The 144,179-nt window shown below is 44.6% G+C and overlaps 1 protein-coding gene across 4 annotated transcripts; it reads right to left on the bottom strand.

The window, feature by feature from the left end:
- Positions 1-29,909: 29,909 nt before the first annotated feature.
- On the bottom strand, positions 29,910-119,531 carry LOC119170757 (prestin). Of its 4 annotated transcripts, XM_075886761.1 has the most exons (22): positions 119,408-119,510; positions 117,717-117,863; positions 117,030-117,081; positions 115,372-115,480; positions 113,320-113,542; positions 111,641-111,751; positions 102,916-103,079; positions 98,057-98,221; positions 89,235-89,390; positions 88,213-88,295; positions 84,955-85,108; positions 81,375-81,488; positions 72,609-72,686; positions 69,206-69,301; positions 68,501-68,607; positions 66,471-66,540; positions 64,659-64,768; positions 45,163-45,229; positions 36,375-36,554; positions 31,389-31,443; positions 30,811-30,926; positions 29,910-30,228 (listed from the first exon to the last, which is right to left on the bottom strand). In XM_075886761.1, exons 2-22 carry the CDS (start codon positions 117,757-117,759, stop codon positions 30,187-30,189), a joined length of 2,295 nt encoding a protein of 764 aa, XP_075742876.1. In that variant the 5' UTR covers positions 117,760-117,863; positions 119,408-119,510; the 3' UTR covers positions 29,910-30,186. The 4 variants fall into 4 exon arrangements, with proteins under 4 accessions (XP_075742876.1, XP_075742878.1, XP_075742877.1 ...); XM_075886763.1 differs by lacking the exon at positions 36,375-36,554; XM_075886762.1 differs by lacking the exon at positions 117,030-117,081.
- Between the last annotated feature and the right edge of the window lie 24,648 nt (positions 119,532-144,179).

The raw sequence follows: 144,179 nt of genomic DNA, 5'->3' as shown, positions 1-144,179 counted from the left end.
TACTCACTGAAATACAGTCAGGTGTGCCTCAAGGTTCAGTGTTGGGACCTTTATTATTTCCACTATATATTAATGATCTAAATTCTTCAATAACTTCTAACATACATCTGTTCGCAGATGACCGTGTTATCTGCCACAAAATTACCAATGTTTATGATATCAAAACACTTCAAACTGACCTAAATATTATAGCTTATTGCTGCTTAATAAGACCTAATATTAAGAAATGTAAGATAATACAGGCATCAAGAACTAACTTGAATCATAACACCTACCATCTAAACAACGTTCCCTTAGATTCCATCTTGTCTTATACATATCTTGGCATGCACATCACAAATACCTTAAGTTCGACAACTCATGTAGAGTACGTAATTAACAATGCTAATCGCATGCTCGGCTACTTACGACGTAACTTCTCCAAAGCACTATCTTTCTTGAAAGTAATACTCTATAAATCTCTCATACACCCTAAACTCGAGTATACATCTGCCATATGGGATCCCAGTCATGATAATCTCATCACCGCCCTTGAACTAGTACAAAATAACTCTGCTAGATTCATCCTCTCTAACTACAACCGCACTGCAAGTATGACTTGAATGAAAAATAACTTATCACTTATTCCATTGGCTCACCGAGAAAAAATCGCCCATCTTTCACTGTCTTATAAAATTTTCAATAACCCAACACTTCATAATGACCTGATACTCCGGCCTCTGTGCATCTCAAATCTCAATAAGGTAGGAATCGTATCATGTCACCCTAAGTATTTGTTTCAGTCATTCATTCCCCGCTCATCTCATGTTGGAACCACCGTCCTTCGAATGTCGCAACCATCACTGACTTCAAACTTTTTCACGAAACATTAGCTAACATTGTATAACCAGGAAAATCTGTTACCTGTGCTTATTGATTCTGTTTTTTTTTTATATTTTGGAAATAACTATTTTTCTATATTCTGCAGAAATGTTGATATTAGCTAGGTCTTTTATTGTGTTGTTTTATTTGTATTTATTTTACTGTTTTATTTGCATTTTCATGTATCTACTCGCTCCCGTCTTCAACGCCTTTTGGCCCTGAGAATATTACAAATAAACAAATAAATAAATGAATAAATGAATATATAAATAAATAGGCCGTTATGTCCTGGAACCCAGACAAATTTGATCAAATTGAGATGCGGGGGAAGTAATGCTTTGAAAGCACTCTGAGCATGCGAGTTCTCATTTTCCACAAGGGAGGCACATACTGATAGTGAATAGGTACAAATTATTGCCGAACTTACTGCTGCCATTATTGTACGGATAACTGAAATTATCGCAAAAAAGTCTGTTTCAAAAATTGGCACAAAGTCTGAAAGGCGATGAAGAAGAGGCCCATCTTAGGTAAGATTAAAAAAACCAATTCCACATTTTTTTTTTTCACTTTGTGACGCATAAGTCGCTATGACTGCTTTTATTGACGTATGTGCCAGGTAATCTCGTAATCTCTTAATCTAGCTTTTAAAAAAACTGAGCGGCATTAATTTTGAATTTTTCGGAAAGATATCATCAAACTTTATTTTAACAGCATTGTTTGCGGTACTGGTTAAAGGAACAGGATTAGTTTGAACTGATTCATCTTGCATATAATGTTTATGCACATGTGATGGCGTCAGTCTTCTTTCTTTTTTCACCTATATATTTTCCGGCGTAATGAACTCGCACACAGTTGTTCGTCAACGCTTGTGTTGTGTGGTCACTTTAACTTTATCCCGTTTCTGGACTGTTTCCCCCTCAGCACGCAGGATGGCGTACCTAGTCGCTGTGGCAAAATCCAAACAGGTATCGCGTATTTGTGTATTGCGTAAGAATTCAAATGTTGTGCATTACTATACGCATACAGAATTGGCAGATAACACGTACCCACTAGTGGGACTCGATTATATGAGAAGCACGAATGAGGCAGGTTGATATGTCACTTTATGTCAGCACAACGTTACGAGGCGGAGGTAAATTATGCCGTAGATGACTTCCATGTCATGATTATCATGTTAGGACGTCTCGTTTACTTTCGCCATCTACTCCCGTCACATGTACCAAATTTGGTATATGTCGCACTAGTGAAACGGCCGCGAGCGTGCTATGAGCGCACAATGTAGTCAAGTTTCACATGAAACGCATGCCATAATTATCAGGTTTGGACGCGTCATTTGCATTCGTCGACTAATATTGTCGCGTAATACAGAATTTGATATATGTGGAACTAGAGAAACGGCCGCGAGCACGCTATGAGCGTAGCATGTAGTCCCGTTTTTCAGGACACACATGTCATGATTGTCCTGTTTTGACGTGTCATTTACCTTCGTCATGTATCCACGTCACGTGATACCAAGTTTGGTATATGTGGAGCTAGTGAAACGGCCGCAAGTGCATCATCAGCGTGGTATATACTCATGTTGTTACATGACACGCATTTTATGATTATAATGTTTGCAAAAGTCACATACCTTCATCATCCAATCATGTCCCGTAATACTAAACTTGGTATATGTGAAGCTAGTGAAACGGCGGCGAGCGCACCGTGAAGGACCCAATACACTCCGATGGAGCGTTGAAGCGCGCGCACGCTGAACGCAGGGACGCTACGCTAACAAAACCAGTCGCTGCGCGACCAGCGCAGTGGAGTGACATGTCCATAGAGCCAATGGGGTCGAAAAGTAGACGTGTTGATAGCGCCGTCTGGATAGCGGCGGCAGTTGTACAAGCAGTAGAAAATTACTATTTTACTGACAACTGACGCCCCGCCGCGGCGGTCTAGTGGCTAAGGTACGCGGCTGCTGACCCGCAGGTCCGGGATCGAATCCCGGCTGCGGCGGCTGCATTTCCGATGGAGGCGGAAATGTTGTAGGCCCGTGTACTCAGATTCGGGTGCACGTTAAAGAAGCCCAGGTGGTCAAAATTTCCGGAGCCCTCCACTACGGCGTCTCTCATAATCATATGGCGGTTTTGGGATGTTCAACCCCACATACTAATCATTACTTACAACTGAACAAGTTTTTCTTCTTTTCTGCACTCAAATAGCTTTTTGAACAAATATTAACTAAAATATTTTTTGTATAATTTACAGTTGCATATAGAACGAAATGGGTTTCAAAGCACCAGGGCCTTTTGACAGTGCGACTGGCTGTTCGCAAAGCAGACGATACTGTCATCGTCTGCTTCTGCGTCATGGCTATCCCCCACTCGCTGGAGCAGCTCCCTCTGTCAATTGCTCTCGTTTCCATATAATACAATGCAGTAAACTACTTACTAAACGCTCACGAGTATCTTGTATACTTACTTTAGTAGGTGAGTGATGCCGCATACAGGCCGAGCGAAACAACAACGCTGATCACACAAACTTGCGGCAATAAATTGTTTTATTGCTAGTCAATCGACGTTTGCATGAAACAAAGGTCACGCAGTAACGTTTTATAATGTGCAGCAGTGAACGATATGCGTGCATCAGCGTTCATGCGCAAACAAGGTACGTACTATGCATAGCTGCAACGTAGATGCCCGGAGCACAGAGGCTCTCCAGCGCTGGCTGATATATCCATCGCACTCCACCATGTAGGTAAAGTTATACTGATAACGTTCCAGCACTTCTGTAGCTGAAGATGTCGTAACACCTCGTTGACAGTATTCAGCAAACTTTCTGTAATTAATATCAATTTATTCGCGTGCCTTTCACAAGCATTGCGGCACAACTGCTTGTTTCCTGGTCCGCGCTGCCACCTAAAGTGCGTGCCACGCATGCTTCTAGATGCCTAAAATAAATGAGAAGCGGTTTTTTATGCTTACGATTCTCATGTCTTACAAATAAAATTGTCAAAAAAGAAAAGGCTTAGATGGCGTTTGTTTGCCACCGCCGGCGGTGCACTGTCGCCGTTTCGAAGGTATCAACGCCTAAGGGCTCAGACTAGAAGCTCCCAACATGCCACGGGCCTGACCAGCATCCGTCGGCGCGGCCCGGTGGCAACCGGCGCGAAATGCGACATGCTCCATTTCGCGCCGACGACGTCACCCAGACAGCATCACGTCTGCCTCTCTTTGCGCCTAAGGGACGCCAGGCGCGCTTCAACGCGCATGCGCCAAAGCAAAGCAACGCAGCGCGGTGCGCGCCAGATCCGCGCCTGGCGTGGCATCGCCAGCGTGACGCAAAAAACCGAACGCCGTCGTGCACGCGCGCTGGGTGACGTAAAAGTGTATTGGCGCCTTGACTGTGGCATGTAGTCTCGTTCTCACATAACACGCTTCTCATGATTATCATGTTTGCACCAGTCACATACCTTCGTTATCCATTCAAGTGACGTCATACCAAATTTGCCATATGTGAAGCTGGCGAAACGGCCGCGAGCGCATCGTGAGTGTGACATGCAGTAATGACTTAAATGACACGCATGTCATGATTGCCCTGTTTGGACGTGTCATTTACCTATTTCGTTCATTTGCGTCACGTAATACCAAACTTGGTACATTTCAAGCTGGCGAAATGGCCGCGAGCAAATCATGAGCGTAGCATGTAGATGTTTCACATGACACGCACGTGATGATTATCTTGTTTGCACCAGTCACATACCTTTGTCATTTATTCACGTCCCGTAATACCAAATTTGGTAAATGCAAAGCTAGCGAAACGGCCGCGAGTGCATCAAGAGTGTGGCATGTAGTCATGTTGTTACATGACACGCATGTCATGATTTTCATATTAGGGTCTGTCGCCTGTGTTCGCAATGCAGTCCTCTCATACCATACCAGTTTTGCAACATTGCATGTGAACGAAACCAGCGCAAAAGCAGCAAGACCATGACATGTAGATCATGACATTCGTGACATACATGTCATAATTTCATGTTATGACTCGTAAAATATGTTCTTCATACAATCATGTTAAGCCATACCACTTTCGGTATCGATACCATTATCCAAACAGCCAGGAGCACTAAAAGTCGTAGGTGGATTGGTAGACAGACAGACTATCTGTCTATCTATCTATCTATCTATCTATCTATCTATCTATCTATCTATCTATCTATCTATCTATCAATATAGCCACCTATGGCTTTTAGCTCTCCTGGCTGTTTCGATAATGGCATCGATACCAAACTTGGTATGGCATATTATGACTGTATAAAGAACATATATTGATTAGTCCTAACATGAAAATGATGGTATGTATGTCATGAATGTCATGATTTCAACTTAAAGGTCTTGCTGCTCTTGCAGTGGTTTCGTTCACATGACATGTTGCAAAACTGGTATGGTATCCCTATCGGAAAAAAAACGAATGGTGGGCATGGTGGAAACCACCACCCACCATTATAGTGGATTAATGTAGTGGGTGAATGGTGGGAAACGCCCACCATGGCGCATGGTGGGTATGGTGGGTGCTGCAGTGCCGGCAACACTTGAGCGCGAAATGACGTCAGAATCACCGTGACGAGCTGCCACAAAAAATAAAAAAGAATTCTATAAAAACGGTATAAAAAAACACCTGTCCCGTAAAAAAAAAAACAAGGCACCACGGAGGATCGAACCTCCAACCTGCGGATTCCCATATGAAGACGCTAACCACTGCGCCACACCAACTTTTTTTTTTCTTTATTTCCGGTAAACTTCACATACGGGTTGCTACGCTTAATATATTACAATTCACATCGAGCAATACAAAAAACTGGAAAATAACTAAGCCCGTCAAGCATTACTATAACACATCACGTTCTAGAATTCCTTCATGGTCAGTAGGGCTTCTACCCTTTCTACCCATAAAGGTACACATTCATCTGTTCTTACTACCTCGAGTAATCTTGAGATGCTTTCTTTAAAATATTCTCTTGCTGGTCTTCTGTCTGGGTCACAATGAAATCCAGCCATTCTAGAGCGCCATATACTGTGCAAGGCAGTCATCATAATAAAATCGAAAGGTAATCCATCCTCATTCTCTATATCCAAATACCTGATCCCATGAGGATCTAACGGGAACTCTTTTTTGATTGTCCTTTGTAATACGTCCCAAAAATAAACTCCTTCCCAACAGTGCAGAAAAACATGGTCAATAGTTTCCGGTTTCTTACAGATCAAACAGTGAGATCCCCAAGGCATATAAAACCCACGCTCCTCTAGGAAGGTTCTTACAGGAAGTGTTCCAGTGTGTAATTTGAAAAAGAACGTTTTCGCACTTGGAGCTGCTGGCATTTTTTTAACTCGTTTAAGTACATTCTGGCCCTTGCGTGCTGTATATAGCGCTCTGTACAATGGGATGGGGAGCATCGTGTCACATAAATCTTTGTACAGTTTTTTTCTTTCCAACAGACCACAGGTAGTCAGTTGAAAACCGAACACACAAAAACCGCACGCTGGCCACAACTTCCTTCATGTATCCTTGCACAGCCCCTGTGGTAACGTGAGTGCTCACAACAAACTCGGGCAACAGTCTACTTAGTCTTGTTTGACACACTGTTAGTAGGAAAGGATCTCTTGTCTCGCGAAAAAAGAAAAACCTATTTACTAACTGCTTGATAAACAGATGTCCTAGCCCAAGGCCTCCACACTTCACCCGTCTAAACAAATTCGTGCGACTGCACCTTTCCCAGTTAGAACCCCACACAAATACTGCAAACACCCGATGTAATTTTTGCACATTGACCCGGGAACAGTACAGCACTTGCATCACATACCACAGCTTTGACACAAAAAACCAGTTGCATGCAGTAGCCCTAGCAAACATGGACAGATAGGTTGCATTCCACCTATTCGCTTTCTCTTTAATTTCTTTCGTTTGCTGTGTCCAATATTCATCAGTACTTTTGTATGACTCAAGCGGTACTCCGAGATATTTAACTGGCGTTCTTGTCCATTTAATTGCTGCAAAAAATTCTGGTGTTGAAGGCCAATATCCATGCCAGAAGCCGAGGCATTTACCCCAGTTTATGTGGCTTCCTGTAACTTCGGCGAACGATTTAGAAACTCTGATTGATTCTTCAATACCTACATAGGAAGTGCTACAAATAGCAACATCATCAGCGTATGCGAGTAGCTTGACCTCTGAAGATTGTACTCTAAACCCATTAATGATGTCATTCTGCAATATCGACCTACATAAAGTTTCAATATAGATGCAAAACAAAAGTGGACTAACAGGGCAACCTTGACGCACTGAGCGCTCAATTCTAATGGGGGGGCCCAATGTCTTGTTAATAATTAGTCTCGTACTACCATTCCGGTATGCCATGGCTACTCCGTCAATAATTATCTTACCAACATTAATGTGCTCCAATACTGCAAACAAAAGAGCGTGGGCAACGCAATCAAACGCTTTCTCCAGATCCAGCTGGAGTATGGCCACACGAGCTCGACTGGTGTCAACACATTCGAGCACGGATCGCATTTTATGAACATTTGTAGCTATTGACCGCCCTTTGATTCCACACGTTTGGTGTGGACCAACGATATCTTTTATAACTGACTGAAGTCTAGCTGCCAAAATTTTCATTAATATTTTGTAGTCTACATTTGTCAGTGTGATTGGCCTGTACGCTGTGACGTGCCTGAGCTTTTCAACCTCGTCTGTTTTCGGAATCAGAACGGTACGCGATTCACCAAAGGATGGTGGTAATTTCTTTTCCTGATATGCCTCATTAAATACGCCCGCAAGTATTGAAGACAATTCACTTTTAAAACATTTGTACCACTTGGCACAAAGACCATCTGGTCCTGGAGATTTCCCGGGATTTAACTTATCAATCGCCCGTTCAACTTCAGATGCAGATATAGATAATTCCAAAGCGTTTTTCACTTCCTCATTCACTTGCGGCATGCGTCCTAAATATTCGTCTTTAAATCTTTCTAGGTTTACTTGTCTACACGCAAAAAGGGTTTCAAAATGACTTGAAAATACGGATAAAATGCTGTCCGTATCGGTTACTTCGTGACCGTCCTTCTCTATTTTTTCGATATGATTCCGTCGAGCGTTCGTTTTCTCCACGCCTAACGCTCTTTTGGTCGGCGTCTCTCCAGCCGCTAATGCCTCAGCCCTAGCACGGACGAGAGCACCGCGGTAGCGTTCCTCGTCAAACAGAGCAAGTTTCTGCTTAATATTGCGTATGTCAATTTTATACTCTCCCGGTTGTTTGCACTCCAAGTCTATTAGTCTTTCCAAAGTCTTTCGGAGTTCTTTTTCTTTCTTTTTCCTTTCGTAACTCAATGCGCAAGAACGATCAATAGCTTTTATTTTTATTCGCTGCTTGAACTCTTCCCATTGTTCTGCAAGTTTAACTTCATCATCCATTTTTATTTCATTGATACAGTTCATTACCTGATCTAAGAAATACTCGTCAGTGATCAAAGTGGAATTCATCTTCCACAGCTCCCATGAGAAAGTTCCACCTTTTGTTTTCTCTCCCATATCACATTTAACTAAACAATGATCACTGAAGTGTATTGGGTAGACAGCATATGTCTTACAGTGGGCTATTAATTCAAGCGACACGTAAATGCGATCAAGACGCGCATGGCTATTCCCCTGAAAATGTGTGAAACGCACATCCCGCGTTCCCTCCATACAGCTGCCCACGTCTTCTAACTCGAATTCAGTAACTACGTCCGCTAGCGTCCTACTACTTTTATCGTAAATGGCGCGTCCGTTTGCTCGATCTCGCCCGTTGAGGACGCAGTTAAAATCACCCAGTAATACATATTTCCTTTCCAAAGTGAAGTGCTGTTTTAGGCTTGAAAAAAAACATTGATCGCTCCTCGCAAATGGTTGGTGCATAAATACACACTATACGCCGCTGACATTCATTGAATACTAAATCACAGGAAACCAATCTACCAGACGGGCAAGAAAAGGTATATTGCACTACCAGACCCGGTACCTTCTTAATGAACAAAACACAGCCTGCAGAAGTGCCTATTGCTTGAGTTACAATTGCGTAGTAACGCGTCGTGAACCTCAGCACCATGCCCCGGGCCTCCTCCTCACCGTCTACTTTTGTTTCTTGTACAGCAAGTACATCCAGATCATGATCCACAAGTAGCCTGTAGACTTGGCTCTGTTTCCGCTTGGTGGCGAGACCTCGAACATTTAACGTTGCCACTCTAAGTTTCGGTGCAACAGCCATGTCTACACAGTGAAGAAGTTAGCCCGGGGCATGGTGCTTACCTTCGGCGTCTAGCATAGAGCTAGACATCTTCGGAGCCTCCAGGTGGACCCGTGCCACTGGAGGACAAAGGTGGCCAGTGATTGTCCGATATCGGGTTGGGACGCAGCCTTGTGCTGCTGCGTCTGAACGAAGTTGCCGCCTTCGCAGGTGGCCCCCCTATCGGAAAAAAACGAATGGTGGGCATGGTGGAAACCACCACCCACCATTATAGTGGATTAATGTAGTGGGTGAATGGTGGGAAACACCCACCATGGCGCATGGTGGGTATGGTGGGTGCTGCAGTGCCGGCAACACTTGAGCGCAAAATGACGTCAGAATCACCGTGACGAGCTGCCACAAAAAATAAAAAAGTATTCTATAAAAACTGTATAAAAAAACACCCGTCCCGTAAAAAAAAAAAACAAGGCGCCACGGAGGATCGAACGTGCAACCTGCGGATTCCCATTCGAAGACGCTAACCACTGCGCCACACCAACATGTTTTTTTTTCTTTATTGCCTTGCAAATCATGACTGTTCACATTTTACATATTTACATATGGGTCCATATTCAAGTGCGTCACAAAATACACCCACAGAGTTCATTGAGGTACCGTCAGCTCTTGACTGACTATTAATCAATACTTGGGCATTCGTAACAATCGCTCAATGCACCCAATCCAGTCTGGCACATCCTCTTGGCTTTTCAGCATTTCAAGAAAATGGCACACAGATTTGCAAAAATATTGGCGCACAGCTAGCACTTCTACATCCGCGTTTTCAAAGGCACATCGGGTTTTCCATATACTGTGCAGGCCCAGAAGCATGATAAGATCATAAGGTACACCTGCCTCGTTTTTAACCGAAAGAAAACGGATGCCATGTGGACTTAACGGTAATTCTTTTTTCAAGGTTCTTTGCAGTATATCCCAGAAAAAGACCCCGCTCCAGCAATCTAAAAACACGTGTTCAATTGTTTCCGGTTTATTACACAAGTGGCAATTTGTGCTCCATGGCACGAATATTCCCTTATCCTGCAACCACGTTTTAACTGGTAAGGTACCAGTATGTAATTTAAAGAAAAAGGTTTTGACCCCTGGCGCTACAAGCATTCTTTTAACACGTTTCAGAACATCCTGTCCTGGGCCTGCACAATATAGCTGACGGTACAATGGAACAGGCAGTAAAACATCGACAAGGTCTCTATACAATTTTTTACGTGGTACTTCAGCCAGATACTCTAACGAAAATCTTACTGACAAAAAGCGGAAAGACGAAACAACTTCTTTTAAATATCCTTGTATTGGTCCTTGCATATTTGATGATGATACGAGAAATCCCGGCAGCACTCTAGATAACCTTAGTTGTATAACAGTTCTCAAAAAGGGGTCATCCACATCACGCAGAAAAAGGAAACGATTGACAAGTTGTCTTATGTACAAATGAACTAATCCGAGTCCACCATCTCTAACTTTTCTGAAAAGGTTTCTGCGGCTTGATCTTTCCCATACAGAGCTCCATATGAAAATTGCAAATACTCTGTGTATTTTCTGTACACTTATTCTACTGCAGTGCAAAACCTGCATTACGTACCACAGCTTGCTCACCAGAAACAAGTTGCATGTTGTGGCCCGTGCGAATATCGAAATACCCCAACCTTTCCATTTTTCTACATCATTGCGCAATGCCTGTGTTTCTTTTTTCCAATACGGTTCACTATCATGATAGAACTCCAGCGGCACTCCTAAATACTTCACTGGTGTTTCCTGCCATTTAATGTTTAGAAATACTCTTGGCGTGACGTCCCATTCCCCATGCCAAAAGCCAAGGCACTTATCCCAGTTCACGGCACTACCACTCGCCTGGCAAAAAGTTTTCACGGCATTTACAGCATGCATTATACTCTCATAATTTGTACAGAAAACTGCAATGTCGTCTGCGTATGCGAGGAGGCTAACCTCAGCTTCATGCAGTTTAAAGCCGCTTATTGCAGGGTTATTAATTACACTTAAGCAGAAAGGTTCAATGAAAATAGCAAAAAGCAGGGGCGATAGTGGACACCCCTGTCTTACTGACCGCAGCACAGGTATACGCTCACCCGCAGTTTTATTTAATACCAATCTCGTCGTGCATCCAGTGTAAGCCATGCGCACTCCTTCGCTAATCAAACTCCCTACGTTAATGTGCTCAAGTAATGAAAGGAGCACGTCGTGCGGCACGCGATCAAATGCCTTTTCGAGGTCAATTTGAAGCATGGCAACATTGAGATGCATAACGTCACAACTTTCTAGGATTGATCGTGCTATGTTTATGTTGGTCATTATTTTCCTTCCCTTTATGCCACAAGTTTGGTGGGGCCCAATCAGTTTTGTCATAACTGTCTGGAGTCTTCTGGCCAATATTTTCATCAATATTTTATAGTCAACATTAGTTAGGCTAATTGGTCTATAAGCAGTAACACTTCTTAACTTCGCGGGATCTTCTGTTTTAGGTATTAAGACCGTGTGGGTTGACAAAAACGATGGTGGAAGTTGTTTACACTTAAAAGCCTCGTTAAATACCTCCCTCAAAATAGGTGAAACTACGTGTTTGAATTCCTTGTACACTGCAGCACTAAGGCCATCTGGTCCTGGAGACTTACCATTGTTTAACTTATCAATTGCTTTTTCAACTTCTCGCTCTGTTATAGGCAATTCTAAAATTTTCTTTCTTTCATCATCAAGCCTTGGCATTATTGAAATGAAATCGCTATTAAAGCGTTCTGCGTGTACACTGGTTGGTGTGAATAACTCTTTGTAATATTCGGAAAAAGCACCGGCTATTGCTTCTTTCGTATGGCACCTTGTTCCTTTATATTCTATTTCTCTTATTTCATTCTTACAGGCATGTCTCTTCTCAGCTCCAAGAGCTCGTTTTGTTGGCATTTCTCCCGCTACCAAGTTTTCTGCTCGAGCTCGAATCAATGCTCCACGATAACGTTCTTGGTCTATCAACTCTAGCTTCTGTTTAGTTATGTTTATCTCCTCTGAAAATGTTCCGGCCTGAGTACATTCATCCGCTACTAACTGTTGCAAGTTTTCACGCAAACGCACTTCAAGTTCTTTTTCAGCATGTCTCAGGATACTGGCTCTCTCAAGTGCTTTCAGTTTAATGGTCTGTTTAAATATTTCCCACTTATGTCCCCAGGATTCAAGTGTTCTATTTGCTAAGTCTTCTATGCCCTCTAGAAAAATCCGATTAAACTCTTCATCCTTTAGTAGCTTTACATTAAATTTCCAGAGGTCCCAAGAGAAATTTTTGTTATTCCTTTTATGTTTACCCATTGAGAATGAAACCAAACAATGATCACTAAACGTAACAGGTGTAACTCTGTAATCATGGCACGAAGGAATGATTTCGGAAGACACATATACTCTGTCAAGTCTAGCATGGCTTGAACGCTGAAAGTGGGTAAACATAACCCCTTTTCCACTGCAAAGACATTCACCCACGTCCTCTAGCTGAGCTTTCGCCACCATATCAATTAGAACGGCAGTGCTTGAATCTCTGTATGACCTGGAACTTGATTTATCTATACTCGAACAAACGCAGTTGAAATCCCCAGCCAAAATTAGTTTACGTTCACATTTTAAATACACATCAAGTTTTTCAAAAAACTCCTTTCGATCTTGAATCACAGTGGGTGCGTACACACAGATTACTCTCCATTTTTCTCTTTGTAGGGATAAATCACATATAATAAAACGACCCGCCTCGCAGGTAGTTACAGACTCCACTTTCGCATTTAGGCTTTGACGAATTAACAAGAGGCAACCTGCAGACGCACCTACCGCGTGACAAACGCACACATCAAACACTCTTGTGAAAGGCTGCACCATTCGCTCAGCGTGCTCTTCACTCTCTACTTTAGTTTCCTGTACAGCGACGATGTCCAGATCTTGTTCTATAGTCAGGCGGTAAAGCTGGTTTTGCCGCCGTTTGGCAGAAAGCCCACGTACATTTAGCGTCGCCAATTTAATCGTCGCCATCGTGATGCGAGAAAGCCGAGCGAAAGACGCTTACCTTACCAACACCTAAACAACTGTCCGGCCGACGCTCACGGCGTCGTCCCGTCGCCGCCGCGTGAAAGCGACGACGAACGCAGGCGGCCAGCACCCCGAGACTTTTTGGAGCCAGCCACTCGCCACTGCCCTTGATCTTCCTGGGTCAGACGCTGCTGGGACGCCGCGTCTCCCTCATTCAGGCGGCGCTTTACTGGCGTAGCTTCAACTGTATCCATGTCCGAAGTAGCGTCGGACCCGATGACTGGTTCAGCCTTGTGCTGGGTTTCCATTTGAGTCGAACGCCGTGGCGTTGGAGTGCCCACAACCGTATTTTCATCTGTGCCTGCGTCTTGCTTAGGTGTCTCCGTCTTTTCCTCGCTGGTCGCCACTGCATGAGACGCCTCCTCTCCTGCCTTCGACGCCGCGGCCCTCTCTGCTTCCTCTTCATCCATGAGCAATTCACTGTGGTCGGCATTTGTTGCTCGACTTGCTGCACTGGCATAGGAACGAGTACAGTCCGCCTGCTCATGCCCAAAAGCGCGACAACCAGCGCACCTGGGCACCCTGCAGTCGCGACGAATGTGTCCCGTGTTCCGGCAACGCAGGCACAGCGGTGCTCTTCCTGGCACGACCACCAGTGCCATGCCGCTTCCGAGACGCATCTGGTGGGGTATGCGATCCGTAGTAACGCCTTCTTTGAGTAGTAGCCGAACGAATCTTGTGGTTGACTCAACTCCTTCGAAGTCTTCGTCTCTCCACTTGTCGCTGATAACTTCTTTCACTTCACCGTACTCCCGGAAAGCACGCCGTACAGTCTCTGCGTTGACGTCAAAGGCTACCCAATGCAACTTGAGACGCACCTCTTGCCTTTCTGGGTCGACGACGACGCAGGGCCGGTCTTTCACGGAGAGTAGGCCAGCGTCCAGAACTATCTTCTTGGCTTCATCTGTCTTCATGTTAAGAAGCCAGACGTGCGACATCTGATACGCTCCTATGCCGCTTACCTCTTGAATGATGCCTAGTTCCTTGAGCGGCTTTCGGAAGTCGTTAATCCCGTACGGACGCGCTGCGATGTCGCAGTGCAGAACCAACGTGCGTCTGAGTCCTTCTCCTGTGGGCAGTGGTGGCAGAATTAAACGGTATAGTCCTTGGGAAGCGATGTGCACGAGAAACCGCGGCTAGCGTCGGCCGCTGTAACAGCTCTTGAGGAGCCTGCCATCCTGCGTCCGCACGCGTCGGTGACCAGAAGCAGAATGCGCCACACCAACATGACGGTGGTTGCGTGGTAAATACTTGATTGGCGTACAAACTTAAGGTTCAACTTGAGTTATGTTTGTCGTGTACACAACATAGACAAGATCTACACCTGCTACTAAAATTGCACATTTATTAAACACAAGCAACTGCGCCCTGTAACGATTGCCACTATGTTATTGGCACTAGTGCTATTTTTTTTTACAATTCACAACTTAAAGGAAAAAAAAAACAAAGTGGACTGGGGAGCAGCAACAGTTTACCGGCGGGGTCTGCCAAGTTTAATATCCGCGCTCGTTCTAAAGGGCGACATCTGCTCACGCTTTATGACGCTTCTAGGCTCATTTCATAGATACGTCCGCCTAATTTATTGGAATGAGTATTGGGATGCTTTTCGCGCAATGTAGAGGGCGGTCGCGCCTGCGCAATGCTGTTGCTCTTTCGCTAAAGCAACAACTACATAACGGCTTGGCCAAAACGAATGCAGTGTACCGGAAACATTACGCTATCATAATGGTTCACCAAGCACACGAATCGCCACGTCTGAGTTCTCGTACAAAAGCTAGAGAAGTGCCGGCGAGTGCGACCGGCGGCTGTCGGTGAGAAGACACTAAATTACGTTCTCTGGGAGTGCTTTAATCGCGTCGCATCGATGTTTGTTGCTTCTTGAGCGAACAGCATACACAATGAAAAATGCTTCATTTAGGTTAATTGATGCCATATGGCTGCGCTGTATTGTCATACTTAATCGTCGTAATCGTGTATTCTGAAACCCGGAAGCACGGATAACACAATGACCGAGCCCGTACAATTGTACGGGCTCGGTCAGTAGGCCTAACCTTTGGTGGAAATCATGATGGTAGAACATGTAGTGTACAGATCCCAGCTTGGTACACTATATAATTTGCCCGCCATTATAAGCCCACCCATCATCTGCTTACTGCTTCCCAGCATTATCGCGATGGTGGGCAGAGCTTCTCAGCTTGGTACACCATGTGGCCCACCATAACAAGCAGCACCCATCATCTGCTTAGTGCTTCCCAGCATTATCGCAATGGTGGGAAGAGTTTCTCTGCTTGGTACACCATGTAGCCCACCATAATAAGCACCACCCACCATATGCTTAGGGCTTCCCAGCATTATCGCAATGGTGGGCAGAGTGTCCCATTATTGCCCACTATCTAGCCTCTGCTTTCCACCATCATTTCCACTTTACCCATCATCTGTACACCATACCACCCAGTATGTCCCGGCATAACCACCATATTTTCCACTACGTCCCACCATAGCCATCATAATTTCCACCATGCCCACTATTATTTCCACCATGCCCACTATTATTTCCACTACGCCCACCATGTTTTCCAGTATCCACCATGGCAATTTTTCCAATAGGGGTCCAGTCCGTGAGGCGTCCAGCGAAAAGCAAGAAGAGGGCCCGGGCCCTCTTCTTGCTTTTCGCTGGACGCCTCACGCCGTCCTGCAGACTGCTCGCGGGGTCTTTTGCTTGGCGCCCCACCATTGATACTCTCGCACGACACTGGAAGTTCGGTTAATTCACCCGGCTCAGGCTCCTTCGATGGGGTGCTTGTGAAGCCTTCTTCAGTATGGCCGGCTGGCTCTTGAGTAACCACCTCCCCAGATGCTATGTCTGCTTTGGCTGCTGGTTCATCACCACCAGTCGGTGTAACTGTACCTGTTGAAGCTTCTGGGTTCACCGCGTCGCCCGCGCCTTTCGCCGCGTCTTCAGCCTCGGTCACGTCCATCACCAACTCTGCTGTGTCGTCACCTTCGGCTGATCCGATAGCCGATGCGTACGTGCGCATGCACTCATCTTCGCTGTGGCCGAACCGCCGACAACGCGAGCATCGGGGTACCTTGCACTCTCTTCTAACATGGCCGGTACCTTGGCAGCGCAGACACTGCATTGGCCGACCAGGTGCAACCACAAGTGCCAGTTCACCAGCCACCCTGATTTGATGCGGAAGATCTTCAACCTTCACGCCACTCTTGAGCTTAAGAAGCACAGTCCGTGTGGTTGAACCTTTGTCGCTGACACCTTGAACACGCTAATGCTCCCTTGTGACTTGTACGACCTTCCCAAAAGCCGCCAACGCCGTTCGCACGTCTTCATCGTTGACGCCGTACAGCAGCCAATGAAGACGCAGCCGCACCTGCTGATCCTGGGGGTCTACGATGATGCAGCGTCGGCCCTTGACTTTCAACTCCTTCACGTCCAGCAAGCGTTTCGTAGCGTCCGCATTGTTCATGGTGACTGCCCAGACATGATTTATCTGGTAGGCCCCCAGTGCCAACACCTCCGGCAGCAGTCCTGTAGGTCCGAGCGCGTCTCGGAAATCTTCGACTCGATACGGTCTGCCGCGCACATCACCGTGTAAAAACACGGTGTTTTGCGCGACGCGTCCCTTGGGCAGTGGTGGCAAAATAATCTCATATCCTGCGTCTTGGTCTTCGGTCAACCTGTTACCGCGGCTAGTATGTGCCGCAAACGCCGCTCCTACGGAGCACATGATTCTTGCGTCCGACGCGCGTGAGAGCCGACGAAAGAATGACTGCGCCACACCAACATGACGTTGATTGGGTGTTAAATACTCAGTTTGCATACAAACTTAAGGTTCAACTTAAGTTATGTTTGTCGTGTACACAACATATACAACATCTACACCTGCTACTAAAAATTGCACATTTATTAAACACAAGCAACTGCGGCCTCTAACGATTGCCACTATGTTAATGGCACTAGTGCTATTTTTTTTTACAATTCACAACTTTAAGAAAAAAAACCAAGTGGACTGGGGAGCAGCAACAGTTTACCGGCGGGGTCTGCCAAGTTTAATATCCGTTTCGCGCTCGTTCTAAAGGGCGACATCTGCTCACGCTTTATGATACTTCTAGGCTCACTCCTTAGATGCGCCCGCCTAATTTATTTGATTGAGTATTGGGATGCTTTTCGCGCAATGTAGAGGGCGGTCGCGCCAGCGCAATGCTGTAGCTCTTTCGCTAAAGCAAAAACTACATAACGGCTTGGCCAAAACGAATGCAGTTTGCCGGAAACATTACGCTATCATATTGGTTCACTAAGCACACGAATTGCCACGTCTGAGTTCTCGTACAAAAGCTAGAGAAGTGCCGGCGAGTGCGACCGGAGGCTGTCGGTGAGAAGACACTTAATTACGTTCTCTGGGAGGGCTTTAATTGCGTCGCATCGATGTTTGTTGCTTCTTGAGCGGACACCATACACAATGAAAAATGCTTCGTTTAGGTTAATGGATGCCATATGGCTGCGCTGTATTGTCATACTTAGTCGTCGTAATCGTGTATTCTGAAACCCGGAAGCACGGACAACACAATTGTACGGGCTCGGTCAGTAGGCCTAACCTTTGGTGGAAATCATGGTGGTAGAACATGTAGTGTACAGATCCCAGCTTGGTACACTATATAAATTGCCCGCCGTTATAAGCCCACCCATCATCTGCTTACTGCTTCCCAGCTTTATCGCAATGGTGGGCAGAGCTTCTCAGCTTGGTACACCATGTGGCCCACTATAACAAGCAGCACCCATCATCTGCTTAGTGCTTCCCAGCATTATCGCAATGGTGGGAAGAGTTTCTCAGCTTGGTACACCATGTAGCCCACCATAATAAGCACCACCCACCATATGCTTAGGGCTTCCCAGCATTATCGCAATGGTGGGCAGAGTGTCCCATTATTGCCCACTATCTAGCCTCTGCTTTCCACCATCATTTCCACTTTACCCATCATCTGTACACCATACCACCCAGTATGTCCCGGCATAACCACCATATTTTCCACTACGTCCCACCATGGCCATCATAATTTCCACCATGCCCACTATTATTTCCACCATGCCCACTATTATTTCCACTACGCCCACCAGGTTTTCCAGTATCCACCATGGCAATTTTTCCGATAGGGATGACATGATTGCATGGTGAACACAAGCGACAGACCATAACATGAAAATAATGACATGTGTGTCATGTAACAACATGACTACATGCCAAGCTCATGATGCACTCGCGGCTGTTTCGCTAGCGTCACATATACCAAATTTGGTATTACGGTACGTGAATGAATGACGAAGGTATGTGACTGGTGCAAGCATGATAATCATGAGATGCGTGTCAAGTAACAACATGGCTACATGCCATGCTCAGGATGCGCTCGCGCCCGTTTCGCTAGCTTCACATTTGCCAAATTCGGTTCTACGTGACGCCAATGAATGACGAAAGTATGTGACTGATGCAAACATGATAATAATGATATGCGTGTCATGTGAGAACATGACAACATGCAACAGTCAAGGCGCCAATAGATTTCGACATGACGCGGTGCGCGTGCTCGCCGGCGTTCATTTTGTCGCGTCACGCCGGCGTTGCGACGCCAGGCGCCGGTTCTGCCATATAACAACAGGATCGCGCTGCGTTGCTTTGACGCATGCGTGTTTCAGCGCGTGCGGCGTCTCTCCGTCACAAAAAGAGGGAGACACAGTGTTGTTTGTCTGGGTAACGCATCAGCGCGAAATGCAGCATGTCGAATTTCGCTCCAGTAGCCGTCGGGTCGCGCCGACGGACACTGGTCGCGCCTGGCATCAGACTATAGAGTGCTCGCGTTTTGCTGACGTAGCGTCGCTATGCCCTGCGTGCGTGCGCGTCAACGCTACATTGGAGCACACTGGGCCCTTCATGGTGCGCTCGCGGCCGTTTTACTAGCTCCACATATACCAAATATGGTGTTACGTGACGTCAATGGATGACAAAATAGATGACTGGTGGAAACATGATAATCCTGACACGCGTGTCATTTAGGAACATGACAACATACCACGCTCATAGTGTGTTGATTGATTGATATGTGGGGTTTAACGTCCCAAAACCACTATATGATTATGAGAGACGCCGTAGTGAAGGGCTCCGGAAATTTAGCCCACCTGGGGTTCTTTAACGTGCACCCAAATCTGAGCACACGGGCCTACAACATTTCCGCCTCCATCGGAAATGCAACCGCCGCAGCCGGGATTCGAACCCGCGCCCTGTGGGTCAGCAGCCGAGTACCTTAGCCACTAGACCACCGCGGCGGGGCCATAGTGTGTTCGCGGCCGTTTCGCTACCTCCACATATACCTAATTTCGTATCACGTGATGTGAATAGATGAACGTAAACGACACATCCAAACAGATAATGATGACACGGCATCATGTACAGTACCATTTATCTCCACCTCATAACGTTGTGTTGATTTTAAAGTGACATATCACCATTTCTCGTTCGTGCTTCGCATATCATCGATTCCCCCTATGGATGGGATCTGCCAATTTTCGGTCATTTCTCTGTAAGTTCTTGCTCTCTTTTTACTCTACGTTCTTTCGTAATCTCTTTCTTCTTTTTTCCTCCTTATCTTCGGCTAACTCTATTTTTCGCTTGGTTCCTCTATTTCATTTGTAGTCGTTCTTTGATTGTATCTTTTTTTATTTTTGTGGATTTCTCTCTCAAATACTCTTTACCTCATTTCTGAATGCTGCGCGTTTGTCTCTCCTACTCATTTCTCTCCCCTCTCCCTCACTTGCCTTTTGCACTCCTTATACAGTCAAGGCATTACATAGTCAAGGCGGTGGAGATATCAGCAGTCATGCAGGCACTGCGGAATCAAGGCATCGACAAAGCATATATAAACATGCAGGATGAAATCTACAGCGGATCTACAGCCACCATAGTCATCCATAAAGAAAGCCACAGAAACCAAATATAAAAGGTGTAAGGCAGGAAGACTCGGTATCTGCAATGCTATTCACCGCTTGTTCACAGGGGGTCATCAGGGCCCTAGATTAGGAAAAGTTAAGGATAAGAGTTAATGGAAAAGGTAAGATAAAAGTAAAGGATAAAAAGTGGCACAAACACATTGACCTTATTTCTGCAAGATCGCTTCAGAAATTAGGTTACTCTAGAAGAAAGTTAAAGGGCACCACAAAAGAATACAAGCTGAAAGCCTTCAAATCACTGGCCAGGCCTCTTCTTGAATATCTGTTGTGTGGTCACCACATCTTGCAATTTACGTAGATAAACTTGAGGCCATTCGGAAAAAGCGATTAGATTCGTTTTTAACCGTTATGACCGTGATTTCTCCCCTTCAGAGCGCTACCATGCTTTATTGTAAACCCTTTAGAAGGCGGACGCATGTGTGATCCGTTTACCATGCTACGTAACATTGTGCGCAAATCTGTCAGCATAGCAACACCCATTTTATTCGCCAATCATCCTACCTGTGTGACTCACCGATAAAATTCGTTGAACATTGCGCCATTCAGATGTTTTATTGACTGTTATAATTACTCTTCTTTTCCCTGCACAGTTCACACTCGGATTATTCTGGGCACTTCTTTGAGACGACTACCACATGCACTGTTTGTTGAACAAGTGTCCAATTATGTAATTTGATGTACAATTTGCTGTTGTTCTTTTTGTTTGATCATTTATTGTTTGCTGAACAGGCATCTGATTGCGTAATTCAATGTTTTTATTTATGCTGTTTTTTGTTCATTTATTGTAACCACTCTTGCAATGTCTCATACATGAGACATCGGTATCTGTAAATAAATAATAAATAAGAGCATCATAGTAAACAGCGATTCGTTGATGACATTGCATTGATTAGTAACTCAGGCAGAAAATTACAACTCATTATTACTCAACTGGACACCTAAAACAGAGGAGTACGTTAGAAAATGATTATTCACAAAACTGAAGTAATGTGCAACTGTCCCGGCAGAGAACCGAACTTTGCGATAGGTGAAGAGACACTGGAAGTTGTAAAGGAATATGTCTACTGAAGACAGGATGTGAACGCGGAGTCGAACCATGACAGTGAAATAACTAGAAGGCTAAGGAATGGATGGATCACACTCGGCGAGAATCCTCAAATTGTGAATGGTGTGGTCTGCCACTATTCCACAAGAGGGACGTATAAAACAGCTTCAACGTAACGACATTTGCCTACGGAGCAGAAACCATGGAGACTTCCAAAAAATCACAGCATATCCACAGAGTAAATGATCAAGAGTGGGTCAGAGCGCTGGAGGGTTATACATAAAAATACTGTATATATTTATGCAATAAATTCTACAATTTGTAAGTGGTAGCTATAAGTCGTCTCCGTTTCCCTTTCATTATAACGGCTTTATGGTCGGTGAAATGGTAGATCGGTGATGGGGCATAGTGGGATGTTTGCAAGGACGAAGTAGTGGGCAGTTTGCAATGGTTGAACTATAGGTGGTCAGGTTCAAACAAGGAATGGACACAAAGGACAATCTATGGCTTTTTAACACGCACCTGGATACAAGTACACGACCATCTTGCATTTGATATTGGCTACTTCACAACAGTATTTGCTTCATGGTCGGTGGAGTGGTGGATCGGTGAGGGGGTGTAGTGAGATGTTTGCAAGGACGAAGTAGTGGGCAGCTGGCAAAAGTGGAACTATAGGCTGTCACATACATACATACATACATACATACATACATACATACATACATACATACATACATACATACATACATACATACATACATACATACAAGGGACGGACAGACCCACACCTTTAGGAGCTTCGCCCCTAAAAGCGTTCTACCCAAATTTAGGACAATGCAGTGAGCGATGGAAAGGTGCAACCTAAGAGACAGAAAGAAAGCCGAGTTGGTCATGGAGTAAACGGGAGTTGACAATATCAGGGCAAGTAGCGCGTAGGCAGGATAGCCACTGGTCGTTAAGGTTAACTGGCAGGATACAAGAGAATGCAAACGCGTGAGAGGGAGACAGAAAATTAGGTGGGCAGACTAGGTTAGGACGTTTGAAGATATAACATGGCAGCAGAAAGCACAGGACCGGGCTGATCGGCATAACACGGGATAGGCATTCGCCCTGCATTCGGCGTAGTCCGGCTGGTGATGATGATGACTACACGCTACCATAGAAGGCTATGCTATGTTCTGTCAGCATAGCTAATAACTTTAAAAGTAAAAGTCGGGATAAATAAGAGAAAAAATCTTGTGCAGCTAAATGATGAAGACGCTCCCCTCCGGGCCGTGCATGGGCACGATGGTTCGAATCCCGGCTCCTCAAACAAATTTCTTTTTTCCTGCCATAAACCTGCGCATAAAGCAATCACGAGGGAAATTCGGCTGAGCAAAGCCACGTGTGGGGCCGACTTGGCACCCCTCCCCCTTCAACGGCTAAGGATTGGGGAGGGGGGGCACTGCTTTCCTCGAGCGCATGCCTATGTTTAGCGAACAGCAAACACAGCTGTGAATAATTAAGCCAAACTTTGTAGCCTTGCACGGCACGAGTTTACAAGCGTAGCGCAAAGCTGCCACTTTCTCAAATGCCCTCTCTTAATTCATGCAGAGACGCAGTCCTCACCATAGGTGTGCGCAGGATTCACCACAAGCGGAGGGAAGGGAAGCACATTTGCACCTCCCCCCCCCCCTCCCGAAAATTCGGTAGTCGAGTATATAGAGAGATAACATGGTTCCTAATGGATGAAAAAAATTGACGATAAGGCGTGGTTCGCACAATTACCTACCTTTGGTTTGTGGCTTCTTGTGAGGAGCAAATATAGAGAGTAAACAGTTCCTAGAACGCAACGATATAAGCAGGATTCACTCATTAACGCTAGGATTCAGCCACCATTATAGTCAATAATAACTGTGGTCATAATACTCCTCTTTAAACAATGCCATTACAAGTCCAACCGAGTAACCTTATGGGCAAGAATTTGTACTTAGGGGAGGGGGGCACCTTCCCTGACCCCCTCATGCCTATGCCCATGGTCCTCACTCAGCTTGTCGGGCGAAGCGACGGCTGTATTCCGTCAAGAAGAAGACTGATGCTATCGACTGACCGCTGAGATAAATTAGGATGGGCGTTTGGATAAGACGCATTTCTTACTACGTGTATACACGTCGCGCCCTTTAGTCCGCTAAAATTACACAGCAGCAACACCATTACCCACAGAAATAACTCCAAGTGAGAATGAATGCGTTTCGTGACAGGCAAGGACGAATAGCTTCTTTCCCCTTTTTCACCTTTTTTTATTCTAGCTTCAAGCGCGTTCGTTGTAACAGCAGCAGAAAGTACTTAATGCAACAGAATCGAAAGTTGGGCTAGTTGGGTATGCATAGCATACCTGTCCATTCAAGAACACAAATAAACTGTTTATTCGCGCGCTTGAACGGACAGTTATACCCGTACTTAACGCGCGTCAAAACCCTTTCGCTTCACTTGTTCTTGGCAGATCGGAGCAAATTTTCGCTAGAATCGATTCGAGGCAATAACTTCCACACTGTCAAGTGATCATTACTCGGAGAAGTGGTTCAAGTAAAAAGAAGCATACGCTAAATTCAGAAGGGACTTTCTGGCCAGAGGTTTAGTTGCAGGGTGCGTGATTCAGTATATAAGGTTTGAAATGCTCCATTAGCTCTGAGTTATGTAATAAACACTGAAGTTTCACTGTGCACATTAACCGAGTGGAATGGATCCACGATATCTTTGATGCAGTCCTCAATGTTTTAAAACTATTTCTCTGTGTGCCAAATGCACTCTGACCATTTTTTATTCTTTTTCTTTCTTCCCTTTTTTATATCTATCTATCTATCTATCTAACGAAATTATTGATGGACATGTGGGGTTTAACGTCCCAAAACCATCATATGATTATGAGAGACACCGTAGTGAATGGCTCCCGAAATTTCGACCACCTAGGGTTCTTTAACGTGCACCCAAATCTGAGCACACAGGCCTACACTATTTATCTAACCAACTACGTCTGGGTGCTCTCGTGATCACCCTCACCATGGTGTAGACCAAAATTGGCGTGGGAAGGTAAAAGTGCGTGACGAATATGACTGCTTGGCCATGACCCGAATGACGTGACAATCATGTTGCGTACATCGTCAAACCCATTCTTCCATAGACGTACGGCCCATATACCCGCATACGACGGGGCGCGGTATGCAGGCATGCGCCATAGGTAATTCAGTGGGGGACCCTGAGGGGCGGGAGGCATGACTACGCCCCTCCTACAAAGCCTGGGTTGGCACCCTCCCTGCGGTGCCAAGCTGTCATCCGCTTATGGCAGATTAGAACAAATGAGCGGGATCACTGTCACTTGTGAGCACAAATTGACATCATTTATGCTGTGATAAGGTTCACGTGATGATGTTCACGTGATGATAGTTATAAAACCAAAAGCCAGGACACAGCATAGCAGAGTCGCCGTGATTTTCTCCTTCCAAAACATCACTGGCATGCGGCAACGACATTCCATCACCACAGCCTTCCACATACCCATGTTTCCGAGAAGTACAACGCAGGTGATGGGCGTGCAGAAAGCGTGTTTGTTCAACGTACACCAGGTACGTTACCGGAAATTTCACGCTCACCACCTTTCCAGGCCGCCACTACACAAGCTCACCATGAACAGTACGCACGAGCACACAATCCCCGACAGAAGACTTCCTGGACTTGCTCCTGCAGTTATTTGCGCTGCGCACTTACCAAACGGACTTAGTTTTGACTGTAGATGGCTTCCATGTCTGGTTTGAGCAAAGATAGTCTTGTGCGCAACTTTCTCTTAAAAAACAACTCTGCTGGTGCTTTAGCAGTTAACGTGTGTGGCATAGTTCTGCACACGAAAACGAAGCTATCAACTTTGCGTTGCAAGGATCTAGAACTTTGGCTCAATTTATCCTCTAGCAGCTGCTTCAGCAACGACTGTTAAACAGTCTGCACTGCTCGTTCTGCTGCCCCGTTTGGTTGAGGATGATAAGGTAGAGTCAGATTATGCTTAACGCTGTTCGCATGCAATAAATCTTCGAACTCTTTTGCTTGAAGCCGTCGCCTATTGTCCGTAACTATCTCAAGAGCACAGTGACAACAATGACATGCTAGGGACGTCCACAGGACCCCCCTAACTGGATATCGGATATCCACTGCATTTCCAAAACAACAGCAGAGCCACCCGTGCCTGCAGACATGCGCCTGTAATGTCTAATTGATGTCTCAGTATAAAATTGACATTGTATGCAGCCAAACTGAGGACATTAAAAAAAAAAAACGAACAGAGTACAGTGTTACTCTGCTTAAACTACCTGTTTAATTAAAATAATTATGCTATTGCCAGCTACGTTTGGCAGTAGCATTGAAGTTGCACTACCTAGAGAATCACCTTATTTAACTGGCCATGAAAACCATGAAAAATTTTCAGAAAAACTGTATTTGAACCCATCACCATTGCCAAAATCTTGTTTCATAAATATTTTGCAGAAAGTATAGGCTTTCGTTTTATTAGTGGCACTGCAACATAGATTTAGTGGAAACAAGAACACGATTGGATGTCACTTGACAAAAATATTACCCTCATTATCTACGTTCTCACAAAGTTATCTTTACTGAAAACATGTCTTTGACCCATGAATAATGCTTAAACCTAATGTTAATCGCACAAAATAAAGTACTCTTGAAAGTCTCTGTGTCCACAAAATTATCACATTTTCTCGAGCATCATCCAAGGCTCAACTACTATGTACAATCTGCTGCACGTATCAGTGCCATTCGATGACAAGGACCTCAACTCGTCATTGCAAATGCAGAAACAGGTAAGCCATTATTCAATCTAGACGGTTACTTTTGATTTCGGCAAGTAGGAGCAGGAGGAACTTTATTTCAAAGAGAGAGCCGACAGCAAAATTGTCTAAGTTGGGCAGCGTCCCCATTCCTACTTCAATACATACTCTAGTTGCCCGACTGTGAGAGACTTCACACCACAACGACATAGTCGTGGAAAAACTTACTTTGCAAACAGAGAAATCATCTATCCCAAATGAAGCATGAATTCTCATTGCCATAGTGAGTGTGTCCCCACAGAGAAGCCAAAACGTCAACATTCAACAACCAAGGAACCAGTAACATTACTCGAGCATTTAGAGTGCCACAATTCACAGCCAGATTCACGAGTTTCAAAGTGCCAATAGAAGATAGCTGCACCGAAATTCTTTATCAGCCTGATAAAAAAGATTACAGACACCATGACTAGTTTTCACCTACTCACAAAAATGAGTAATGTGTTCCAGATCTGAGTGTTGACACACCTTAATGAGAAATGAATCTATATGATAAACAAATACAATGAATCCAGCAGGGTGCTGTCAAAAGATACCACTTAAGGGGGTACATGGCTCTGAAAAACCAACCTTCATATAACCAAACAGATGTTGAAGATTAGTAAAAATACTCAAAAAGTCTCCCTGATATCTCCATAAACGTTTTTCAGCACTTTCAGAATTTCTTATTAAAGTTTTACTTTTTTTGCATTTTTTTGCACTTCAATGCCTGTGGAGTTTTCAAAATGCACAGGAAGGCGAGTTGCATATTTACTGCAAAGCTAAATACAAGCTAGATATTATGGCATTCCCACTTTCTTTAGTTGTTTTTTCACAATGTGAAATTCACGCATTGTGTTTTTTATGCTACCTTCACATTCGGAACACTCTTAGGAAGAATGAATAGGCATGCCATGAAAATAGAGATAAACCACAAAAGCACAAATGCCATGATTTTGCAATCTAAGAAACATGACAAAGGTAGTAAAGTATAAATAAGCTAACGGTAACAAAGAAACTGGCTGTGCAGGCTTGGCGGGCAGGCATAAAACCACTTCTGTAGAACTGTCTCTTGAAGTTTCTCTTTTCCTCTACTCATCTGGAATACAACAGAATTGTAGTTTGTGATGTCCTTAGTGATGCGTGGCCTCTTGGCATTCAATGCTTGCTCTGGTGCTCTTTTGACTCATCTTTTGCATATGGCATCCCTCCATGCGCTTTTTGAACAGAATGCTTTTCAGGCTCCAACCCAAGTGACATAAAAAATGCCCAATACACATGACGACTTCCAAAATTGTACTTGCAGACCACCCCTTGACAGCCAGCAACAATCAGTGAAGTGTTTTGCTCTTTCGGAAGAATCGATTAAATTGAACGAGCTCCCGAGAGGATTGTAGTTTGTTTTTGTTTTTTTGTCTCGACGATTGCCGAGTAGCTGAGGGTCAGAAGGGCATTGATAGACTGGTAACAATGCTGCCACAAAACATGTTCTGCCCTTTTATACTTGAATAGTGGTTGAGCTTTCACGCTTCGCTGTACAAGGCAGTGGCATGTTGCAAGCTTCCCGTTTGGGCCTTCAGGTGTTCCCCCCATCGAAGAGGCAATCAAAATGCAATCTCAGCTTTTTGATAATTTTATTTGTAAGACTTGAGAATGGTATGCATAAAATCTGTTTCTCATTTATTGTTAGGCCTTGCAAAGCACTAATAGTGCGAACTCGTAGAACGTTGAAGAGTGACACACTTTACGTGGCAGCGTGAACCAGAAAGTAAACAGCCAGGCCGCACTGCTCGTGAATGGCAAGCGGATATGTTGATATCAAGTACAGAAAGTTTGCCGAATACTGTCAACGAGCTGTTGCAAAATCTTGAGCTACCGAAGTGCAGGGACGTTAGCGGTGCACCTTTACTTATACCAGCAAAAGTGTCGTGCAGTTGGATGTATATATCAGCCAACTCTGGACAGCTTCTGATCTCCGGACATCTGCATAGGGGCTATGCGTAGTAAGTACCTTGTTTGCACATGAACGCTGATGCATGAGTATGGTTCACTGCTTTACATGCTAAAACGTTATTTACGTGGCCTTCATGTTATGTGACCATCGATCGTTTGACTCGCAATAAAATGATTTATTGCTGAAAGTTTGTGTAATCAGCGTTGTCATTTCGCTCGGCCTTATGCGGCATCACAACTTACTAAAGCAATTATGCATGATACTAGTGAGCTTATAGTAAGTAGTTTACTGTAATGTACTACATGAAAACGAGAGAGAGGGCTGCTTCAGCGAGTGAGGAACAGCCATGACGCAGAAGCAGATGACAGCTGTATCGTCTGCTATGAGAAATACCGGCCGCCATATCAAACGCCCTTGTGCTTTCGAAAACTATTTCATTTTATTTGCAGCTATAGATTATACAACCAATATTCTTAGTTGTTTTTGTTCGAGTCATTTGAGAGTAAAAGGTAATAGAAACTTCTTCAGCTTTAAGTAAAATGATAATTTTCCTATCTTTTTACAACTGCTGCCAGAATCCAGATGGCGATATCATGGTGTCCGACTTTCGTCCCCTTCGGCCCTATGGGCATGTCACTTCCTTGATACCTGCACCAGCTCGGAATCCAGGAGGAAAGAATTCATGATGCAGCTCTTGAAATCTATCTAAATTATAAAATGCTGCCACTATGGCCCTCCTTTTCATATCATCAACCTTACTGTTTTCATAAAAAGCCATACCATAATAGTCAGTCTTTTTGGGGTCATGAGTTGCGCCCCCTTCTCCTCTAATCAGTGAACTATTTTTTTTTTCCGATACGAGTGCGTACAGAACTTCAACTATCCTTTGTTTATATGACTTATGCAGTCTCTTTAAGCCAATGGAATAAAGCAGTACGTTTTCTCTTCAGAAAGGGTTAGTCATGTCCGACTGTCTTCATCCGAAACAATAAATTTTTGATAATAAATGTTTCATCGAGGTCATTGCTTACCAGCAACCTTCAGAACAAAATTAATGTTGCCTATGTTTTCATTTGGCTTTTGAATTTATCTCATTTTACTTGACTAACTTAGGCCTCCTTCAGTAAAACTTCATTTGGGCCTAGTCAGTACATATCTGAATTGAAATTACCAGTGCAAACACAGAACATGCCCTACAAAGAAAAGAAGTGACACACCTGGGCGCCGTTTTTTTTTTTTGGGGGGGGGGGGGGGGGCGTGTTGTGTGTTAGGGAAATGAAAGTTTGTGTTATGAGCGTTGTCATTTCACTCAGCCTGTATGCAGCATCGCAGCTTACTAAAGCAAGTGTGCAAGATACTTGTGAGCTCCTAGTAAGTAGTTTACTACAATGTACTACATGAAAGCTGGTACTTCAGTGAAAGCTGAAGCTGGTACTTCAGCATTTGCGATGATAAATTTGATTTAGGCCTCCTTATGTGGGAGCTTTGTCAAGCTGCATAAAAGCAGCTTTTTCTCTCGCTCCTCATGATCTGTGTTGCCCATGAAATAAGCATTTATCTACCTATCCTTAAAATCCTTAAAGCCTTCATCATTTTCTTTTGGCCCGAGTGTACGTCAATGGTATCTATTGGAAAGGACAATGCATTCAAGCACTAAGCTGTAGCAGAAGTCAAGTAATATCCCTAGACAAATGTTAGATGCATGAGCAAGTATCAGCCACATCCATATGTGGACAAGCATTGGCTGATAAACATCTGTTCTAGGAACAATCACACCACTGCTGACTGATGCAAAAACAAGCTTAAAAGCTGCAGGTGATTTTAATTAGCTTTGCACAAAAAAGCTCACATTTTATATATACTTTTTCGCACAGAGTGCTGGCGCCTTCTCTCATGGCTTTTTTATCATCTTGCATGCTGCAATGGTTTCCGCACCTCTCATTACTTGCTTGAGACTGCGGTCTGTTTATGCAAGTGAGCTTTCATTGAGCTGGTACTTCAGTGGATGATTAATCCTTCTGAAAATGATTCTTGCTTGGCAGATTCCCAGGAACTTTGGTTTTCATATTGTTGAGGTTTTTACTCGCCAGAACTTAAAGGTTGTGGAACAGTCCCAGTCAACTGCGAGAAAAGAAACCGAGTCTTATGTCATAATTTAAAATCACAAAGCAGTGCAGCAGCTAAAATGTGACAAAATATGTAAATGTGATAGGCAAGCATCTGTACTACAAATCAAGAACTAGGTGGTTCATGCATTTTCTAGAGATACCACATAAATAATACTCAGCAGAAAGATAACCACTGATACTTTGTCCATTCAAACATGACTACAAAAAAGTCACACTTACATGAAAATGCCATAAGTTCTGTTATTATTGTCATATCTCAAATTATTTATGGGTATCTAATCTTCCCCTTGTGATATTGGCATAAACAAAATAACTTTATTATATATGTATACAATCCACAATGTTAAACTCTACAGCCAAGTTGTTAAACTAAGGTGCTAGTCAAGCGTAACAGCTAGAAAAGTAGTCACAGTTTGGAATGTGCAACTGCCAAAGCTACTGCAAGACACCCATTGCACTTTCAGTTTTTTTAGTGGAATTACGAATCAAGGGAACAGTTGACAGAGATTCCAACTTTTTGGGTATCTATAAATACTTGAGTTCCCTGTAAAAGTCTACAATGAACTCTTCTTGCCTTCAATTTGTTCTGTTGCTGAGCTGCGCGGACAGCATCAAACACTGTTGGGAAGAACCCATCCGAGCCAAAAACATTGATGGCTTCTGCCCGGCACAGCAGATTAAAAACTGAATCTGAAATAAAACGCATAGATCAAAGGAAGTTTGTCACAATGCCATTAAAGCACTCTAAAGTATGAATCACAAATAATGCACTGCAGTGTTAACTACTCTTAATTCAAGTGACTACAAAAAACAACACAAGCAGTTTAATTCTCAAGCTGCACTATTTTAAATGATCGTGAGGTTGCTATAAAAAAGTCAAAATTTGTGTACTGCTAAAATACCCAAAAGTGCAAGTTTTTCTTTGAGAACAAGATTTTCTTGAACACACTATATTACAATAGTTTGAAAGCATCAGGTGTGTGATCATCTGTTACGCAAGTGAACATTTTTTAATGTTTGTCCATCTGGTAGTACTTACATTAATAAGGCGTTACTTAACACTAACACTTATGCACCTCAGAATGATACAAAGATTAAAATGGTAGAGTGTAGCCTACATATAAGAGGATATCTATGTTTACTGGCACTTACTGGAACAAGCAGCAATAAACAGTCTCACATTGATGGACTCGTACTGAGCTTTCAGCTGGAATGAGAAGGGGTAAAACATAATTTATCTAAAATGAATAAAGACATAACAATGTATTAAGCAATATCAAATTCTTTTTTATTGGATCGTTGTGAACTGGAACATTGTTAATTTCACATCCAGTTTTCTTTTGCTACACAAATAATTGCCTATTTACAAGCATCAGCAGCATGATTTACAGCAAACGGCTGAGAATCCTGAGCTGAGAAACAGCTGAGCCGCTACAAAGTCACAAATGCCAGCTACGAATATTGTGCAATAAAAAACTATTTTCAAAGCTTATTTGAGTGTCTGATTCACATCAATAAGTATAATATGTATTTTATGTGTCTAGTTTAGGGTCATCGTTTCTTAGTGTAATGTAGCACCCAGACTGCTTTCTCGGCCAGATTTTTCCTACATGCTGGATAAATCAGATCTACTAACATTGGCACCATCCATTGAATTCACATAAAGGGAAATGATAACACTTCATCAATAAGCAAAATCATTTGCAGTTTCATTTGTCTAAGATGCACATCTTTGTTGCTTCAACCCTACAGTGGAATGCCCATTCACAGCATCACTACAGAACACACTTTTCAAATTATGTACACTCGATTCCGGATATATCAAACTCGAAGGGGATTGCAAAACAGTTCGATATATCGATAATTAAAAATATGAAATATGGCTATTTAAGGCCTAAATTGCAGCATTTCGGGCCTCTGAAATCATTAAAGTCCTAACATAATGATTCTCTCACAGCATAATGAAAAACAAGATGTGTACTACAAGTTACCGCACTTTATATCACATAAAAAATAGTCCGTAAACTTGTTTTTCTTCTTGGGCCCTGTCAAGTTCCAGTCATCCTCAATATTATTGAAGCTTTTCAAATAATTCAATTCAGCCCCTACGGCCACTACAGCGTTGATTGACGCAGAATGCTGATGCAAGCATTGTAGCGCCGTGTCACACACTTTGGGTGAGGCCCCGCCGATCTAACATCAATGTGCGGCAGACTCGCAGGCTTCCACTTTACGCATTGGCCTGCGACGCCTGAAAGGCCTCGAAGTGGCACATCTCAAATTTATTTGCAGGTCGGTTGACACGTGCGGGGTTGCACGTGTGGTGATGTATGAGCCTGACTGATCTACCCATAGAGCACATGGACATTTCATTAAACACAAACAAGCATTTGATTAAAACAAGGGCAATAGGCAGAAGATTACAAAAAAAATAACAGAGGAAGAACACTGATATGTGATAACAAAGAACGGCTAGAAAACAAATTATGCTCTAAAAGAAGACATTACCAACAAAAGACAAATATGCAGAATGTTGATAAAATAACAAGACGAAAATCAAAAAGAGATACAAAAAATTGATAACGAAAGAACCGTGCTCGTGCTTCGGAATTTCTACGTGCAACGCAGCGCACACAACTGCAATTATTGAAAAGCTGGTTATAGTAAACTAACAGTTTTAAAAAAAGTCACAATAGAAAGTTCCATACGGACCAGGCCAGCTCTTGGTACACGTAGGGGAGTTGATGGGTCTTTTGAAAAACACTTAGTCCGTGCTTTAAGACTTGCAGATCGCGCCTAAAACATACCAGTGCACTCATAAGTGCCGTGCAACAAACCAGATGAGCAAGATAGAATAAAACCATCTTTTCTTCACCTTCATGCGAAAATAGATCAGACCTTGTTAGAACACAGCCAAATATTGATCAATGTATGCTAGGAAAAATTCCCTTTCTCAGCATCACGTGTAGCGCAGCGTTCAATATAGTGGATGTCTCGGGTGCACCGGTCCAATACGTTTGAAGGAGAAATTTAAAGGGATTTCTTAACTGTTCAATATAGCCAATAATTCAATAAATCTGAGTTTTATATATCAGGAATCGACTGTATTGAGTAGCAAAAGCAAATTTCAGTATTTTTCCTTACAGAAAACTTGTATTTTTTTTTAACGGCCCCATCTTCAACTGCTATAGTTGGCCAGGTTGCATGATCACAGCATGTCTTTTATGTAAACTTATTAGAGCTACAGATGAATACAAGAAACAAAACACACTATGTTCTACAGATGCATGGACGGATGTACAGATAAACGCACGGATGGAATGACAGACGGACGGACGCATGAATTAATGCATTAACGGACGGAGATATAAACAGACGCACGGATGAATGCACAGACGGGCGCATAGATGGATGGACACACGGACGGACGGAAGCAAGAACAAACGGACAGCCGAGAGCATGGACGGACTGATGGACGCTTCGCCCCGCTCATCATCATTCCCTCCGTGCATATGCAGTGATTTTTTTTTTTTTGTAATAGGTAGCTTGTGACCTTCTTATTACGGCTGGAAACCTCGTTTATACGAGTCATATAGGTAGTTAATATGCTGACTCTAGAGGAAAAGCTCCCTATAGGACCCGTGCATTAAAAACCTATAACCACTCGGGTTCTGCTATGATGGAACAGTACTCAGCTTTCGGGTGACGTTCACTCGCACTCGCCACAGCTTGCTGCTATATTTCCTGGTAATTTTTCTGTTTCGTGGATCTCTCTTACATCGCAGGAAGAGACCGTCGCATGAAGTTGAGTTTTTGGCAAATGGCAACAAAAAACAGGATGACGAGGCACTATATACGACTCACTCAGCACGCAGCACCGCCGCGCCGGCCACGCTTTCAAGTTACAAGGATCGTGGCAACATTTACTAAATAAAACTGATTGATTTGTGGGGTTTAACGTCCCAAAACCACCATTTGATTATGAGAGACGCCGTAGTGGAGGGCTCCGGAAATTTTGACCACCTGGGGTTCTTTAACGTGCACCCAAATCTGAGTACACGGGCCTACAACATTTCCGCCTCCATCGGAAATGCAGCCGCCGCAGCCGGGAATCGAACCCGCGACCTGCGGGTCAGCAGCCGAGTACCTTAGCCACTAGACCACCGCGGCGGGGCTACTAAATAAAACTACAAACACTTTATTCCACCAGCAGTGAATTGCATAAATGGCCATATATTTCATAAAAGTAGCTGGTATAAATCTCATGCAATTTTAGTTCGTTTGTAACAAGTGAGAATGCTTGTTTATTATTTCTACTGCTGAAACTTCAATGTTTTAAACGCCTAAATTTACTGCTTCTTTAAAGTATTTTGATGGCAACATTGACAACATTCCAAGATGTCATCGCTTTGGTGGTTATAGCTTTTCCAGCCCAGCTTTTTCTCTAGAGTCAGTTGTATTAAGTTTATGAGACGAGTGGGTAATGCTTATTTATTTAGAGACGTTTTTAGAATGCACAATCGCAGTTTCCATTTCAAAAACACCAAGCTGGGTAGAAGCAGTTCCGGTAGCAAGGTAAATATAGCTGGCCCCGTGACTACGCAAAACTGTGACAAGGTGGTGTGCACGATAGTATGCACAAGTGAGCGCTGCACAGACAGCCAGCACAGCCAACACACAAAGCCGCAGGCACGAAGGAAGAAATCGCAGGTAGTGCAAGGGGCTTGCCATCAACCAGCCAACACAAATTCGTGGTGTAGGTTTGTTTACACTCCTGCTGCATTGATGTCGGTGTTGCAAGGGGTCGGCATCTCTCTCAGTTGCACGGCACACACTTTAAAATTGATTTTAAATATGTTGTCACAGAACGAGCGCTAAAAATGGGCGCGCCGCCAAATTCTTGCGATAACGGGCGGGAGAAACGCTGCGAGGTCAAAAGAAAAAAAAAACAAACATCCAAGGCTCCCCGGGCGCGCGCTCTCCCCGCGGAAGCGTAGCTTCGCCGACGAACCTCCTCACCCCACAGCGGCGGCCGGGCAAGCACTGGAAAGTTCCAGAAGGAAATAGGCGTGGTCATACCGAGTTGAGTCATCTGTCGGGAACGGCCCCGTACAGTCTCGCGCCTCTCCCCAGCCTTCGCTGCGTATCGCGCCGACGAAATGACGAGAACTTTCTGGAATGTGGCGCGGAAGGTATTTAATCGAGCGGCCGAGAAGAGAGAGCAGGAGAAGACGGAAGTAGCGCCAGAGTGCGTAGGGATTCCGCCGTGTAGTCGGCGAAGGTTTTGTCCGTAGGGATGAAGCAGGAGATGAAAAGGATTTCCACCTGAGGGGTGAAGGCTCGAGTTACAGGCAAGAGCGTGTGTCTACCGCTATCGAGCGAAGACGCGTGGCAAGAGCTGCGGGTGTGAAGCCGACGTGTTTCCGGCGAAGAAGTTTGAAGCTTGGAGAGTGGCCAAGTGAAGACGTGAGGTTTCCTGGAAGAGAAACTTCGGCGAGGTATCCTGGAAGAGATACTTCGGAGGGCTGCGGAACGACAACAACGCTGGACTTTGAGTGAGTGATTCTCGGAAGAGTATCATCCAGACTTTTGTTCCAAGAACTTTGGGCTGGATAGGTTTTCTATCTCTTTCGTCTTTAAGTGTCTTGGTTGTTCAATGCATGCGACTGCATTGTAGTGTGTATCGTTGTCTGTGTCCGTTGTTTTGAGTGTGGCTGATTGTACTGTGTAGTACGTTGTTTGATTGGTGACGTATTGTATGTAACTATTGTGGAGTGTGCATTTTTGTGTATTGTTTTCGATCTGCCATTATTGAGAATATAATTTGTTTGTTTATCAACTCTCGGCTCTGACTTGTTCTTTGGGCCACAGCCGGCGTCCGCTGGCGCGCCAAAAAGGACCACTTCCAAATTGTCCACGCTTTCGTGGTGCGGTTCGGGGGGCCAATACTTCGGCCCTTGGAATTAGCCCGGCGATCGCCTCCCGAATTAACGGGACCGGTGTGACATATGTTCTAAGCTATATTTGCCCTTAACATTTCACAGACGTGTATGTCTCTAGATAGTCTATTTTTACTAACTTTCTCGCCCTCAAAATTTTGTGTCAGTGCTCCTTTAACAATGCTCCATGCATCCTCACCTGCTTAAGCAAACCAATACTTGTGCCATCCACAAAGGAGACACGTGAGAAGTCCAAGATAATGTGGGATGGTACGACTAACGTATCAGTCGCACTGCCATTGGGTCTAAGCGTACTCCCATCAGCTGCTGAACTGTGGTCGAACGGTATCTTCCGCTCACTACTAGACACTGGAATGTCCTGAAATACAAATGCAATGCAGCAAAGAATAAGAGCACACAGGTACAAAGACTTTACTGAGACCACGCCCAATAACCCTGAACGACAGTTTGATTGTTTTCAGGTGATTAGAGATGCTAAGCTTCACCAAATGCCTCTGCTGTTTATAAAAGGCAATATGAGGGCTTCAGCACAGAATGATACACCACGACCAGCATCAAAACATTTTCCCTAACATGAAAACATGACAACTTTTATCTAATTATGCGAGAGTCCGAGTTGAAAAACATTTTACATCTTCCTGTGCTTTAGGTAGACCGAAGTAGTAATGAGTTTTACAACTGTATGAGTATTAAAATGTTTCTATACAAAGAATCTCGGTGATGCGTATAAACCTTATGGGGGGTTGAAAATATTGGTATCATACAAAATTTTAGCTCACCAAAAATCTATATACACAAAAAACATTTACTGCCACAAAAAAAAAACTCTTGTGCGCGTTTTTGCGATACTCATGAAGAAATTATAGAGAGTTCTAGAATAGTGTATGCACAAAGTTTTGCGTTAACGTTTGCCGTCACTTCGAACATGTACGCTATTCTACTGCAGTTCCCCATCAAGTGGATTGAAATAGCGTGCGTACACAACGAACACTGTCTTTGCAAACCCTATTCCAAAGCTACGCAGTTCTAGAACAGCGTACACAAAGAATGGGCTCGTTATGGTCCCCCACTATTTTCAACACTGGGTTACTGCAGTAGTATAATATAAAGACGCACTCGCAGTGATGACAAACACTAACACAAAACTCTGCGTATACTTTTCTAAAACTCCCTACCACCTAATAAGCAACCGTGCCGTTGGCTGCCATGAACATATGCACCAAAGCATCACTTGAGGCAAACTAAAAACTAAGAGGCAAAGTCTGCTCCACTATGGACTTGAGCAAATGACAGGAATGCCGAAATGCTTAGTGCTCTTTGACAACATTATCACCTTTAATCTCTCGCTCTGCTAACCGTGCACTTTCACAGCGGCATGGTCATGCTGATAATGGACACAGTTTCGTGCACAGCGCCTGCGGTAAATGGTAGCTCTGTTTTCAACCCGTGTGCACTGGCCGAAAACAAAATGTGAAGGAGAAAGCATTTCTGCATAGTGGACTACAATCAGGATACAGGGGTTGCCAAAATTTCTTATCTGCATTCGTAGAAAACAAGTGTAAATTTGAGGGCTCATTTTCTTTGTTAAACACAATATAGGCTGTGGGTAATATGACAGGAGCGAAGGCAGACGCCACAAAGCACCTTTACCACCTGGGCCCCAGCAGAAGGCCCGATGCCGGAGGAGTAAACTGATGGGAGCGCGAGCCTGAAGCGTGGAATCGCTAGCCCATCAAGCTCTGCAGATGGTGATGACCTTCTAGCGATCTGGAGCGAAGCAGCTTTTGGACAATGCAGACGGAGCTGCCTGGCATGTGTGCCCTGCTCTGCAATTATTCACGGAAGCGCGCCTTTCTTTTTAAATGACGGTGCTGCCGTCACTGTTCGACTGCCGCTATGCTGACTGACAACCTGGCACGTCGGAACTCGTCACACTACATACACTGCCGTCCCTGCATACCGCCTTGGGATCCTGCTCCGGCATGGCCACTGGACGCTCACGTCTCATACTTCTTCAGGTTGGTTTTTCCTATCGCCTTGTTAACGGTAAACCATTTCAAAAATTGGCGCTTGATCCCAATTCTGTCTTGAATTTCTGAACGCGCATTTTTATCGTAAGAATCAAGTGCTTGTTAAGTATGCAATATCTGCGAAAACTACTGCAGCTTGCAGGGGATGTGGAATAAAACCCAGAACCCCTGACTCCTGAGTGAGAAATTCTATTTTTACTGATGCTATGGTGATTCCTTCAGTGCTACAAAAACGACGGAAATTCTCGGGGAACTTCGTTCCGTAGCGTCATGGCAAGAAGCGCTTGAGAAAAAGTTTTTGCATATAGAGGGCAAATTGACTGCCTTTGAGGACAAATTGTTATCGGTGCTTCGACTAAAAGATGAAGTGAGGCAGTTACCCATGCAGACCGACAATCTTGCTGCCAGTTTTTCAAAGCTGCAGGAATTGAAAGATGATATGAAAAATAGACCTCGAAAAAACAACCTTATCTTTTTTGGCCTTCAAGATGCAGCCGGTGAAACCTGGCAAGATTTGGAAACCAAGGTGCTTGCTTTTTGCAGGGAAAAATTGAAAGTATCAATTTCATCTGATTCTGTTGAGAGGGCTCACAAGCTCAGTCGCTTAACGACAAAAAACAGGCCTATTATACATAGCTCAGTTTCTTTCGTTTAAGGAAAATCAGCGCATTTTGTCAGCTACTTCGCAGCTGAAGGGTATAAAAGCTTTGCTATCAGCGAGGACTATAGGAACAAATTTCGACTAGAGAGGCGAAAATTGATTCAATAGGCTAAGAGTAGGGGAGGCGACTTCAGGCTATCTTATAACAAACTTAATATTGGAAAACAAACTTTTGTTTATAATGCTGAGACCGACAGCATAAATAAAATGAAGTTATAGCAATTAAAAAAGGCCCCCCTAACTTCTAGGCATCCATGCAGCCCAGATTACATCGTTTGTATTGTTGTGAATCGTCATAGTTTAAAAAACCAAATAATTGAACTTGAGCCCTCATAGAAATGAAAAAACCTCATGTAGTACTTGGGTATGAGTCTTGGTTAGACCACACAATAAATGACAATGAAATTTTTCCAACTAGCTACACTGTCTACAGAAGGGACAGGAGCGTGCATGAGGGAGGTGTTTTCGTTCTGATTCACAATACCATATCTAGTTCACTCATTGACGTTGAAGCTGACTGAACCAAAATTGTTTGCTGCAATGTAATCTTAAACAATGGCTCGTCCATAGCTTTCGTTTCCTTCTACAAATCACACAGCTCTAGAACCTTCCAGCCCCTTTTTAGTTAAAACAATGTGCTGCTAAACTTACAAGTAACCTGCATTGTTTTGGCAGGTGATTTTAATCTGCCAGATGTGACATCATGACACCTTACCCTAGCGTTGGGCAATTCATTCTTCCTTTACATGAGCTTCCCGCGAAACGATAAATGCTCACTCGTTGTTTCAGTTTTTTACAAAAACCAATGCGGGTTATGGCTAGCAGTGCAAGTGTACTTGATTATTTTTTTTTGCATTGTACTTTATCTTGTGTCTTCTGTCACCTCCATCCCTAGTATTAGCAATCATGATGCTGTCGTCGCTAAGATGTCCTGCATCACTAAGAATCATCGCGCTGCGCAGCTTCGCAAGGTCTTTTTTTATGAAAAAGGCAATTACACATCAATATCATGTGAACTAGACACTTTTTTACCACAGTTCGTAGCTAGCAGTTCATGCCTAGAAACAAATGTATTATGAGATCTTTTTAAAACTAAAATATTGTCCTTAACAAAAACATACATCTCCTCGCGTCTCATTACTTTCCAGCGCCAAAGCAACAAACCGTGGATTACCAAAGAAATCCATACGTTGATAAACAGAAAAAATAAGAGTCTTTCGTAAGCATTGCCGCTCCCCGAATCCTTCATTGTACGTAAAGATAAAGGAAATGAGCAAAACAATCACGAGGTTGATGCGTAGTGCACACAAGTTCCTTTGCACTCTTGGAGACAGAGTTAAAACTAATCCAAAGAAAATGTGGAAATATGTCAAGAGCAAAAGGAACTCCTGTGACGCTATCCCTGACTTCATGGATGAAAAAATCTACGGCTCGGATATCATAAGGAAAGCAGTGGTCTTCAGTGCTTATTTTCATTCTGTGTTTTCACGGCCAAAAGGCATTGTTCCTAAATCGCATGACGTCAGATAGCACACAGAGATGAGGGAAATTGAACTATCTGAAGATGGTATTGCATTACTGCTACGGAAGATTAACACCCACTTGGCTACTGGTCCTGGCTCTATTTCAAATTACGTTATAAAAACTGTGCATTATCTGTCACCCCTTTCCTAACACTGTTATTTAATATATCCATTCAAGTAGATGCTCCACCTTCAGACTGGAAAACTGCAAATGTTATTCCAATTCACAAAAATGGTTTAAAAACAATAATATGCAACGATAGGCCAATTTCACTCACAAGCATTGCTTGCAAAACATTAGAACATGTATTTATAAGAATTTAATGGCACACCTTCAAGAAAATAGCTTCGTCATTGCGACGCAATATGGCTTCAGGGCTGGTTTTTCTTGTAACACTCAGCTAATATAATTCTGTCATGACCATTGCAACGTTTAATAACTCTGGTTTGCAGGTTGACTGCATATTTTTGGACTTTCGAAAAGCACTTGATACCGTATCCCATACCCTGTTGCTACAAAAGTTGACCAGTCTCAATTTGCTGAATACCCTCCAGAAGTGGTTAGAAGCGTACCTGCTAGATAGAAACCAACAAGTAATGCTAGGAGGTGTTTGCTCTTCTAATTTTTCAGTTTTATCAGGTGTGCCATAAGGGTCCATTTTAGGGTCTCTGCTTTTTCTAATATACATCAATGATCTAACTGAATTTGCCGTGTGAGGCTTATATGCAGATGATTGCTGTATATATACCGTGAAATTTCAAGTGATTCAGACAGTGAACAGCTACAAAATAATCTCAACACAGTCATGTCTTGGTGTTCAACTAGGGACATGACACTCAACTTGTCCAAATGCAACCTCTTAAGATTTACGAACGAAAGGCACCCCCTGATGGCAAGCTATGTCATGAATACAACACAGCTGTGCCTAGGGACAGAGTACAAGTATCTAGGAGTCATTTTTTTTTCAGCAATATGACTTGGAATGTGCACATTGATTATATCGTAAGAAAGGCCAGCAACACATTAAACTTCTTGCAACGTAACTTTAAACAAGCACCGGCCAGCCTGAAAGAAGCCCCCTATATCTTGAATGTACTCCCACTTTTGGAGTACGAGTGTAGCACTTGGGACTCTTATACTAAGGGGAACATCGACGCTCTAGAGCCTGTGCAGCTGAGAGCAGCTCGTTTTGTCACAGGTGATTATGACTTTTGTAAAAGATCTTTAGAAATAAGGAATACTTTAAAATGGCCCCTCCTTAAAGACAGACGCAAGTTCTTACGTTTATATTTGTTTCACAAAACATTCCATGGTTTTAACTGGTATTCACAAAGAAAACTACATACTGAAGCCTGCGTATATATTTGCTTGCACTGACCACCCTCTTAATGTGCGCGAGTTCACCGCCAGAATTAACATTTTTAAATATTCACTTTTTTTGCGATCCATACAGCAGTGGAAAAAACTACCTTAAGGAATTGTAACCTCATTCACAAAAATATTCAGCACCGCGTTTCAAGACCACATTTTTTTGTAGCCTGAATATACTTAAAACCTCGTTAATTCAAACTTGGTTATTTCGAAATCCCGCTTAATTCCAAAGATTTCCACGGTACCGTATTTTGCAATGTAAGTTTGAGTGGATAATTTGAAGCGGCGGCCAGCACCAGTCCGGTTAATTCGATAACTTTGCGTGCCATGTGCCAGTTCCAGATCCCGATTTAGCCGTGAATCTGCAAAACAACGGCTATTAAGAGCCACAAGGCAATGCAATGTATAGATGCTAACGAGTGGCAGCTGAAGCACACCAGCCTCGCTACCTCCAGTGCAAAAAAAAAAGGAATAAAAAACTACAGTCCCGTGGTCAACCAAAACGTGCGCCTGCGGAAAACGAGCTGTGCTTCACTGCAACACAGCATGAACACGCGGGCAGCTTATTGCATGTTTCTCGCAACGTGAGCGAGTCATGGTTTACCCATTCTTTCTGGAATTGTAAAGAAATTAATAAAAACAGTTTAGCGAAAATCGCGATGTGTGCGAACCTTCGATTGCCGGTTGCTCCAGCAATTCGCGTCTTTGCACTGCTGGCGGAGTTCTTGCCAGCAACACCTGCTTCGAAAACTAAATTCAAAAGTTTTAAAGATCATATTTTTCCAGCCAAAACACATTGTGAGCTTCGTCATACTAGCCATTATTAAGTTCATAATTTTAATAAAAAGAACGTGCGAATGCTTGCGTCATGACATGCTTAGAAGCGAGGAGCAGGCGACATGCTGCCCGCATGTCAGTACCGTATTGCAGTGAAGATGTCTTGTTTTCTGCAGATGAACATTTTAGTCAATTACAACCACTTTTTTTTTTTTTTTTTTTTCAGTGGTAGCAGCTAGGCCCACTGTTCCTCCATGTTCGCGGCAAAATAAAGACCAGATATTGCTGGGAAGCATCACCTTCGAGAGCCACAAGCTAGCCAGCACAGCAAACGACGAGCACTGCTTACTTTGAATAGATCTAAGTTCCTTGCATCTCACTTCTTACATGTGCTGTTAATTAAAAAACCCACTTAATTCAAAGCTTTCTCGCCGCCCCAGTGACTTCAAATAACGAGGTTTTAATCTACCTTCGTTTGTTCTTTTTAGCAGTCTCCACTTAAATTTGTTTTTATTTTTTTTCTTACTTTTTGTGATCTTTTTGCGATCTCTGCCTGTATAGATGTGTGTGTCTCTGCCTGTATAGATGTGTGTGTATATATGTGTTTATTATATTTAAACATACTTCACTGTGTATATTCTGATATTTACGTGTTACCATTGCATGCTTTATTATGTAGCTTTATTTCTTTTATGTACAGCACAGTGTTAATGGCTTGTCGGCAATCTGCTTTTTTTTCTCTTTATTGTTTTGAAATGTATAACTTTTTTTAATCTTTTTTTTAATATATATTTAAATATTATCTCCCCTCTACACTAATGCCCCATGGGGGCACTGTAGGTATTGTAAATAAATAAATAAATAAACAATATTATTGAGAACAGACAATGATGCTAAAGAAAGTGTAGGTTATGCTAGTAGTAATAATTGTAATGTAAATGCAAAGAAAGGAAAGTGGATGAAAAGATGCCTTCAGGTGGTATGCCACCAGCTACCAGCTCGTAATAAGGAAGCTCGTAGTAAGATCACGTGTTACAGGATGCCAAGAGACAAAAAAACAAGGTTCCGCACTCGCCGAAAAAACTGCTGGTGGGTGGCGCTGAGTGACGTTCCTGCATTTAAATGCACATATACACCCTATAAAATGGACGGAGGGATGACCGCCACCGTAGCTCAGTACTAAGTATCAGATGCATTGTTCGAAAGTCGCAGGTTCAGTCCCTGCCGGTGGCAAGTTATCTTTTAACTTGCTTTTAACTATAGTTACACCAGTCTCGCAGTAAATAGAAATCCGTTAAATGGAACTGCTGCTTAAATAGAACCTCATCTGACAAAATTAGTTTCACTCTTGCATTTTGTACCCTTGTTCATCTTTCAATAAGCGGGACTCTTATTAAACAGAACACATTTTGCTGGTCCCTTCAGGTTCCGTTTAACGAGAGGGTACTGAACTTCTAATAACATCCCCTATAGTACTTTTCTTGGCATCATTGTCTGTTTGTTCTCATTAATTTTGTGCATTTGTGTAACATGGTATGACATCTACTCGCTCTGGTTTAAGAAATGGCTTGCTAAGATATGACAAACTTGCTAAGATATATACGCTCAGACACACCTACACAGGAGAATAGAACACAAACATTTCAAGCTTAACATTTAACTGGCGGAGATTGATCAACCCGATATCTGTGCGTCCGTCCATCAGCTTACATCTGGGTGCTGTCCTGATCACCCTTAACTAGGAATGAACCAAAATTAGTATGGGAGTGAAAGATGGTTTGATGAATATGACGCACTGGCCAAGGCATAAACACTATCACAATGCTGCCGGGTACTCATCAAACAATTTCCACCAGATAGTGGCACATACTCGAGCCACTAATATGTGGGTATGTGCCACAGGTGATTGCAGGTATGTGCTACAGGTCTTTGGATTACACATATGGGTAATTTTAAAGTGTGCGCATTAGAAAAAAGCTAACATCGGCAGCATCATCCCCAAGATTTAAAAGAATAAAAGTCAGAGTCCAGGCAGAAATCGAACTCCAGCATTCCGCGTGGCAATCAAGTATTCTACCACAGAGCCACCCTAAGTCTTGAAAATACTTTTCGAAAGGACACTAACGGTCATGAAACGCCAGTTGTGGTCGCAGCTCTGGCTATCGAATTTTATAAGCTTCACATATGTGCTATGATACAGCCATCACATTAGGCTAAGATCGATTGTCGTTACGTGTATCCGCTGAAGGTGATTTATGTAGTAGCATCCAAAGTTACCATCCTAGCGAGCACAAGTGCTTCATATCAGCATATTGCTTATGGTGTTGCTCATGTTCCTGTTGGCAATGGTGTGCAAGTGCAAACAACTAATTATATAAAGATCTCCAACTGTGCAACATATGTAAGTGCATGCAATGCTTCCACATATATTAATTCATAATGTGTCACCCAGTAAAAAAAATTACAACACGGTCACCTTCGCTTCCCATAACATCGATACCCAAGGTACGCGGGATTTATTGAATTTTTGGAAGCTACAAAAATAGAAGTGGTATTTGTAATATACAAAGATGTTTCAAAGACTAAAACTTCTGCCTACCTACCCTGGTAACATTCCCAAGGTTGCTCACTGAAGACTCCAGAGCTCCTTTCCGGGCCTTCAACACATCCCTACCGACAAAGATACGGAAAAAAAGGTACATATGTCACAATTGGGTCTGCTACAATCAACGCTGGGCTGTGGCCCCTTACACATCAAGGAAGCATTGGGTTCAACCTGCAGACTAACTCAGAGGAAAAAAAAGATTCAGTTTTTCCACATAAGTGTGTCAATACCACCCGTGCACACACCTTGCCAATAAGAAAAACACCTCACATCTCATGAGAAGACGTTTGGTATTTGATAAAAGACATGAAAAAAAAAGAGACCAGTGGCAATGTAGTCATCAAGTTTCAGCTCCAGATTGTCATGACATGATAAATGTTGATTGGGTCTCGTACGACTCTTTGTCAATAAAGAGAGATTCACGCATTTTGTTTTAGAGCAATCACAAACTAAATTTGCAAGTTTTAAGAAGTTCTGCTAGGCCTGTACGGCCAAAACTTTAAAAAGTTATTGTTGATCCTAATTTCATTAGAATTGATATCACGCAAAAGTGAAACGTGTTTTCAGAGAGTAATACAATAATTATATGCCAAGATTTAAATCCCAAAACTACAACATGATTATGAGATACGCCGTAGTGGAGGGCACCGAAAATATGTGCACTGTTTACACAATATGTGCACATTAACGAGCACCGAAATATGTGCTCGTTAATGTGCACTGCCATCACACAGTAAACAGGCCTTCATCAAAATGCGACTGCCGCAGCCGGCATCAAACCCTCTACCTTTGGGTCAGTAGCCAAGTACCCTAACCTCAGTCGATCAGTATCCACCGAGGCAGAGATTTTTGGTATAGTGGTTCAATAAGTATTGTGCCTCAGCAAAAGGATGCAACAACCCTTTGTGATAGCCAAAGTAATTCACATAAGACTTGGCTCAGATTCTGCGGCAGCAAAAAGCTCACAACTTACACATCTAGGCTCGCCATCTTGCAAGTCTTCTGAACGTGTGGCATCCTAGGGGCTATCGTGTAAGTGTTCAAAGAACGGAGGTGTTAACGTAACGAAACGTAACAAGAGCACAAGGGGAAGCAAGCAACCAATAGGCAAGCTGAGGGGATTCGGAAATGTTTTCAGTGCATGAAGAATTATAGAACTGTTACAGCTGAAGATCATTATTTGCTGCAGCTGCATTTTTGCTGCATTATTGCTGCATTTTTGCTGCATAAATGCAGCTGCATTATTTGCTGCAGCTGCATTTATGTGCAGCTGAAGATCAGCTGCAGGCATTATTTTTTAAAGTTGAAAATTGATGAGGGCGATGACTTTAACAATTTATTAGTGGTAATGTCTTGTATGGACGCTAAGCAGTTTCGCATTATGACAAGTCGTTCGGTGGTTGGGAGCCAGCTGCGATTTTCACAAACTATTTGTGTGGGATTGGGGTAAGCCAGACACAAAGCAGGCTAATTCGATTCTCCAGCTTCAGCACTAATGTTTCATTCCAATCCAAGCTGAACGAAGACCATTTTGTATCTGTTCTAAAGAACAGAATGAGGCCTTTGTCCGTTTTATGTCCGTTCTGTATCAAAATGATCGACAGCACTGCAGTTTCCGGCCACTATTCACACGTACGACCAACAGACAAGCTTCAGCAAATATTGTGCACCTTCGTGCCATCTTCTCATGACACTTCTTTCAGTGAAAATGTCCGCTCTGCGACAGAACACTTACAAAAAACCTCTCTGCTAATGTATTGCTTTGCACAAGTACAAGCTATCTGGTCCAGCTCAGTAGCCTTTGGTAGTGTGTTGAGTTGCAATGTGCTCAACTTTGCAAATGTCTAAAACAGATATTGCAGTATGTGCAGCAAATGCACAATGACATTCTGCTTTCCAGTGGCCTGTCTCTTCCATGAAATAAAGTATTAACACAGCAGACTCACAATAATTCTAACTTTCATAATTCATACTTTTGGTTAATTCAAACAAAATTCAATTCTTCGATTGGCTCTCTATTCTCTCAATGTATTTAAAAGCCTCTTGATTCAAACTCCATCATTCGGATAATTCATATTTTTTTCCTTTCTATACCAAAAAATATCTGCTGCTTTCCCCCTACTATTCGAAAATTTGCATGCTCATATTATCCTAACAGTCTAAAAATGAAAAATAAGTGCCTCAGGCCTTCCAAGGCAAAAGGCTTTGCTAGTAAACAAATTATTGAAACGAAGCACACGCATGGTAAACTGCTATGGTTCTCAACTGGCATAGAGAGAGCTTTGTACTGAGGGCACATATAGCAAATAAGCAGTTGGCCATTCACAATTTCTTTAAAAGGTCTGATCAGTAGTAAATGGTCAATAAACTTGTGAATTTTATACCTCTGCTTTCTGTCCATTGCGTGCAGTTAGGTGTTGCAATCGCATCAAAAAAATTTTAATTTGATACAATCAATGCCTAATCATAATATGAGATGTCACCTCACCAGAGTCATATATCTGAGAACTTTTGATAATTCAAACTCCTTGATAATTCAAACAAAATTCAGAGGTCTCTTCAAGTTTGAATTAATGAGAGTCGACTGTCCTATGTTAATGTGGACATTGCACCCAGGATACAGCCAGGGATATTAGGGTCAGCAGTTAAACCCTGTAACCACTGTACCACGAGGCGGATGGTCGCTTGACCAAGGTGTTCAGTTTGAATAGATCTGCCCATTGACGCAGCTGGCTTTCTGTGGTGCCTTGTGCAGTAGTATTGCTATCCGGCTCCACCGCGAAAAAAAGCACAAGATGGTGTGTAAACACTAATGGTGCATGTTGAGCTGGACTCTGTAGGCAACAAGGCATCACTATGGCATCGCAGGCCAATCCAGTGCGAAAGACAAGCCATGTGTAGAAACAGCGTGGTCATTGAAGCAGAAGAGCACCACGATATTGGAGCCTCCTACTTGCTGATGCAACCAAAGTGCTCACTGTCAGCACTCGTGCGATCATGCAGTACTTCACTTTACCACTCCTAGATGGCGGCATCTCTGCCGGCCATAGCCGGGCTAAAAAGCAGACATGGCGTGCAAATAACAGAAGAGGCATAGACTACAGGGTGAATAAAGAAAGTATTTCACTTTGGTCCACTTCGGCAAGTTCTTTAGAAAATGTTGCTCCACACCAGTAAGTCCTTAGTCAGCCTTCTTTTTGGAAGAATATATGCGATCATTGAAATAAAATGGTAAATGAAGGGTTTGACATTGTTGTCTATTTGGCATGTTTACTGGAGGGCTCTTTCTGTTTTCGAAGCCTCGTGTAATGGTACGACAGTTGCACGCATTCTGCCAGACCTGCTCTTATAGCAACGCAAAGCTTTACTTATTCGATTAAGGTCAAGAAAAAAGGTTCAATGCCAGGCCATGGTGGCTGCATTTCGATGGGGTAAAATTGCAAAAACACCTGTGAACTTAAGTTCAGATGCACGTTAAAGAACACCTGGTGGTCTAAGTTAACCTGAATCTCTCACTAGAGCTTGTGTAACATTTATATCATTGTTTTGGCACATAGAACTACAGAATTCAGTTCCACTTTGTCACTTGTTAGTGTATTTTCTTGAGCTTGCAATGACAGCATAACTGCGCTTGCAATTTGAGGTGACGAATTCTCTTCGGCGTTGTACAGAGAGGATAATAGCGGCCACCAATGACCCTGCCCACAGATTGATCATGTTGAATGCAACTCGATAATAATAATAATAATAATAATAATAATAATAATAATAATAATAATAATAATAATAATAATAATAATAATAATAATAATAATATTAATAATAATGCAATGATGAATGTAGTGGGTCATGCATAGCTCGAAAAACTCATCGTCAGTGCTAAGCACGAGACTCTCGCGCCGGACGTTATCGCTGCTTTTGCTGGCTAGGCCCAGGCTCCTACCTAGTTTCAAATACCAGTTTTGACTGTCCCAGTTCTTTATTATATTTGGTGGAGCTTGCTTGGTCTCCTCACAATCCTGGAGTTGCGAAGCCGGACTCGACCTGCCGCTATGACCACTGCATCTGCCACAAGCCCTCCGCCTATGGCTCCCCAGGCAATCGTGTGCTCCGGTGCGGTCCGTCAGCGGAACCCTCCCATATTCAGCGGCAGAGACGATCACGACGTCGATGACTGGCTGGCTACTTACGAACTCGTGAGTGTCCTGAACAAATGGGACGAAGCCACGAGACTGGCCACCGTCGGCATTTACCTCAGTGGCATTGCCCACTTGTGGCTTCGGAACCATGAAACTGACGTTCCAACCTGGACAGCCTTCAAGACAAAGTTCAGCGAAGTCTTTGGTCGTCCTGCTGTTCGCAAACTTCGTGCGGAGCAGCGCCTTCAGTCAAGATCTCAACTGCCTGATGAGAATTTCACCAGTTATGTAGAAGAAGTCATTGACTTGTGCAAACGCGTCGATGCGAACATGACAGAGGTGGACCGCATCAAGCATATTTTCAAGGGTATCGACGAGGACACATTCCAGATGCTCATTTCAAAAAGCCCGGCTACTGTCGCTCAAGTTACCGAGCTCTGCCAAAACTATGATGAGCTCCGCCGGCAACGTCTCGTCACCCGCCATGCTGTCCCCCATCAGGAATCGATGTCCGGCTTGACTCTCTCGCAAGATCCCGTCTTTCTCTCGCAAATAAAAGATTTTGTACGCGAAGAAGTTGCCCGCCAACTGTCACTCATCTTCGGCCGACCGGAGCGCAGTGCACCGCTTAGCCCTACACTGCAGACAATTATACAAGACCAAGTGTCTGAGGCCCTTCCTCCACAGCTGGTGCCACCAGTCAATGCGCCATTGACGTATGCCGAAGCAGCAGCACGACCACGACCACACACGTTCCGAGCGCCACCTCCACTGCCCGCTCCTGTTTATACCACCCAGCCGCCACGACCTCCAGTCCACCGAGTCCCTAATCCATGGCGCACTGCCGACAACCGACCAATCTGCTTTTCGTGTGGTCTACCCGGACATGTCGCACGTCTTTGCCACCGCAGCCCGCTCCATTCACATGAAAACCCCCGTTCATATGAGTACAACCACACGTTTCCCTACGCTCCATACCCCGAATCGCACCCTCCTCGACCGAGCCAACGACCACCTTCTGATCGTCGATCTCCTTCTCCACGTCGACGCTCGCCCTCCCCGATGCGCCGACGCCCCCCGACAATAGAGGCGGAAAACTAAATGACGCAGTTCCCGAGGCAAGAACTGCGTCCTCGTTGCAAAGCACAAGCCCTCTTCGTTCGCCGCCGAATGTGATTAATGCTGTTCTTGAAGGTGTACCTGTACTTGCCCTTATTGATACTGGTGCTGCCATTTCTGTCATTTCCGAAAAAGTTTGCCGTGCGATTCGAAAAGTGACAACGCCTTACTCGGGTTCGTTTCTTCATACTGCCACTGCACAGCCTGTGCAGCCTGTGGCGGAGTGTACCGCCAGACTTGTAATTCAAGGAGTGCCTTACACAGTGCAGTTCGTGGTACTCCCGCACTGTTCGCACGACATCATTTTAGGCTGGAATTTTCTCTCCCACAACCAAGCCGTCATTGATTGTGCCCGTGCCGAAGTTGTCCTTTGTCCTCTTGGTGACGCTCCACCTGCGGATGATCGCCCTTCCTACGCGAAGTTGGTCATTAGTGGCGACACTCGGATCCCTCCGCACGCTACTGTCTTCGCACCTGTGTCGTGTTCCACCGTCGTCAACGCTACCGCATTCTTCACGCCTTCCGCTGCTTTCGTTCATCGCCACCTATCACCGCTCTCAACCGCTCTCGTTACTCTTCAAGGTGGTGCGACCGACGTGCCTGTGGGAAATCCTTTCCCATTCACGATTACACTGCTTCGGGGCGAATGTATCGGCTCAATCGAATCATTCGAAACCATTGCTACACTTGACGTTCCTGATGGATCATCGGAAGTCAGCGCCCTCTCCTGTAGTTCCGAGAATGGCCCTTCCACTGCCGACATTCTCAACCGTGTAATCGACGAAGACCTAAACTCGCAACAGAGGTGTGAGCTTTTGAGCCTCCTTGACAAGTTTCGGCCATCTTTTGGCAGTCACAGCGCTACCTTAGGTCGAACATCTACTGTATGCCATCAGATCGACACAGGTAATCATCCACCACTACGGCAGCGACCGTACCGTGTTTCACCGACTAAAACGCCGTGTCATCAATGAACAAGTAGGTGACATGCTAAAGCGCGGCGTCGTTCAATTATCAAACAGTCCTTCGGCGTCGCCGGTTGTTTTAGTTAAAAAGAAGGATGGCACAATACGTTTTTGCGTAGATTATCGTCGCCTAAACAAAATAACACGAAAGGATGTGTATCCTTTGCCTCAGATCGATGACGCCCTCGACTCTTTACAAGGCGCAGAGTTCTTTTCCTCCCTTGATCTACGCTCCGGGTATTGGCAAGTGCCCATGAATCCAGATGATAGACCAAAAACTGCCTTTGTTACACCAGACGGCTTATACGAACTTAACGTGATGCCATTCGGCCTATGCAATGCGCCGGCAACATTTGAGCGCATGATGGACACTATCTTACGAGGCCTCAAATGAAACACGTGTTTGTGCCACTTAGATGATGTGGTGGTATTCTCGCCCGATTTTCCCACGCACCTTCGTCGCTTGTAACAGGTTCTACGCTGCCTTTCTGCAGCTGGCCTCCAACTAAACTTGAAAAAGTGTCACTTTGGAGCACGCAAGCTGACCATTCTCGGACATGTCGTGTCAAAGGATGGCGTTCTCCCTGATCCCGCTAAGCTACGTGCTGTTAGCGAGTTCCTGAGGCCCGCGTCTCTCAAGGAGCTACGTAGTTTCATTGGGCTCTGCTCATACTTTCGCCGCTTCGCCATGGATTTCGCCTCGATTGTAGCACCTCTGAGTGACCTACTTAAGGGAGACCGCAATCTATATGCGTGGTCTCCAGCCTGCGACAGTGCTTTTGCGAAGCTCCATGAACTGCTAACAACACCACCCATACTGCGACATTTCGATTCAAGTGCTCCCACAGAAATCCACACGGATGCTAGCCGTGTCAGTCTTAGCGCTGTACTCGCCCAACGAAAGCCTGGTTACCAAGAATATGTTGTTGCGTACGCGAGCCGCACTCTTACAAAAGCAGAAGCAAATTATTCGGTAACTGAGAAAGAATGCCTAGCGATCATCTGGGCCATTACCAAATTTCGGCCTTAATTTGTACGGCCGTTCTTTCGATGTTGTTACCGATCACCACGCCCTCTGCTGGTTATCCTCCCTCAAGGATCCCTCCGGACGCTTGGCACGGTGGACTTTACGGCTCCAAGAGTACGACAACCGTGTCATTTATCGCTCAGGCCAAAATCATGCCGATGGAGATGCTCTTTCGCGTTCGCCTGTTTCTGGTGATATTGCGAGTGTCTCCATCCAAGACAACTTACTTCCACTATCAGGACCCATCGATATGGCTGCGGAGCAGCGCAAAGACTCGTGGATTGCGTCTCTGATGGATTACCTATCTGAAACACTCGTCCACCCGCCATCTGGAGCACTACACCGACAAGCCTCTCACTTCGCCATCCGTGATGGAATACTTTATCGTTGCAACTACCAACCTGACAGCCGCAAATGGCTACTCGTCGTACCCAGACATCTCCGTGCCAGCATATGTGCTGCTTTCCATGCTGATCCGCAGTGTGCACACGCCGGTTCGTTTAAAACCTACGCCAGGCTACGTTTTCAGTTTTATTGGCGCGGCATGTACACATTCCTTCAACAGTACATTCGATCTTGCACAGAGTGCCAACACCGCAAGCACGATCCTAGCCGTCCTACCGCACCAATGCAGCCGTTACCGTGCCCAATGCGACCATTCGGCCGGGTTGGGATAGACCTGTATGGTCCTCTGCCATACACATCAGATGGGAATCGCTGGATAATTGTAGCGATCGACCATCTCACAAAATATGCAGAAACGGCCGCTCTACCAGCCGCGACGGCACGTGACGTCGTGTCTTTCCTCCTGCAACGTTTTGTTCTGCGTCACGGTGCTCCGCGTGAACTTTTGAGCGACCGAGGCCGCGTCTTTCTCGCCGATGTTATTCAAGAACTTCTTGCTGAATGCCACATGATTCACCACTGTACTACCGCATATCGGCCACAAACAAACGGCTTGACCGAACGTTTCAACCGCACTCTTGGCGACATGCTTTCTATGTATATCGCCTCCGACCACACCAACTGGGATCTCATCCTTCCTTACGTAACGTACGCTTACAACACGGCACCTCAAGTGACGACAGGCTTTTCTCCCTTCTTTTTACTCTATGGTCGAGAGCCATCATCTCCAATCGACACCATTCTCCCTTACCGGCCCGACTCATCCGAAGGAACACCAGTTTCCGAAGCCGCTCGGTATGCAGAAGAATGTCGACAATTAGCTCGCGCCCTTACAACCCAAGAACAAGGGCTACAAAAATTTCGTCACAACGATGGAGTCCCACTACCAGTTTTCGCCCAACTCTCTTGTTTGGCTGTGGGTGCCTCCCACTGCTGCTCCTGGTACATCTACAAAGTTCGTCAGCAGGTACCATGGGCCTTATCGCATTATAGAGAAAACTTGTGCTGTCAACTACCTCATCGAACCCCTCACTCCTATTTCGGACCTGCATCGCAGAGGCCGCGAAATCGTACACGTGGATCGTCTCAAACCGTATCACGAACCACTTGTCCTCACGAGACCTTAGAACACCTACTTGGCTCCGTCTTCAGCAAGGGGGAAATATGTAATGATGAATGTAGCGGGTCATGCATAGCTCGAAAAACTCATCATGAGTGCTAAGCACGAGACTCTCGCGCCAGACGTTATCACTGCTTTCTCTGGCTAGGCCTAGGCTCCTACCTAGTTTCAAATACCAGTTTTGACTGTCCCAGTTCTTTATAATAATATATATAATAATAATAAGAATAATTTATTTGCCATCTTTGTGAAATACAGATAGGGGGATCGTATAAACAAAAAGGTCTCCGGATGGCTTGACTAGCCTACAACCCTTTGTATTTGGCAGTGAGGCTATATTACACACACACACACACACACACACACACACACACACACACACACACATACATATATATTGGCACCACTGGCACATGCGCGTGGCAATATATATATATATATATATATATATATATATATATATGAGATATAACAGACAGTAATGCCAAGGAATGTACAGGGGAAGTTATTAACATTAATGGAATGTAAATAAGAAGAAAGAAAAGTGGATGAAAAAATTACCAACTGTAAGCAGGAATCGAACCTACGACCTACGATTCGAAGGTCGTAGGTTCGATTCCTGCTTACAGTTGGTAATTTTTTCATCCACTTTTCTTTCTTCTTATTTACATTCCATTAATGTTAATAACTTCCCCTGTACATTCCTTGGCATTACTGTCTGTTATATCTCATTATTATTGTGTTAAAAACACGGAAAAACGAGCCCTTAGGTATACACTTCTTTCCCTTATATATATATATAATGCCGCGTGCATAGCTGCATTTAGCGGCGAGATAGCGACGACAACGAAGAACGCGGATTTGCTCGAGAGGCGCAGCGCAGGCGAGTGAAGAAGACGACAATCTTAGCAGCCTTCCCTGAGAGTGTCTCTACGAGTTCCACTGTCCATGTTTTTAAATACACTCTCTGTAATTTATAACCCGCGACACTGGTGGAGGTGCTGGGTACTACCACCTCATGATCGGCACCCCTGTGAGAAGCCCCGAGTCCAGCCCTACGAGACAGACACGCGTGGAGACGCCTGTGCACCACTCAAGCCGTCGCCTTCAAGGTCTTGAACCAGAATTTGGCCTTTTAAAGGGAGCAACACTTCCGACAGCCACCCGTACTCAAGAAATGGCAAGGAGTCCTGCACAGGTGACGGTCCAGAATATGCGCATTCCTGAACCATTTCATGGCCGGCCGAACGAAGATGCGCAAGACTGGCTTGAGCAGTTTGAACGGGTAGCTAAATCGAACTACTGGAGTCTCGATGGAAAGCTCTTCCACGTACACTTCACCCTTGAAGACGGCGCGAAGACGTGGTTTATAAACCGGGAGGCAACATTGACGACATGAGAGGAGTTTTGTAGTCGGTTTCTTGACACCTTAAGTAATGCGGACCGACGCGAAAACGCACGAATCCTTCTTGAAGGAGGCACCCAACAGCTGCATGAAAGCATCGCTATGTTTGCTAAGGATATGGTGCGTCTGTGCCACCACGCACACCCGAACATGCCCGAGGCTCAAAAGCTAAGCCATCTCATGAGGGGCGTCAAAGAGCAGCTAGTTGTTGGTCTTCTGCGCAATCCGCCAACAACAGTAGACCAGTTCACCAGGGAGGCCACCGCAATAGAGCGTGCGCTGCAGCAACGGCACCGACAGTCTCATCGCCCGGCCACCGGTTCAGCTACAGGCGCCACCGCACTTACCGCAAACAACGAGCTTTCTCTACGCCACCTGATTAGACAGATCGTGCGTGAGGAGATCGCGAAGGAGAAGACAAAATACACATTGCAGTCAAAGGTGCCCCCGCAGCAGGAGTCCACGGTAGCCTCCGTCGCTGAAGTCTTTCGCCATGAACTTCGAAGAGCGTTTGCCTCTCCTCAGCAATATTCCGCTCCACAGCACCCTCCAAACTCGTGTACCTATGCAGACGCTGTGCGTCGTCCATTGGCTCCAGAAGTATCATACCAGCAGAACGGATACAGCTATGCAGACGCTGTTCGTCGACCCACGCCCATGCCAGCGCCGCAGTACCTTGAACCGTATCCTGTGGCAGCCTGGGCTCAGCAGGATTCTGTCGGGCGACCCTATATGCGGAAGACCGACATATGGCGCACTACGGATCGCTGACCACTCTGCTACAACTATGGAGAGCCAGGGCACATTTACCATTTTTGCCCACATCGCCGAGCTGAATACCGCGGTAGTGCACCTACAACTACGCGCCGACAGTTCGACGAAAGCCGTGCCCCCATCGACGACGACCAGGCTGGCAGGTGGGAAGGCTCTTCTACCTTCCGGACGCGCTCACCATCCCCGGCTCGCTTTGGTTCACCAAGCCACCGTAGTTTTGCTGACGCCGTCAGAGGTCGGTCTCCCAGCCCACGGCGGGGAAACTGAAAGCAGCGACCTCTGGGGGGGAAGGTTGGAAGCCGTCGAATTGCCGAAAATCCCCCACTGCTGCCAAAACACGTGAGAGACGACGATGAAGACTCCACCGAGAAAACTGTGACTGCCGACCTCGCTGTGACTTGACGGCGTTGAAGTGACGGCCTTAGTCGATACGGGTGCAGACTTCTCCATAATGAGTGAACGATTGGCAGACGAACTCAAGAAAGTCAGGATGGAATGGACGGGCCCTTATATCCGAAATGCTGAAGGCCAGATAATGTCTCCCACGGGAAAATGTACAGCAAGACTCACGATTGAGAATGTGGCTTTTGTAGCCACATTTCTGATCCTACCGGAGTGCTGCAAACCTATGATACTGGGAATGGACTTCTTAAGAGAGTACGGTGCTGTGGTCAACATACGCAATGGTGTGATCACATTCGCCGCTGACAAGTCTGTGACCCATGATCCAGACCAAGAACCCAGGGTGTTACGTGTGGTCGACGACGACGTCTGCGTGCCACCACTGTCATGCAGTCTTGTTTCCGTGTGTTGCGTCGTGCACTGTAATGAAGACGCCATAGCCGAACGCATCACTGCCCTTCTTTTTCGCCAAGGCATCGCCATCGCTCGCGGCATCGTCAGCTTAGTGGATGGGCGCGCAGAGGTGCTTCTGACCAACTTCACGAATAAGCGCCGGCACATCGGTAAAGGCACGGATGTGGCATACCTCGAAGAGCTCGACTACTCTCACGACTGTCTTCTAATGCAAGGGGAAGCCACAGCTCAATCACCTCCACATACACAACCAGTTGATATCGGTCCGAGTCTAACACCGACTGAAAGATGCCATCTTATGGAGCTGCTCGACCAGTTCAAGGACTGCTTCTCATCGACATCACGAGTGGGTCGAACGCCTCTGACTAAGCATCGCATTATTACGAAAGACACAGCAAGACCGATCTGACAGAACCCATATCGCGTCGCTCAGAGAGAACGTGAGGTAATCCAGCAGCAAGTCAAGAAGATGCTAGAGGATGATGTAATCCAACCATCAAAGAGTCCTTGGGCATCGCCAGTGGTACTCATGAAAAAGAAAGATGGCAGCTTGCGTTTCTGCATCGATTATCGTAAACTGAACCATGTTACAAAAAAAGACGTTTATTCATTACCACGGATCGCTGACTCTTTGGACAGGCTACGGCATGCGTGCTACTACTCGTCAATGGACCTTAAAAGTGGATACTGGCAAATAGAAGTAGATGAGCGCGACCGAGAAAAGACTGCCTTCGTGACGCCAGGCGGGCTTTATGAATTCAAAGTCCTCCCTTTCGATCTATGCTCAGCCCCAGCCACGTTTCAGAGACTAATGGATACCATTCTGTCCGGCCTGAAATGGAAAACATGCCTTGTGTACCTTGACGACGTGATCGTTTTTTCGGCCACGTTTGAAGAGCATCTAAAGCGGCTACTGTCAGTCCTTCAAGCCATACGGTCCGCTGAACTCGCACTCAAACCGGAAAAATGCCACTTCGGCTTCGAAGAACTCCAGTTCCTGGGACACGTGATCAGTCGCAAAGGTGTGAAGCCTGACCCAGATAAAACGGCAGCCGTCGCAAAGTTCGCAAGGCCTGTTGATAAGAAAGTGGTCAGGCGTTTTCTGGGTCTCTGCGCCTACTATCGGCGATTTATAGCAGGCTTTGCACACATCGCCTCTCCGCTCACCCGCCTTACAAGGGAAGACATTGCATTTGTAGGGGGTGAAGAGCAAGGAGCTTCGTTCAACGAACTGCGACACAGCCATCCATACAGACGCCAGCAATGTGGGCCTAGGTGCTGTTCTTGTCCAATGCCAAGATGTTGTGGAGAGAGCGGTTGCCTACACTAGCAGAACGTTGACACGCGCCGAGTCCAACTACTCAACAACGGAGAAGGAGTGTCTGGCCGTCGTTTGGGCAGTTGCGAAGTTCTGCCCGTACTTATACGGCCACGCTTTCCAAGTCGTAAGCGACCATCACTCTCTTTGTTGGTTGACCAACATGAAAGACCCATCTGGACGTTTAGCACGATAGAGCTTGTGGCTGTAAGAGTACGACATGGCCGTAGTTTACAATTCCAAAAGGCAACACTTAGACGCCAACTGTTTGTCAACGTCACTGATTGAATCACCGGCTATAGAGGATGATGATTTCCCAGGTTTTTTAGGAGTTGTTGATGCAGCTATCATTTCTCGGCAACAACAAGATAATCGGGAGCTCAACTCGCTTATAGAATTCTTGAACGAGCGAGCCGCCAATGCACCAAGAGTGTTTTCGAAGAACTTATCGTCATTCTGTTTACGGGACGGAATTCTGTAAAAAAGAACTTTTCATCAACAGGTCGAAGCTATCTGCTGGTAGTTCCTGGAGCTCTCTGCAGCGAAATTTTACAAGCCTGCCATGACGAAGCCACTGCAAGCCACCTCGGCTTCACAAGAACACTGACACGCATCAAAGAAAAATATTGCTGGCCAAGAATCGCAGCAGAGGTTAAACATTACGTCCGAACAAGCATTGACTGTCAGCGGCGCAAGGCACCACCTCTAAAACCCACTGGGCTATTACATCTTGTGCCCGTGCCAGAAACCCCGTTTTCTCAAATCAGAATGGATCTGCTGGGCCCATTCCGAACATCGGACAGCGGCAACAAATGAGTTATAGTGGCGACGGACTACCTCACCTGATACGCGGAGACCAAGGCAATCGCGAGTGGCACTGCAGCTAAAGCGGCCGAGTTCTTCATTGAGAACATTGTCCTGAGACATGGTGCTCCAGCTGTCGTCATAACAGACAAAGGTACCGCGTTTACAGCCGAGCTTTTGCGCACTGTGCTTACGCTCAGTGGCACAGTGCATAGGAAGACGACAGCCTACCGCCCACAAACGAATGGGCTTACAGAACGACTTAACAAGACAATCGCTGACATGCTTTGCATGTACGTCGACGTGAAACACCAGAATTGCGACTGAATATTGCCGTACATCACATTCGCGTATAATACAAAGCACCAGGAAACAACAAAAATGACGCTGTTCGCACTAATTCATGGCAGAGAAGTTACGAAAATGCTTGACACCATGCTGCCTTAAGATTGCAATCATTCAGAGACAGACGCCGCAGACTTCACTGAGCGCGCCGAGGAAGCAAGGCAGCTTACCCGCATAAGAATAATGAACCAGCAGCAACTTGACGCCCAACGGTACAACCTTCGCCATCAATTAGTCATTTATCAACCAGGAGATAGAGTCTGGGTTTGGTTTCCTGTACGATGAAGAGGCCTCTCAGAGAAACTCCTACGCCGATACTTCGGCCCCTACAAGGTCTTGCGCCGTCTTAGCGACGTGACGTACGAAGTAGTGCCCGACGCCTCGTCCTGTTCGAAACGTCGCCAGCATCTGCCTGAGACAGTGCACGTGGTCCGCATAAAACTTTACCACTCTCAGTGATGTAAACACCCGCTGGCCGCATTTCTACCTGTTGAGCATCGGGACGACGCTCACTTTGGCGGGAGGGTAATGCCGCGTGCATAGCTGCATTTAGCGGCGAGATAGCGACGACAACGAAGAACGCGGATTTGCTCGAGAGGCGCAGCGCAGGCGAGTGAAGAAGACGACAATCTTAGCGGCCTTCTCTGAGAGCGTCTCTGCAAGTTTTACTGTCCGTGTTTCTAAATAAACCCCCTGTAATTTATAACCCGCGACAATATATATATTATGGCAGCTCCGCTACTCACCGTAGCGGATCACCGCCGGTTCACACTTAGCGAGACACAGGGCCGCGACTCCGTCACCTACTCGCGTGTAGCGCACCGCTCCGCGCGCGCTCAACTAATCAGGCATATGGCGCGGCGCGGCATAACAGACAGTGTTCCATTACAAGCACACAACACTTTATGGCCTTTGGCGGCACCCCGAACAACAGCACAACGTCCTCTCCCGGGACGCGGGGAGCAAAGGCACCCGCACGCGGACGTTCACAATAAGGGGAAACCGCGAGCCTGTTGCAGCTGGCAATGGCGAGTTTTGACATGCCGATCGGGAAAAGGTCCTTCGCGGCTATGCTGCGCACTCTCATGATGGCCACTGGGCCTGGTCGCGAGTGATAGGGCAAACCTCGTACGCGTAGGCCTACGGCAAGTGCGGCTCAGTGTGGTACGACCACTTCAAGCCCTAAGCACCACTGTAGGCTTAGCGTACGGTACCGAAGCTAGCACTCAAGTAAACACGCCTGCCGAGGTGCCAAAGGCCCCCCAGGCAAGCTACAGTCCGGCGATTCCCAAAGGGGACGTGGACGAAGGAAACACGTGCTTACCCGGCGCCGACCACAGAGGAGAGACAGCTCCCTCAAAACGCACGTAACACGTGCCGCGCCCACACGTGGTGCCATATATCGCCACGTGCTGTTACCAAAGCAGGAAAAGCAAAAGGGTGTGGCCGTATGGCGGAATACCCGCAAAATAGTTGCGGGCGCGCCTCAGATCCCCACAATATATATATGTTGTTACCACATATGCAATTTAGGTATGTGCATCTGTTTAGCGGAGAACAGGGTAGTGCCAGACGAAGAGGTCGTTTGGTTGGTGGCAAGAGGTCTCCGGTGCGCAGTGATTGTATACCCTCGAGTCGACCATTACGCCGCTTCTGAATAAACCCCTCTCGTAAACGTAACAGAGTGGTGGAAGTGTTGGGTACAGCACGTCGGCGAACCACGAAGCCACATCTGTTTGAACTTCGCGGGAGCCATCGTCTTGCCGGTCTGCCACTGACAACAACCGTCATGGCTGAGAGCGAAGGTCACGGCTTCTCAACCACGCAAAGATCAGTGCCGGCTGCACCTCGGTATCACTATATGGAACCTCGCTCATTCGCGGGAAGAGCAGGAGAAGATGTGGATGCGCGGCTGACACATTACAAAAGGGTGAGCCGGTACAACTGCTGGGATCCCACCGACCAACTGGGAAATGTCGTGCTATTTCTCACGAAACCGCCCTGATGTGGTACGAAAACCACTTAACAACGTGGGATCGTTTCACTGAAGAACTCAAGAAATGCTTCGACGACCCTGATTTAAAGAAGAAAAGCGCAGAGCGCACGTTGGCTCAAAGAGCTCAGACTCCTGGAGAAACGTGTACCACCTACATAGAGGAGGTACTGATGCTCTGCAAGATCATAGACTTGTATATGTTTGATAGGCAGGAAAAACCTCACCTCTGTCTCCGCCGTCCAACGTCACTGCCTTACTTTCGAGAAGCTGAAGACCCGGCGTATTGCCCCGAAATTTGGTAGGCTGGCAAATGTGACAACGGCCGCCAGCGTCGACGTGAGCCCGCCCGCCGACCTTGCCGCTACTATTTGGGCAATAGTACGTGAAGAGCTCCAGCGACAAGGTGGTTGGGTTGATAAAACCATTCCTCATCCGCCTACCAGTCCGCCCTACTACACGGCTGCACCATTAGCTCCTTTGCAACCATCGGTATGAGTGACAGATTTCAGCGAAACTAATTTCAGTGGCCATGTCGTGATTCATTCGCGGTCGACCAGCGATATGGCCAACCCCTTCGTCACGGCCCCACCACACAGAGGTGGGCAGCCCCCGCTCAGCAAGCTTGTCACCGATTCTTCACAGCTGAGTGGTCTCAGCATTGGTTCAGCGAGCGTCCTCTACCAGTCTGCGTACCCTGTTTTTGATCGCTGGTATCATCGTTGGCGTCACCGGTCTGGAGTGAACAGACATTTGCCAACATCGTCGGCCACCGACTGTATCGTTAGTCTGCGTCTAGTGCACGCGCGTACGCTACCCCACCGACTCTGACAATTTGCGATTCGTTTCGTGTTTAGGACTTGTTCTCGCTCACTTCGCACTCAACTCAGCATGCCTTCCGCGCGCGTGTGGAAGCGCGAAAACGGCTGTTCATTTGCGCGGAATGAATCGCGAAATATCGAACTTCGTGAGGTCACGCAAACCCGCCGGCGCAACAAGACAATTTTTTTATCACGGCCGCCGATTCTTCAAACGCCGCCGCATGCACTGAACGAGGCGACCATGCTTTGACTTCTACGCGCGCTGGCACTCTTTTCAAGTTTTTCTACGTGCAAGTTTCACGGACCTTTCAAGCAAGCTACCTAACCTGCCTCCATCCCGTGTGTTTTGGTTTTCAAGGTCGCCCGCCCGCCGCATCCTCCCCTCTCTTTATCGCACGGAGGAAGGAATCTCATTCCCCCGTGCTTTATCGCAACTCCTTTCCCTTCTTTCGCAAGTCAGCTCTCCTCTCTTGATCACAACCACTTCGCCCGTCTCCACCGCTCTGCGACGCCTGCCATGCTGGCTCGAATTAGTTTCGTTTTCCGACTGGAAACGCGCCCAGGGCTGTTCCACGCGTGTGCGCGTCTTGCTCGCTCTTGGTGTGTGTGTGTATGTGGTCATGATGGCCGACGGGAGGACTAGCACGCTCAACAAAATGTCGAAAGTGTGACCACTTCGCTTGAGCATAATCCGCATGTTAGGTGCGGCGTTGCGGAGCGCTTATTCATAGCTGTTGACCACCTGGCAGCCAACTTGCCGCTTCAGGCGTCCCGGTATAGAGCTGTGGAGATGGTGAATATTTCATGGGCGGCGGTGACAGCTACATGTGGGCGAAACTATTTTCGCGAGGCCGACTTCGTCGATTGTGAGGCGCGATGCCGAGCCTGAAGCTTCCGAACAGGACCACTGCGGCGGCGGTTTGTGGCAGCGCGTCGACTCCGACCTGGGAGAGCAGTTGGGACATGTGTTGCGATGATTTAATTACGGCCGATGATGATGCCGACACTGCGGAACCGTGCACAGATTGGGGCATTGTGAATGAAGTACGTGGCGCGAGTGATTTGGAGGAATCGGATTGCGAGAACAACGAAGCTTTGGAGCCAGCGCCTCATGCAGCTTATGCCACGGGCCTCGGCGAACGAGCAGCCTGCCGTTTTAAATGAACTCGAGACCGCCCTTATTGTTTATGCTCTTCAAAACACTTGCATCACAGACTTTTTGAGGCAAAAAAAGTTTGTGTTTTCACTCGCAACGTTTTTAAAAGCTGTGTTTCATTTACTACGAACTTCAGGATACAGCGAACAAATGCCGCGTCACGCTCAGGTTCGTTATAAGCGGGCTCAACTGTACAATGAAAGTTGTTGTGAGTCCGAAGAGGACTCACAACAACTTTCAGATGCTACAAATATTTTTTCAATCAGTTCATTACGAGCTGAGAAAACTGTTTTTTAGAAATGGCGCCAAACGAGGAAGAGAGCTCGGAACCCTTGCCGCTCCCCCGTGTAGCCTTCGCAAGCAAAATTTCTTCCCTGCCCTCTCCGGAAGCCGACCAAGGGGTCACGTGCGCTTGACATGCACAAACAAGCCCAACCCCTGAGCACGCAAGCAGCTTTGTTTCTTTGCCCAGCATTATTTTGTGTCTATTGCCTGTTTCTACGGGATAGTTTGGAAATGCTGGCTTAGACACAGTAGAATAGTTGAGCACAATGAGTGCGCCAACGCGTACGAGCGTTACTTTTGCTTCCACGGCTGTTGTCTGCTCGATGCACTGAGTGCAGGGACACGAACACATGCAAAACGCCGGCACGTTAGCCCCGCATCTCGTTGAAATTCACGGGAAACAAATAGAAAAAAGATGCTCACATTCCCTTATTGCGTCTAATTATTTATCGCAAGTTTTATTAATATAGTCAAACAACAAATTACATAAACTACGCATGTCATGTTAAATAATTTCCGCCATGTCGCGTGCCACTGTTGGTAACATCAGAGCACAGTCGTCTACGTAGAGGACCTATGTCACTGCACGGATGTGTACCTAAGGCCCTTCATACATGCACGTCATACCCTGATTCTCCGAGCACGCACCCGCGAAAGGAAGAGGAAGCAGCGTTCATCTTGAAATTTGACCCGTTCCCGCGGTATGTAGCATTGCGAATTTTGGCAGACGTGATCATGACAGCATCATCTAAGCATTGTGCTAGTGAGCTCAAAATTGTCAAACCTGATGAGTGGCCCTTAAAGGGTAACTGACTGAATTTCCAGAAAAGGCAAACGTGTGAGGGGAAGGCAGAGAATTAGTTGGGCAGATGAGATGAAGAAGTTTGCATGTCTAACGTAGCTGTAGAAAGCACAAGAGCGAATTGAGTGGCAGAACATCGGAGAGGCATTTGCCCCGCAGTAAGCGTAGCCAGACAAGCTATGATGATGATGATGCCTCACCTCACAGTGAAACCAACTTTCTTGTTGAGCTGGCTCCTGAAGTACTCTGTGTTGGCGAAGTGAACCGGTCCACCAAAGTGAAAAATCTTGATCATGGGAATTTCAGTGACCTTCATCGAAAGGGGGACAGAAATTTAAACTCGGCTGGTCGCAACTGCTATGCGAACTTGTTATGTACACCGCAGGAAATTAGTAATGCAATGCAAATTTTGGAACCCTGACACAACTGCACTCATATAAATATTTTGAGTTGTTACAAAAAGCATGGGCAATTGACCACCTAGACATACAAATAAGGATGGCAGCACTGGCTGCAGTAGCAGGCATGCATAAGGGTCTCCTCAATACACTTGCTTTGCAGTTATCACATGTCAGGGTTCGTACAGGTTTCCAAGGCGAAAATTCAAGGATATTCAAGGACTTTTCAGGACCTGTTCGAAGTTTTCCAAGGACTCGAAGCGGCATGCTTACAATAAGCACTTGCAATAAATATATGGATATTGCAATTATATTAAAAAAAGAGCGTAGTCTCAATGACTTCTCGCACCCTCTATATAAGGAGAGGGCACGATGCCAGGTCAGAAAGTTGTGCGCTGATGGGCTTCAACGCGCATGTATAGTCAGACCTTAAAGGGGTCGTGCCACAATATTTGTGGCTTGCACACTCTTTGCTGCAAGCTTTAATTAAAGCTTCAATAAACACAATACATGCACCAAGGTTTATTTATTCTTGCTATATAATTTGTCGCTTTTTTTGATATGGACCATTTTCAGTTCCTGTTTGTGGGGACCGAGTTGGGCAGGTACGTAGCAGTGTAGCTGATTTAGTCACGTAATAACAAAGCTTTGCACGCGTCATGCTAAGTATGGTCAGCTCTCGCACACATGTGCCACACAAGCACCTGCAAAACAAACTCGCCGCTACCTGCAGCAGCCGCGATGCTTTGCCGGTATGAACGAGGCGGAAGTCCGGAGGTCACTCACCAGAACACAGATCTGGTGTGACGTCACTACAACTTTCGTTGCCCTTCCTATAGAGCTACGCCAGTGTTAGACACGCTGGCGATGGGCCTCGATTAAAGGAACGAGCATTCAGGTACACTAGAGAAGTGACTTAAAATATATTCTCAAACCCACACGGCGCTTTGATGACACCACACTGACATTTGATGGCACCACCCTATAAAGAGTGTTGACTTGTGCACAGTTCATACTCGCAGCACGTTGCTCAAAAACTAAGAAGTAACAACTGTGACAGTGGTTAATTACACTCATTCTATGGATATATGTGTGTTCTTTTCTAGCACCCTTCTTGGTTTGTTTAAACAGCCCGCTTCCAGCGTCGAGCTGTGACAGTGGTTCGTCAGCGCTCGTCCTGTGCACTTTCTTTTCGTGCCTCCTTCGTGCTTGAGCGGCGCGTTGCACGTATGAGGTTGTTTGCCCTTCTTCGTGTGACATTCAAATTTTTTGCTATCACATTTACTGCTTCACCCTTGCCACAAACTCTTTTCTTCACATGCACTTTTGCTAAATGGGACCATGTGCCCCCACGACGCATTACTGCTTCAGAAATGCGGAGTGACAGGTTCACACACCGATGTACCACATCTAGGAGGTCGCGATGCCGATATGAAAGAGCACTGCTTAGGAAATTCAAGTATTTTCAAGGGCCTTAAAAATGAAATATTCAAATTCAAGGGTTTTCGAGGATTTCAAGGACCTGTACGAACCCTGCATGTTACTCTAATCCCCCTTCCCGCCCCCCAAGTATTTCTAGCATCCACAGAGTCAGGCAACGAGAGCATACTTCACCATTTGGTATTTCTTGATGGGCGCAAAGAATTCAGTGTCAGCCACAGGGCCAAGCAGGAACGACTTTGGGCTGCGTAAATGAAGAACTCCTAATCAGCTTGACATTATTTTATAGCTAGAATAACTGTCTTGCAGACCATACACTTGAGCAGGTAACAATATATGTGTTACCAAAATGTGTGTCCAACAGGATGTTAAAACTGTATGGTATAAGGAATAAATCGATATATTTAGATTTGACAAAACTATAAAAATACTTGAAGGCATATCAAACTTAATACAGTTAATTTAAATTACAGCTATACATATTTTGCTATAGTGATAAGCCATATTTTTTCATTATTAAAAGTCTAACTTCTATATGAAGCCCAATTTTTGCTTGACACAAGAAACATTCGTCAGTCAGTGCATTGTGATTCATTTGCGACAGCTTAATGACAGCTTCACATTGTTCTTAACACCCCAGAACAAAAGAAAGGTGCGAAAGATGCAGTAGTGAAAGCCTCCATATTATTCCTAGGGACAAGCTTTTATGAAACAGGGGACAAGCATTTATGAAACATGACGCCACTAGTACGTGTACACTAAGGCTGGGCGTCAGACGTGTGACCCCGTGCTCACCACAAGAATTCCAGTTCACTGAACTAAATAACATGACAGGTTTTGCTGTCGTCACAGCTCCATACACATATACAGTGATGCAACGAGCAGCCCTGCAACATACCTACCAATCCCAAAAGTGGTCTGAAATGACAAAACTGAGCACATGGTGACGCAGTAAAATTTTGTTAAATATCATGGCAGTGAAGTTACACCCGACACGAAAATGGCTTCATTAATGCGTTACATCTAGAGCCTAGCAAACACCAAAATTTTGGGGGCAAAGCACATTCAAGTATTAAAGTGTGAGCCCGAATCCAATCGAATATTTTTTAAACATTTCTACAATATTTTTCGAATATTTCAAAAATAGCTGTGAAATAAAGTGGAGAGATTTCTTAAACATATTCTCATGAGACAGCCATATGAAAGTTTCGATTGGCTCGATTGAGGAAGCACTGACGGGATGGTGTCAAATAGTTGTTTAATCCAGAATGAGCCAATGCAAAGGCCGAAGTGTACTTATACACATGATTTGACACAACCGAAGTGTTGCCGACAACGCCTCAAACGTGAAAGGCAAAGATGCTATTTTTTCAGCTTCTGCTCTGTCAAGTTCTGTGAAAGCCCAACTGATGTGGTGCAGAAATGCGTGCTCACTTCCGAGTCCAAATCTGCCTCGTAGACATCAATATATAAGAACATAAGAAATTTTGGATGCTAAAAATCGTCAGTGTCCAAGTTCTCGAACTAATAGTCGAAATTTCAGTTCCAAAACAGCATTAATTAAGTGTGTTCTGCCAGATATAACATGTAGGAACTAGCGTTTTCTTGAGTCAATACATTTACAACCATAGCAGAGCCTGAAAGGCTCCTTTGCCGCAGTATGAGAATGTGATGGGGTGAAGCATATTAAAAATCTCAAGGGGCCACTGTCAATCCGATGATGACTGTGTCTTCGGGAAGCTCAAATAGTTTGAATAGTCAAATTCCAGCACGAATTGAATCAAATAGCAAACACTATTCGAAAAATACTCGAAATCACGAATATTCGCACACCCCCAGTTGTATTAAAAAATTCATGATAAATGTTTAATACACTGTATGAATGCCAATGCAGTTAGCACTCCTTCACTTCGTTATAAAAGACAATTAATTCTAACAGTATTCATTTTGTCAAGGCTTCACTGTACTACTCAAGCCATTTTGTACCAACAAACTTGTCTATATTGAGGGATGGTATTATAGAATTCAGTTTTTCTTTGAGTGTGACGACAGACAAAAATCAGGTGCTGTCAATGATGAAAATGTAATAAACGTGCTTACTAAAGAAAGCCGAAAAGAGTCATGTTAACAACTCCCTTTCATGCAAGCAAAGTGTGACTAAACTGTGGCCCAATATTAAACCAGATGTGAAAGAACAGACCCACCGTTGAATCTTGTATATGAGAGTGAGCAGGGAAAATATGATGCCAAACACCAAGCCAGTGATGATGTCAAAGACAACTGTTGCACAAAACGACACTATCCACACTTGCTGAAAAGAGAGAGAAGTTTCACGGTGGTTTGTTTGTTGAACAGTTCCAGTGCTTCCTGAGTGCAACATCACTAACTTTGTGCCCTACAGATACACTGCAACACCACATCTTTCTTTTCTTCCTACACTCCACTGTATACTGCAGCTAAATTTCACAAAACCCAAATTGTGTGGTTTAATATTACAAGAGCGCTAAGTACGTCTGCCAAATTCTAGTTTCTGGGTTGAATTACACAGCACTTCACAGTTTGTTTTGGGGAACGCTTTCACACAAGGCTTAATGTTAACTTTTACTACCTCAAGTTAAACCTTCTCGGAAGAAATGCACGGACTTTTGGAGATTTAAGCTGCAACATTTTCTCTCAAGATGTAGCTGCTGCAGTATGCATCATTAGACAAATAAAACTGCAAAGCTAACCAACAGCATTTTTACCACTCCCGCTTTCTTTACATCTTATGTGGAGGGAAATGTTTGCTGTATCAGAAGCATGTCTTCACACGATTTAAGCATTAGTGTAGTTGCTAGTTAGTAAGGCTATTAACTAGTAGCTACAGATGTTCTTATCAAACCCTTTCAAGAGATCTTAGAATGACTTACTCCATCAATTTTTGAAATGTTCCAGTAAAGCTTGAAGTTCCGAACCTGCATCACAATGCTCTTCAGTGAAGTTACAATGATTGCAGCCAGGACACACTGAAAGAAATATCGAACTAGTCATTACTGAAAATAAAAAGCAACTTATTGCCTAATTCTAAAAAACGCCCTGTCTGCCAGACCCAAATGTGATACACATGATATCTAACTGCAGTGGCACATAAGCTTGAGGAGCTGACATTCTCGTGCACAGTAGCATTGGAAATTGTGTACTCAGCTACTCAAGTTGTGCCTCAAGTTGTGCGGTTGAAAAAATAAGAACATAGATGGAAACTGTCTCTCCAACCACACAATTTAAAGATCGTAGCATCTGCTGGAGAATTATCTTTCACATTAAAAGCACTAGTATGTAACGGACTCAATTTGTCACATACAAATGAAGCTGGAAAAAAGACTGTCGTTAATACTTTCACAATGTTGTCTGTTTTATTCCAATCTTGAAAAAAAAAATGTCAATGGCATGGACATCTTTTTTTCGTAATCTACCAGTTTGGGCTGGAACAACGTTTTATTTTAGGGCTACAAAGGACAAAGGGGTTTAAACATGATAAAAGGTACATGGGAGGTCAGTTAGTAACCGTCAAAAATGCAAATTTGGCAGTGTTGCAATGATAAAATTGACGAATCGGCAGCACTAAAGCTACAATCACATTGATGAATTTTAGAATCGTTGAAAAAGCAGGAACTTTTCACTAAGCTGCGCAAACCTTGGCACAGCAAAGCTGGTTGATCCTCAGCTTGTCATGCTGCAGCACGGGAATCGCAACACCCACGATAGATGGATCCAGCGTGCTCGGCGAGAGAAGCAGCAGCCAAGAGAAGGTAACAGGTAAGTACGAAATAAATGCGAAAATTGTTACTCTGAATGTGTGCAAATCATTGTCTCTGAGCCTAGGTGTAAGAAACTGAGCCGATTGCTAAGGCAACGACTCGGCGACAGCTGCTCTTCGGTGAAGCAATGGCAGTTGGTGCGACAGCTGCTCTCCGATGCGGCACTTGGTATGTAGCTGTGGCGGTTGCTATGGCATCGGTGCAGCAGAAATTTTTTGTTAACAGACGTCTCACTGCTGCCTTTCACAGCCTCACTACAAAAAGTGGATTGCTAGACCTCCTATAAACCGTCACGTATTGCTCCTGTACACAGTATTAGCTTTGTCAAGCGTTGCAGTTGTAAAAGTAGAATGTGCGGATGTCAGAGCTTTCTGCTACCTATTTATTGAAAAAGAAATGTTTCTTTGATGTGCATTACAGGTGTAACTCTCCAGAAAACTATATCAGTATTTAGGAAAGTTTGGGCTGAAAAATACTGAAGGAAAAGGAAACAAGCTAGGATTAGTTAGGGCATTCTCAGTAAACACAAATAAGTACTTTACCACTCACATACAAGAGGAACTCAATAAACCATAAGAAAGATAATGTGCCTCGTATCTAGCGTACTTGGCAACATTTCAGAATTCAACAGAAGCTTCATCCACAAAACTTCACAGCAGCTCTCCACTGCACTCCATCAAATACAAACCTTTAGTACCTGATAGATTCCAACATTGACAAAACTCTCATTTATTATATTTACTCGCATAATGAATGCACTCGCATCATAAACGCACCCCCAACTTCAGTTATCAAAATCTGGATTTTTTTTTCTTCTGCATAATAAATACACCCTTTATATTGATCTGGTGCAGTCCTCCTAACTGACACATCGCACCTCCTTGCCTATTGGATCTCTTCCATTTTACATTGTTATGCCGACCACTTTCGGCCACTTTGGCTCGCTTCCTCTCCCCCTTTGCCTGCTGCCGCGCGCCATATTGATCTTTTCTCTATATGCACGTGGGAAGTCCCCTGTCTTTATTTATTATCTGTGTGCCACAGCGGGGTTCATGAACAGTGCGAGTGTAGAGACATCACAGCTCATAAGCACACAGCAAGCGAAGCTCACGAAACTGTCCGCGCCAGCCAACGGTTGCTTCCAGCAAATACAAAACTTAAGGTCCAGCCACATGCCCGCGATTTTCGAGCGACGACGACAGGATTTGCTGTCCCCATGCTGTCACGAAGGGCCATTGATTGCCATCACGTGACAAGTTTTTGAAAAACCAGAAAAAAATAGCTTCTCACCCAGAAAAGATCGCGACGATTTCTGCAACATCGTAGCACCTCTTAATCCTTGCTTTGGCTGCAATTTGCTCTTCGTGCTTGTTATCTGCTCGTACTTCAAGGAATGCAAGATATAGGCTACTTTTCAACAGTAACTTCTCATGTGGAGAGCAAGGTGGCAACCGTATTCTGCGCTAATCTTGTTATCAACGCTTTGTTTTGAAGCTTTGGTGGTTGCTTGCTGGAATGTCAACGGCGGCAGCGCGGTCGTGCGAGGTTGCCACAAAGCTGGCAAAGCACATCATAGCATCGTAACGCACGCTTCTGGGCACCCCTTGAAATCGTGGTAGATACCACTGTTGCAGTTAACGATTGCAAGAAAAGAAAGCCGCGAAACACTCTTATGGAGTTTGCGGGCAGCGCAGGGACAGCTTGCAGAAGATAGCCCCTTCAACCACCAAATATGAGGGCAGTTCCACAAAGAAGCTGTTTGCAAACAACGTACGCTCGTGTATGTCAACTACGAAAAACTAAGCGACCTAACTCTTTTTTTTCGCATTACCACATTTTTTTGCTCATCCCGAGAAAGCTCTTATAAAATTTACCCTGCATAATTAACGCACCCCCAACTTTGGTCAGATTTTTTTAGAAAAAAAAAATGCATCCATTACGCGAATAAGTATGATACTACAATGTCATGGCAATCTGCTAATATAATTGGCTGGTGCAGCCTTGCAATTCTTCAGTGAATTGTGAAATGATGCAGTTGCCATTGCAATTTTAAAACTCTCATGAACTGTATAAAGTTACTTAGGTGGTATGTTGATACGAGATATTGGAGGGAAACAGCAGGAAAGACAAGAGACCAGGCAGAGAATAATAATTGTTGTGGTTTAATGTCCCAAAAGCACAATATGATTATGAGAGACGCCGTAGTGAAAGGCTCCAGAAATTCAGATCACCAGGGGATCTTTAACGTGCACCTAAGTTTAAGCACACGGGCCTCAAGCATTTTAGCCTCCTGAAAATGCGGACGCCTCAGGCGGGTTTCGATCCCGCGACCTGCGAGTCAGCACCTAAGTGCCTTAGCAACTAGACCACCTTAGCGGTCGACCAGGCATACAAGGGAGCATACAAAGAAGAACACAGTGTCATTCTCGGCCTCGTCTTTCGTCTTTCACGCTGTATTTCCCTCGAATGTTGACACTGAGTGCCAGAGAGGAAATTAAGAGCTTGACCTACGTACTATAGGCAGTTCCTCCAAGTAATGTCCCAGGAAAAGAATCATGAAAACTATGATGATGATGTTCACAATGCTGACGATCTGAAACCGAAAAAAAAACAGACAACCTAAGCATAATACCCTTCGTAATTTTTCCTGCCTGACTTTCCCCACATACCAGCAAAGGCCAGATTAAACATGCTATTTGATAGTAGGGGTATGTGGTTTTATTTTCACGAACATAAAACAGAAAAAACAAGCCAAAAGCAAGGGCTATATAGCCTGACGAATGCTTTTGCTCCGAAATACACACTGGTACACAGCAAAATGTCTACACAACTTTGACACAAATAAGGAAACAACCTTTTATACAAAGACTAACGATCAGCAAATTGTAATTTTGTGAATAAACATCACAAATGTGAAAAAGGAACAGAACATTTTGCAGTAATAAAATACCTTTAAAAAAACATCTATATTGCAATATATAGAATTGTTAAGGAGAAGAAAAAGTGATAATGATGAACATGTGTGGTGCCTTATGATGCAAGGGCCAATTGATGGCTAAAGTACGCCACTTCAGTAGACTAGAGATGTTAACAATGATATGGCGCGTGGCTGTGTAGGGGCCTTAAAAATCCTCGCTCTAACGTGAGTAAAAACATAGAAGTATTAAAATCATGACAGTGGCATGAGATATGTGCAGTGAAAGTGGATGTCAAAAGGTCATAATAATGAAAACATAGTGGGGATATAGTCACCGCAGCAGTGACTTCAGTACAGAGGTCGTGCTACGGATCCCCTCGAAATATGCAGTGAAAACTATGTACGTCATTTAAAAATGTAAACAATGATTGAAGTTTAAAAATCGGCAGAGATTTGCTGTCAGTAAGGCAGTAAAAAGTGCTCTTTTCTTAGAGCATCTAACTCATTGCACTGGAAGAGGATGTGGAGAACCGTAAGTGGTTCTCCACATCTCTCACACAATGGTGGATCGCCGGCAAACAGAAGATATGAATTTATAGAGTGTGTATGTCCTGTTCTTAGCCTTGTAAGTGTTATTTCTGTGTGTCGTGATTTTGATAGTGGTAGACAATTATCTAGTTGTGGCTTAATAACATGTAGTTTATTATTTGTGTGTCTATCCCACACGTTCAGCCGATAACCCCCGAGCTTTTGTTTTAGAAAGGTTTCATGTCAAGTACAAGGATTAGTATTGATGTATTAGCGGCATCGCCCCTGGCGGATACAGCCAGCAGGTCTGCCAAAATTTTTCCTAATATCGCACAGTGCCCCGGCCCCCAGCAGACTACAACATGCTGTTTGATGAGTAGACTGTGCATAACAATGAATAGAGCGACACAAGAACTGGGCTTTTGTGTTTAAAAAAGAGTTTTCAAGGCTTTCACCACACTCAGAGAATCCGTGTAAATTACCGCTGTTTTTAGTTTTATATGTGCAATGTGCTTAACAGCCGCAAGTATCGCATAGGCCTTTCCTTTGAAAATGCTTGCATCAGGATGCAGGACGCCAGTATCTGAGAAGGATGGACCAATGGCTGCGTACAAAACGAAAGTGTGGACTTCAAGGTATCTGTAAAGAGCTCGGGACATGTGTACTTTTGTTGTAGTTCTGGGAAGTATGTGCGGATATGTACAATGGGTGCGTGCTTTGTAATCTTTAATAAAGACACATCACAATCTATTCATTGCCACCGCCATGGTGGCCGACATGCTGCAGGAGCCATCAAACCATGTTAGAGTGACACACCGGTTTCCTCAGAAAGGCCCCTCACACGAAGTGAATAGAGTTGTCTCAAAGATGGCCGGTTTTCAAACAGAACAGAAGCAGACATGCCATCAATTGTAAAATGTAGTCTAAAAATTGACACACCGGTTTCCTCAAAAAGGCCCCTCACAGGAAGTGAATAGGGTTGTCTCAAAGATGGCTGGTTCTCAAACAGAACAGAAGTAGACGAGACATCAATTGTAAAATGTGGTGTAAAAAATGGTCCTTGTCTGCCTTCACTTTGAGATAATATAGAAAAGACATGTAACATCTCTGCAGGTGGAGTGACCATTCGGTCGATTCCACGTACGGGCCTTCAATGGGGCTGGTACGAAAGGCACCCATAGAGAGGCGAATGCTCAGGTGGTGAATAGGGTCAAGCATATTTAGGGCAATAAGTGTCGCCGACTGATAGGATATTGCTCCATAATCCAGGCAAGTGCGTACAAGGCGCTTACACAAGTTCATCAGACACTTCTTGCCACTCCCCCACGTAGTGCGTGACAACACTTTTAGAACATTCATGGATCTGATGCACTCGTTTTTTAGATACTTGATGTGTGGTACGAAGGTTAGCTTGGTGTCCAGAAATAAGGCTAAGAATTTGTATTTGGCATTAACAGACCGGTGTCCACCATGCAATTGAATGTCAGGGTCAGGATGAGTGCCTCTCTTTCTGGAGAACAAGACACATGTGCTTTTTGGGGGGTTCAATCGGAATTCGATTTCCTCTGCCCATTTGGAGACCTTGTTCAAGCCAAGCTGAACCTGCCGCTCACAAATCGGCAGGTTACAAGACTTAAATCCAAGCTGGGCATCATATTTTCAATCCAAGCAGGACATCATATTTAGTAAACAATATTTTGTGGGATGCAAAGAGGCAAAGAATTCATTTTGACAATAAAAAGAGTACAACTGAGTACACTACCTTTCAGTACTCCCGTTTCTTGGACAAATGTTCGGGAAAGAACACTGCCCACTCTGACACGTAATGTTCGATTGGACAAGTAGCTTTTGATAAAAGTAAACATCCTGCCACGCACACCAAAGTGGGACTGGTCTGTATTCCAGCTTTTTCGATATTGAGGAACACAGAAAGCAAGTATTGTTTGTGGATGAAGACGCCTCGGATCTGTGCCTCCATACGTACCAGGTGGTCAGTGGTGGATCTACCTTCTCGAAACCCGCATTAGAATGGGTCGAGCAGATTGTTTGTTTCAAGGTAATGTACAAGTCAGCGGCTTATCATTTTTTCAAAAAGTTTACACGTGCAGCTTGTAGGTCTGATTGGCCTGTAACTACTAATAGAAAATGGATCCTTGCTTTGCTTTAAATCGGAATAATAATGGCTTCTTTCCAGGCAGAGGGGATTTCACTCAAAAACTAGATAGCGTTGTAAAAGGAAAGCAGGGCTCTTTGCGTTTCAGAGGGCAGTTGCTTTAATATTTCGTATCCGAACCCGGGGCAGATTTATTGCAGACATATAGCGATGCTTGTAACTCGGCCAAAGAGAAAGGGGTAATGCACGGCTCATGTTCAGAAAATTTTCGCTGTACTTCCTGTTCTTCGACTTTTTTTTTTGTGTCGTTGAAAAGCTGCAGTATAATACGATGAGCTGGACACCTCTTCGAAGTGGGCACCAAGAAAGTTCGCCTGGTCTTCCAAGGTGTCTCCTTGTGTGTCTACAGGAGGTAGTGGAGATGTGTGTCACCCTGCTGCGTTGCAAACCATGTTCCAGACTTTAGTTTCTATGAAGTTATATGAAGTAATACCTGATAAAAACTTATACCAACTTTTTACTTTTTCTCCTAGCCTGCCGGCGTGTCCTCCTGCTTTGGGACTTAATTTTCTTGAAGCTTTCAAGATTCTCTGCTGTCAGCGAGTCCCGAAGCAACCTCCACGCTTTGTTTTGTCGTTTGCATGCTTTGCGACACTCAGTGTTCCACCATAGGACACATTGCTTGCCAGGCAGTCCAGATGTTTGCGGGATGCATTTCATCGCAGCGTCGGTCAGAAAAGCTGAAAAGTATCGTACAGCTGCATCTATGCTTAGACCAGATAGATCAGTCCAACTTAAATGAGTAATCTGCGAGAAATGTGCTCAGTCAGCTTTGTCAGTGATCCATCTGGGGACCTGTGGGCGATATTCATTTGGTATTTTGGTATGGGTGTTCTTAGCATTACCGGAAAGTGGTCACTTCCGTAAAGATTATTGATGACGTTCTATGTCAATAAAGGACAATACTGAGGTCTATTGACAAGTAGGTATTGTTGGCGAGGCAGTAGTGTGTGGGCTCTTTCCGATTTAGAAGACACGCACCAGAAGTAAAAAGAAACCGTTCAATCAGGCGACCTCGAGCATCGCAACGAGAATCACCCCATTTATTGCTATGTGCATTGAAATCTCCAAGGAGGATACAAGGTTCTGGAAGTTTATCTATCAGGGACTGGAATTCATGTTTTTCAAGATGATGGTGTAGAGGTATGTACACAAAGCAGATGGTGACGAGTTTGTTCAGAAGAACTACTTGAATAGCCACTGCTTCAAGAGATGTTTCTAGTGGTAGACGTGCAATCCCTTGATTGCCTATAATGGCCACACCACCAAATGACGCGACGGCTTCATTCCTGTCCTTTCGAAAAAATAATATACTGGCGTAGAAAATTAGTGATCTTGGGTTTTAGGTGTGTTTCTTGTACACACAGAACTTTTGATGAATGTTTATGTAAAAGTTCTTGAACATTGTCGAGGTTTCTCAAGAGTCCTCAGGCGTTCCACAGTGAAATTTGTCTCCATTTTTGATGTAGTTAGGTGCTGTGTGTACAAAAATGTTACCTTAGGTTACAGGGCCTGTTGGGGGCCCTGTGACGCGGGGTTTCTCTTTCTTGTTTCACTTTAAAGAGCTGCGTCTTTACTTCGGTGTCTGAGGCACAGGAGGAGTATGTCTTGTGTCCATCACCTCTTTTGAGGTAGTAGATGGTACCTGCTTGGCAGGCACGTTTATGACAGTTTCGAACCTGACTGCACTTGCTGTGGCCTGGGGTCCGGCAGACTCTGAAGTCTGCTGGCACTTTTGAGCAAGAGGCGGAGCAGTACAGGCTGCTCCAGCCGGAGGCACTTCTGGCACAACCGCAATCACACTTGGTGTGGATCTCGCGGGGGCCGAAAAATGTGGCACGGCGCCTCGGCGCGCCACGTAAGCAAGGAAGGTTCAGAATAGTTTTGTGCAGAAAGCCGTTGACATGCCTCTTGAAATGATAGGTTGAACTTGACCTTAAGTTATAATATTTGTTTCTCTTTTTTCCATGCAGGGCATGATCGGGAGTTGGCAGCATGATCTCCTTCACAGTTAGTGCAACAGGCTTCTGAAGTGCACATTCCGGATACATGTTCACAAGATACGCACTTCGCGCACGTAGTGCGCCCTCTGCATGTTTGAGATACGTGTCCGAAGCGCTGACACTTCAAACATCGGCGAGGATTGGGTATATAAGGTCTGACACGAAGCTTACAGTAACCCGTTTCAATGGAGTCAGGAAGGTTGCTTGTACCAAAGGTAACTATGGGGGGTCTGTTTTTTATCTCGCCTGATTGTTATTCTTTGTACTTTCACTATATTTTGTTCCTCCCAGCCTTCGAGCAATTCACTTTCAGACAGCTCAAGGAGGTCATCATCAGATATGACACCATGCACTGTGGTCATCGAGCTGTGTGGGCCCCTGATACTGGGATATTATCAAATGCTACTAGTTTTGATAACTTGTCGTACTGGGTCTTGTCGCGAACTTCCAGAAGGAGATCGCCATTCCCCATCTTTCTTACTTTATAGCCATGGCCAATTGCATCTGTGAGCGTTTTCGAGACAATAAATCGTGAAATAGATCGAACTGCTTTTTTTTTTCATCCTGGCAATGAATTACGTGTCTTTATGGAAGGTCTGTTTTGGCTGTGCAGACAAGAAGCTGTCACCGTGCGCCACCTTTCAGGCGGCGATCAGGGAGTGCGGAAAAAGGGTTTTCCATAAGAAGCATTTTCAATTCGGCGGCGATGGTGGTCACCCACCACCGAGCCTAATAAGAGGACGCTTCAAGGAAGTACACTTGAAGTCGCCAGCCATGCATCGCCGCTGTAACCGAATGTAACTACCCAAGGTTGGACAACTACATAGGGTTAACCCTCACGCCAGGAAATTTGGAAGTAAATGAAAAAGAGAAGATGACAGGACAGATAAAAAGTGAGAGATAAAGACAAAGATGTAGAAAGAGAGAGATAGGAAATGGCGACTGCCAATTTTCCCTGGGTGGGTCCGTCCAGTGGTGCCATCTACGTGAAGCCGGGGCCAAAGGGGTGTGTTGCCTCCACCGGGGGGCCTTAAAAGTCCAATCACTTCGCATTAACTCAACCCCAAGGATCCCCTTTTGCCCAGGCACGGCTAAGCCATGCACGGCAAGGCATGGAAAAAGTCAAAACCCCCCCTCCCCCATTGGCTCGAGTCCGTTGTGTTGCCACACACCAAATGCCTGCTTGTGCAGACGCCTCTGCGGGTAGAGGAACAAGTAAAAAAAAAGTGAAAGTGAAACTAGAGGTAGACAACTAACTAGGCTTGAGCAAATAGTGAATTTCAGGTTCAATAGAGAGAGAGAGAGAGAATTCATTAGAAGGCAGAAAGGTCAGTCTGAGCTAGTGCACTCTAGCCTGCTATTCTACACAGGGGACAAGAGAAGCAAATCGTGATTTTGGCCAAATAATTTCTAATCGAATTTGAATAGTATTTGAATAGTATTCAACATTGCAAAGCAAAATGGGCATATTTGTCATGACCCAACTAACCTGCACAATATTTTCTAAATATTGAAACTAGGACTGTGCGAATGCCACTCTTCACAGGAAGTGGAAAGGACTTTAAAATGTAGCAAGATCTGACTATCGGTAGAATGCAAGTTATGACCTGTAAAGAATGTTACGTCTGAAAATTTGCAATACGTAGAGCATATAAGCTGGTATAGCATGCTTTTAAACTTAAAAGCGATGAATTAATGTCAGGGTATTATGTTCATTTAACTTTGAAGTGGGGCCTCGCAGCAGTGCGGATGTTTTCTCAATATGTGTTTTCACGGCTTAGCAGCCCTTCACTGAAGCGAAACCTTCTTTAAAAAAATGTTACAATATACAAACAGGTGCTTTCACGGCTTCGCACTCCTCCATTGCAGCGATATCATTTTTACAGGGGCCAACATGCGAACTATAAATACACTTATTCGTTCATTTCGAATGCCAAAGAATTTTCAATATTTTAAATTCGAATCAAAGCGAATTTGAACAATCGCACGAGCCCACTATTAACACGTTCACAGCAGGGTGGGTCACCAGCAGGTCATGGCCTGCGCTCCTCCTATGAAGCTGCAATGTTACGAGTACGCCTGTACTTGCAGATGCAATAACTTCGTGATACTTCAACTCAGAGGAACGAGCCTTGTTGCAAGAGGTCACAAATAGCCAGAACACTTTTCTTGCATTAGATAGCGTGACTTCCCGGTGATCCACGTCACACTCTATGAAATTGTTTGCACGCTGCGTGCAGTGTGACCTACCGATAGCCCATGCACAAGAACTCTCTATCCTGTGCTGCCATATAAGTTTCGGAAGTGCAACCAATATACAAATTTTTCATTGCGCTAGCTGTCAGATGGCCCTGGTGCATTTTTTTTTTTTCCAGGAGGGTAGTGGCGGCCTCTTTCTCAGTTGTGTTGCTCGTCCCTATTCTGCTCCAGTTTTTGAAATAAGCTTGCCTCAAATACCTACGGGCGTTCTTCCTGCTGTTCCCAAATATTTTAACGCGGTTAATGAATCATGATGCCTTTTACAGATGCATAAGAAAGCACACCACAGACGAAACAAATGTGTGCGTGTGTTTTCTAGTGCCACTCACTTTGGTTCTCAGAAAAGTTTACACAAAAAACTAAAAAAACAGCTCTCTATCTTTTAAGCCAACAATTTAAACGCCATCCGTGAAGGTAGCAGTGCCTTCCCTTTGGAGCGAGTGAAAGGTGTGCAGGCACATGAACCCGAGTGGATTACGGCGTATCTGGAAAATAACCCGAACAGCCCCCTGGGGGGTCACTCCGCATGTAAAACAAAACCTCAAGAAAGCAAGCTGCAGCAAACGTCTTAACTAGGCATTAGCAACTCAAAAGTAAGGACACTGAGAACAACACAACATCCCGAGAGCTACGAGTGAAATAAATTCCTTTTTCCAGAAATAAAGTGAAGACACAAGCATCTGGAAAGGGGCTGCCTACTCCATTGAAAGTAGGCTAATGAGCTAACTACAGTGAGTACATGCACGACAGTCGAGCCATTGTGCAAGGAAGGCACATCTCAAGGCAAGCACAGACACAATTTGCTGCAAGATCAAAATAAATTGAAGGACTTAGCTATCCCATCCCCTATATATTTTTCATTTCTAAAAGCAACTATTCACAGCGAACAGGTAATGTTGTGAAAAAATGAAGTCAGGTAAGAAGAAGATATGGAGAAGCTGGCTGGTGTGCGAGTGTGTTGGTCAGCCATTTTGACTCCTTTGACTGTAGCAGTCTCCCTCCGTAAATGCATCCTGTATACTTACGCAGGGTCACCTCTTTTTCTTTCCCGGTACAAAGATTACACCGTGCCAGAGAGCACTGGCATCTCTTCTCTAAATGACTTCATTGATATTACAGGATGAATCAAGAAGCACATTCAAAGGTGTGACTAAAAACATCATGCTATACAAACACCTAACACGATGAATAAAACAACGAGTATGCGTGCAAGAAGGTGTCATACAAGGATGCATCAAGAGCCCTGCATCGTAAAAAAAAGCATAAAAAGACATCACGCAACCAATGCTTTGGGAAGCACTACAACCTCATAGAGGTCCTGACTAGGAAAGAAACCAGTGCTGAGAACAACTTTAAATAAAATACATAAAGCTCATAGCATTGACCTCCGATGTCACCCACCTGAGTCTTGCCACCAGCGCCCTCTTGGACAGCGCTGCGGGGCACAGACGCAGCGAGAGGAAAGCAGGAGAAAAAAGAGGAGAACACGTGGCTCGCTCCGAGGGCGAGAAACTCCTGCGTGACGAAAAACACTGCTCAGTTATAACTCCTACGGGTAGTCACTCATGTACAGTACTCACAAACTCAAACGCTACATCACGTTTTTTAGCATACCAACTAGTACGACTGATTGTGAGAGATAACACATCACCTCGCAACAAACATAGTCTTTAAAGATAGTGTTAGCTCTGATCTATGTGGTCGAGTTGAAAGTGTGCCATTATGACTCTTATTATAGACTGCGCAAATGAAAGCCTGAGAGTTACTTAGCCCTAAATTATCCTTTTTCAATCCATAAGTACTGTATGTGGAATTTGTAAGAGATTGCATGAAAAATATGTTCACATCAAAATGAAAACTGCAGTGCAAATTAAGCGCAATAACAAACAGACAAACCCGCATACGTAATGCTAAGCATCCGTCCCCATGAAGGTTTTCTATCCACATCTCATTTCACTCCATTGTAATAACGAAACTTCAAGTGAAACTATAAATAAAGTCCCCTATGCTTTCAGTTGATCTATTATATTTTGTGATACAGTTTTGTCAAATAATCATGGGCTCCATTCATTAAGAACAAAATTTATCTTAGAACAAACTTCATACTTCAAAAATAGGCATTCACCAATCAAGCTTGTTTATTAGAAATCAAAGCAGAATTTTAAGGTCACTTATAATAGTTTGTTTGAGTTGGCTTCAGTAACCTAACATTTCTATATATATTGTATTTACTTGTGGCTTTTGCAGCAGTTTTGAGACCTACATGAATAGATTAAGTAAAATTGTTTATCAAGAAAACCACATTCAAGGTCACAATCCAAATTAAAAATTGATGAAGCTTTCCAGAAACACCATAAATGACGGAGTCAAAATGACTGGTTTAGCGATGCTGCTAAGTACTATGCATAAGATTTCGCATGTTGTTGGCCATGTCTTGTTTTTGTGCTATGCTAATAAGAAACACGTACTGCAAACTGAAATATTTTAGTGATCTAATGTTCAAGAACTTGAGGGAAATGTATGGTGGTTCCTGCAAAAAAAGCATGTATATATTGCACTATTTTTTACACTGCGCATGTTTCCGTTTCCTTTTTCAGACAAGTAACCACCCAAATAGTCTTAACACCACAAAATAAATATGCCGTGTAGCAGCCAACAAACTGAAAAACATTCACAGCCTTGAAATTGGGTCGATAACTTGAGTAACTGCCACAAACTGCCACTTGCCTCCGTGCATCCAAAGGTGAAATTACAAGTAAAGTTGAATGCTATGGTGTCATGTTTCATTTACCATACAATACCTAACACTCCATCAAAAACACATCGAATCAACATGCGAAATGAAGCTATGCACATACAGATAGAAAAGCAACAATTGGAAAAGTGTTCAATTATGATTAGTTGGTTTACATCACCCCTTATTTACCTGCTCATGAACCGCCCGTTTGTAACATGAGCTTCTTTGCATGCGAGCGAAGCTTAAACCTCCGACGGGCAGGGCTTATATGTTGCCACGCTGCCCACATGTACGTCCGGCACATTAGGCGACGAATTTGCTTCTTCGGGCTCTGGACAATTATTCATTCAGTTTCAGTATTGCCAGCTTAAAATGAGAGCTATCAAGCTATTGTTTAGGCATAGTCATGCAGTCTAAGTATTAATGACAGTTTCATGTATTAGCTCCTTCTTGTTGCTTGATTTTCCCCTTTGTTGCCCCACTATTTCCCTGTGCACTTCTATTTACCGACTGTTGTAACACACCTGCTTCCAGCAGTTCATGAGAGCACAGAGCACGCTTGCCCTTTCCTTCTGTTTTCCTTCCCTTACTGTTTTCGTCTTTCTCTGCCTATAATTCTCAGCAACAATAGAAGCTCCAGGTTCTGCACGGTTTGACCGACCATGTCTTGCCAAAGGCAGAGGTGGTTGCTACTGTGAACGTAGCACTCATCACGAAGTCTTCATTCTATTATTATCACTTGATTACTTACTCGTTTATTTTTACAGGAAGCTTACTTTATTTCCACACAGGCAAAATGAAGCCACCATAAGTGTTCAGCTTCTAACCATTCACACAGGCACATTACTGGATTGGCAGGAACTGCCAAAACTTCTGTGCAAATGACACAGACTAAGAAGAGTATAAATGGCATATAACCCTTTTTTACATGCATCTCAATGAAGCCCAAACTGCTAAGCTATAGCTATACATGCCGCTATTCAACAATAATTGTGCATTCTTGTTACTCATTCAGAACTTCTGTACTTCCTGTGCTAAACTGCAGGTAGAGCTCTCAATTTCACGAGTGCATGTATGGCTTTTTGTGGTAATCCATTATTTATTGCCATTCCAGAGGCACTGTCTATATTCTTTATGCCCATATTTAAGTTTACCATGCTTGGCTACTTTTTTGGACCGGTGATGACAGAAAAACCCGCTCCGTTACTTCGCTAATTCTTGGCTACTTTCTTTTTTCTTCTATACGAAGCAATTTATCAGTGTCTTGTGACATCACAGTCACTAGCTATTGAATATGTGATGTCATAACAAGGCGAACAAAGTGCACTTCCAGCTCCCTAAATTCCCCTTGGCGCTTGTATTACAAAAAAAAAATACTTCGATACTTGGCTGAGACTCGGGTGAAAAATGTTGCAAATGACCTCATGTTTTACACCACCTCTTGCTAAATGTAACACCAAACTCAGTGAACAGGACATTTGTCCCCCATCCAGGAAGCTTCGCACTTATCAACATTGTAAATTTGATATCCGATGAACTGTGTTTATTCATTCTTAGTACTAGGTACAGGATGCAACTTCGAAATGTTAACTACTTGAACTAAGCTATACCACAAAAAATGACTGCGCAAGTGAAAACAATTTGTGCTTCCATTCCAGCGATTTTGAGCACACTCATACAATACACATTTTTATCATCACCACAAGGCTGGTGTTTCTGGAATTTTTAAGAAGAGTCATGCAGTATGTAGAGCAGTGGAGGCCTGGACTTAGTGAAGACACCAAACACTTTCCCAGAAACGTTATAATAAATAAAGGTTTGTAGTACTGCTACAAAGAAAGTGTCGCACCTGCAACACTGCAAGAACCTTTGTCATCTTGCACAAACTGATTGTTAAAGTCAACAATTTATGCTTTAATTTTGTCAATTATGATGCTGAACAGTGCTGTTACACCTATCTTGCTTTTCAACCAAAAGGCTCTTGCAGTTGATAATTTAAGCCAAAACATCATACTTGTTTTCATGCACTCTGGCTAATTTTGGCTACTTCTTACGGCCCTCTGCTCAAACTGGCTACTTCTTGGCTAGTTTTTTCAAATTCATGGCTATGTTTTGCCTTTTAGACCAAGCAACTCTGCCCATATTTGTGGCCATTGCAGCTTCTCGGGCCAGCTTATAAAACACATGAGCACTTACTGTACCCAAAGCACAGAAGGGACGCACACAAGTGCTGAAGATGTTTACCTGATTGGCATCGACACTATAGCCATGTTTCAAGCCGAAAATCCTCCCCAATGAGAGTGTGATGGCAAAGCTGACAATAGCCATGACGAAGGATTGTGGCAGGATGGCAGCTATTAATGATGTGTTGAAGCTAGGAAGCGAGGGCTCTGGCAACCTATCGTACAGTGGCAAGAAAGATAAGGAAAGGTCAATGCTTCAGGACCATCTTGGTTGGACAAACAGTAGAGCCCTCATCCACAATTGAAGAGCAGGCCTTTTGCTTAAAAAAGAAAACAATTTAAAGGCAGCTCACACTTCCAAACTGAAAGTGACGAATAAGCTGCAATGTTTACTATGCTAAGTACAAAGTGCAGCCCTTGGTTTCCAGAATGCATGTCACTACATTAGGAAAATTCTACACTTAAACCTCGATACAACGAACCCCAAAAATGAAATATCAGTTATAAAGTAGTAAATGAAGAATAGTCTTGCAATAGACATAGTGTTAGAAATATACCTTTGTAACATATTTTTGGATATAACGAAGTAATTTTGGCATAAGATGCAACTTTGTTACGAGGTCTGAGTGCATTGTTTTCACACAACTGGTTTGGAAACAACTGATCACAAATGTACCTAAAAAAATTGAGGGACCCCTAGGCTTCGCCTTTAAGAGTTGAACGCGATAGCAAAATCCGGCCCCTAGTGCGCCCTTCAACCGCTAAGTGCATACTTATTAATATGTTTTGTGACATACACACACACACACACACACACACGCAGTAGATTGTACGAGCACACACTATTATCGTCGAATGGGCTCGTTTTCATTGTGACACCTGTCAAACAAAATGCATTAAAGGGGCCCTGAAACACTTTTTCAAGTAACCATGGAATGAATTCATTAAAAGAGCTTATTGCCTCACAAATTCAACTGCACAAAAATTTTAGCAATCCGTCCAGTGCGAGTGGAGTTACAAAGGTTTGTCGCATGCTGCGATGGCATCATCTCTTCTCTTGTCCCGACAAAAGCGCTGGAAGCTAAGCAAGGAGTGTGGCAAAGAAACAACTGTGCTTCGTGACCTTGAGCACTTTTTTTTTCTTCGAATGCAAGACTTTTTCAGTGTGATCGCTTGCCCACGCGTGGACAAGTAGCGGCCTCCCACGGCGATCTCTGTAACTTGCTTTTTCAGTCACAGACGCACATACAATTTTTTGCTCACAACTAATGGGGCCGACGCCGGCGGCGGGATTTCTGCGACATGAGCTCTCTAACACTATCACGTTAAATACCTGGTCTTACAGCTGTGATCAATATAGGTATTTATCAAACACATTGCAAATTTTTGTTTCTCTTTGAGTAAGCTTGAGGAAAATGAAGCATGGTTGTGCGATTATGCTTTTCAATTTCCCATATGTTAAAAGCCAGGTTCATATTGTCTAGAACATCACTGCTTCCTACATCCCATCTTCGTTTGTTTCGGAACGTCTCTTTTATACAGCCGAATCTCGATAATTCGAACTCAAAGGAGCCTGAAAACTTGTTCAAATTAAAAGAAGTTCGAATTATTTAAAGTTAAATAAACGAAGGGCTCTCCATGCAGTGGCGCATGTGCATTTAGCTAACACACGAGGGGGAAGTTTCAGAAAACTTACATTTATTCACAAATCACAGGACATCCCTTATTACTTGAAGTAATCGGTGATGTGCGTCTGCACATGTTTGCCTTGCAGCGAGCTTGCAAAGCATTTCCACTTTGCCTTCAGCTTTCTCCTGGCAAAAGAAGTTGCGCGCGGAAATGTCCAGTGCCGACACTTTCTAAAGACGACGACAACAAGAACTGCGTAGCGGTAGCAGAGCCTCTCCGCTACGCAGCCGCAGCATGGCCAGCACATGACGAGAAAAAAGGAGCGTCTCCACGTGGAGAGAAGTAGATCGGCATTTGAGAAAAAGCCAACACTCCACGGCAGCTTTTTTTTGCTCCTTCGCGCGCGTCGTTGAAAGGAGAAGAGTTACATGGCAGGGATGGGAAAGAAGAAAGCGTCGCACAGGCGCGTGAGCGACCCCCCCCCCCCCCCCCCCTCAAGGCGCAGAGCCATGCTCCCGCAAAGGGCAAGGACGGCAGAAGATAGCACCTTTGATAGTGCCTTTTTCCTTTCCTTCAACCACACATTCATTCAACCCAGCGACAGCTTTTCTTTTTTTTTTTTTTCCTCTCTCTTTTCGCGCGCGGCTTCAGAAGGAGAAGGGTCTTTACGTGGCAGGGATGGAAAAGGGAAAAGCGTGGCACAGGCGCGTTGCAGATCGGCGATTGAGAGAGTGCAAACATTCCACCGCAGCGTTTTCTTTCGTTCATTTCCTTCGCGCGCAGCGTTGAGGTGTAGCAGGTGTCGCCGCGGTATTTGGCGGGGTGCTGAGAGCATTATCGGAGCTCAGTATGTTCGAATTAACCATCGCATGTTTTACGCGTTCGAATTACCGGGCGTTTTCGCCCACTGGAATACACATAGCTTTGATGGGACCTCAGCGCGAGTTCGAATTAACCAGAAGTTCGAATTAAGCGTGTTCAAATTAATGAGATTCGACTGTAATAATTTGCTTTGCACCTTTCGATTTTCCTGACTTGTGTATTTCCAACGGCCATGGGACAGCTTGAGAGCTCATCATAAAATTAGACAGTTAATCGTCACAGGCTTTTACTTACTCACCTTTTAAATAAAATGAACTAATGCATGAAACTTTGTAAATCATGTTGTTTAGCACCGCTCTTTCTAGCTGTACTTTTGAGCATTAATAGTAGGTAATACGTGATATTAACAGCAGCATACAGTCATCATTTATGTGCCCATTTTAAACAGCGTGGCCTGGAAAAGCTCAATGCTTTCCATGTCCCTGCATAAATTTAGAGTCACAAAAAAAGAGAGAGAGAGATGTGGCACAGCATTGACAAGTTTGTGCCATAAGCAACACAGAATACACTCACTAAACAAAAGTTGTATGGACCAGAAAAAAATGCTCCGTTCAACAGGAGTTCCATTTACTTAAGAGATGAACAAGGGTGCATGATCTAAGGATGAAACCAATCATGTTAGAGGTGTTTGCTCCATTTAGGCAGCAATTCGGATTAACTGAAAGCACACTGTAGCAGTAACATCCTCCATTTGCATCATACTCTGCATTGCTCCCTCAATACAAATGATCAGATGACAGAAAACAATAACATCAGTTTAAGGGTCAAAGTGGCCCTAATGAGCACATACTAGGTACCAGCAGCTTACACTTGTGGGACCGTTCCAACAACTGCAATGCCATGGTTTTCTTTCATGTCGAGGTAGTGTGATGTTAGTGTGAACAGCACCACCTAAGGGTGAAAAGAAAAGCATGCAGATGGATGTTGCATTTACCTCTGACTGCAGAAATACAGACATAAAGAAATAGTAGGACATTTTGTGCATTTTAATATAAATTCAAATGCATGTCGTCATGAGCAGATGATAATATTATAAACTGTACAATTTCCAATCAGCCTCAACTACTTAATACAATCAACTTGATTGATTGATATGTGGGGTTTAACGTCCCAAAATCACCATATGATTATGAGAGACGCCGTAGTGGAGGACTCCGGAAATTTCGACCACCTGGGGTTCTTTAACGTGCACCCAAATCTGAGCACACGGGCCTACAACATTTCCGCCTCCATCGGAAATGCAGCCGCCGCAGCCGGGATAATACAATCAACTTTTCAAACATACATCCTGGAGGGCACAGATAGGTGTAATTGTGACTGCTATTAAGCATAATGCTCATCATCAGATTTGCATTGATTATGCACTGATTATGTGTTATAACTTGCACTTATTACGATTTAATCAAAACCTCAGAAGCAAGAAACTCCTGATCATGAGCATTATGCTCATGATCAGATTTGCAATGATTATGCACTTATTATGCATTATAATATAACTTGCATTGATTATGATTTAATCAAAACCTCTGAGGCAAGAAACTCCTACTGGTCCATAGCTTGGGAGACGCAGCCCAATATGCAAATTAACCAGGAAGCGATAAACTGATCGCGTCAACTATACGGTCGAATTTATGTGCGAGAATTCGGGACCACACAAGTAATAAAAGCTATCCGAGAAACAAAGTTAAGCGAATACAATTTACTGATTTTCTACTGTACTTACAAGAGACAATTTGTTTAGCATACGCTCACAAGTAATAGCATGTACAGACAGATAAACCATGCAAGCATTACTGTAGCTACATCTAAGCCACAAACTGGTGAACTTACAACAACCAGCTCAATGGGAAGTGGAATACCCAACCTCTTGAGGACAGAGGGATCGAGGAAAATCTTGACAGCCATGATTATTGCTACGGCAACAAAGGCCACCAGTGTAGTCTGCCACGCGACGTCATCAATGCGGTCAAAAAAAGCATAGATTGTCTGCAAAATAAAAAGAGTAAGACATTATTTCCAAATGTGCTAGCACATATACGGCAGGTGCACATGGCCCTGCTAAACACAAGTTTGTTATATGCAATGATTATAAGCGTAAAGTGTAAACTAAGAAACGATGGGCGACATATAATGATACCGTTTATAACAACATATCGGACAGAACGATAGCACCATCCACTTGTGTACGCTTCCCGAGATAAAATAGACCATTTATTACAATGCTACAGTGATGCGATATCAGATATAATATGAGCACTTTTCAGAAAAATCACCACTATTTGTCGGCTCTTCAGTGACAATTTATAATCTTTCTTCTCGAGCAAGTTTACAAGAGAAAAGAATAACATACAAGAGGCTTTAACCAGCTGGGTTTTGCCGCACTGCCATTTAGTTAGCAGAGAAAAAGTGCCTAATGCTCGTCTGCTTTGCGGTGGTACGCGGGCCTAGGAAGGCGTCCTTCCGCTGCTTAACACATCGCGTCAGTCAATCTTCCCCACCGCTGCACTCGACCTTATTTGAAAGCAAGCGCAGCAAATTTTTCGTTTCAGAAGATGTCGGCATCTCTCGAGGTGGTTCGTCATCACTGTCGTCTCCACCATCCCTTATGTTGGAGGCCATTTGAACAATTTCGGCGCTCATCATTTCTCCCGTCACCACCACATCCTGCTCACACAGTGCGTACTCCAGAAAATCACGTCATTTTCGGTGGCACCGTTACCTATAAGTTTTATGACCTCTTGACAAAGTTCCTCACAGTATGTGAAGTCATCGGTCTCTGCCGTGTCTACTTCTGGCAAACTGACATCACGTTAAAACCCAGCATGCGAAACCTTGTCGAAAGCGTAGACAAAGGGATGCTGAATTTCTGCGCGATGGTTGATTTCGTTTGGCCTCCTTTCTTCACTTCCTTAATTAGGGCAACCATTTTTTTTTTAGTCTTGGCAACTTACGCTGTTCTGACGCCATGCTTGCCGCACTCATGCTAAGTTGCCGCTCCTCATATTCAGTGAAAAATCCGTACCGCGTATTTTGCACAGATGAAAGGAAATCACACCTCAGGGAAAATCATGAGCGCTACACAAAGCCAACGAGACAAACTACGCAAGCATGGGCAGAGGGTCTCCCTGCTCACGCATGTGTCACATGACGTGCCACAGGGTTACTTGACAATGCTGATATGTTGCTGGGCTGAGACTTCGTGCACTTCGCGTTCTCGGAAAGCATTGAGGTAGTGGCAGGCGCAGCTAAATAAGAAAAATATGAACAGACTTTAGGCGTGGCAGCATCGCGCAAATCTTGTGAAATAGTTCGGTGGCGGAACTTTCGTTCCACTCTTAGTCGAGATTTAAAGTTATCCATGACCCGACCCAAAAGTAATTCGAGATAAAGGAAAAAAAATACATGGAACATATAGAAAAATGTTCGGTGCCGCGGAAAATTTTGACTCACTCGACTTTTCGAGATATGCGAGTTCGAGTTAACGAGGTATTACTGTATCTACTCTATTGAATATCAAAGCAGCCAAATGTCACCTGCTTATACACATTTGTGCACGCACAGCCATGCTCTCATGCACCACAGAAAACTTGACCAGGGGCAGTTGTTTTGGCCATTCCCACCCTTAGGGACAAAAGTTAAACCTGTTTATTCAGGTTGCAAAGCTCTCTGCGTCACTTGCCACATGAAAAAAAAGAGATTTCAATCGTCATATTCAGAACATTTTTTCTGGAATTAACAATTATTTATTGAATGACACAAATCTCCCGCAGTAGAGGCACTTAAGAGGAGATGCGGGTCGAAAAACGCGTTTTTTTCAAAATTACCGATTTTTTTATTTTTGCCTGTTCTGATAAGATTAGTACCAATACTGTTATGAAAAAAATAATGCAGGTCGAGACTTAACTGGAAATGGTTTAAAATTTCATCTAAAGAGCACAAGGTGCCTGTTAAAGAGTGGAAAGTGTGCAGTCTTCAAGCACCTTGCCGCCGACAATGCGCCGCCGCTAGCCATTGTTGATCGCATGAGTCGAAGAGTCGAGCCTCACTCTTCAAATAACAACAGTTTCTCTCGCTGATGCAGCACAAAGATAATAAAAAGAATCACTCTTCTGCACGTTTTTCGAGCGCCTCGACTGGCTTATCACATGGTACGAATCGGGGACCGCTGCGGGCCTGTATGTGCTGTGAAACTTATTTGGGGGTCCATGTCTTGTCAAGCAGCGCAGCTTAAGGGGGGAGGTGGGGATCGAAAGTAAAATTCTTTAGTTTTTGTCGTAGAGCAATGAAATTTGGCATGCTTACTGGAAACTGCGCTAAATGATAAATGACAAAGTTTCATTCAGCTATCCCCAGTAGTTCTGACATTATAAATTTTTTTATCCATCAGTGTACTACCAAACTTGCCCAAAGCCTGGTGTGACAAAAAAACATGGTAGAAGCCTATAGTTGCTCTTATATTTTAGCCATTGGGATGGTTGATGTCGTGACATTCTGCAAATATTTTTATGACTCTGTTTTTATTTTACAGAGAACATTGTATACATGCTTGTAAATGTGGTCGTTATCATAATGTGAAATTAGCTTAGGAGTAAAAATACTGAGGTAGTAATTAACAAATATGAAAACGTCACGACATAGAAAATTCACTGAGTAACACAATGCAAAAAACCACATGAAAATCCGTCAAGCCATAGTCATGCAAGCATCGTGGCAAGCTGGACAGTCGGGTCAAAACACGTTTCTGAGAAAACTGGCGTTAAAGTTGAACAGTCAGTAAAGGTCCATCAAAATGCCCCGGGACTGTAATACTTTGTGTCTTTGCTTGCGAGGGTCTTCTTACATCCTTTCTCTTTCATTTTTTCTGCACTGCGTGCTTTTCGTTTTCTTTGCTGCTCTTTTTCTTCAGCTCTTTGAAGGGCGAGGCTAGCAGGATTGATGCCCACGGACTTGCACATTTCAGTGTAGGCTCGCAAATTCCCAAAATTGTAGCGTGCAACTGCTTCATGTACTGTTGTCTCCACTGCGAACAATGAAGCGTGTTGGTCCTTTGAAGTCAGTGACCAAATAACTGAATGCAAGCTTTCCGCCGCATTCTGAGTTTTGTTGCCTTTGCATCGCTCCAACAGTTGCGGGTCAGAGAGACGTTGGTATACAGGCAGCAGAGCCTCCGCTACACGTTTCGACAGGTTATACCTGTGAGGTGGTGCTGGCTCCATTTTGGCCTGTGCTGAACGATGTTTGCACCAGCTATCAGGGCCAGGTGGGCAGAGCTCATGGTGAGGCTCGTCGTCGGTGGACGTGACGTGATAAAAAGTGGCCATCACGGCCCTTTGCACGTCAGGGACACTTGTGTGTTTTCGCAAGGCTAACCCGTAGTAGCTGGTCAGTTTTTTAATCAACTCCTGCGTCAGTCCACCTCTCCCACCCAATGGCTCCCCTTTCTTAGCTCTTGTCACCAGTGTGCGGAGAGCGGTGCCCATTCTCTTCTGCACATGGTTCACGCAGTCTTCTTTGGTCAGTGGTATGAAGCCGTACACCTCATCTTTGCACAGAGCAAGATAGGTTCGGCTGTCACCATCACATATAATGTTGGTGTAGCGGAGGCCATACCTGCTGACAGAGCGCCTGAAAAGTGTCAGAGCAGCCTCCACTTCCATCTGTCCGGAGCCAACATCAGTATTCTTCTGACATTGATGTTTCTCAGCCCAAGTGACGAAGTTGGGGTCGCTCTCTGCTGGTTGTTGACAACACCCAAGACAGAAGTTGGAAAGGACTGTGCAATCCAGCACAAGCCCCGTGTAAAACTCAATAATACATCCTACCCCAATGTGTGAGCTGTGGCCTCTTGTAAGCCACGTGCCGTCATACACAACTGTGATGTTGTTTGGGCTTGATGGCTGCATCTTACTGTACACGTCTTTTACCGCAAGCACAGCATCTGCAAAGATGTTTTGTGCAGCTTCCTCTGCTCCTGGTGTGAATGTTTTTTTTAGGTGTTCCTGATAGGTTTTTTGATGAATGCCCCGATGAGAGACATTCATTGTAGCCCAGAAGTCATTCAGGGCAGTGGGCCCTTTTCCAATGGACTTGATTGCTTGCATGGCTCTTAGGTTGACTTCAAAAGCCCTTCCTTCGGATTTTCTACTGGATGACCAAGGTGAATGAATAGGGCCACAGGAAGCACACAAAAGTACCAGTTTTACTGCCAGGCCCAATTTTGTCCCATGCTGCACTGACAAAGTCTTCTTACAACATTTTGGGCAGAGTGCAGGTCCTATTAGGGAATTCATGGCAGAAACCTGAATTAGGGTGAACTCATCCTCTTTTGTTGCCGATGTTTGCTCCGTTTGCTGCGCGAACCCGAACTTCCGCTCCGTTGCCGACACCTCGCGAAGTGCATCGCGGACACTGCTGGCTTGCTTCTCGGCGCCTTCCGAGGACACGAAACGAGGTTCCAGGTGTATTTGAACGGTGCGCTTCCGCTGAGGCAAACGATCGCCGACATCCTGGACAGCTGGCACCACGTCGTCGTCCGCCGCCGCGAAAACGAAACTTTTCTCGCGTTCACACCGCACCGTGATGCCGCGGCTAGTTGATGGCCCCGGGTCTTCAGTGTCACTGCCAGGCGTCGATTCACCGTCACTTTGAACAGCCGGCACCGCATCGTCACCCGCCGCAGCGAAAACGAAACTTCTTTCGCGTTCGGGCCGCACCGCAACGTCGCGGCTAGTTGACAGCCCCGCGTCATAGGCCTCACTGCCGAGCATCGGCAGCGAGCAGGTGTCGGCTTCCGACGACACGTAGCTTGGTGGCGACGCGGTACTTGGTTCGTCTGATTCAATCGCTGCTGACTGCTTCGTTTTCCCAACAGGAGGCTTGCGTTTACGCTTCCCGTAAGCGTACTTCGTCCGGTACTTCGTCCTGCACTTCCGGTCCACGCGACGATCCATTGCGGGCGCTAAGCCTCGCGCTAGAGAAGAGTTGGCGTATCGGCGACCGTATCGGCGTATCGGCAGGGGATTCGCAAACTATAGTGCGCCAGCGTGTGCGTAACAGACGTGCGTGCGCGGAGCAGACGACCAGCGCAAGCAAGCGCGTCCCAGCAGCCACTCACAGAGCGCGCTCAGTACCACGTGACAGGAGCGACCAATGGGTGCGCGTCTAAGGCGTCGCGGATGCCTTCGCATTTTTTCTGTTTGTGCGTTTATCTTAGCTCGTAGAGTCGTGGTTTCACCGGGAGAAGTACGGCGGTGAAGCAAGCTTTCCAGTGACACCAAGCTTTCCGCGAGCGGCGGCGAAGGCGCGGAAGTATCGCGCTCGGAAATGGGCCATTTTCGCGCAGATTTCAGCCAGCTTTTTGCGATCCGCGGTCAGAAAAACATTTTTTAAGCTTACTTTGAGATCGTTTTCGGCGGAAATATTTTTAGATATGATAGAAATGGTGATGCAGAATCCAAATCTGCCCTTATCCAAAATTCTTTTTTTTGCGAGAATTTCGCGATTTGATCCCCGCGTCCCCCCTTAACAATGCTTTTCTTATGTAATTATCTCTGTTATGAATAAAAAAAAAAGGCATTGCTCGCAAGTGAAAGCCGTTGTGCGGCGCGCTTTGTAGGAATAGGCTACGAGCAGCTGGTCCGATTTGCGGCAGTTGTTGGCTTGAAAAAGCCAATGCATCAAAGTCATTCACACCCCTCAGCCGGAAAGTTCGTGATGCGGCAATGGATGACGTCAGCGCCAATCTTGAGAGGTCGAAAAAGCTCGCAGTGAGAGCTTAGCAGGGACGACATTGCCATTATGTACGATGGTATATGGCACAAACATGGCTGTAAAATGGCATGACACTGGAAATGTCTTTGAGAAGTCGGCTCGAAAACGCCGATAGGGACAAACTCATGGTGCTGGCGTATTTTAGTCGCAGTGGCCACTACAAGAAAGATTGTTCTTTTTGGTGTGCAAATTTCATCTGATTCATTAGTATCTTTCATAAATGAAAACTCAATTTTAAATTTAAAACTCGTTTTTCTCGAAACACAAATTTTGCAATTTTTTCCAATGTGCCCCTCCTTCTTCGGGCACTTCTAGTGCTCGGATCCGCATGAAATTTTGCCCAGTTCTTTTCCAAAGTATGACAAACGCAATTACCTAGTTTAAATTTCAATATTTTATTGTATAATAAAAAAATCGTATGTACACCTTTACTAGGGTAGGTGAAATATGGGCTTTTTACGTCTATTATTTTTCACACGTATTACATACCGTATTTACTCGCATAATCGGCTCACTCGCATAATAGGCGCACCCCTAGTTTGGTCGCGGAAAATTCGATTTTTTTTAATTCCGCGCATAATAGGCGCACCCCGAACTTGGCCGTGATCAGAAACGATTCTACCCCCCAGCGGTACAGTTGGAACGCGGTCCCCGTACCCTGAAGAAAAAAAGAAGGCAAATCGACGAGCAAATAAAAAAAATTCGAAGTGCAACGACCTAACCAACGTGTTTGTCGAAATAAAACTTGAAAAAAAAAACGCGTCCATGAGCGAAAAAAAAAACGGCTGTTCCATCAATTACTGGTACCCCCCAAATCGCCGCGCTTTTTGGAGGTCACGTGTACAACACCGGGGGCTTGATCGCCATCACCACCATCAGAGAAAAAGAAAGAAACGCCATTTTGCAAGCGGTGTGCGTATGTTGTGGTCATGTATATAACTTTGGTTCCACCATGGGGAAGTACGCGAGCTACACGGCTGGGTTTAAATTGAAGGCAGTGCAGTACGCGCTGGAGCACGGCAACCGGGCTGCAAGCAGGCATTTCGGCGTTGGAGAAACCAGTATTCGGTACTGGAGGGACCAAGACTTAAGGCGACGAAGAAGACACAGCGGGCTTTCCGCGGTGCCAAGACCGGCAAGTATCCGAACGTCGAAGAGCAACTGGTCCGGCATATACGGGAGCTACGACAAAACGGCTGTGCTGTGTCGTTGGATATTGTGCAGACAGGCGCGCAGAATAGCCCGAGCGCAGGGCATCGAAGCAAAAGAGTTCAAAGCCAGCTCCGGATGGACAACTCGTTTCATGCGGCGCCATGGCCTCGCACTGCAAAGGCGGACCACCTTGTGCCATGCTTGTCCTGGACAGTTTTCGTGGGCGCACCTAGTAGACCGCGTACGAGATGAGCTAAAGGAGCTGCGCACAGATCTGGCAGTGATTCCGGGCGGCCTCACATCGATACTGCAGCCTTTGGACGTGTCCTTGAATAAACCTTTCAAGGACAATGTTCGAAGGCTGTACACCACCTGGATGGCTGGAGGACAACATCAGCTGACTCCAGGTGGTAAGATTAAGAGGCCACCTGTGGAAATGCTGTGCGCTTGGATCGTGGAAGCGTGGCAGGCGATCTCCGACGAAGTCATCAGGAAAAGCTTCAAGAAGACGGGTATCTCGAACGCACTGGATGCGAGTGAGGATGACATGTTGTGGGGTGCGGATGATTCGGACACCGAAAACGAATCCCCGCTCGGCGAGGATGAATGTGTGATCTCCGACTCGGACTCCGAATAGGGAAAAGGAGGAACAGCTACGACTTTTGTGTAAATAAATTTTACGTATGTGTGCGCAGTTGACGGCTCTCGCTTGTTCATTAAAAGGTATGTAGGTATGTTTGTTTTATGCTGAATTAATTGGTAAACGATAAAGTCGCCTTTTACTTGACAAGTGTGCAGATTTAAAGCGCGAAAACCGAGTTGAAAAAATTTTCGAAAATTTTACCCCGCGTAATTGGCGCACCCCTAACTTCGAGCCGGATTTTCTGAAAAAAAAGTGCGCCTATTATGCGAGTAAATACGATATTTTGTATGTGCTTTTTAATTAGTCATTTACACTCTACACTTTATTTGAAGCATTATGAACTATGAATGGTAAAAAATTGAAGAATTTTAGGGATGAAAAGAGGGGGGCAAAAGGGTTAAGGTTTCATTTTGTCATGTTACAGAGCTAAAAGTGTGTAACTTGTAAGAAAACTAATTATATATTTGAAATCAGCATAAAAAGTTCCATAAGCAGCTCAAGATTTATTGCTCCAAGGTGAATATTAAAGAAAAAGTGTCTTCGAGTAGCATCTCCCCTTAAAGCCAAGTTAGTATGAGAGCAGCTATATTATTGTCAAATTATCTCGACAAATGTTATTGAATTTAGACACTGTCACATTTTAGTTTACATTTTAAAGCCGAACTTTTTGCCACCGAATGACTGACCAATTTTTACATACCAAGACAACACAGAGTCTACAAGAAGCAGCCCAGTGAAGGGTTTCAAGTTCGCGATTCCAAACGGCTGTCGGTTTAATATGCATCATGTGTGCAGTGCACAAGCTGCTTGCTGTCCATCTGCATTAGAACAAAGCTCTTATCGCTGGCAATGGAACCTACAACTCGCTCAGCAGCTTTACATAGAGATTGGGAAACCACAACATCTCCCATGAATGTTGAAGTCATAAAGCGGGTGTGATTATGAATGTTGAAGTTATAAAGCAGGTGTGATTGGCACAGGGCAGAACAGTTCAAAAGATACGTTCATGCAAAAGTGCCAGTCCATCGTACGGCCATAAGTGGAGCTAAGCACGCTGTAGCAGTTTCACGAATCACTACCTGCTCACCTTGTAAATGGTGAACATTCCGCTCATGTGAGGCACCCTGTTTCCAAATAGAGATCCCAGCTGACTGACCACCACTTGAATGGCCACGCCAGTTGCAAAGCCGTTGATCATCTGCTCCGACAAGAACACGTTGAGCGCACCAAGGCTCAGGAAGCTGAACACCAGCTGCTCACATGAAATGCATGGGAGAACAAAGAAAGAAGAAATGATAAATACTCAGTTACAGTAGCAGCTCATGCCACAAAGTTCAATGAAAATAATGCAAAGACGTGTAAGGACACGTTTCAGAAAGCCTCCTGTTTTGATACAACAATCACTCAAAAATTTTCATCAGTACGTCTACTATTGCTCCGCTGTCATGCCTACATTTGGTTTTGTGTGGCTAGCAAGAATGAAACATTTTTGTGAAAACGCTATAAATGGATAAATGAACAACCATAATGATCACGTTTGATTGGTACATCAGTGAAGAAGCATCCAAGAGTGTTTTTGGAGAGGAAAGCCCTGGATGTCATGAGAAAATCATGACCCCCAAGACATTGATGCAAAATGATAACATCATCCCCGCCAAATTGCTCGTGGTGATAATTACGACGACGATGGCAGCCTGACTAGGACAACATCGCCAATGACAACTGAACAGGGACCTACGTGCCATGGAACAAAATCAAATTATGGCTGGGGACAAGTAGATTCCTGTTTTAGAGTAAATAATATTTTGTCTTATAAACCTTAAGAGAAATGAAATGTTGCTGAATTAATATAAAGAACAGTAAAGAGCAGCGATGGCGTAGTGGTTAGAGCATCCGCCTCGCATGCAAAAGGTCCGTGGCTCAAATCCCGGTGCCGCGCAGTTCCCAACCGGATAAAAAAAAAAATCCGCGTGGTGATGGAACTGCATTACGAGGCCTGAGGTGCGGCCTCACCGGTAACCACCGCTGGGAACGCACACCCACACCAGAGAAGGATTGGCCACCCTGGTGCAGTATCTGGCCACTACCTCCCACATGCATACGTCAAATAACTCACGGCCCTCAGTCCCCAGCAGCTGCGAAGCAACTGACCACGACGGCGGTCAGATCTGCAACGCAGCAGAGGGTGCCAAGAATCTCTGGATCCAGACAGGCCGCCATTAGAACCTGAACTTGGCAACGTTTAACGCTAGAACCTTATCTAGTGAGAGAAGTCTAGCTGTACTATTCGAGGAGCTAGGGGGTGTTAAATAGGATATAATAGGGCTCAGTGAGGTTAGGAGGACAGATGAGGCCAATACGGTGCTACAGAATGGGCACGTCCTTTGCTATCGGGGCTTGACTGACAGAAGAGACCTGGGAGTGGGGTTCCTAATTCAGAGAAACATAGCTGGCAACATAGAGGAATACTATAGCATTAATGAAAGGGTGGTAGGTATCGTAATTATTCTGAATAAGAGATACAAGATGAAGGTGGCACAGGCTTACGCGCCTACATCCAGCCATGATGACGCTTCAGATGAAAGCTTCTACGAAGACGTGGAATCGGCAATGAGTAAGGTAAAAACACAGTATACAATACTGATGGGAGACTTTACTGCAAAGGTAAGGAAGAAGCAGGCTGGAGACCAGGCCGTAGGAGATTATGGCATCGGTACTAGAAACGCCAGAGGAGAGCTACTAGTGGAATTCGCAGAACGCAATAATTCACGGATTTTGAATACCTTCTACCGAAAACGAGGAAACTGCAAGTAGACATGGAGGAGCCCTAATGGCAAAAATAAGAACTAAAGAGACTTTATAATGAGTGCACACCCAGGCATCGTGCAGGTTGTGGAAGTGGTTGGCAAGGTACGATGCAGTGACCATAGAATGGTACGGTCTCGAATTCGCCTAGACTTGAGAAAGGAACGACAGAAACTGATACGCAAGAAGCCAATAAATGAGCTAGCACTGAGGGGGAAAGTACAGGAATTCAGAGTCTCGCTTCAGAACAGGTCCTCGGCTCTTAGTGAGAAAACCAACCTTAGCATAGATACAATGAATGATAATCTGACGAGTATCATTACGGAGTGTGCAGTGGAAGTTGGAGGCAGGGTAGTTAGACAGGACACTGGCAAGCTTACCCAGGAAACGAAGAATTTCATTAAGGAGCGTCAAATCATTAAAGTCTCAAGTACAAAAGACAAAATAGAACTGGCAGAGCTTTTGAAGTTGATTAATAGGCGTAAGGTATCCGATGTAAGAAGGTATAACATGAAGAGAATTGAACACACCTGGAAAAACGGAGAAAGCGTCAAAGCAGTGAAGAGGAAACTTGGGATAGGCAAAAATCGGATGTATGCACTAAGGGACAAAGAAGGCAAAACAACTTTCAATATGGATATAATAGTTAATATAGCGGAGGAGTTTCACAGAGATTTGTACAGCAGCCGGGACAACCACGACTTTAATACTATAAGAACTAGCAGTAACCCAAATGACACCCCACCAGTAATGATAGAAGAAGTCAGAAAGGCTTTGGAGAGCATGCAAAGAGGCAAAGCTACTGGTGAGGATCAGGTAACATCAGATCTGCTGAAAGATGGAGGACAGATTGTGTTAAAAACACTAGCCACCCTGTTTACGAGGTGTCTCATGACGGGAAGAGTACCAGAGTCTTGGAAGAACGCTAACATCATCTTAATATACAAGAAAGGAGATGACAAGGACTTGAAGAATTACAGGCCGATTAGCTTGCTCTCTGTAGTACACAAGCTATTTACAAAGTTAATTGCTAACAGAGTAAAAAAAACATTTGAATTAAATCAACCAAAGGAACAAGCAGGATTTCGAACAGTCTACTCAACAATTGACCACATTCATACTATCAATCAGGTGATAGAGAAATGCTCATAATATAACCAACCACTATACATAGCCTTCATAGATTATGAGAAGGCGTTTGATTCAGTAGAAATATCAGCCATCAGCAGACACTGTGGAATCAGGGCTTCGATGAAGTATATATAAACATCCTGGAAGAAATCTACAGGGGATCAACTGCTACCATAGTGCTTCATAAAGAAAGCAACAGAATACCAATCAAGAAGGGTGTAAGGCAGGGGGACACAATCTCCCCAATGCTATTTACCGCGTGCTTACAGGAGGTTTTCAGAAGCCTAGAATGGGAACAGTTAGGGATAAGAGTTAATGGAGAATACCTCAGTAACCTGCGCTTCGCCGATGACATTGCATTGCTGAGTAACTCAGGAGACGAATTGCAACTCATGATTACAGAGTTAGATAAGGAGAGCAGAAAGGTGGGTCTTAAAATGAATCTGCAGAAAACGAAAGTAATGTACAACAACCTCGGAAAAGAGCAGCGCTTCGAGATAGGTAATAGTGCACTTCAAGTTGTAAAAGACTATGTCTACTTAGGGCAGGTAATAACCGCGGAGCCGAACCACGAGATTGAAGTAACTAGAAGAATAAGAATGGGGTGGAGCACATTTGGCAAGCACTCTCAAATTATGACAGGTAGATTGCCATTATCCCTCATGAGGAAGGTATATAACAGCTGTATCTTGCCGGTACTTAGCTACGGAGCAAAAACTTGGAGACTTACAAAGAGGGTTCAGCTTAAATTGAGGACGACACAGCGAGCAATGGAAAGAAAAATGGTAGGTGTAACCTTAAGATACAAGAAGAGAGCAGAGTGGATTATGGAACAAACGGGGGTTAAGGATATCATAGCTGAAATCAAGAAGAAGAAATGGACATGGGCCAGGCATGTAGCGCGTAGACCGGATAACCGCTGGTCGTTAAGGGTAACTAACTGGATTCCCAGAGAAGGCAAGCGGGTTAGGGGGAGACAAAAGGTTAAGTGAGCAGATGAGATTAAGAAGTTTACGGGTATAAATTGGCAGCAGCAAGCACAGGACTGGGTTAACTGGTGGAACATGGGAGAGGCCTTTGTCCTGCAGTGGACGTAGTCAGGCTGATGATTATGATGACAACAATGCACCAATTGACGTCTGAAGCTATGTGAACAAAATAGGTAAAACATTCGAAAGTTTAAACATATATCAAAGTCTATTAAGACATTAAAAAAATTGATACCTTTGGCGCATCACCTAATGGCATAAGTAACCTAATATCAATGATATTAGCAATCAGGCATGCAAGTTCAGTAACAACAGTCACACACTTTGTAACATAACCATTCTTCAAATCTTCTCATGCAATTACTATCTACATAAATGCTACGCCTCTTGTTATACAAACAAAATGTTAACAAGAGGCATGTAATTTGCTTGAATAGCCCAGATAATTACCACATCCTCATTTATATACTGCTAGGAGTACAACATACAGGTTGGAGAGAAAGCAGAGTATTTGTGCAAGATGATCATTTGCACTATGTGTTTTATTACTGTAAAATAAACAGGCCTAAGTGTGGCTAATATGTGCTGAGTAGGAAATATGACTGCTGCCTAAACCACTGGCACTGCCTGCGTACAATCCAATGCCATATAGAAGCATCACAGCAAGCAACGACTGATAGGATAATAAAAATTTATGCATTGGTGTACAGCTGCAGGATAAAAAGCATACGCAGCAGAATATAACATTCGAGGTAGGAAAGTCCCATAACGCTCAATGTGATGAGATTAAAAAGATTTCCTGATACACACTGCAGTTAGCTGTAAAAGGGAAACTGGGAGGTAAGGCGAGTGACTAACTAGGATTGTCCTTGGCACTGTGGAAGCTTGCATTAGACTGATCCTGACAGCAACAATTTGCAGTAGAGTATAATGTGACAGAATCCCGCACATGTTTAAGCAAGAAGGATGCTTCACTAGGAGGGTCTTTAGCGGTACAGCAACTCTGGGATGGTAGCCTTACTTGTATGATGCCGATAGTCAAACAAAGGGTAGATGTGACCTCTGCCACAGTGTACGGCACCGGCTGTGTAGAGTTGTGAGGGTTCAGCCCATCGTGGCTTACGTCTCCCGAAGTGAGCTCACGAACAATGGTTCCAGTCATCATTGACGTAACAGCATCAGCACCTGCACACACCACTTGTTTTTAACAGGGGATCAACAGGGTTCAATTAAAGTTCAAGGAAAAACGAGTGTCACTTCGAATTGCTCGTCCTTCCTCACGTTCCGCTACACCAGAGTTTTCGCAAACGAAAAAAGAGGTAAGGTATCGCTTCTGCAGTTAACCTTTTACAGAAGCAATGTGTGCACAAAACCTTGATACTTCCAGTCCCACTGAGAGGTATAGTGTTCAGACATGTTGTACCATTGCAACAAATGGCAAGTGCACAGATCATGAAACTCGCCATGGACAAAAACATAATATAGACACTCAGTCAACGTTGACTGTACTCATCCTCTTAGTACTACTTGCAATTTATCGCACTAGTTGGACACAACTTGCCATCTTTGGCATTTTATGTCTAGCCTTTCTTGACATATTGATACAAGCACAGAACAAATGTTGGCATTCCTGTTATACAAGAGTGAAAAATAAAATACTATTTTGAAGACTCCATGTCAAACAGCCACTCTGTAGAGCGTTGCATAACAACAGAAAGTGATGCATTCTCAATTGAGGATCCTGAAGACGATGATTCTTGGAATAGACAGAAGTGGTTCCATGAAGGGTACAACTTTCTACAAATCATCATTTTATGCAGGCTATGAAACAAACAAACGCTATTGAAATGAAAATGTACTGCCGTTTCATTCAGAAAAAACTTACAAACTGAGTGAAAAAAAAAATGTCTTGATGACTTCGGTACAATTTTTTTCGTTCTTCAAGCAATGGCCTTGTTTAGAATTTTGATTCAACTACACAGATGATGCTATGGCCATCAGCTATCGCATTTTTCTCGTTTCCACCACATTTTTGTGCTGCTTTCAAGTAAATGTTTTATAAATAATCGTTAATGTTAATGTAAAGGTCTTATATATAAAGACCCAGATGTATATACCTGAAGGGGGCGATTATTAAGACTCGAGGGTGAGCACAGGAGCAGCCTACAGGTCGAATCTCGCAGCATCGTCTTCTTCTGATTAGCTACAGTTCGGGGTAGCCACATGTTAACTGGTCTTCGTTCTCCTCACGGATAAGTGCAACATCTCTCTTATCGCAGATTGAAGCGCGCGGGGTTAATTAGGTGATTCATTATGGCGTGAAGAATTCAAGTGAGCAATGCGGACAACATGGGTTCTAGCAGTTCTTCGGCCATTGGCCGTGAGGTAACCAATTGTGTATGTCACCTAAGTGAGTTTGTTGACAAGACTAAATGGCCCATCGTATGTGGGCAAGAGCTTCTGACATAACCCACACTTTCGCACCACAGTTGATAGCCACACTAAATCCCCAGGGCAATAAGGTACAGCACAGTGGCGAATGTCGTAGGCTGTTTTTGATCTGTCTTGCTATGCCAAAGTCCATAAACAAGCAATACAACACACCTCTTCGGCAAGGCAGAGGTTTTTCGATCACAGTGACGTTCTCATAGGAAGAGAAAGGCAAAACAGTAACGAGAGCGTGCCGCGGCAGACGTGCATACAGCAAAAAGAAAGGACTGTAGCCGATAGTCTCATGTTTAGCACTGTTGAATGCACATGTTATAAAAAAGATTACATCATCCCAGTTCTTGTGGTCGGATGGAACATATATATAGAGCATGTTTATAGTTGTTCAGTTGGTGCACTTTGTGAGTTCATTTGCTTGCAAATGGTAGGGTACCGAGTGACGCAGGTGGGAGTCGCACAAGCATATCAGCTCCTCTACGATGTTTGCCATCAATTGTTGTCCTCAGTCGCTGATGATCACGTGAAGTGGACCATGTTGGAGGACAATGTGATGCAGCAGGAATGCCAAGACGTGGCTGGCAGACGTGGAGGGTAAGACCACTGCCTCACAATAGCATGTGAGATAGTCGACGCATACAATGATTTAGCAAGTGTCCTTAGCTTATTTGTGGAAAGGGCCCACGAAGTCAATGCCCACTTGTTGGAAAGATGTGCATGGCAGTGGTATTGGCTATAGGAGACGAGCTGGGGCAGCAGATGGGCGTTTGTGGTGCTGACATTGCGTGCAGCTGGCCACAATACTATATACAAGAGTATTCTATAAATATAATAAGCTTCCCCTTCACATATTTCAAACAAGCACTTCCTTTACTGCCATGCAAACTTTCTGCGAGGCTGTGTGGCTTTCACACTGCGTAAAGCATGCTAGAAACATCACCAGTGTCCATGCAGCATGACAAATCAGCATAGAACTGCATTAAGTTCATGCAGTTCAGTACCTTAATGAATATTAAATAAAATGACCGAGTTTAAATGCTCAACACATTTTATTGACGCATCTAGCAATGATGATATATGGTGTTTTTTGGCGCAAGGGCCATTTGATGGCCAAAGAGCGCCAGTTCATGGGACAAGAGATGTGGACAATGATTGTGATTAGCGGCTGTATAAGGGCCATAAAATTCCTCGCGGTAAGGCGGGTAAAAACATACAGGTAATAAAATCATGACCATGCCGTGAAAGGTGTGTGTGGTGCGAATAGATGAACAAAGTTGGTGATAATAAAAGACAATGGTGGATATGTATGGCATTAGTACAAGTGCCTCACTCGTTCATACCCTTGCGTCGAAGGGCCGTGAGGCAAGTGCTTTCTTGTGTAGCCACCGCAGCAAAAACCTCTCCGGAGAGGTTGTGCTAAGGAATGCCAGGGTATATGACATGAAAACTATGAATTTCTTTAAAAAACGCTAACAATGTTTTATGACTAAAAAGCGGCTCCCTACCGACGAACATTGCAGGGTGTAAAGGTATATGTTGTCGGTAGGGTAATGGAAAGTGTTGTCTTCTTAGAGAATCTAACTGTTTACATTGAATTAAAACGTGAAGAACTGTTAATGCCTCACCACAATTATCACACAATGGTGGATCACCACCGGACAAAAGATGTGTGTGTGTCGTGTATGTGTGTCCTATCCTGAGTCTTGTTAGTGTTACCTCTGTTAGACGTGATTTTGATACTGGCCGCCAATGACCAAGGTGTGGCTTAATAATGTGTAGTTTGTTTTGTGTGTGTGTATCCCACTTGCTCTGCCAGTATACCCTGAGGTTTCGTTTGAGAGACGGCTTAAGGTCAAGGGCCGGGATTGATATGGGTGTAGGGGCAGTGCTTTTGTGGGCGGATGCAGCGAGCTGATCCGCCCTCACGTTGCCTTGAATCTCACGGTGCCCTGGCACCCAGCACACTACAACATGTTGTTTGAGCGTGTAGAGTGTGCACAAAATGGAGTAAAGTGAGACAAGGACTGAGTTTTTGTGTTTTTTAAGAGTGTGCAGAGCCGTTACCACACTGAGGGAGTCCGTATAAATTACTGCTTTTTGTATTTGTAATTGCTTGATGTGTTTGGCCGCCACAAGTATCGCGTAGGCTTCCGCTGTGAAGATACTTGTGTCTGGATGTAGAGGGCCAGCATCCGAAAAGGATGGGCCGACAGCAGCGTAGGACACAGAGGAGTTAGACTTGGAGGCATCTGTAAAGAACTCAGGACGTGTGTATTTGTGTTGAAGTTCCAGGAAGTGTGTTCGGATATGGGCAATAGCCGCATGTTTTGTAACTTCTAGAAAAGACACATCGCAGTCTATAGTCTGCCATTGCCACGGTGGCGGGTATGCTACAGGAGCCATTAAACTGTGTTCAAGTGAGACTCCAGTTTCCTCAGCTAGACCCTTCAGGCAAACTGAGAAGGGCTGCCTCATTGAAGGCCTGTTTTGAAAAAGAATGGAGCTCGACAAGTCATTAATAGTAGAGTATGAGGGGTGCCTCTTGTCTGCTTTCACCTTAAGGAAATATACAAAGGACATGTAGGTTCTTTGCAGATGAAGCGACCACTCATTTGACTCAACGTAAAAGCTTTCTACGGGGCTGGTGCGAAAAGCACCCGTAGAAAGGCGGATGCCCGAATGGTGCACGGGATCCAGCATCTTCAAAGCACTTTGAGTTGCAGACTGATAAACAATGGCCCCATAATCTAAGCGGGCGCGAATAAGGCTTCTATACAGGTTCATGAGGCATTTCCTGTCACTACCCCACGTAGTACGTGACAACACTTTTATAACATTCATGGCTTTTAAACATTTTGTTTTTAAATACTTTATGTGGGGTATGAAGGTCAACTTCTTGTCCAAGATTAAGCCTAAAAATTTATGCTCGGCTTTGACGGACAGACGTTGCCCGTTCAGTTGAATGTCAGGTTCCGATTGCATGCCTCTCTTTCGAGAGTACAAGACACACGTGCTTTTTTGTGTGTTAAGTCGAAATCCGTTTTCATCTGCACATTTGGAGACCTTATTTAAACCCAGCTGAACCTGCCGCTCACACATGGCCAAGTTGCATGACTTGGAGCCAAGCTGAACGTCTACATATGTACAATAGAACATATTGCGGGGAATGGAAAAGTGCAAAGAATTCATTTTAATAATAAAAAGTGTGCAACTAACCACACCACCTTGTGGCACGCCTGTTTCCTGGACAAATGTTTGGGAGAGCACACTGCCCAGATGGACACGGAATGTCCGGTTTGACAGGTAACTTTCGATTATATGAAACATTCTTCCGCGCACACCAAGGTGAGACAGGTCTCTTAGAATTCCGAAACGCCATGTTGTATCATAAGCCTTTTCGATATCGAGGAACACAGAGAGAAAATATTGTTTATGGACGAAGGCGTCTCTGATCTGTGCCTCGATACGAACAAGGTGGTCTGTGGTGGATCTACTTTCTCGAAACCCGCACTGAAATGGGTCGAGCAAATTATTTGTTTCAAGAAAATGTACAAGTCGGCAGTTTATCATTTTTTCGAAGACTTTGCACAAGCAGCTTGTAAGTGCTATAGGCCTATAACTCGAGGGTAAAGAAGGGTCCTTGCCCTCTTTCAAAATGGGAATAATAATAGCCTCTTTCCAGGAGGTAGGGATAGTGCCAGAAAACCAGATAGCATTGTACAAGCAAAGTAGAGTTTTTCGTGTTTCGGCTGGTAGGTTTTTTAACATTTCATACACCACACGGTCAGAACCTGGGGCAGAAGTACTGCAGGAGTTTAGGGATGTTTGGAGCTCCGCTAGACAGAAAGCTTGGTTATATGCCTCGTATCTAGTGGATTTGTGTTCGAGTTTCTGCTTTTCTTCATGTACCACCCTGCTAAAATCACCAAAGGTGATTGCAGTATCTGTAAATAATAATAATAATAAATATTCTATTCTTGTTCTGTATTTTTGGAAAGTGTCAGTATAGTGGGACGAGCTGGATACTCGTTCAAAATGTGCCCCGAGGAAGTTTGCCTGATCTTCCAAGGTATCACCTTGAGTGTTTACGAGTGGAAGTGTGTGTACTTGTTTCCCTGCTATCCTACCGACCATGTTCCAGACTTTGGCCTCTTGTGTGTATGAATTGATCCCTGACAAAAACTTCTGCCAGCTTTCTCTTCTGGCCTGCCGACGCGTTCTCCTAGCTTGAGACTTTATTTTCTTGAACGTGTCGAGATTTTCGGCTGTCGGTGAGTTTCGAAGCAGCCTCCAAGCTCCGTTTTGCTGTTTGCGCGCGTTTCGGCATTCAGAGTTCCACCATGGCACACGCCGTTTTCCAGGGTGTCCATTTGTTTGTGGGATGCATTTTGTTGCAGCATCTATCAAAAACGCTGTGAAGAAGTTGACAGCAACATCGATGTTCAAAGTGCATATGTCATTCCAACCTAGACGAGCGATGGTACAAAACTGTTCCCAGTCGGCTCTGTTTATGAGCCACTTGGGAACACGTGGTGGACACTCAGTTACTGTATTTGTTCTCAAAACTACGGGGAAGTGGTCACTTCCGTACAGATTACTGACGACTTTCCACTGGAGTAGAGACACAAGGGATGGAGATACTATGCTTAGGTCTATGGAAGAGTAGGTGTTATTGGCGAGATTATAATAGGTTGGTTCTTTTCGATTTAGGAGACACGCGCTCGACGAGAGAAAGAACTGTTCGATCAGTCGACCTCGCGCGTCATACCGAGAGTCACCCCATAGCCTGCTATGCGCATTAAAGTCTCCAAGGAGAACATAAGGTTCCGGAAGTTCATCAATTAAACAGTGTAAATCACGTTTTTGCAGCTGATAGCTAGGAGGAATGTAAATAGTGCAGATTGTGATCAGTTTATCAAAAAGAACCGCTCGAACAGCCACTGCCTCAAGGGATGTTTGGAGTTGTAAGTGTGTGCATGCAATTCTTTGATTCACTATGATGGCAACACCTCCGGATGATGTCATGGCATCATCACGGTCCTTTCGAAAAATAACGTATTTACGAAGAAAATTTGTGTGTTTTGAATTAAGGTGTGTTTCTTGTACACACAGCACTTTTGGTGAGTGTTCGTGTAAGAGTTCTTGGATGTCGTCAAGGTTTCTGAGAAGGCCCCTGACGTTCCATTGTATAATTTGAGTGTTCATGGTGAATGTAAACTAATGCTGTGTGTATGAAAAGCGAGTGGCTGTTTAGACGGGGAGTTTGAGTTCACTTAACAGGGCCGTCACCAGGCCCTGTTATTTGCTTTTTTGTTTTCTTGGCGCGCTCCAAGGAGCCACGCCGCTCTTTCGGCACCAAGGGTGCCGACGTATCCATTGCCTCCTCGGAGGCACTGGATGCCCGCACATGCGGGCTGTTAGTTCGGATTTTGGGCCTCGCCTGGTGAGGGGAGGCCTTGAGACCCGAAGACTCTGGAGTCCCCGGTCTCCGTTTGGGAGTAGGCGGTGTAGCCTGGGCTACAGCCGCCTTGGGGGCAGGTGCCACAACTGCCGGCTCGGTATGCGCGAGCCGAAGGGGTGGCAAGGGCTGGTGCGGCGGTGCCCCCTGACGCGCCGCATCAGCGTATGTAGGTCCATAGAATGGAGCGACTCTTCGCCGTGCTTCCTTAAACGTAATGTTCTCCTTCACCTTCAATGTAATTATTTTTTTTTCTTTTTTCCAGTATGTGCAGGAGCGTGAATATGCGGCATGGTTTCCTTCGCAGTTTACACAGTGTGGCGGTTGTTTGCAGTTCTCAGACACGTGGCCTAGGACTCCACATTGTGCACAAGTCTGGCGACCACGACAGGTTTTAGAGCCATGGCCATACCTCTGGCATTGGAAGCAACGACGAGGGTTTGGTATATACGGCCTGATAGATGTCTTTGTGTACCCTGTTTGAATGGAATCTGGTAGTTTACTGGATGCAAACATGAGTATCAAGTGTTTTGTTGGTATTTCCTTATTATCTCTTCTGATGATAATTCTCTGTACATTATTGACATTTTGGCTCTTCCACCCTTCCAAAAGTTCAGTTTCGGTGAGTTCAAGTAAGTCTGCATCAGATACCACTCCGCGAGTGATGTTCATGGATCTGTGTGGTGTTACGGTGATCGGTACGTCACCAAACGTTGAGAGGCTGTCTAGCTTTACAAATTGTGCTTTGTCCCAAATTTCGAGAAGAAGGTCTCCGCTAGCCATTTTCGTTACTTTGTATCCAGCCCCGAGAGTGTCAGTAAGACACCTGGCAACTACGAAAGGAGATACGGTCCTGGCTTGCTTTCCGGTTTTTTCACAGTGAATGACGTGGTAGTGGGGAAAAGTTTCTATTGGCTGGTTGAAAAAATTTATGTCGTCGGTGCGCACCCGCTTTAGGCCGGTACGATCAGACAGTTGAGGGAATGCTCCATGCATGCCGGTCTTATTTTTGTTCAGCAGCGTTGGCGGCCACCCACCACGGAGCCCAACAAGGGGACGCTGCAAGTTTGCAGGTGCTGAAAGCTTGCAGACGTCAGCCGTACAACACTGCCATAACCCAATGCGCCTAGACCAAGGTAGGCTATTTGCACAGGGTTAACCCTTGCCGCCAGGAAAATTGGAAGTAAACAGAAGAGAGAAGTAGACAGGAAAGCTAAAAAAGTAAGAAAGACGAAGATGTAGGGAGAGAGAGATAGGAAAAGGCGACTGCCGATTTCCCCTGGGTGGGTCAGCTTAGGGGTGCCGTCTACGTGAAGCCGAGGCCAAAGGGGTGTGTTGCCTCTGCCGGGGGGCCTTAAAGGTCCAATCACCCAGCGTCAGCTCAACCCCCAGGATCCCCTTTTCCCTGGGCACGGCAAAGCCACGCACGGCTAGGCGTGGGAGGGAGTAGAAACTCCCCCGTTAGCTCGAGTCCGTGGTGTCGCTACACACCAAACGCCTACTTGCGCAGGTGCCCCTGCGGGGGACGCATCTAGCAAGCATGTTCCTTCACATATTGTGCCGATTTATCTCCCTACAGCGACTTTCAGACTTAAAGAGTGCATAAAATCATGTTTGCATGTTCTCAAGGTTTAGACACAGTTCTTAGCTAAAAGTGGGAAGAGTTGGTTAAAATGAATCAATTTCAATTCATTTTGAAGGTCAGTAAAATTAAAGTTCAATAACATTAGCTATGAACGAGCAATAAGAGAGTGTTACTTTCCTGACGCAGTTCTGAATTTTCACTATAATCTACACGTCAAAAACAGAGACAGATTAGCCAAGACATAAACGGTTTGCTTACCAACTGATGCCTGCCTAGCTGTGCCGAGAATGAAGTAAATCATCATGGGAAACATGGCATTGTACAAGGCACAAACAGGTGGGACTGCTGCGAGTAGGGCATAGCCTAAACCTGCAAGCATGAGACAGAGAGTTGAAGAAATAAGTGTTTAGTAGCAAAGCAGAAGGGCTCAGTGGCAATAATTTATTTGTGGGGTTTAACGTCCCAAAACCACGATATGATTATGAGAGACGCCGTAGTGGAGGGCTCCGGAAATTACGACCACCTGGGGTTCTTTAACGTGCGCCCAAATCTGAGCACACGGGCCTACAACATTTCCGCCTCCATCGGAAATGCAGCCGCCGCAGCCGGGAATCGAACCCGCGACCTGCGGGTCAGCAGCCGAGTACCTTAGCCACTAGACCACCGCGGCGGGGTGGCTCAGTGGCAAATCAGTACTAGATAACATCCACGTGATAATTTTTCTGAAGTTATTAGAACACAACATGTACTATCATCACGCGCATGTCAAAGCAGGTACACATTGCAGGTCACATTGAGTCCGATAGTAGTTCAAGTTTAATTAATAAAAGGAGTGGAGGCATGGATTGAAGAGAAGTGACAGCAACTAAATTAGGTAGTACACACTAAACATTAATCTGCTCTACTTCTTTTTATTTTCTGCTTTAATGCGCCTCATTCGGTTCCTCCTGTGATTTTCTTTATGCTCACATAAGATGCCCTCGTGTTAAATGAAATTAAATTTTGGGGTTTCACATGCAAAAAATGACCCCCCCCTCCCCCCCCCCCCCAAACGCTAGATACCGTGAAAAGTGCTCATAGGTGGCAGTCAAGTAAATAAACAGACTGACTCGCATTTATAATTTGTAACAGCATAAATGCATTGAAATGCCCAACGAAGCCAATTAGATTATTGTTTCGGAAGAGGCCAAGCAACGTGTAGCTTGTAATAAGTTTCACTATCACAAGTTCATTATTAGCGAAGAAAATGAAGATTGAAGCTTCAGTTTCAAATTTCCTGCCAAAATCTCCGGGTGTGACGTCGCGAACTTCAAAAATTATTTTTGTATTTTCGCGAGAACAGCTCGAATAAATATTATGAAACTTTGTATGCTAGATCTGTGGCACCTGCAAATGACAATGCACGTCACATTCACCAATCAGAAACCACGTAGGACCCAGTAGATGCCGTCAAAATTTATAATGTCACACTGTTTAGTGCAGTAATCTCAAGGTGGCGTTTAAGCGCGTTTTCTCAATTAACAAGAGTTGTTTTCCAGTATAAGTGGTCTTTTTGGGACAGTAAAAATGTGTTCTGCTAATGCACGAAAAATAGTTTTTTCTAGTGTCCCTTTAAAGAAAATCCACTCCATGAAGCCAGCCACCCTCTCGGTTAGTGAAAGTCAAGTGTTTGTCTTGTACTGTTTGATATTACCTTAGTAAACCTTTTGCGTGATGCACCAAAAGTAAGCTGGTAGGTCTATAATTCTTTCACGTCTCCCTTCCTGCGTATTAACCATGTAGTGTTGGCATTGTTTCGCTGGCACGTTGAAGTTCTGAGACACCGAATGTAGAGTGTCAGGAGTTCCTTCAGCGTAACATTCTCCCCTCTTTGATTAGAAGATGCTACTAAAAGGCATGCCATCTCGACACAAGGTAAGCAAGCATCATCCACCTACTCTGTGGTACATGAAACATGGCAACAGTGAAGCCAGTCACAACGTCAGCAAGAAGATATTCCTTGACCGGGTAGGTCCGCAGCCACTGTAACACAGGCAACCGCTTGAGAGCCAAATGCTTGAGTCGACGGCTGCTGCAACGTGGCTTCCTCGCCTGCTTGATGACGTCTCTGAAGCCCGTCTTTTTCGGGAGAAGCTGAATGTACGCACCATCAAAGCCAGCCTGCATGTATGCAAGGAAAGCCACATAGAAAATTGCAGCTAGACAGGGCGACCCAAACTCAGTGAAATTCTTAATGAGCGATTACCAAATTTGAAGAAAAATTTTGCAGCAAAAAAGATATAAAATGAACACAGATTGGCAGCATACATGGAATGATCTGACAAGAAAAGCATAACTCAACAGAAGCCCTTCATTTTGTCAGTCACAAAAATAACAGCATAATGTATGCTTTGTAGTCAGTACAAACCCCTTGCTCACAATTCAGGTGACTGAGGTAATTATTTACCACTGATGAGCTGAGGTAATTATTTACCACTGAGGAACAGAGCACTTAACTGAACAGAAACTGAAAATCAAGATCTTGAAATGAAAGTCGAGTTGCTTTAAATGGCACAAAAGCAACAAAGATTAATCTGCACCAGCAACATATTCATAAAATTTCATCAGTACTAAATGCAGCATAGGATACAGAAATGCAACTCTGATTGGCAGTCAAAATAAAGAGGTGGGCCTCCAGCCAAGTCCTGTGATTACTTCGTACTCAGCCTAGTATGCTTAAAGATCCTCAAAAAGGGGACTAATACTCATTGGCTCAGCTAGTGTGGTGGGTTGGTACAGGTCAAAGCCCACCACTGGAAGTTGTCAATTTTGCATACATGCACACATAGAAGCATACATAAAGTATATTTATTTATTTATTTTGGTGGAGCTCCTCCCCCAAAAAAATTTCTGGCTACCTTACTATAGCTACAATGGTCCAAAATTATGCTAAGGTTCCCTGCATAATCGACAGCTTTTGTCCCAACCTCCTGCTACCATTACCCTAATAATGTCTGCCAGATCAGCTGCCACTAACTGAACTTACCACCACTTTCTGGATGCCACCCCTTTTTAACGAGAAAGTGTTGAAGAGCTCATTTCCAGGACAAATTCCAGTGTTGACGTCAGTATCAGTGTTCCAAAGCTACCACCCATTACAAGGGGTGCAGGTGCATGTGGCCCTTTACGTACACAAAGTGGGTATTTCAACATTTTCAAAAAGGTGGTATAATGGCATAGTGGACACTTTGCAACAGTCCTCGCAGTATAGGCATACTAGGATAGTCTGAAATGGCCAATGTTACATGCAGAAACGTTTATTTCCATGTGGTATGGTAGCAGGGGATGCACATGGGCTGATTATGCTACACTCAAACCTCATTGCAACAAAGTTGCATCTTACACGAAAATAAGTTTGTTATTTCTGAAAATTTGTCATAAAGATATATTCCTAGCACTGTAGTTATTGCAAAAATACTTTTCATTTACTTCTTGATAACCAGTATTTCGTTATATCCGGGTTCATCATATTCAGGTTTAAGTGTAATGCATTCTACTCCTGATGACAAATGTCGAGCACTCTCCGGGGTTTTGGGTGCTAACAAAGAAAAGACAACCGGTGTTTTGTTTTTTTTCTACTGGGTAGGTCTATATGGGGATGCTGTACATGTGAAGCATGAGCCGAAGGGGTGTGTCTCCTCTGCTGGAAAGCCTTGAACATCAAGTCTGCTTGCTTCAGCTTAACCTCAAGGATCGCATTTTCCCTGGACACAGCTCAACCACACACATGTCAGGCATGGAAGTGAGTCAAAACCATGCCTTATTAGCTCAGGCCCATGACAATGCTACTCGCCAAGCACCTGCAGAAGCAGGTGCCCTACGGGGTGACAAATGCATCATGTAAACTATGGTTAAGTTTGTCGTATCTGTCAAGGCTTGTCTATGTTTCTGCTTCACTACATGCAGTTGAATGCACAATCGATGTACGCGTATTTGGAAAAAAATGTCACCTGTGTATACGAGGGTCGTGGAATGTTGCTGCAATGAGAATCCCGGGAGTCCCCGGTGTGCTCATTCACCAGGTTGCTTCTTTCCATAGTCTCGATTGGCATGGAGATTCTGAACGAGAAAAAACAACATACATTACAATGTATTGAGGTGCACAGAGGTTACAAATGTAAATGATAGTAAAGAATAGATAATTCTTTACACAGCAAAAAGAATGCACCAAACCTTGCAAAACATATGCACAAAACAAAAGCTGCGTCAAAGTAATGATTTCAAACCAATGCAGTAATTAAATACAATAATATTGCTACTGGGGATACCTGCAGAAGACAATCAAATGCTTAACCAACAGAAGAAAATTTATCATCTTAAAGGCCTTCCATAAAGGATTTTCTAAAGCTCCAAATAAATGAACTTATTGGCAGAACTATGATGGGGCTCCTAAGAACCCTGAAATCACTTTATACCGTTAAAGTGCGATTTTAAGAGAAGTTTGTCAATTTTCTGGTAATAGGATGCTTATAATAAAAGTTAATGAAAGCTGGAGCTCCACTTCTTAAATTTTTTTACTGTAACTCCAGTCCTTGTACATCAGGATGGGGTTTCAGATTTGGAAATATTTTCTTGTAATATGTTCTGTTGTTCAGTTGTAATAATTCTGTTGTCAGTTCGTAAGTTTTCTTACAGCATGACAATTTTAGTATTTCCCTTTTTCCAAGTACTACTTATCTGAGCTAAAAATAAAGAACCAGTCTTGAGGAGGGCTGTGTAAAAGAAGGGGGGGGGGGGGGGGGGTTTCAACCCTGAGCCCAGCCTCACTGTTTTCAACACTCACTGTATGTGCGCATACTAGAGATCTGAAGCTGCAACATCACCAAACCTCCTCCTCCCCCTCAACGCTGGTATGAAATCCTCGCTACACTCTTGATACCGCAGTATGAAGCAACAGGAATTTCAAGGCTTTCTATTTCTGTATCTTACTTGCAGGGATTCTTTCTAGAGTAGAAATGCGTTTATCTATATGATGATAAAAGAAGGCAGGCATGCAGGAAGAAACACAAGGCATCAGGTCTGATTTTGTCTCCAGCATCTTTGTGTGCACAACAGCCTCCTTTATCATGAATGTGTCCACACTCACTAAAGTTTCTGTCAGTCTATCTATTTCAGCACATTCAATGCTGCCTTCAACACTTAACAAAAAGAAACCATTTTTTTTTATATAGTCCTTAATGGAAGGATAGGTGCATGGCCAATGACAGAAGCAGAGAGATGGTTTCAAGCAGAAACTAGCAAGCACGTCCGTTCACTATTTTTTGCAACTTGAGTTTGCAGTCAAGTTGAGATACCACTGACAGCTGCGAACAGACAAAAGCTTTTTTTTTTAATTTTTAGATGTATAATGTACTGCCACAGGTGCATAACGCTTTTTATTGGAAGCTAACTGTATTGATTGATGGGATTCTAACTAGTTTAAAGAATTACGGTTGGCAATGCTTTCATTCTCCCTTCTGCACCCAAAAGAAAGCACACAGAATAAACAAGAAAATGTAAAAAATAGACACGCTCACTTATGCAGCTTTACAGCAAAGGGAGGACAATTTGGGGGATAAGATCATCAGTGTGCAAAAACTAAAGAAGAAACAAGGTTAGCATATACTACCTCATAGGGTCTCCCATGCTTTCACTGGTTTCTTTCAAGGCTTTATCAGCATCTATAGGCAGAGATGATAACTGCCGTGGCATGAATTGCTACCCATAAAATTTTTAGGTGCTCTCGATATCCTTTAAAGCAGTGTCACCACATGTAAAGTTCGAAGCATACCTCTCTTAAACTTGGTGATACAAAAATAAAATGCTCGACAAAAAAGACTCTCCAATAGATCCTAGCTTCTGACAAACACCAAAAACATATGTTTAAGCTTCGCTAGTTAACCATCTGTACAGAGGGCTTATACGGTTATCTTTTTTTTTTGCTGACATCCTAAAAAATATTTTCTACTTCCTACTGTTTTATTTATACTCGTGCTAATACTGGTTTTACAACAACGCATACTTTGATTCAGAATAAATGGCTTTGCAGTGCCAAATATGCTTTATCTGCCAGACAACCTTGGTCCTAATGTGATCATAACCCCTAGACACAGAACTTGCTTTCTCTCAGTACTTCATAAACAAAAGAATCAATGAGTCCAAGCTCTCAGAAGAATGCAAGTGCCTCAGCAGTATATTTTAATATTTTTACTTTTGTCGATGCAGCGGCTCGAGTGTTGTCACCTTAACCATTTTAGCAGTGTTGCTGTGCTTTCGAAGTAGGTGCGATGACATGAGAAACATTTTCAATACTGACCTTCAGCCATCTCTGCAGCTGTGATAGATTTTCCACAGGTCATGCTGAAGGAACTTTTTTCGTCTTTTTTTTTCCATTTTCCCGAGAACAAGCCAGAATGTAGGTGAATGAAAAACTGTCACATCCTGGAAGCCTGTCCGTTGTCACCTGTCAACGCGTCGCAAAGGAAATGCCGACCTGCTATTGTTTTCAAAAAGGTGTCACAAATTCTCTCAAGGCCAGTTGCAGCTTTTTAACCTGTCCACTTCTTTAAAGCAAAGCTCTTGTTGGCTCATTGCGAAACAAGCATAAATAATTGTCTGGCCATGTAAACCAATCTCATGTCATAGACATTGTAATAACAAATGGCAACTTCATAGGCTGATATATAATGGTCCCCCTGAGGTGGAAGAACGTGGCCTGGCAGCCTTTAAAGCTATTACAAGAGAACAAAATAACTTCACTTGCACATAAATCAGCACGAACGATTTCTAGCAGAACATGAATTTCAGATTAAGCGCAGTTGAAAGATGTAAGCTGCTCACTTGTGGTGCCATTAGTGATATTTGTGATTGAAAGCTCGCAAAGTTGAAAACTAAGCAAACTCCTCGTGTCCACCTACTGCTTTTTAGGGTGTAAGTGAGGCCAACATACGAGAGTCAATGCCAGGGATAGCTCAGCGATTCTCACAAAACCCCTTCTATGGTTAGACCCAGATCATTTTCAAAGCTCCTCGTCCTGATTTAAACAGCTAAATACGAGCTTCTGCGAGCTGCATGAAAAACAAAGGTCACAAGACTGCGCATGGAGCCTACTCCAGCCTAATTACGATCAAAACGACCCTAGCTGGTCCCACTAAAAAGAAATACTAAAAACAAAAATTATAATTCTAATCTTTAAGGCTTTAAATCGCGCTCATGGAGGTAATAAACGCCGACGGTAACAATGTTCGTTCGTTGTAAAAGTTCGCTATTTATTTTACTGTATACATGCAATACAGCCTGCTCGGACTAGCAATTTTTATTCGAGAAACAGCACAACACAGTTAACTCGCGTCATATGAGCTACCCGATAACACAGAGTTTCTAGGATTTTTCCAGTACAGCTACACATTTCACAGAACTATAATCAAGCGTGCGTGCCTTTTTCATGATATCAGAGATCTCATAAGCTGAGGCACAGGCACTGCCGAAGAGCGCCCGCCAAGACCGGTTGATCTGCATACGTAATCAATATCTGCTGTGTGCTTATTTAATTATTACAATCAATAACTCTTCGACCATGTATACGTAAAGAAACAACAATTCTGCATCATCCGAAAAAAATATGTTAATTGCATTAAGTGCGAACCGGTACTCTCAAAGTAAACGTAGAGAAGTATATTTGGTATCACTGTCACAGAACGCAAGCTCTCCTAGTAAGAAAACTGTGAACAATCTTGTTAATTTTATCACAAACTTCAAAATCCAGTCCGGAAGCCACCTCCTCCAAGTCTTTTTTTCTCCTTCGGCTAAATCGGTTTCATACAAACCGCCGCGGCGAGTGGCCGCTCCAAGTGTAGAAACGTGCGATTACGATCGAAGGACAAAAAGAACGCTACAGCGCCAGGTTACGAAACCTGAAGATGTTCGGTCTCTTGCACAACTGACAGCGGGTAGAGAAACCATGCATATGAACGTAACATAAGCACCGCCATCTCCTCTAATACTCACGTTATTTAGTTTATCCTTTTTTATCCTTCTTTACTAGTTGACCGCGCGCCAAACACGCGCTCTCTTCTGCATCGCACGCACCAACAACGCCTCCACGATTTCTCGTGCCTGCCGGATTATTGGCGGTCACTTGGGGAGCGGCGGTCGTCGGAACTACGGTGGTGGCGCTACTCAAGTAGGGGTGTCTTCAAATTGGTTTTTACGTTTTAAGAGCTGATATGCAACAAAAATAACGTGAAAAGTTTTAAACAGGCGTAAACGTAATTAAAATTAAGCCTACGTAAGTGACGCCGTCAATCAGCAAGCAACTTTTTTAACACAAGGCATGCTTTGAAATTAGTAGCCAACGCTAAAATTGCCGATCTCAAAGGTCAAGTACAAATTCCTACGTAGGCAGCGTCACTATAGATGACCAGCGTTTCGCGCTCATCCGGCAGGCACAAGAAATCTAGGAGGCGTTGGCACCAATCGCCAAAGCCTCACTGACGCAGTGCATCGAAATAGCAGAAAAGGAACACAGGCCCCTGTGGCTAGCATTTTTGGATATCAAGGGAGCGTACGATAGCGTGGTTCAAGAGGAATTATGGGGAATACTGGACACACTAGGCGTGGAAGATGGAGTCACTGATCTTTTAAAGGATATCTATAAAGGTAACAAGGTAGCTATAAAGCGGCAAAAACACGTATCCAAGCCTGCAGAGGTAAAACGGGGGCTTAGGCAGGAATGTCCTCTGTCACCCTTATCATTCATGATGTACCTACAAGGATTAGAGGCCAAATTAGAGGAAAGTGGACTGCACTTCAACCTCTCTTTCGTCAAACAAGGAAAATTCATTGAACAGGCACTACCAGCATTGATGTACGCAGATGACATAGTGTTAATGGCCGACAACAAGGCAGATTTACAGAAATTGATAGACATTTGCGGTAATGGACATCTGCGGTAATGAGGGAGATAGGTTAGATTTCAAATTCAGTAAGGAAAAATCAGCAGTCATGATTTTTAATGACAATGGCGGTAGTGATCTTTGAATACAGGATGTCACTCTACATATATAACCGATAAATACAAACATCTGGGCGTATGGATAAGCAATAAGGCCGAGTACCTAAGGGAACACGAAATATACGTGCCGACTAAAGGTAACAGGAATGCAGCGGTAATGAAAAACAAGGCACTGTGGAATTACAATAGGTATGGTGTTGTGAGAGGAATTTGGAAAGGGGTCATGGTTCCTGGGCTGACGTTCGGCAATGCGGTCTTGTGCATGAGATCAGAAGTTCAAGCAAGATTAGAAATTAAGCAACGTGGAATAGCTAGGCTTGCCTTAGGAGCTCACGGGAATACACCAAATCAGGGAGTACAAGGTGATATGGGATGGACATCATTTGAGGGCAGGGAAGCTAGCAGCAAGATAAAATTTGAGAAGCGATTGAGAGGCATGGGGGATGAGCGTTGGGCTAGGAAGGTATTCAGCTACTTGTACACGAAGAATGTCGATACAAAATGGAGGAAGCGAACCAGAAAATTGACTGGTAAATACTTGGAAAACAGCAAGGGGCCAAACCAAGAAGAATTATCGGTTAAGAAGAAGGTGAAGGAAGCTGAGACCGATATTCGGAGAATTGGCATGATTAAAAAGTTCGCACTAGAAGTCTATCGAAATTTTAAGCAGGAAATTGCCAAGGAAAGGATCTATGATAATACTCGGGGTAGTTCTCCACTGTTTGAGGCCAGGACGGGAGTATTGAGAACCGAGACATATCGGGCGAAATACGAAGGGGTAGACACGGTATGCAGTGCGTGTGGAGAGGAAGAGGAAAGTGCCGAACACTTGATAATGTTCTGTAAAGGGCTTCACCCTATAGTTCAGGATGATGGCGCAGAGTTTTTCAAAGCATTGGAGTTTAGGGACAGGGAAGGCAAAATAGACTTTAAGCGGGTAAAATTAACTAGAAGGAGGTTTCCTGATTGGTGGCTAAAGTCAAGGCACGAGTGAATATTAAACCCTTCACTGCAAAGAACGAATCCTCAACCTCACTGTTTAAAGAAAAAAATAAATCTAGTTTTTGGTTCATTTAAGTGTACGGCTTGGTGGCGCGAGCCACCGCCCGTGGATGATACAGTAGAACACCTTTCCTGCCTCCGTGCCACGGAGGAAGGAAAGGTCTCCGTGCAGTATACTATGACCCGGAGGAGGGAACGTGGTACTAGAAGAGGGCAGTGGTAGGGTGGCTGGAACCCTAGCAGTGGGCTTACTCCGCCGCTCCTCGGACGCAGTTGGTGTCGCATAGCAGAGGTGGCGCCACAGGCATCTTCGATGGAAGCTTCGCCTGAAGAAGCTGCTCACCGCTCGTACAAGTTGCGACGCGCGTTTCTTCGATATTTATAATACACTTGCTTGTATTGACTTCCCTTTGACTGTACTGAGAGCGTATGTTGCTCTCGGTTCACCATTATTTGCCTTTTTTTTTTTGCGATAGATTTGCCGAAAGTCAGTCTGATGGCAGCTTATGCAGATATGCTTGCTCCTTTCTAGTGCGATGCAGTTAATGATTTTTGTTTTTCTGGGGTCGGGGGAACTTGAATTTTTCGCACATGTTGAGAAGCAAAACATTTGTTCAGGCCACATTGTATCTTCCCCATCATAACACCTCGCCGAGCTCAAAAGGATGGTGTACCCCTCAATATATGCGGTTTCATACAGTGACCGGCCGTGTACTTCGACCTAAGTGCACTTTAAAAAACCCCAGATGGTCCAAATTTCCAGAGCCCTCCACTACGGCGTCTTTCATAATCATGTAATGGTTTTAGAACGGTAAACCCCAAAAAATATTATTATTACAGTGACCAGATATACGGTTACATGCTGCGTAGACCTAACCTAAAATGATTTTGTAGCAAGATTGTGCTATGCCTTCCACCAGATAATTAGAAAACAGCGTACGCTCGCTTCCTAGCCGAGCTTTAACATGCAGGCGTGCTGGCTGAGTTTGTGCCTTTGCTATGATAAAGTGAGAGTGTAGCTGAAATATCCTTTGTTCTAATTCGGTTGTTGCACATTGCACAGTAGTTTGCTCGCGGTTTTTAATAACTATAATTACGCAGTTACACATCTGTTAGGCCTATGTATAAGCTCCTGTTCCTGACATGAAGCTCTTATTTTCAAAACTGAAGCACAATATTCAGCAACTGAATAACTGATTTACTCACACTTTATTCACTTCATCATGCGCAACGGCTCAGCTTCAGCTGCTTGGCCCTCTGCCGCTTTCCTCCTTTGTCACTGTTCAGACCTTTCACATAAAAATAAAGACATGTGGCAACGTAAAAACCAATTACTTTCGCTGTGAGAATAGCTGCAAGCCCACTGCAGGTAATTTCGATGTTAAGTCTGTGCTGAACAACTGCCAGCATGTCCATAATGCTGTCAGAGTGCAGCTCGCTCTGGCAGAAACAATCTGTGAATATGTCTTCGAGCTTTTTCACAAAGCCGTACAGCTGACTAGAGGGATGGAGGAGGCCTCCGCGGTCACAATAGTTTATAGCCGAGCAAGCTGAAATTTTTCACCAGGGGAGGTCACGGTTAGCAGCTTGACGCAATCTTGGCATTTTGTTCTGGCATTGACAACGCATTTTCGTGTAACATAGCACGAAATATGGTAAATGAGCCTGAAGTCGCTTCTCACTACGTGCTGGTTGTGGTTATCTGAAGCCTGCGGGCCAGCATTATGCTGGTGTACCATGATTTTGTTTTGTTTTCTCTTCAGCTGCAGTGGTAGCAGCCGTTTTACTGCACTCCTCTCTATCAGTTGATGATTCGAGCGAGTCAACTTCCAGCAAGGAGGTCAGGGTACCCTCCTCGTAGTTTTCATTGCTAACAGTCCTAACCAGACCGTAAAATGAGAGGCAATTCACAGGGATTAAGAACTGTGTAGGAGTTTGGTAATCATTATTGCCAGAAGCTCGTCTTACAATACCGAAGAAATTCTCGAGTGGGTCCTGGCTGGTCCTTGATATCATTAGGTCCTTGTATCGAACCTTGGATGTCAAGTAGGCAAGCAACTCCAGAGTGCTTGAAATGGTGACACGCAAGCCGGCTGCCGCGGAGTCACTTAAAAATCCACCAGCTCCTTTGGCATGCCTTTCCCACTGATCAAGGTGGAGGAAGTCCTTCAGTGTTTCTTCTTTCAAAGAGCCTGGCCGGAGAGCTTCAGCAGCATACCGTGATGTCATCACTGATATCAACTGGCTCAACTTGTTGAAAAAAATAGAATAAAACAATATTGCTTGAATATTCTTCTTGGCATGGCATCTTGGATTACAGCCACCATCATGCCGTCGGGCAAAAAAAAACTGCAAACTCTTTCATTTTCACTTTAGGGAATGTTTACTAAAAACATTCTATAAGCTGCCTGGCAGGGAGATTGGTTAGTCTGGGGAACGGTGTTGTCTGGGGTGAAGGCCTCGTCAGGAGACATACGGGCCATCTTTTGCCTAAGATCGAGGACATAATTCACATTGTGTATTTATGTCTGTAATAAACAAGTGAATTGTGTATTTATGTCTGAATAAACGAGCGCGGAGAATGGGTCTCCCGCGAGGTATCCGCACTTCTTTTCCCTCAATAATATGCACATAGTCTCTGAGCACATAATGCGGCTCGAAGTAAAGCTCGCACACTGCGCTGGTGTCTTCCAAGGGCATGTCCGCTCTGCACCGGTTCTTCTCTCAATGTTTACGCCTATTCTCATCCTTCGGGACGTCAAACAACGACAGCTTCGGCCCACCCTTCACGAACACAGAGCCTGTTTGGCACCCAGGCGCGTAGCAGTGGTTTTGCTGATATCACGGCATGGCTTAGGCATACCGATTTCACTAAAGACATACCGAGTGGTGCGTACGGCTCACAGCTGACGGCAAAAACTCGGCGCTACAATGGCCACAGCAATACCACGTCGCTCGACAACTGCAGCTGCGTAAGAGCTAGCCAGCACTTTCAGCTGCAACGCTCCCCCAAAGTTCTATTGATGGCGATGCCAGCGCCGCCGCCTGGGCGAAGAGAGAAACACACACAGGCGACGTTTGTGGAGCCAGCCAATCGCATACCCTCTGCCGGGGAGTAAGCCCACTGTCCTCTTCTAGTACACTCTAGCGATGAACCGGTTGCCTAGAACTGGAGCTGCCTACAATTTTTGCAGTTGGCTCGTCATGTCGCCATTGGCAGTGCTACAACTAGCTACAACTACAAAGAGGATAACATTGAAATTTGAGAAGAAAGCTGAAAATTTTATACCAGCACCATTTTTATTGTTATTCCAATACAATAAAAAATGTATATATGTCCTACCTTCACAAAACGGAGTCGTCGATTTGCTCACGAAACATGTAATTGTGATTAATTGGATGGATGGATAGATATGGCTGTACCCTTTAGATCGGGCGGTGGCTAGCGCCACCAAGCCGTAATACTTAATGAACCAAAAACTAGATTTATTTTTTTTTTCTTGAGGATTCGTACTTTGCAGTGAAGGGTTTAATATTCACTCGTGCCTTGACTTTAGCCACCAATCAGACAATCTCTTTCTAGTTAAGTCTACCCGCTTAAAATCTATTTTGCCCTCCCGGTCCCTAAACACCAGTGCTTTGAAAAACTCTGCGCCATCATCCTGAACTATAAGGTGAAGCCCTTTACAGAACATTATCAAGTGTTCGGCAGTTTCTTCTTCCTCTCCACACGCACTGCATACTGTGTCTACCCCTTCGTATTTGGCCTGATAGGTCTTGGTTCGCAGTACTCCCGTCCTGGCCTCAAACAGTAGAGAACTACTCCGAGTATTATCAAAGATCCTTTCCGTGGCAATTTCCTGCTTGAAAGTTCGATAGATCTCTATTGCGAACTTCTTAATCATGCTAATTCTACACACATCGGTCTCAGCTTCCTTCACCTTCTTCTTAACCGATAATTCTTTTTGGTTTGGCTCCCTGCAGTTTTCTAAGTAATTACCAGTCAACTTTCTGGTTCACTTCCTTCATTTTGTATCGACATTCTTCATGTACAAGTAGCTGAATACCTTCCTAGCCCAACGCTCCTCCCCCATTTCTCTCAATCGCTTCTCAAATTTTATCTTGCTGCTAGCTTCCCTGCCCTCATATGATGTCCATCCCATATTACCTTGTACTCCCTGATGTGGCGTATTCCCGTGAGCTCCTAAGGCAAACCTACCTATTCCACGTTGCTTAATTTCTAATCTTGTTTGAGCTTCTGATCTAATGCACAAGACCGCATTGCCGAACGTCAGAGCAGGATCCATGACCTCTTTGCATATTCCTCTCACAACATGATACGTATTGTAATTCCACAGTGCCCTGTTTTTCATCACCGCTGCATTCCTGTTACCTTTAGTCGTCACATATATTTCGTGTTCCCTTAGGAACTCGGCGTCATTGCTTATTCATACGCCCAGATGTTTGTATTTATCTGTTATATACCTAGAGTGACATCCTGTATTCAAAGCTCACTACCATCATTGTCATTAAAAATCATGACTGCTCTACTGAATATGAAATCTAACCTATCTCTCTCATTACCGCAGATGTCCATCAATCTGTGCAAATCTTCCTTGTTGTCGGCCATTAGGACTATATCATCTGCGTACATCAATGCTGGTAGTGCCTGTTCAATGAATTTTCCTTGTTTGACGAAAGAGAGATTGAAGCGCAGTCCATTTTCCTCTAATTTGGCCTCTAATTCTTGTAGGTACATCATGAATAATAAGGGTGACAGAGGAGACCCCTGCCTAAGCCCCCGTTTTACCTCTGCAGGCTTGAATGCCTGTTTTTACCACTTTATAACTACCTTGTTACCTTTACAGATATCCTTTAAAAGATTAGTGACTCCATCTTCCACGCCTAGTGGGTCCAGCATTCCCCACAATTCCTATTGAACCACGCTATCGTACGCTCCCTTGATATCCAAGAATGCTAGCCACAGGGGCCTGTGTTCCTTTTCTGCTATTTCGATGCACTGCGTCAGCGAGAACAGATTGTCTTCCAACCTCCTGTGTTTCCGAAACCCATTCTGCAGTTTCCCCAGCGCTCCCTCATCCTCTATCCATGCCTGCAGTCTTTCCTTTTTAATCAGCATTTCCAGACTGTAGACCACTGGTGTCACTGTTATAGGACGGTGGTTGTTTATGTCAGCTTTGTCCCCCTGTCCTGGATCATGCTCATCCTGCTAAGTTTCCATCCATCGGGGACTTCACCATCGGTTATTATTTCGCTCACTGCTTCTCTCAAAGCCTGCTTATACTTCAGACCTAATGTGTTTATCAGCATAATTGGAATGCCACCTGGGCCTGTTGATGTACTACTTGGAACCCTCTTCTCAGCCCTCTCCCACTCTCGTTGTGAAAATGGAGCCATTGCGCCACTTGATTCATCCTTGTCTTTTGTGGTGCATAAAGCACTTCTTTGTTGAAATTTTTCCGTCACCCTTGTTCTTATATATTTGATAGCTTCGTCCCCTTCTAGCCTAGCACCTTGAGCTGCAGTTATAAACCTCTGCTCTAGGCTCATCTCATTTCTTAGGGAGTTTATATGGCTCCGAAATTTCACAGCTGCATTTCTATCTTTTTTATGTACTTCTGCCAGCCACTGAGCTCCCTTGCTTCTAATCTTTTCATTGATCAGAAGGAATGCATCACTTCTACAGCTTAGAAAGATTTCCCTTTTTTTTTCAACATCATCTGTCGGTTCACCCCGCTGCTTAGCATGTCTGTGTTCTCTAGAGGCTTCCTGAGGTTTTGCTATGGCTCTCTTAACTTTCTCATCCCACCAATTCTTGAGTTTGTGTCTTGTTTTCCGAGATGACTTGTCACGTGCCTTAGCAAGCTCTAGCTCAAACAGTCTAATTAGATTCGTGTATGTCCACACTGTTTTATCATCCTCTGTGATGTCTTTTTCAATTTGTTAGTAGCTATTTCTATTTGCCTTTCTGGATAAAATTTTTCCTGTAGTTGTTCATCTTGTCTCCTTTCCACTTTCACTGCTCTTCCAAAACTTAGCTTGATACGTTTGTGATCACTACCCAGACATCTGGAGCCACCTTCATCTATGCGCAATCCCCTGAGCTTATCATACATCACATGTGACATCAGTGCGTAATATATCGTCGACTACAGCCTTCCTACCCCCCATGTTATTTGCCCTTCACACTTCTCGGTACTGTTGCATATTGTAACGCACTCTTCAATGAGCTCTTTTAATGGGCTAACGTAGGCAGGACGAACTTGTGCCCGAGAATAATAACACAGCTAGATTGTCTCGAGGATTCACTTCTGCCTCTTTTACGTTCTTTTTTTCCAACACAGTTCGCACGCAGCTGGGTCCCGCAGGCTCGTGCGTCGCAAACGATCTAGAGGGCACAAGTATCGGCTAGCGCGCGTAATTTGAAGTCACATTGTGTCATTGCCCCCCTTTCCAGATTGCATCGTCCCGATGCTTGTGTCGAACTGGTTACATGGCCGTCATTCACAAACCCTCGTCGGGGATGTCGTTAACGTCAAAGAACGTTTTATCTTCGGCGTTTCATTGCCTGTCGTGATATGGTTTCATCCTGACGACATGCACAGTTTCTGTGCGATGCCGCCGTCGGGATGAAATATCCTGTCCCTCTGGCATATCTTCGTAGTTGAGCGAGCCGACGCGGCGGAGCACTCTGTACGGACCGAAATAGCGGCGAAGCAGTTTTTCTGACAGGCCTTTTATTCGTACAGGAATCCACACCCATACTCTGTCTCCTGGTGCGTACTGGACGTCTCTTCTTCGCAGAGTGTATCGATGCGTGTCGGTTTTCTGCTGTTGGAAAATGCGATATCGTGCCAGCTGTCTGGCTTCTTCTGCTCTTTGTATGTAGTAGTGAACGTCATAGTAATTCTCGGGTGTCTCGTCAATAGGTAACATTGCATCTAAAGGTGCCGTTACCGTCCGGCCAAAAACAAGTTGGAATGGCCTCATCCGTGTTGTCTCTTGCATCGCAGTGTTATAGGCGAATGTTGCATAGGGTAATATTTTATCCCAAGTACGGTGTTCTATATCAACGTACATTGACAACATATCAGCCAGCGTTCTGTTCAGTCGTTCCATAAGACCATTTGCTTGAGGATGATGTGCCGTCGTTTTCCTATGACTGGTGTGCGTCAATTTCATAATACATTTCATCAGGTCGGCCGCAAATGCAGTCCCTCGGTCCGTGATCAACGCTTTTGGAGGTCCGTGCCGCCGTACGATGTTGGAGACGAAGAATTCGGCTACTTCAACGGCTGATCCTTTAACAAGAGTCGCTGTCTCGACATATCTGGTTAAATAAATAGTCGGTTGCAACTATGATCCACCGTTTTCCCGATGACGACGTAGGAAATGGGCCCAGTAAGTCCATTCCCACTTGTGCGAATGGGGCTTTTGGTGGTTCTGTCGGTTGAAGGAGACCTGCTGGTTTTAGCGGTGGCGTTTTACGTCTTTGGCAGTCCCGGCAGGTTCTGACAAAGTGTCGTACAGAGCTAAGCAACTTCGGCCAATAGTATTTAGTTCGAATGCGTGCTAACGTTCTGCTTACTCCTAAGTGTCCAGCTGATGGATCGTCGTGGCAAGCCTCCAAAATCTTTGGTCGCAGAGGTGAAGGGACGACAAGCAGGAATGTCGCTGTATTGTTGTCAAAGTTCCTTTTATACAGGATGTTTTTTTGTTGGACGAACGCTGACAAGCCATGGACAAAAGGTCGTGGAACATCGACAGACTGTCCTTGTAGGCACTTGATCAAGAGGAGTATCTCAGGGTCGGATCGCTGCTGATGTGCCATCTCTGATGGTGTCACAGCTCCCAAGGAAATAAAATCTTCACCATCCTCGGTGGAAGCAGAAGCAGCAGGTTGAATCGGAGCACGTGACAAGCAGTCCGCATCACTGTGCTTGCGACCTGACTTGTACACAAGCGTGATATCATACTCCTGTAATCGCAAGCTCCATCGTGCAAGCCGTCCACATGGGTCCTTGAGATTAGCCAGCCAGCATAGCGAATGATGGTCGCTTATAGCTCGAAAAGACCTACCATATAATTATGGTCGAAACTTGCTGATAGCCCATACCACGGCAAGGCATTCTTTCTCAGTTGCTGAGTAGTTCACCACAGCTTTCGAAAGAGTGCAACTGGCATACGCAATGACTCGTTCTTGTCCGTTTTGCCAATGGACGAGCACGGCCCCTAGACCCAAATTGCTTTCATCCATGTGGATATCGGTTTCCGCTTCCTCGTCAAAATGCCCCAGAACAGGATCGCTTTGAAGGCAGTTTCGTAGTTCATTGAAGGCATCCTCTTGTTCGGCAAGCCATACGAAAGGCATTTCTTCTTTTGTAAGCCGCGCCAGTGGCTCAGCAATTCGTGAAAAATTTTTAACGAACCGTCGATAATAGGCGCAGAGGCCTAAAAAATTGCCTAACAGCCTTTTTGTCTATTGGCTTCGGAAATCTTGCTACGGTCTCAGTTTTTGCAGGGTCTGGGTGGACGCCTTCTGCACTGATGACATGGCCGAGAAAAAGGAGCTCACGGAAGCCGAAATGACATTTCTGCGGTTTTATTGTCAAGTCCGCTGATTTGATCGCAGTGAGCACGGCCCGGAGCCTTTGCAAATGTTGCTCGAAGGTAGCAGAGAAGACTACAACATCGTCGAGATAAACCAGGCAAGACTGCCATTTAAGACCACAAAGCACTGTGTCCATCATCCGTTGGAATGTGGCGGGTGCTAAACAAAGGCCAAAAGGGAGTACCTTGAACTCGTATAAATCATCCGGTGTCACAAACGCTGTCTTTTCGCGATCTCTTTCGTCAACTTCTATCTGCCAATACACACTTTTAAGATCCAAAGAGGAAAAATACCTGGCATTTCGCAGCCTATCCAGAGTGTCATCAATTTTTGGCAGAGGATAAACATCCCGTTTCGTGACTGCATTCAGCTTCCAATAATCAACGCAGAAACGTAAGGTTTGGTCTTTTTTTCTTCACAAGAACAACAGGTGACGCCCATGGACTTGATGAAGGCTGGATTACATCGTCTTTGAGCATTTCCTTAACCTGATTACCAATAGCTTCTCTTTCTCTTGGTGACACTCAGTAAGGATGCTGGTGTATTGGCCTCACGGACTCGTCGACAATGATGCGATGTTTGGCGATAGGAGTGCGTCGAACCTTAGATGACAACGAGAAACATTCGGCGAATTCCCTTAAAAAGCCCTCTATTTGCTCTTTTTCGCTTGGTAGTAGGCCTGGCTCGATGTCGATGGCAGCAAGGACAGACTCCACGTCTTCGAAATCAGACTCATTGGTTTCGAAAGTGCGCAGCTCCGTAACCTGGACGAAGTCATTCAGACTGGCGATGACGGTTCCTTTTGCAACGTGCTGCACCTCATTTCCAAAGTTTGTGAGTAGAACATTTGCACATCCGTTACGTAACTTAACAAGGCCTCGTGCCATGCAGATCCCTTTTTTGGAGTAGTAAGGCAGTGTTGTTGTCAGCAAATCCTTCGAATTCATTGAATGCTTTGTTGGTTACTGCGACGGATATGCTCGATCTTGGCGGCACCATGACGCCATCATCTGCTATACAAAGGTCATATACGTTTTCTTCCGTTTCAAAGGTAGCAATCGCGTGCCTAGTCGAGAATGAGACGGAAGATTCCCGCAAGTTAAGTACAGCGCCATTAGCATGTAAGAAATCCATGCCGATAATCAAATCTCTTGAGCATTCCGGCAGCACAATAAAACTGGCGACGTGCGTGAAACCCCGTATTCCGATTCTTGCTGTGCATATTCCAGTAGGGTCGATAAGGTGCCCTCCTGCTGTGCGAACTTGTGGTCCCTTCCAAGGAGTCAGCGATTTCTTCAGTATTTTAGAAAGTCCGCTACTCATCACTGAATAATCTGTGCCGGTATCTACCAGTCCGATGACTTCGTAGCCGTCAACGAACACACGTAAATCGGAAGTGTTGTGTCGGCGAGCGGCGTCCGATGGCGAGGGCCCGACGACTGAACGCGAGACGCAACGTGCGCCGGCACGCGCCCCGACACGCGCAGTAGAAGTGAGTTGACCGGAGCCCACGGAAGCCCAACAAAGACTGAGCCGGCCAGCGGCCGTTTATTGGACGACACACAACGGACACGCGGACACACGTAATTGGCTGCATGCAATCACGTGTGTGTCGTTACAGACGGCATCTGTTGACAAAGTACACACTAGGGTGCACTCAGTGTGCACGCCACTCACAGGTGGTGCCACAACACCACATCACCCCCCCCCCCCCCCCCGTCGACAAAATTAGCATTATCACAGGGTAACATTAGAGAAAGTCCCAGGATCTCCACTAAGAAATCTTCACGCCACACGAGCGGCGGCGAGAAGAACATTTCGCGCACAGGCACAAGTGGCCTAATACAACAGATACGTCACACATCTTATGAAACGAAATACACAGCAAGAAAACACAGAACTGAAAGTCTCCTGCGATGCCGTGGCTGGGCCCACTAGCCACGGCATTATAGGAAGAACTCTTTTGACCTTAAGTGACAAAATCTTTGAGCCAGTCAGGTCGTTTTGTCTGACGGCGCGGACGCATAGAAGTCTCAGTAGAACTTGTTGAAGTGCGACCAGGTTCGGTCGTCTTTGAAAACCTTGCAGCCCCTTCACTTTCCCCCTCCCCAGGGTTGAGACTTAGTGGATTACTTGAAAAAGGTACCCGCACCGGGTCCTACTGACTTCCCAACGTTCCTTGGGGAACAACTGATTCAGGCCCTTCACTATAAGAGATCTCTGACGAATCAGAGTCTGGCTGAAAACTGGGGGTGGAGCCCTGCAACGAAGTTGCACCTGGGGACTGACTGCCACAAAGATCTAAACTGGAATAAGAGTAAATAAGTTCTTTGGGTGTAGTAGAAAGGGCGGCATTCTGGAAAGAATCCCTAGGAATTACTGTTAACTTGGATGCATTCCACACTTTTCCGTCACTGAGGATAAAAGTGGACGGCGCAACCTGAGCCTTCACTGTTAGAGGCCTACTATACTTGAAAAAGCCTTTCCTATGGAGTCTTACCTTACCCAAATCGCCGACCATTATGCGGGTTTGCTGCGCCCATTTCCCTTTCTCAAAATACCCTTTGCTCTTATTCTGTTTCGCTGCAACCTGATTCCGGACATGAGGCAACCCATTGGGCGACTAGAATACTTTAGAATGAATCCTAAAGTTACTAATGTCTACTTTGGAACGAGGTTGTCGACCGCGCAGCAAAAAAGCTGGAGACAGGCCAGCCATCGCATGTGGTGTGACCCTATACGAACTCAAAAATTGTGTGATGCTCCTCGAGGCATCTTTACCTTCAAGTCTGGCTACCTGCAAATGTTCCGGAAGAACCCTGTTAAGGCGTTCTATTTGACCGTTGGCCTGGGGGTAATAAATGGACAAAAATGTATGACGGATGCCCTGTTCCTTTAGATATTCCTGAAATTGTACAGAGACAAATTGTGGACCATTGTCAGTTACTAAGAACTCTGGTAGCCCTTCCCGGCTAAACGACGATTCCAACAGCTTAATGACATCTTCTGTGGAGATAGAATTCGTGCCAAGAACCTCAGACCATTTTGAATAGTAGTTGACTAAGGTAACAAGATACCCGGGAAAAGATGCATTTAACGGGTCGACAATGTCCATACCCAACTTTTGCCACGGCCCTTCAGTCCATTCAACGGGCTGCAACGGTGATACACGCGGCTTGACCGGCTTGTCTGTAAGTTGACAGATGTGACAATGCTTGACATGTTCTTCTACAGAACGATCCATTTGGGGCCACCAATACCTTTCACGCTGAAGTTGCTTAGTACGTACTATCCCTTGAGGATTTTCATGTGCTAATTGGAGGAAAGTAGGTACCAGAACACTAGGAATGACTACACGGTCACCACGCATGTGTAATCCGTCAACACAAGAGAGTTCATTCCTAACATGAAAGTAAGCCATTAACTCATTGTTTATATGCTTCTTAAAAGGCCAGCCCTTGGATACACATTCACAGACTTTTTGCAACGTCACATCTGCATTTGTTGCAAGTTGGACGGTTTCTTTGTCAACTACAGATGTCACTAAAGACACTATTTTTTCATCCTTGCTAGTTTCTTGACAGGTCTGAATTGGCAGCCTAGACAGGGCATCAGCGACCACATTTTCTGAGCCCTTGCAATATTCTATGTCAAAGTTGTAATACAAAAGTCTAGCTGACCACCGCGAAATCCTTAAAGGCCGTCGGCCTGCATCACCTGCGGCTAACAAAGCAACTACAGCCTGATGGTCGGTTCTAAGGGTGAAACATCTACCCCAGAGGTAAATATGCCACCTTCCACACGCGAATAGACAGGCAAGCGCTTCGCGTTCACCCACAGAGTACTTTCTTTCAGTATCTGACAAGGTTCTCGACGCAAAGGCTACTGTTTCAAGCTTAGGACCATACCACTGCTGTAAAACTACCCCGATGCCCACGTCAGATGCATCGGTTGTAACCACCACAGGTAGCTCAGAATTAAACACCTTAATGACAGGCGAACAAGTCAGGCGCGTTTTCAACTGGTTAAAACTGCGTTGGGCATCCTCCGACCAGCAAAACTTTTGGCCCTGTCTGAGCATGAGACGAAGTGGTTCAACTAGGTCTGCATAGTGATCAATGAACTTGGCATAGTATCTTGCCAGACCAAAATTGACTGTAAAGACTTAATGTCTGTAGGAGCGGGGCATTTACTATAGCCTTAACTTTACTTTCTAACGGCGATATGCCATCAGCTGAAATCCGGTGTCCCAAGAAGCTAAGTTCTTTCACGGAAAAAAGACATTTATCATTCAACTTCATGCCACTGTTGGCTATGCAAGTCAACACTTCAATTAGGCTCGCGTCATGCTCAGACTGAGTCTTACCCCACACAAGGACATCATCCAGATAGCAAATTACATTCTTGCAATCTTTTAAAATCTGGGACATCATTTTTCGAAAAACTGCAGGCGCGGACGCCAGACCGAAACAGACACGCTCAAACCTGAACAAGCCATCATGCGTGATGAACGTCGTTAAGTCCCTACACAGTAAAAATTTTTACACCCAAAAGGGTGTAAAAAGGGTGTTTTTACGAGAAAGCATTTTTTTGCAACACCCTTTGCCACCCACAAATGGTCGATTGAAAAAAAAGCACCCATTTGTTTGGGTGCTTGCCTCGATAGCACCCTAAAATAGGCTCTAAGGGTGCTTTTGTGCCTGAGAAGGGTGTAGGTGACGATTCATCAGATGGAATATGCAGCATAAGAAGAACACATAATTATAATATTTGAGATTTTATGTCTCAAAAACCTTGATATGATTATGAGGGTCGTCGTAGTGGAAAGCTCTAGAGATTTTGACCATTTGGTGTTCTTTAATGGGCGCTGATATCGCACAGTGCACAGGCTTCTACCTTTTCGCCTCCATCTGAATTCGACTGCCACGGCCGGCATCGAACCCGCGACCTTCGGATTGGCGGCCGAGCAGCGTATCGACTGCACGAATATGTGGACCTTGCGTTAAATGACGACCTAGACTTAGAATGTGTGAAGGTGCTCTCCGAATACAGCAGAATGCCAGCAGAAGCAAATCGCGTTTCATCTATAATGGCAATTAACTGCAATCCACGTTACGAAAGCTCACCTTAGCGTTGGTTATAAGCTACATGTTTGCTGTGGATTATATACAGGAACATAATGTTCGCCCGAGTATGGGTGTGTGTGCGTGAGCCTGCGCATGTGTTCGCGTGTAAGCGCGATTGTGTGTACACCCGTGCATGTGTGCGTGCGCGTGTATGTGCAAGTCCGTGCTTGTGTTAAGCGTGCCTGTGCACATGTGTACGCCCATGCATGCGTGCGTTTACGGTCGCGTGTGTGTGTTGCCGTATGTGTGTATACGTGTATGTGTGTGCGCCTGTGAATAAGTATGCGTGTGTATCAGCCCGTGCGCCCTCAAATTTCGTGTGTGTGTGCGAGAGGGGGGCACTGCTTCTTAGTGTTTAAGGTACCACACCTGTTCAGACTGGGAGTCTATATGGGAGGTGGCTTAAGAAATGGCGGTGGTCAACGCACTGTACACGGACTATTCAGTACATGGAAAACAGCTGCACATTTTCGTACCTCATCATTGCTTACGAACTTGCTGTGGTAGCTGATTAGGTCCGCTGAGGCACTTCTACGCTGGAAAACGTGGGTTATGACCAATTCACACGGAAAGCTGTCACTGCACTTATAGACAACCATCGTTTATATTAACAACGTTTAACAAGAACGTGCCCTGCCTTTGCTACAGGTGCTTAGCTAGCTGATTGGGCAACCATATGGAATTATGTGCTGATCATGGGGTCAGCAAAAAGTTTGTTATAACAACCTCGGCACTTCTCGTGGTGCGTGACAAGCCTTCTAAACATCCGCGACTGTGGATTAATTTGTTCCAGCTTCGACTACGCATTCAGTGTTTGCGGCACCATACGCGGAATAGCCAGACACAGACAATAAGAAAAGAAATTTCTCTGGAAAAAAGGTGTAGTGATGCTCTCCCGCTAATGCCACCGAGGACGAAATAATTATTGTTTCTGGCCATTCCATGGTGCACTTTGTTTTCCGCAAGCTTTGCTTCACTATTTTTTGCCCACTGCAATCGCATTCCGTCAAAATACTCAAAGAACCCGAGGCTGGTAAATAACCTGCGTCGCTGTGCGACTGGCTGGAAGGAGAGTTGATTGATTGATTGATTTGTGGGGTTTAACGTCCCAAAACCACCATTTGATTATGAGAGACGCCGTGGTGGAGGGCTCCAGAAATTTTGACCACCTGGGGTTCTTTACCGTGTACCCAGATCTGAGTACACGGGCCTACAACATTTCCGCCTCCATCGGAAATGCAGCCACCGCAGCCGGAAATCGAACCCGCGACCTGCGGGTCAGCAGCCGAGTACCTTAGCCACTAGACCACCACGGCGGGGCAAGGCTGGAAGGTGAGTTGCCATTTACAAGGAGTCATTCTTGAAGCGCAATTCGGTTGCCTTCCGCGTCGAACGGCCGTCCGCCGCATGCGCCATAGCGTTTGCCTTTCGGCGCCGTCTTGGCGGGTTTCCCGCTCCCCCCCCCCCCGTTTACCCCGGCCAGCGTTGCTCCCAAAACGGCGGCGTAGATAAGCGAATAGTTGCGTCACCGAACACTTGGGTCGACAGCTGCGGCGCCACCGCCAGTGCCTCCTCCTTCTCTCTCTCAACGTTGCTCTCTCTGTCTCGTTGTCTTTCAAATGCGTTGCGTTGGTCTGGGGTCTTGGTCGCTGTGTGTGTTCTAGCGAACAGGCGCATATTCAATGGTGGTCACGCATGACACCGTGTTCGAAGTGACGCTCGGATTAAGGAATATTCATGGAGTGGCGGAGACGGACAACGTGGGCCTGTTAACGGTGAGTGTACTGTTTTCGTAGGTAGTAATCATACAGCACTAGCTGGGCGCCTGCAGCAGCTCTGCCGAAGTAGGCTGCCAGCCATTTACAACAGCATGCGTTCGCGGGCCTGTTGCAGATGCCCAATTAAACGTGTGACTTACCGAGTTCACACTGCTATGCGCGATGTTGTGTAAGTGCCTGCATCACTCATACAGTGAGTGATGTGATCACTTAACATGGGCGCGATTAGTTGCTGATCGCACATTGTCTCTACACTGCACAAAGTGATTGATATTGTTTTAAGATGTGCTTTGGGCTACATCGTTATAATATTCCTATTAATACTCAAATGTGCAACGTGTTTCTGTAGGTGTAAGCGTAAAAAAAGAAAGAAAAAGAAAAAAATTATGTACAGAGGCGCACTGCACGAAATGGCTTTTTTTTGCTTAAAGACGGTATAGTTGGAGGTGCTGATATGCCGCGATGCTCCCTGCACGTGCGCCTCGGTCTTTTAAGCTATTTAGGACAAGTGTCACCAGCAAAAGGGAAAGATCTAGCAGACTTCCAAAGGCGCGTTGTTGTGGCCATCGCCGTGCGTTGTTTTCCCTCGTTTCTGTTTGCTATTTTCGTGCTTTGCCTTCATCTGCGATAACGTTCGGCGTTATAACAGAATCGAGAGAGCATACGTGACTGTGGGAGCTATGTGCGGTAGCTCTAGCACAAGCCATGGCTGCTGCAACGTAGACGGCGTCCGCGCGCGTTGGTGTCGTTCGAGCGCTCCTACTTGCTTGATTGTGTTTAACTGAGTATTTAGGCACGGGTTACGTTTGTAAATCCCGTGGTCAATAATCGCTAATACCGTGCCCCTGATTGCCATCAGAGGATGGGCTTAATTGTCGAAATATGTCAGATGCTTTTTCTGAAAGCAAGCTTTCAAAAATGTTTTTTTTTAAGAAATACTTTCATACGTGCTAGGCAGTGCCTATTGCAGGCCCGCAACTCTTTAAAAACTGGACGAGTTCTCACATCTTTTATCAAATTACAATGAATTAAGATCATTGAATTATAGATGACGAATTTCTGGGCTAGATTAGGTGCACAAAACACATGTTCGCAGCCCTACGTCTAGAAAGCAGGCAAATAGGAACCACAGCGTCAAATTTGGATTAGATTCCATTGACGGAGCGTCTTGTCAGGGTAGAAAGAATGAGAAAATTGTTCATTTTTGATGTCCTTATAAGGCAGTCAGAATTGCACTTATTGGTGACTTGTAACAATTCCTCAGATTGTTAGAGGCGTGATGAAAGTCAGTAAAACTTTAACTTTTTTTTTGCAGACCTCTTCGCTAGTGCTACGCCCAAGATCATTTGTTCTCACGTAAAAGAGAAAGCAGAGATGTCTTCACTGTTTGTACATGAAGAGGTAAGTTTCTTGTGCGTTTTGAATAATGCTACATGTTATGAACGTTGTACCTTAAGAATTGTTTTTCACACTGGCTCACTACCCTAGAAGGAATTTGATTCTTAGGTGAGTTCAGGCTTTCCTAAGTGCCATTTTTGAACTGTAGTCTTACACTTCACCTCATTTCGGGAATTTGCTGTATGCTGGAAAACTCTTATCTTTATCATACGAAATTATTGCAATGTATGGGTTGTATGCTTCGAGTTCAGTGTAATCTCAATTACACGCCATTTCGAAGGATACACACTACACATTCTTTATATATGGTGCTGCCAGAACAGCACGGACATCCTTTTATGAGAAGTCATATTTGCTCTTATTACAGGATGAGAGGGTGCCGCTGACGTCCTGCGTAGTCTACCCCGGCCCCAGCCTAGAGCAAGCCTACTTCCTGAACCTCCACATGGATAACCGAAAAATCTTCCCTGTCAGTAATGACGAAGAAGGAGTGACAGCACTGATGAGTTGATTTTCTTTATTTTCAACATTGTCTACGGCCGCAAGGCCTTTAACAACCACCGTGATTGAGCGGCTTTTCCTCGGCGTGAGTTTGGAGTTTATCAAAGAAGTTGTTCAGGCAGTACGACGCTGAAAATTTTAGTGTCACAATGCCTGAACAACTTTTTCTAGTGTGGTCATGGTAGATGAACAAATATTGTTATTTGTGTAAGTTATTGTGCTTAAATATTGCTGGACCATTCCATGCCAAACGTCCCAGCCACTTTGGCGACCATCTGAATTGTATTTGAAAAACAAATGTGCTGACTTACTGTGTTGAAAACAGTGAACTGCTAAAATATTTCAGCGAGAAAAAAGTTTTGTTCATGTGGCTGGCTTATAACTTCCTGGCATAATGCCGTCTGTGTGCTGTTTGTGGAAAATTTCGTTTTAAAACTACCGCTTATTTTTCCTAGAACAAATTCGATCTACCTGTTAAGTAAATGTGCTTCTGTAAGGTATTTGAAGCTCAATAATATTAGTGCAATTTTTTTGCCACATTCGCTTCCAAGAATAAAGCCAAAATGTGTTATGTTTGCATTTTTATTGCATTATTTCACTTTGTATGAATATCCTAGCAGTGAATACTTACTCCACAGAAGGTATATTTTGAGGAAAAAAGATTTTTAGACCTCTCAAGCTGCTGAAATATACGAGAAAATATCACGAATTTCACAAAATCGTGATTTTTGTCCGTATTGAGATGCAATTTGCTCCATCTTGTGATACAATGAAAACTCATCATTATACCTAAATTGTAAGAAAATAAAATTCTTTCTGTAATAAAAATCTTATCGCAAAAAGGACAGGAAAGAGCGCTGTCAACTGAATTTTATTGAAGGTGCTACGGGTGTTTTTATACTGAGCACAAGACCAGGGCTCATCTGCAACAACACATGTGTGACCATGACAAAATAATTTTAACCGAGAAAAGAGTACTCTTGTTTGGAAAAGATAAGTGAAGGTGTACTGAAGCATTGATCCTTGGCCTTCCTGATAAAGAGTTCTAAAATCTCTCATTTTTTCTGCTTGCTTTTTTTTCAAAAACTGTGTTTTATGAAACCTAGGACAACACTTACATTCTTTACGGTGTCCGGCCATGAGACTACTATAGCCCTTCTTAACATTTAAAGCATGTTGTCTTGCTTGATCATTGAAGCATTGCCCAGTTTGTCCTATGTTTACTTTGCCACGTGTTAGCGGTATCTCATACACATTAGATTGGCATTCAGTAAACCTATTCTAGTGACGAATGGTGCAAGATTGACTATTCCTGTTGCTGTAAGTACATGCACTTTTCAAAGCTTGCAAGGGGTGGAAAACAACAATGTCATATCTTCTGGCTCTTTTCCTAAAATTGTGAGGCACCTTATGTACGTAGTACCGTGTAACATGCAAAGGTGATTGGTCATTCTCTTTTTCTTTTGGTCCTGTTTCCTTTAACTTTAGTTTCTGCAGGAGGGTTTCGCAAACAAGTGTGATGATGCTGTTGGGGTATTGGCTGGTGCTATCAGCCCAAGAGTGCTAAGAATGTTCTGCCTTTTGATAGTGGGCATTCAAAATTAGTAGAAAGAGGAATTGATACCACATGTATTCAGGCCACCCTTCAGAAGTCATAATAGCACAAGGGTGAGGTCAGGCTTAAAAACCAGATTGAAAGGCTAAAATATGCTGGGTATCTCAACAGAATCATCACACCCGTTTGCAAAACCCTCCAGCAGAAAGTAAAGTTAAAGACAGGACCAACAAAAAACAGTGACCAAAACCTTTGCATGTTATACCACATCACGTGTCTCACAATTAAAAAAATAGCCAGCAGATATGATATTAGCGTGTTGTTTTCCACCCCTTGCAAGCTTTCAAAAGTGTGTGTACTAAACAGCAACAGGAATAGTCAATCTTGCCCCATTCGTCACGAGAATAGGTTTACCTAATGCCAATTTAACGTTTGTAGAAGTATTTTTTAACAGGTAAACCAATGATCAGTGCATCACTACACGTTCACTTATCCTTTTCGAGAGGGAGTATTCTTTTCACTGTTAAGCTTATTTTGTATTGCTCACACGTGTCGTCGCGCATGAACACGGTTCTTGTACTCCGTATAAAAGTGCTCATAGCACATTCATGAAATTCAGTTGACAGGCGGTGCTCTTTCCTGTCCTTTCTGTCTCTTCCTAAAGTTGTCGCGCTGTGACTAGCACACAACCACGATGAACCAACTCGCTCAAATTAAGCTCTTGTTACGTTACACGTAGACCGAGTTTCGTATAGAAAGAAGGAGCAGTGCTTTTAAAATAAAATTTTTCACATACAACACCTAGACGGCATTCCAGGAAGTAAGAAGGCAGCCACGTTACCAAATATTTTTCCTCTCCTAAATATTCCAGAAGTTAACTATTTTCAATGCAGCACGAGTTTTTCGAATACATTTGAGATGGTTGCCAAAATGGCTGGGACATATGGCACAAAGTGACCCAGCTGTGTCATTTGCCATAATTATGCATTACCTCTTTTGTTTTTTGTGTGTCCTGACTCAGTTTTGTGTTCGTTTTTAGCTTATTGTGTTTCTGATCATTGTATTGGTTTCTTAAGTATTCGCTAAAGTTATATGTGCGAAAAGCCATATATGTTTGCATGTATATCATTTCTCATAACCAGTTGTTATACATCCAGGAATACAAAGCTTAAACCACTGTGATTGTATACATTTGAAAACACTATCCATATATATTTTTGTGTGCATCACTTCTTGGGAACGATTGTTTACATGAAGGCGTATATAGTGAAATCATGGTGATTGTATATATTTGAAAGAATCATAAGTATATATTTGCCTGTATTTCATTCCTATTAACCGATTGTGTACATGAAGGAGTATTAAACTGGAAACCACTGGGATTGTAGATACTTGAAAGAATTATAGGGATATATTAGCGTGTATTTCATTTGTAGCCTCTATGTACTTGAAGCAGTATACAAAATTGAAACCAGTGTAATTGTATGTTGCAAAGAATTGTCAATAAAGTGAAACTGAAAAAATATAATGAACATTTGAGGTGTTGCATGTGTAGTGTACGTATACGTAAACGTATATCTGGTGAACAAGTTGTGTGGCAGAAGAAAAGTTTTTGTTTTATTTGCCTATTAAATAAACGCAATATGCAAGGGCAGCAAGGCTTCATTTTCTGTAACGCGCATTATGCATATACTGTGAAGTATATATAGATCCAGCACAAGTTCATACACGATTGTACGCGTTTATATTTTTGCCCACACGCAATGAATGGAGCTCGACAGGTCGCGCACCATCGATAATCAGGACCACTTTCTTCAAGTAGTGTGTAATCAGTGCATGCTGATATCTATTAGTGCAGTCTAAAAGAATACTGGCACCCCTGCCATGGGCACTCAACACCCTTGTGCACCCTTCTCGCACCCTCCACAGAGGGTGCTAAAAAGTGAAAGACATCGAAGGCACCCTTCCTTAAGGGTGTTTTTGTAACACCCTACAGTTTTTTTACATGTACACCCTATTCTAAGGGTGCATGGTAAAGCACCCTTTTTGGAAGGTGCTGAATTAACACCCTTAGGATGTCGTCCACGGGAAGAGCCCATTTACATCCTTCTGGGTGTAAAAATTTTTACTGTGTACTGCTCTCCTCTAACAACAGCTGGTGATAAGCTGACGCTAAGTCTAGCTTAGCAAAACAAGTGGCTCCATGAAACATCTGCAACAACTCTTCAACGTGCTGCAAAGGATACCCATCGATGATAATTGCCTTATTCGGTTCCCTGAGATCTACACACAGCCGGATGTTTCCATTTTTCTTGCGGACCACGACGAGCGGCGAGACCCACTCGGAAGCATCGACGCGTTCGATGACATCCGAGTCCTCGAGTCGTCGCAACTCGGTCGCCACCTGATCGCGAAGAGCCAGAGGGAGACGTCTCAGCTTTGATGCAACCGGAGTCACACCTGGCCGCCGTTGAATGCGATGAATGAAACCCTTGACGAGACCCAACTCGTCACTGAAGAGCTGCTCGAAGGCCGAAGGCACGTTGGAGGGACACTGCACTTCACATGATGCGAGTCGACAAGTCAACAACGCGCCGTCAATCTGGATGCCCAGTCGCTAAATGGCGTCAAGGCCGAAAAGCGATGTGCCCTTATCGGTGACATAAAAAACCACGGAGCAAGACAGCTGCAACACTTTGACTGGAGCTTGGAAGGAGCCAAGGATCCCGATGCGCTGCTTGGAGAAGTTTCGCAAGTCGACTACAGCTTTGGAAAGGCTGTGCAGTTTGCTGAAATGACGCTGAAAGTCTTCTGCAGTCATCAAGGATTCAGACGCTCCTGTATCCACCAGTAGTCGCAGGGTAACACCATCGACCACAGCGTGGACGACTAAGTCTTTTCTGGATGAGGTGCTAACTGTGAGCACGGACAACAAAGGACCATCAGAAGATAACACTGATGAGCATGAAGTTGAGTTCAACTGAGGGGAGGCCTGCTGCTCCGGTACGACGTCGACAGCTCCCCTCGAAGAGACGCGCTGTACAGGGGCAGTCTTGCGGTACATCGACGCAAAATGTCCCAAAGCGTTGCACGTATTGCAACGTCGACTTCGGGCTGGACAATTTCGAAAACTTGAGTGGTGCCGTCTGCTTCCACAGCGGTCGCACAATTGAGGTTGGAAGTCGCCTTGAGACTTCTGATTTGGGACTGGAGCACGGTACCCCGACGACGACTGCGGCTGAAAGTCGCCATCTTGGCCTCCCGGACCTGGTGACGTGACGTCACGGCCTCCCCGACTGGCACGGCCATTCTTTCTCTTCGCGCCGCCATGTTGGGCGCCTTGCCCAATGGCTTCAACATGTTCAGGTTGACTGGGAGCAAATGCTTGGTTCGCCAAGGACAATGCTTCGAGCGTCCGACCGACTTCTGCTTTCTCCAAGGACAACTCTTCGCCGTATGCCAGCAGCTTCTCTCTCACCAGCAAGTTGGACGAGCCGTGAATAATCTGATTGCGGACGCGTTCCGTGTACGTGAGCCCAAACTTGCATCGTACGGCTTTCTCCTTCAGGACTGTCACGTAGTCGAGGAAACTCTCACCGGGGAGTTGACGACTACTAGTGAACTCGTGACGTTCAACTAGCGGATTAGTGGACGTGGCGGAAAACCGGTCGAGCTGCTTGACGAGACTGTCATACTTTGTAACGGCCGGAGCCAAAGAATCTGGGTCAGACCCCGGCGTAGTTGGCGCCGCGTTGCTCGGAGTAGACGCCGCAT

This window comes from Rhipicephalus microplus, chromosome 2, assembly GCF_043290135.1.
Source record: "Rhipicephalus microplus isolate Deutch F79 chromosome 2, USDA_Rmic, whole genome shotgun sequence".
NCBI lineage: Eukaryota > Metazoa > Arthropoda > Arachnida > Ixodida > Ixodidae > Rhipicephalus > Rhipicephalus microplus.
This window is presented reverse-complemented; position numbering and strand designations above follow the sequence as displayed.

Excerpts from the sequence above, each read along its gene's own strand:
- LOC119170757 (XM_075886761.1), bottom strand. The coding sequence starts at position 117,759 with ATGACCTGTGGAAAATCTATCACAGCTGCAGAGATGGCTGAAG. Across the intron at positions 98,222-102,915 it reads TGACTATCGGCATCATACAA|CTGGTGTTCAGCTTCCTGAG; the intron begins GTAAGGCTACCA and ends TCATGTGAGCAG. Across the intron at positions 45,230-64,658 it reads AAAGTTGGTTTCACTGTGAG|GGATGTGTTGAAGGCCCGGA; the intron begins GTGAGGCATCAT and ends CTTTGTCGGTAG.